We start from the raw sequence: 144179 nt of genomic DNA on the forward strand, positions 1-144179 counted from the left end.
GATGGTGGTGGTACAGGGTTGCTATATGGTGGTGGTACAGGGTTCCTAGATGGTTGGTGGTGGTGGTACAGGGTTACTAGATGGTGGTGGTGGTACAGGGTTACTAGATGGTGGTGGTGGTGGTACAGGGTTACTAGATGGTGGTGGTGGTACAGGGTTACTAGATGGTGGTGGTGGTACAGGTTTACTAGATGGTGGTGGTACAGGGTTACTATATGGTGGTGGTGGTACAGGTTTACTAGATGGTGGTGGTGGTACAGGTTTACTAGATGGTGGTGGTGGTACAGGCTTACTAGGTGTTGGTGGTGGTGGTACAGGGTTACTAGGTGGTGGTGGTGGTGGTGGTGGTTCAGGGTTACTATATGGTGGGGTGGTAGAGGGTTACTAGGTGGTGGTGGTGGTGGTACAGGGTTACTAGATGGTGGTGGTGGTACAGGGATTACTAGATGGTGGTGGTGGTACAGGGTTACTAGATGGTGGTGGTGGTGGTACAGGGTTACTAGATGGTGGTGGTACAGGGTTACTAGATGGTGGTGGTGGTACAGGGATTACTAGATGGTGGTGGTGGTACAGGGTTACTAGATGGTGGTGGTGGTACAGGGTTACTAGATGGTGGTGGTACAGGGTTACTAGATGGTGGTGGTGGTACAGGGATTACTAGATGGTGGTGGTGGTACAGGGTTACTAGATGGTGGTGGTACAGGGTTACTAGATGGTGGTGGTGGTACAGGGATTACTAGATGGTGGTGGTGGTACAGGGTTACTAGATGGTGGTGGTGGTGGTACAGGGTTACTAGATGGTGGTGGTGGTACAGGGTTACTAGGTGGTGGTGGTGGTGGTACAGGGTTACTAGATGGTGGTGGTGATGGTACGGGGTTACTATATGGTGGTGGTGGTTGTACAGGGTTACTATATGGTGGTGGTGGTACAGGGTTACTAGATGGTGGTGGTGGTACAGGGTTACTAGATGGTGGTGGTGGTGGTACAGGGTTACTATATGGTGGTGGTGGTACAGGGTTACTAGATGGTGGTGGTGGTACAGGGTTACTAGATGGTGGTGGTACAGGGTTACTAGATGGTGGTGGTGGTACAGGGTTACTAGATGGTGGTGGTGGTACAGGGTTACTAGGTGGTGGTGGTGGTGGTACAGGGTTACTAGATGGTGGTGGTGATGGTACAGGGTTACTATATGGTGGTGGTGGTGGTACAGGGTTACTATATGGTGGTGGTGGTACAGGGTTACTAGATGGTGGTGGTGGTACAGGGTTACTAGATGGTGGTGGTGGTACAGGGATTACTAGATGGTGGTGGTGGTACAGGGTTACTAGATGGTGGTGGTGGTACAGGGTTACTAGATGGTGGTGGTGGTACAGGGTTACTAGATGGTGGTGGTGGTACAGGGTTACTAGGTTGTGGTGGTGGTTCAGGGTTACTAGATGGTGGTGGTGGTGGTACAGGGTTACTAGATGGTGGTGGTGGTGGTACAGGGTTACTAGATGGTGGTGGTGGTACAGGGTTACTAGATGGTTGGTGGTGGTGGTACAGGTTTACTATATGGTGGTGGTGGTACAGGGTTACTAGGTGGTGGTGGTGGTTCAGGGTTACTAGATGGTGGTGGTGGTGGTACAGGGTTACTATATGGTGGTGGTACAGGGTTACTAGATGGTTGGTGGTGGTGGTACAGGGTTACTAGATGGTGGTGGTACAGGGTTGCTATATGGTGGTGGTACAGGGTTCCTAGATGGTTGGTGGTGGTGGTACAGGGTTACTAGATGGTGGTGGTGGTACAGGGTTACTAGATGGTGGTGGTGGTGGTACAGGGTTACTAGATGGTGGTGGTGGTACAGGGTTACTAGATGGTGGTGGTGGTACAGGTTTACTAGATGGTGGTGGTACAGGGTTACTATATGGTGGTGGTGGTACAGGTTTACTAGATGGTGGTGGTGGTACAGGTTTACTAGATGGTGGTGGTGGTACAGGCTTACTAGGTGTTGGTGGTGGTGGTACAGGGTTACTAGGTGGTGGTGGTGGTGGTGGTGGTTCAGGGTTACTATATGGTGGGGTGGTACAGGGTTACTAGGTGGTGGTGGTGGTTCAGGGTTACTAGATGGTGGTGGTGGTGGTACAGGGTTACTATATGGTGGTGGTACAGGGTTATTAGATGGTTGGTGGTGGTGGTACAGGGTTACTAGATGGTGGTGGTACAGGGTTGCTATATGGTGGTGGTACAGGGTTCCTAGATGGTTGGTGGTGGTGGTACAGGGTTACTAGATGGTGGTGGTGGTACAGGGTTACTAGATGGTGGTGGTGGTGGTACAGGGTTACTAGATGGTGGTGGTGGTGGTACAGGGTTGCTAGATGGTGGTGGTGGTACAGGGTTACTAGATGGTGGTGGTGGTACAGGTTTACTAGATGGTGGTGGTACAGGGTTACTATATGGTGAAGGTGGTACAGGTTTACTAGATGGTGGTGGTGGTACAGGTTTACTAGATGGTGGAGGTGGTACAGGGTTACTAGGTGGTGGTGGTGGTGGTACAGGGTTACTAGGTGGTGGTGGTGGTGGTGGTGGTTCAGGGTTACTATATGGTGGGGTGGTAGAGGGTTACTAGGTGGTGGTGGTGGTGGTACAGGGTTACTAGATGGTGGTGGTGGTACAGGGATTACTAGATGGTGGTGGTGGTACAGGGTTACTAGATGGTGGTGGTGGTACAGGGTTACTAGATGGTGGTGGTACAGGGTTACTAGATGGTGGTGGTGGTACAGGGATTACTAGATGGTGGTGGTGGTACAGGGTTACTAGATGGTGGTGGTGGTACAGGGTTACTAGATGGTGGTGGTGGTACAGGGTTACTAGATGGTGGTGGTGGTACAGGGTTACTAGGTTGTGGTGGTGGTTCAGGGTTACTAGATGGTGGTGGTGGTGGTACAGGGTTACTAGATGGTGGTGGTGGTGGTACAGGGTTACTAGATGGTGGTGGTGGTACAGGGTTACTAGATGGTTGGTGGTGGTGGTACAGGTTTACTATATGGTGGTGGTGGTACAGGGTTACTAGGTGGTGGTGGTGGTTCAGGGTTACTAGATGGTGGTGGTGGTGGTACAGGGTTACTATATGGTGGTGGTACAGGGTTACTAGATGGTTGGTGGTGGTGGTACAGGGTTACTAGATGGTGGTGGTACAGGGTTGCTATATGGTGGTGGTACAGGGTTCCTAGATGGTTGGTGGTGGTGGTACAGGGTTACTAGATGGTGGTGGTGGTACAGGGTTACTAGATGGTGGTGGTGGTGGTACAGGGTTACTAGATGGTGGTGGTGGTACAGGGTTACTAGATGGTGGTGGTGGTACAGGTTTACTAGATGGTGGTGGTACAGGGTTACTATATGGTGGTGGTGGTACAGGTTTACTAGATGGTGGTGGTGGTACAGGTTTACTAGATGGTGGTGGTGGTACAGGCTTACTAGGTGTTGGTGGTGGTGGTACAGGGTTACTAGGTGGTGGTGGTGGTGGTGGTGGTTCAGGGTTACTATATGGTGGGGTGGTAGAGGGTTACTAGGTGGTGGTGGTGGTGGTACAGGGTTACTAGATGGTGGTGGTGGTACAGGGATTACTAGATGGTGGTGGTGGTACAGGGTTACTAGATGGTGGTGGTGGTGGTACAGGGTTACTAGATGGTGGTGGTACAGGGTTACTAGATGGTGGTGGTGGTACAGGGATTACTAGATGGTGGTGGTGGTACAGGGTTACTAGATGGTGGTGGTGGTACAGGGTTACTAGATGGTGGTGGTACAGGGTTACTAGATGGTGGTGGTGGTACAGGGATTACTAGATGGTGGTGGTGGTACAGGGTTACTAGATGGTGGTGGTACAGGGTTACTAGATGGTGGTGGTGGTACAGGGATTACTAGATGGTGGTGGTGGTACAGGGTTACTAGATGGTGGTGGTGGTGGTACAGGGTTACTAGATGGTGGTGGTGGTACAGGGTTACTAGGTGGTGGTGGTGGTGGTACAGGGTTACTAGATGGTGGTGGTGATGGTACGGGGTTACTATATGGTGGTGGTGGTTGTACAGGGTTACTATATGGTGGTGGTGGTACAGGGTTACTAGATGGTGGTGGTGGTACAGGGTTACTAGATGGTGGTGGTGGTGGTACAGGGTTACTATATGGTGGTGGTGGTACAGGGTTACTAGATGGTGGTGGTGGTACAGGGTTACTAGATGGTGGTGGTACAGGGTTACTAGATGGTGGTGGTGGTACAGGGTTACTAGATGGTGGTGGTGGTACAGGGTTACTAGGTGGTGGTGGTGGTGGTACAGGGTTACTAGATGGTGGTGGTGATGGTACAGGGTTACTATATGGTGGTGGTGGTGGTACAGGGTTACTATATGGTGGTGGTGGTACAGGGTTACTAGATGGTGGTGGTGGTACAGGGTTACTAGATGGTGGTGGTGGTACAGGGATTACTAGATGGTGGTGGTGGTACAGGGTTACTAGATGGTGGTGGTGGTACAGGGTTACTAGATGGTGGTGGTGGTACAGGGTTACTAGATGGTGGTGGTGGTACAGGGTTACTAGGTTGTGGTGGTGGTTCAGGGTTACTAGATGGTGGTGGTGGTGGTACAGGGTTACTAGATGGTGGTGGTGGTGGTACAGGGTTACTAGATGGTGGTGGTGGTACAGGGTTACTAGATGGTTGGTGGTGGTGGTACAGGTTTACTATATGGTGGTGGTGGTACAGGGTTACTAGGTGGTGGTGGTGGTTCAGGGTTACTAGATGGTGGTGGTGGTGGTACAGGGTTACTATATGGTGGTGGTACAGGGTTACTAGATGGTTGGTGGTGGTGGTACAGGGTTACTAGATGGTGGTGGTACAGGGTTGCTATATGGTGGTGGTACAGGGTTCCTAGATGGTTGGTGGTGGTGGTACAGGGTTACTAGATGGTGGTGGTGGTACAGGGTTACTAGATGGTGGTGGTGGTGGTACAGGGTTACTAGATGGTGGTGGTGGTACAGGGTTACTAGATGGTGGTGGTGGTACAGGTTTACTAGATGGTGGTGGTACAGGGTTACTATATGGTGGTGGTGGTACAGGTTTACTAGATGGTGGTGGTGGTACAGGTTTACTAGATGGTGGTGGTGGTACAGGCTTACTAGGTGTTGGTGGTGGTGGTACAGGGTTACTAGGTGGTGGTGGTGGTGGTGGTGGTTCAGGGTTACTATATGGTGGGGTGGTAGAGGGTTACTAGGTGGTGGTGGTGGTGGTACAGGGTTACTAGATGGTGGTGGTGGTACAGGGATTACTAGATGGTGGTGGTGGTACAGGGTTACTAGATGGTGGTGGTGGTGGTACAGGGTTACTAGATGGTGGTGGTACAGGGTTACTAGATGGTGGTGGTGGTACAGGGATTACTAGATGGTGGTGGTGGTACAGGGTTACTAGATGGTGGTGGTGGTACAGGGTTACTAGATGGTGGTGGTACAGGGTTACTAGATGGTGGTGGTGGTACAGGGATTACTAGATGGTGGTGGTGGTACAGGGTTACTAGATGGTGGTGGTACAGGGTTACTAGATGGTGGTGGTGGTACAGGGATTACTAGATGGTGGTGGTGGTACAGGGTTACTAGATGGTGGTGGTGGTGGTACAGGGTTACTAGATGGTGGTGGTGGTACAGGGTTACTAGGTGGTGTTGGTGGTGGTACAGGGTTACTAGATGGTGGTGGTGATGGTACGGGGTTACTATATGGTGGTGGTGGTTGTACAGGGTTACTATATGGTGGTGGTGGTACAGGGTTACTAGATGGTGGTGGTGGTGGTACAGGGTTACTAGATGGTGGTGGTGGTACAGGGTTACTAGGTGGTGGTGGTGGTGGTACAGGGTTACTAGATGGTGGTGGTGATGGTACGGGGTTACTATATGGTGGTGGTGGTTGTACAGGGTTACTATATGGTGGTGGTGGTACAGGGTTACTAGATGGTGGTGGTGGTACAGGGTTACTAGATGGTGGTGGTGGTGGTACAGGGTTACTATATGGTGGTGGTGGTACAGGGTTACTAGATGGTGGTGGTGGTACAGGGTTACTAGATGGTGGTGGTACAGGGTTACTAGATGGTGGTGGTGGTACAGGGTTACTAGATGGTGGTGGTGGTACAGGGTTACTAGGTGGTGGTGGTGGTGGTACAGGGTTACTAGATGGTGGTGGTGATGGTACAGGGTTACTATATGGTGGTGGTGGTGGTACAGGGTTACTATATGGTGGTGGTGGTACAGGGTTACTAGATGGTGGTGGTGGTACAGGGTTACTAGATGGTGGTGGTGGTACAGGGATTACTAGATGGTGGTGGTGGTACAGGGTTACTAGATGGTGGTGGTGGTACAGGGTTACTAGATGGTGGTGGTGGTACAGGGTTACTAGATGGTGGTGGTGGTACAGGGTTACTAGGTTGTGGTGGTGGTTCAGGGTTACTAGATGGTGGTGGTGGTGGTACAGGGTTACTAGATGGTGGTGGTGGTGGTACAGGGTTACTAGATGGTGGTGGTGGTACAGGGTTACTAGATGGTTGGTGGTGGTGGTACAGGTTTACTATATGGTGGTGGTGGTACAGGGTTACTAGGTGGTGGTGGTGGTTCAGGGTTACTAGATGGTGGTGGTGGTGGTACAGGGTTACTATATGGTGGTGGTACAGGGTTGCTATATGGTGGTGGTACAGGGTTCCTAGATGGTTGGTGGTGGTGGTACAGGGTTACTAGATGGTGGTGGTGGTACAGGGTTACTAGATGGTGGTGGTGGTGGTACAGGGTTACTAGATGGTGGTGGTGGTACAGGGTTACTAGATGGTGGTGGTGGTACAGGTTTACTAGATGGTGGTGGTACAGGGTTACTATATGGTGGTGGTGGTACAGGGTTACTAGATGGTGGTGGTGGTACAGGGTTACTAGATGGTGGTGGTGGTACAGGGATTACTAGATGGTGGTGGTGGTACAGGGTTACTAGATGGTGGTGGTGGTACAGGGTTACTAGATGGTGGTGGTGGTACAGGGTTACTAGATGGTGGTGGTGGTACAGGGTTACTAGGTTGTGGTGGTGGTTCAGGGTTACTAGATGGTGGTGGTGGTGGTACAGGGTTACTAGATGGTGGTGGTGGTGGTGCAGGGTTCCTAGATGGTGGTGGTGGTACAGGGTTACTAGATGGTGGTGGTGGTGGTGCAGGGTTACTAGATGGTGGTGGTGGTGCAGGGTTACTAGATGGTGGTGGTGGTGGTACAGGGTTACTAGATGGTGGTGGTGGTACAGGGTTACTAGATGGTGGTGGTGGTGGTACAGGGTTACTAGATGGTGGTGGTACAGGGTTACTAGATGGTGTTGGTACAGGGTTACTAGATGGTGGTGGTACAGGGTTACTAGATGGTGGTGGTACAGGGTTACTAGATGGTGGTGGTGGTGGTACAGGGTTACTAGATGGTGGTGGTACAGGGTTACTAGATGGTGGTGGTACAGGGTTACTAGATGGTGGTGGTACAGGGTTACTAGATGGTGGTGGTGGTGGTACAGGGTTACTAGATGGTGGTGGTGGTACAGGGTTACTAGATGGTGGTGGTACAGGGTTACTAGATGGTGGTGGTGGTACAGGGTTACTAGGTGGTGGTGGTGGTACAGGGTTACTAGATGGTGGTGGTACAGGGTTACTAGATGGTGGTGGTACAGGGTTACTATATGGTGGTGGTGGTACAGGGTTACTAGGTGGTGGTGGTGGTACAGGGTTACTAGATGGTGGTGGTGGTACAGGGTTACTGGATGGTGGTGGTGGTGGTGCAGGGTTCCTAGATGGTGGTGGTGGTACAGGGTTACTAGATGGTGGTGGTGGTGGTGCAGGGTTACTAGATGGTGGTGGTGCAGGGTTACTAGATGGTGGTGGTACAGGGTTACTAGATGGTGGTGGTACAGGGTTACTAGATGGTGGTGGTACAGGGTTACTAGATGGTGGTGGTGGTGGTACAGGGTTACTAGATGGTGGTGGTACAGGGTTACTAGATGGTGGTGGTACAGGGTTACTAGATGGTGGTGGTACAGGGTTACTAGATGGTGGTGGTGGTGGTACAGGGTTACTAGATGGTGGTGGTGGTACAGGGTTACTAGATGGTGGTGGTACAGGGTTACTAGATGGTGGTGGTGGTACAGGGTTACTAGGTGGTGGTGGTGGTACAGGGTTACTAGATGGTGGTGGTGGTACAGGGTTACTAGATGGTGGTGGTAGTACAGGGTTACTAGATGGTGGTGGTGGTACAGGGTTACTAGATGGTGGTGGTACAGGGTTACTAGATGGTGGTGGTACAGGGTTACTAGATGGTGGTGGTGGTGGTACAGGGTTACTAGATGGTGGTGGTGGTGGTACAGGGTTACTAGCTGGTGGTGGTACAGGGTTACTAGATGGTGGTGGTGGTGGTGCAGGGTTCCTAGATGGTGGTGGTGGTACAGGGTTACTAGATGGTGGTGGTGGTGGTGCAGGGTTACTAGATGGTGGTGGTGCAGGGTTACTAGATGGTGGTGGTACAGGGTTACTAGATGGTGGTGGTGGTACAGGGTTACTAGGTGGTGGTGGTGGTACAGGGTTACTAGATGGTGGTGGTGGTACAGGGTTACTAGATGTTGGTGGTGGTGGTACAGGGTTACTAGATGGTGGTGGTGGTACAGGGTTACTAGATGGTGGTGGTGGTACAGGGTTACTAGATGGTGGTGGTACAGGGTTACTAGATGGTGGTGGTAAAGGGTTACTATATGGTGGTGGTGGTGCAGGGTTACTAGATGGTGGTGGTGGTGGTACAGGGTTACTAGATGGTGGTGGTGGTACAGGGTTACTAGATGGTGGTGGTGGTGGTACAGGGTTACTAGATGGTGGTGGTACAGGGTTACTAGATGGTGGTGGTACAGGGTTACTAGATGGTGGTGGTACAGGGTTACTAGATGGTGGTGGTACAGGGTTACTAGATGGTGGTGGTACAGGGTTACTAGATGGTGGTGGTACAGGGTTACTAGATGGTGGTGGTACAGGGTTACTAGATGGTGGTGGTACAGGGTTACTAGATGGTGGTGGTGGTACAGGGTTACTAGGTGGTGGTGGTGGTACAGGGTTACTAGATGGTGGTGGTGGTACAGGGTTACTAGATGATGGTGGTGGTGGTACAGGGTTACTAGATGGTGGTGGTGGTACAGGGTTACTAGATGGTGGTGGTGGTAAAGGGTTACTAGATGGTGGTGGTAAAGGGTTACTAGATGGTGGTGGTACAGGGTTACTATATGGTGGTGGTGGTACAGGGTTACTAGGTGGTGGTGGTGGTACAGGGTTACTAGATGGTGGTGTTGGTACAGGGTTACTAGATGGTGGTGGTGGTGGTACAGGGTTACTAGGTGGTGGTGGTGGTACAGGGTTACTAGGTGGTGGTGGTGTTGGTACAGGGTTACTAGGTGGTGGTGGTGGTGGTACAGGGTTACTAGGTGGTGGTGGTGGTGGTACAGGGTTACTAGGTGGTGGTGGTGGTACAGGGTTACTAGGTGGTGGTGGTGGTACAGGGTTACTAGGTGGTGGTGGTGGTACAGGGTTACTAGATGGTGGTGGTGGTACAGGGTTACTAGGTGGTGGTGGTGGTACAGGGTTACTAGGTGGTGGTGGTGGTACAGCGTTACTAGGTGTTGGTACAGGGTTACTAGATGGTGGTGGTGGTACAGGGTTACTAGGTGGTGGTGGTGGTACAGGGTTACTAGGTGGTGGTGGTGGTACAGGGTTACTAGGTGGTGGTGGTGGTACAGGGTTACTAGATGGTGGTGGTGGTACAGGGTTACTAGGTGGTGGTGGTGGTACAGGGTTACTAGGTGGTGGTGGTGGTACAGCGTTACTAGGTGGTGGTACAGGGTTACTAGATGGTGGTGGTGGTACAGGGTTACTAGATGGTGGTGGTGGTACAGGGTTACTAGATGGTGGTGGTACAGGGTTACTAGATGGTGGTGGTGGTACAGGGTTACTAGATGGTGGTGGTAGTGGTGGTGGTACAGGGTTACTAGATGGTGGTGGTGGTACAGGGTTACTATATAGTGGTGGTGGTACAGGGTTACTAGATGGTGGTGGTGGTACAGGTTTACTAGATGGTGGTGGTGGTACAGGGTTACTAGATGGTGGTGGTGGTACAGAGTTACTAGATGGTGGTGGTGGTGGTACAGGGTTACTAGATGGTGGTGGTGGTACAGGGTTACTAGATTGTGGTGGTGGTGGTACAGGGTTACTATATGGTGGTGGTGGTACAGGGTTACTAGATGGTGGTGGTGGTACAGGGTTACTAGATCGTGGTGGTGGTACAGGGTTACTAGATGGTGGTGGTGGTACAGGGTTACTAGATGGTGGTGGTACAGGGTTACTAGATGGTGGTGGTGGTGGTACAGGGTTACTAGATGGTGGTGGTGGTACAGGGTTACTATATGGTGGTGGTGGTGGTACAGGGTTACTTGATGGTGGTGGTGGTACAGGGTTACTATATGGTGGTGGTGGTACAGGTTTACTAGATGGTGGTGGTGGTACAGGGTTACTAGATGGTGGTGGTGGTACAGGGTTACTAGATGGTGGTGGTACAGGGTTACTAGATGGTGGCGGTGGTACAGGGTTACTATATGGTGGTGGTGGTGGTACAGGGTTACTAGATGGTGGTGGTGGTACAGGGTTACTATATGGTGGTGGTGGTACAGGTTTACTAGATGGTGGTGGTGGTACAGGGTTACCAGATGGTGGTGGTGGTGGTACAGGGTTACTAGATGGTGTTTATACAGGGTTACTAGATGGTTGGATGGTGGTGGTACAGGTTTACTAGATGGTGGTGGTGGTGGTACAGGGTTACTAGATGGTGGTGGTGGTGCAGGGTTACTAGATGGTGGTGGTGGTGGTACAGGGTTACTAGATGGTGGTGGTACAGGGTTACTAGATGGTTGGTGGTGGTGGTACAGGTTTACTATATGGTGGTGGTGGTACAGGGTTACTAGATGGTGGTGGTGGTACAGGGTTACTATATGGTGGTGGTGGTACAGGTTTACTAGATGGTGGTGGTGGTACAGGGTTACTAGATGGTGGTGGTGGTACAGGGTTACTAGATGGTGGTGGTACAGGGTTACTAGATGGTGGTGGTGGTGGTACAGGGTTACTAGATGGTGGTGGTGGTACAGGGTTACTATATGGTGGTGGTGGTGGTACAGGGTTACTAGATGGTGGTGGTGGTACAGGGTTACTATATGGTGGTGGTGGTACAGGTTTACTAGATGGTGGTGGTGGTACAGGGTTACCAGATGGTGGTGATACAGGGTTACTAGATGGTTGGATGGTGGTGGTACAGGTTTACTAGATGGTGGTGGTGGTGGTACAGGGTTACTAGATGGTGGTGGTGGTGCAGGGTTACTAGATGGTGGTGGTGGTGGTACAGGGTTACTAGCTGGTGGTGGTACAGGGTTACTAGATGGTGGTGGTGGTGGTGCAGGGTTCCTAGATGGTGGTGGTGGTACAGGGTTACTAGATGGTGGTGGTGGTGGTACAGGTTTACTATATGGTGGTGGTGGTACAGGGTTACTAGATGGTGGTGGTGGTACAGGGTTACTATATGGTGGTGGTGGTACAGGTTTACTAGATGGTGGTGGTGGTACAGGGTTACTAGATGGTGGTGGTGGTACAGGGTTACTAGATGGTGGTGGTACAGGGTTACTAGATGGTGGTGGTGGTGGTACAGGGTTACTAGATGGTGGTGGTGGTACAGGGTTACTATATGGTGGTGGTGGTGGTACAGGGTTACTAGATGGTGGTGGTGGTACAGGTTTACTAGATGGTGGTGGTGGTACAGGGTTACCAGATGGTGGTGGTGGTGGTACAGGGTTACTAGATGGTGGTGATACAGGGTTACTAGATGGTTGGATGGTGGTGGTACAGGTTTACTAGATGGTGGTGGTGGTGGTACAGGGTTCCTAGATGGTGGTGGTGGTACAGGGTTACTAGATGGTGGTGGTGGTGGTGCAGGGTTACTAGATGGTGGTGGTGCAGGGTTACTAGATGGTGGTGGTGGTGCAGGGTTACTAGATGGTGGTGGTGGTGGTACAGGGTTACTAGATGGTGGTGGTGGTACAGGGTTACTAGATGGTGGTGGTGGTGGTACAGGGTTACTAGATGGTGGTGGTACAGGGTTACTAGATGGTGGTGGTACAGGGTTACTAGATGGTGGTGGTGCAGGGTTACTAGATGGTGGTGGTACAGGGTTACTAGATGGTGGTGGTGGTGGTACAGGGTTACTAGATGGTGGTGGTACAGGGTTACTAGATGGTGGTGGTACAGGGTTACTAGATGGTGGTGGTACAGGGTTACTAGATGGTGGTGGTACAGGGTTACTAGATGGTGGTGGTGGTGGTACAGGGTTACTAGATAGTGGTGGTACAGGGTTACTAGATGGTGGTGGTGGTACAGGGTTACTAGGTGGTGGTGGTGGTACAGGGTTACTAGATGGTGGTGGTGGTACAGGGTTACTAGATGGTGGTGGTGGTGGTACAGGGTTACTAGATGGTGGTGGTGGTACAGGGTTACTAGATGGTGGTGGTGGTACAGGGTTACTAGATGGTGGTGGTACAGGGTTACTAGATGGTGGTGGTACAGGGTTACTATATGGTGGTGGTGGTGCAGGGTTACTAGATGGTGGTGGTGGTGGTACAGGGTTACTAGATGGTGGTGGTGGTACAGGGTTACTAGATGGTGGTGGTGGTTGTACAGGGTTACTAGATGGTGGTGGTACAGGGTTACTAGATGGTGGTGGTACAGGGTTACTAGATGGTGGTGGTACAGGGTTACTAGATGGTGGTGGTACAGGGTTACTAGATGGTGGTGGTACAGGGTTACTAGATGGTGGTGGTACAGGGTTACTAGATGGTGGTGGTACAGGGTTACTAGATGGTGGTGGTACAGGGTTACTAGATGGTGGTGGTGGTGGTACAGGGTTACTAGATGGTGGTGGTGGTACAGGGTTACTAGATGGTGGTGGTACAGGGTTACTAGATGGTGGTGGTGGTACAGGGTTACTAGGTGGTGGTGGTGGTACAGGGTTACTAGATGGTGGTGGTGGTACAGGGTTACTAGATGGTGGTGGTGGTGGTACAGGGTTACTAGATGGTGGTGGTGGTACAGGGTTACTAGATGGTGGTGGTGGTGGTACAGGGTTACTAGATGGTGGTGGTGGTACAGGGTTACTATATGGTGGTGGTGGTACAGGTTTACTAGATGGTGGTGGTGGTACAGGGTTACCAGATGGTGGTGGTGGTGGTACAGGGTTACTAGATGGTGGTGATACAGGGTTACTAGATGGTTGGATGGTGGTGGTACAGGTTTACTAGATGGTGGTGGTGGTGGTACAGGGTTCCTAGATGGTGGTGGTGGTACAGGGTTACTAGATGGTGGTGGTGGTGGTGCAGGGTTACTAGATGGTGGTGGTGCAGGGTTACTAGATGGTGGTGGTGGTGCAGGGTTACTAGATGGTGGTGGTGGTGGTACAGGGTTACTAGATGGTGGTGGTGGTACAGGGTTACTAGATGGTGGTGGTGGTGGTACAGGGTTACTAGATGGTGGTGGTACAGGGTTACTAGATGGTGGTGGTACAGGGTTACTAGATGGTGGTGGTACAGGGTTACTAGATGGTGGTGGTACAGGGTTACTAGATGGTGGTGGTGGTGGTACAGGGTTACTAGATGGTGGTGGTACAGGGTTACTAGATGGTGGTGGTACAGGGTTACTAGATGGTGGTGGTACAGGGTTACTAGATGGTGGTGGTACAGGGTTACTAGATGGTGGTGGTGGTGGTACAGGGTTATTAGATGGTGGTGGTACAGGGTTACTAGATGGTGGTGGTGGTACAGGGTTACTAGGTGGTGGTGGTGGTACAGGGTTACTAGATGGTGGTGGTGGTACAGGGTTACTAGATGGTGGTGGTGGTGGTACAGGGTTACTAGATGGTGGTGGTGGTACAGGGTTACTAGATGGTGGTTTTGGTACAGGGTTACTAGATGGTGGTGGTACAGGGTTACTAGATGGTGGTGGTACAGGGTTACTATATGGTGGTGGTGGTGCAGGGTTACTAGATGGTGGTGGTGGTGGTACAGGGTTACTAGATGGTGGTGGTGGTACAGGGTTACTAGATGGTGGTGGTACAGGGTTACTAGATGGTGGTGGTACAGGGTTACTAGATGGTGGTGGTACAGGGTTACTAGATGGTGGTGGTACAGGGTTACTAGATGGTGGTGGTACAGGGTTACTAGATGGTGGTGGTGGTGGTACAGGGTTACTAGATGGTGGTGGTGGTACAGGGTTACTAGATGGTGGTGGTACAGGGTTACTAGATGGTGGTGGTGGTACAGGGTTACTAGGTGGTGGTGGTGGTACAGGGTTACTAGATGGTGGTGGTGGTACAGGGTTACTAGATGGTGGTGGTGGTGGTACAGGGTTACTAGATGGTGGTGGTGGTACAGGGTTACTAGATGGTGGTGGTGGTACAGGGTTACTAGATGGTGGTGGTAAAGGGTTACTAGATGGTGGTGGTACAGGGTTACTATATGGTGGTGGTGGTACAGGGTTACTAGGTGGTGGTGGTGGTACAGGGTTACTAGATGGTGGTGGTGGTACAGGGTTACTAGATGGTGGTGGTGGTGGTACAGGGTTACTAGGTGGTGGTGGTGGTACAGGGTTACTAGGTGGTGGTGGTGTTGGTACAGGGTTACTAGGTGGTGGTGGTGGTGGTACAGGGTTACTAGGTGGTGGTGGTGGTGGTACAGGGTTACTAGGTGGTGTTGGTGGTACAGGGTTACTAGGTGGTGGTGGTGGTACAGGGTTACTAGGTGGTGGTGGTGGTACAGGGTTACTAGATGGTGGTGGTGGTACAGGGTTACTAGGTGGTGGTGGTGGTACAGGGTTACTAGGTGGTGGTGGTGGTACAGCGTTACTAGGTGTTGGTACAGGGTTACTAGATGGTGGTGGTGGTACAGGGTTACTAGGTGGTGGTGGTGGTACAGCGTTACTAGGTGGTGGTACAGGGTTACTAGATGGTGGTGGTGGTACAGGGTTACTAGATGGTGGTGGTGGTGGTACAGGGTTCCTAGGTGGTGGTGGTGGTACAGGGTTACTAGATGGTGGTGGTGGTACAGGGTTACTAGATGGTGGTGGTACAGGGTTACTAGATGGTGGTGGTGGTACAGGGTTACTAGATGGTGGTGGTGGTACAGGGTTACTAGATGGTGGTGGTAGTGGTGGTGGTACAGGGTTACTAGATGGTGGTGGTGGTACAGGGTTACTATATGGTGGTGGTGGTACAGGTTTACTAGATGGTGGTGGTGGTACAGGGTTACTAGATGGTGGTGGTGGTGGTGGTGGTGGTACAGGGTTACTAGATGGTGGTGGTGGTACAGGTTTACTAGATGGTGGTGGTGGTACAGGGTTACTAGATGGTGGTGGTGGTACAGAGTTACTAGATGGTGGTGGTGGTGGTACAGGGTTACTAGATGGTGGTGGTGGTACAGGGTTACTAGATTGTGGTGGTGGTGGTACAGGGTTACTATATGGTGGTGGTGGTACAGGGTTACTAGATGGTGGTGGTGGTACAGGGTTACTAGATCGTGGTGGTGGTACAGGGTTACTAGATGGTGGTGGTACAGGGTTACTAGATGGTGGTGGTGGTGGTACAGGGTTACTAGATGGTGGTGGTGGTACAGGGTTACTATATGGTGGTGGTGGTGGTACAGGGTTACTAGATGGTGGTGGTGGTACAGGGTTACTATATGGTGGTGGTGGTACAGGTTTACTAGATGGTGGTGGTGGTACAGGGTTACTAGATGGTGGTGGTGGTACAGGGTTACTAGATGGTGGTGGTACAGGGTTACTAGATGGTGGTGGTGGTGGTACAGGGTTACTAGATGGTGGTGGTGGTACAGGGTTACTATATGGTGGTGGTGGTGGTACAGGGTTACTAGATGGTGGTGGTGGTACAGGGTTACTATATGGTGGTGGTGGTACAGGTTTACTAGATGGTGGTGGTGGTACAGGGTTACCAGATGGTGGTGGTGGTGGTACAGGGTTACTAGATGGTGGTGATACAGGGTTACTAGATGGTTGGATGGTGGTGGTACAGGTTTACTAGATGGTGGTGGTGGTGGTACAGGGTTACTAGATGGTGGTGGTGGTGCAGGGTTACTAGATGGTGGTGGTGGTGGTACAGGGTTACTAGATGGTGGTGGTACAGGGTTACTAGATGGTTGGTGGTGGTGGTACAGGTTTACTATATGGTGGTGGTGGTACAGGGTTACTAGGTGGTGGTGGTGGTTCAGGGTTACTAGATGGTGGTGGTGGTGGTACAGGGTTACTAGGTGGTGGTGGTGGTGAAAGGTTACTAGATGGTGGTGGTGGTACAGGGTTACTAGATGGTGGTGGTGGTGGTACAGGGTTACTAGATGGGGGTGGTACAGGGTTACTAGATGGTTGGTGGTGGTGGTACAGGTTTACTATATGGTGGTGGTGGTACAGGGTTACTAGGTGGTGGTGGTGGTTCAGGGTTACTAGATGGTGGTGGTGGTACAGGGTTACTAGATGGTGGTGGTACAGGGTTACTAGATGGTGGTGGTGGTACAGGGTTACTAGATGGTGGTGGTACAGGGTTACTAGATGGTGGTGGTGGTACAGGGTTACTAGATGGTGGTGGTACAGGGTTACTAGATGGTTGGTGGAGGTGGTACAGGGTTACTAGATGGTGGTGGTACAGGGTTACTATATGGTGGTGGTACAGGGTTACTAAATGGTTGGTGGTGGTGGTACAGGGTTACTAGATGGTGGTGGTGGTACAGGGTTACTAGATGGTGGTGGGAGTGGTGGTACAGGGTTACTAGATGGTGGTGGTGGTGGTACAGGGTTACTAGATGGTGGTGGTGGTACAGGTTTACTAGATGGTGGTGGTACAGGGTTACTATATGGTGGTGGTGGTACAGGTTTACTAGATGGTGGTGGTGGTACAGGTTTACTAGATGTTGGTGGTGGTACAGGTTTACTAGATGGTGGTGGTGGTACAGGGTTACTAGGTGGTGGTGGTGGTGGTACAGGGTTACTAGGTGGTGGTGGTGGTGGTGTTGGTGGTGGTGGTGGTACAGGGTTACTATATGGTGGGGTGGTACAGGGTTACTAGGTGGTGGTGGTGGTGGTACAGGGTTACTAGATGGTGGTGGTGGTACAGGGATTACTAGATGGTGGTGGTGGTACAGGGTTACTAGATGGTGGTGGTGGTGGTACAGGGTTACTAGATGGTGGTGGTACAGGGTTACTAGATGGTGGAGGTGGTACAGGGTTACTAGATGGTGGTGGTGGTACAGGGTTACTAGATGGTGGTGGTACAGGGTTACTAGATGGTGGTGGTGGTACAGGGATTACTAGATGGTGGTGGTGGTACAGGGTTACTAGATGGTGGTGGTACAGGGTTACTAGATGGTGGTGGTGGTACAGGGTTACTAGGTGGTGGTGGTGGTACAGGGTTACTAGGTGGTGGTGGTGATGGTACAGGGTTACTAGATGGTGGTGGTGGTGGTACAGGGTTACTAGATGGTGGTGGTGATGGTACAGGGTTACTAGATGGTGGTGGTGGTGGTACAGGGTTACTATATGGTGGTGGTGGTACAGGGTTACTAGATGGTGGTGGTGGTACAGGGTTACTAGATGGTGGTGGTGGTGGTACAGGGTTACTATATGGTGGTGGTGGTACAGGGTTACTAGATGGTGCTGGTGGTACAGGGTTACTAGATGGTGGTGGTGGTGGTACAGGGTTACTATATGGTGGTGGTACAGGGTTACTAGATGGTGGTGATACAGGGTTACTATATAGTGGTGGTACAGGGTTACTAGATGGTTGGTGGTGGTGGTACAGGGTTACTATATGGTGGTGGTACAGGGTTACTATATGGTGGTGGTACAGGGTTACTAGATGGTGGTGGTGGTACAGGGTTACTAGTTGGTGGTGGTGGTACAGGGTTACTAGATGGTGGTGGTGGTACAGGGTTACTAGATGGTGGTGGTGGTACAGGGTTACTAGATGGTGGTGGTGGTGGTGGTACAGGGTTACTAGATGGTGGTGGTGGTGGTGGTACAGGGTTACTATATGGTGGTGGTGGTGCAGGGTTACTATATGGTGGTGGTGGTACAGGTTTACTAGATGGTGGTGGTACAGGTTTACTATATGGTGGTGGTGGTACAGGTTTACTAGATGGTGGTGGTGGTACAGGGTTACTAGATGGTGGTGGTGGTGGTACAGGGTTACTAGATGGTGGTGGTACAGGGTTACTAGGTGGTGGTGGTGGTGGTACAGGGTTACTAGGTGGTGGTGGTGGTACAGGGTTACTAGATGGTGGTGGTGGTGGTGGTACAGGGTTACTAGGTGGTGGTGGTGGTGGTGGTGGTGGTGGTGGTGGTGGTACAGGGTTACTATATGGTGGGGTGGTACAGGGATTACTAAATGGTGGTGGTGGTACAGGGTTACTAGATGGTGGTGGTGGTACAGGGTTACTATATGGTGGTGGTGGTGGTACAGGGATTACTAGATGCTGGTGGTGGTACAGGGTTACTAGATGGTGGTGTTGGTGGTGGTACAGGGTTACTAGATGGTGGTGGTGGTACAGGGTTACTAGATGCTGGTGGTGGTACAGGGTTACTAGATGCTGGTGGTGGTACAGGGTTACTAGATGGTGGTGTTGGTGGTGGTACAGGGTTACTAGGTGGTGGTGGTGGTGGTACAGGGTTACTAGATGGTGGTGGTGGTGGTGGTACAGGGTTACTAGATGGTGGTGGTGGTGGTACAGGGTTACTAGGTGGTGGTGGTGGTGGTTCAGGGTTACTAGATGGTGGTGGTGGTACAGGGTTACTATATGGTGGTGGTGGTGGTACAGGGAATACTAGATGGTGGTGTTGGTGGTGGTACAGGGTTACTAGATGGTGGTGGTGGTGGTGCAGGGTTACTAGATGATGGTGGTGGTGGTGGTACAGGGATTACTAGATGGTGGTGGTACAGGGTTACTAGATGGTGGTGGTGATGGTACAGGGTTACTAGATGGTGGTGGTGGTGGTACAGGGTTACTAGATGGTGGTGGTGATGGTACAGGGTTACTAGATGGTGGTGGTGGTGGTACAGGGTTACTAGATGGTGGTGGTGGTGGTACAGGGTTACTAGATGGTGGTGGTGGTACAGGGTTACTAGATGGTGGTGGTGGTGGTACAGGGTTACTAGATGGTGGTGGTGGTACAGGGTTACTAGATGGTGGTGGTGGTGGTGCAGGGTTACTAGATGGTGGTGGTGGTGGTGCAGGGTTACTAGATGGTGGTGGTGATGGTACAGGGTTACTAGATGGTGGTGGTGGTGGTACAGGGTTACCAGATGGTGGTGGTGGTGGTACAGGGTTACTAGATGGTGGTGGTGGTACAGGGTTACTCTATATTTTATTTGTTCAGTGTTGTATTAAATTCTGTGCAGACATCCACCAACCACCTCTCTCTCTTCTCCGCACGCGCACACACCACTACTATAGACCACTACTATAGACCACTACCCTAGACCACTACCATAGACCACTACCATAGACCACTACCATAGACCACTACCCTAGACCACTACCCTAGACCACTACCCTAGACCACTACCATAGACCACTACTATAGACCACTACTATAGACCACTACCCTAGACCACTACTATAGACCACTACCCTAGACCACTACCATAGACCACTACCATAGACCACTAGCATAGACCACTACCCTAGACCACTACCCTAGACCACTACCCTAGACCACTACTATAGACCACTACCCTAGACCACTACTATAGACCACTACCCTAGACCACTACCCTAGACCACTACTATAGACCACTACCCTAGACCACTACCTTATTCCACTACTATAGACCACTATCCTAGACCAATACTATAGACCAACACTATAGACCACTACTATAGACCACTACTATAGACCACTACCCTAGACCACTACTATAGACCACTACCCTAGACCAATACTATAGACCAACACTATAGACCACTACTATAGACCACTACTATAGACTACTATAGACCACTACCCTAGACCACTACTATAGACCACTACCCTAGACCAATACTATAGACCAACACTATAGACCACTACTATAGACCACTACTATAGACCACTACCCTAGACCACTACCCTAGACCACTACCCCAGACCACTACTATAGACCACTACCCTAGACCACTACCCTAGACCACTACTATAGACCACTACCCTAGACCACTACTATACACCACTACCCTAGAACACTACTATAGACCACTACCCTAGACCACTACTATAGACCACTACCCTAGAACACTACTATAGACCACTACCCTAGACCACTACTATAGACCACTACCTGACCGTGCTGCTGCTCCAGTTTCAACTGTTCTGCCTTATTATTATTCGACCATGCTGGTCATTTATGAACATTTGAACATCTTGGCCATGTTCTGTTATAATCTCCACCCGGCACAGCCAGAAGAGGACTGGCCACCCCACATAGCCTGGTTCCTCTCTAGGTTTCTTCCTAGGTTTTGGCCTTTCTAGGGAGTTTTTCCTAGCCACAGTAGAACAGTAGCCTGTGTCAGTGTAATTGAGTTGGCTGGCTTGGTGGTGGAGTCTCCTATAGACAGGCAGCAGTAGAGACTCTTTAAAACAGTAGCCTGTGTAAGTGTCATTGAGTTGGCTGGCTTGGTGTTGGAGTCTCCTATAGACAGGCAGCAGTAGAGACTCTTCTCTCAACAGTAGTCTGTGTCAGTGTCTTTGAGTTGGCTGGCTTGGTGTTGGAGTCTCCTATAGACAGGCAGCATTAGAGACTCTTCTCTCAACAGTAGTCTGTGTCCGTGTCATTGAGTTGGCTGGCTTGGTGGAGTCTCCTATAGACAGGCAGCAGTAGAGACTCTTCTCTCAACAGTAGTCTGTGTCAGTGTCATTGAGTTGGCTGGCTTGGTGGTGGAGTCTCCTATAGACAGGCAGCAGTAGAGACTCTTTAAAACAGTAGCCTGTGTAAGTGTCATTGAGTTGGCTGGCTTGGTGTTGGAGTCTCCTATAGACAGGCAGCAGTAGAGACTCTTTAAAACAGTAGCCTGTGTCCGTGTCATTGAGTTGGCTGGCTTGGTGTTGGAGTCTCCTATAGACAGGCAGCAGTAGAGACTCTTCTCTCAACAGTAGCCTGTGTCAGTGTCATTGAGTTGGCTGGCTTGGTGGTGGAGTCTCCTATAGACAGGCAGCAGTAGAGACTCTTTAAAACAGTAGCCTGTGTCAGTGTCATTGAGTTGGCTGGCTTGGTGCTGGAGTCTCCTATAGACAGGCAGCAACAGTACAGGGTCTAGATCCTCCATAAGACAATAGACTTGGTTTATTTCCAATCAGGATGTGATTAATGGATGGATGTTGACTAGGATTGTACCCCAGCTCCCTCCTCCACTCCACTGTCCTCTTTGTGAATGAATACATCCCCATCAGGCCCTTGTCCTGTTAATAGTACTACATGCCTTCCTGTCTGTGTCCTCATTACCCCTCATAGTGAGGTGAAATTACATTACTCTGAGTGTGTGTGTGTGTGTGTGTGTGTGTGTGTGTGTGTGTGTGTGTAAGATACTCATCTTTCATAGAGATACTATCCCCCCCTCTACACACACACACACACACACACACACGCACACACACTCTCGCCTGTTTCCTGTCTGCTGTTGTTCACACAGAGAACTGCCATGATCCCATGTATGACAAACATGTCTCAGTCACACACCACTACTCAACCAATCTACTCTGTTGTCTCAGACACACACCACTACTCAACCAATCTACTCTGCTGTCTCAGTCACACACCACTACTCAACCAATCTACTCTGCTGTCTCAGTCACACACCACTACTCAACCAATCTACTCTGTTGTCTCAGACACACACCACTACTCAACCAATCTACTCTGTTGTCTCAGACACACACCACTACTCAACCAATCTACTCTGTTGTCTCAGACACACACCACTACTCAACCAATCTACTCTGTTGTCTCAGACACACACCACTACTCAACCAATCTACTCTGTTGTCTCAGACACACACCACTACTCAACCAATCTACTCTGCTGTCTCAGTCACACACCACTACTCAACCAATCTACTCTGTTGTCTCAGACACACACCACTACTCAACCAATCTACTCTGTTGTCTCAGACACACACCACTACTCAACCAATCTACTCTGCTGTCTCAGACACACACCACTACTCAACCAATCTACTCTGTTGTCTCAGTCACACACCACTACTCAACCAATCTACTCTGTTGTCTCAGTCACACACCACTACTCAACCAATCTACTCTGTTATCTCAGACACACACCACTACTCAACCAATCTACTATGTTGTCTCAGACACACACCACTACTCAACCAATCTACTCTGCTGTCTCAGACACACACCACTACTCAACCAATCTACTCTGCTGTCTCAGTCACACACCACTACTCAACCAATCTACTCTGTTGTCTCAGTCACACACCACTACTCAACCAATCTACTCTGTTGTCTCAGACACACACCACTACTCAACCAATCTACTCTGCTGTCTCAGTCACACACCACTACTCAACCAATCTACTCTGTTGTCTCAGACACACACCACTACTCAACCAATCTACTCTGTACTACTCAACCAATCTACTCTGTTGTCTCAGTCACACACCACTACTCAACCAACCTACTCTGTTGTCTCAGACACACACCACTACTCAACCAATCTACTCTGTTATCTCAGTCACACACCACTACTCAACCAATCTACTCTGCTGTCTCAGTCACACACCACTACTCAACCAATCTACTCTGTTGTCTCAGACACACACCACTACTCAACCAATCTACTCTGTTATCTCAGTCACACACCACTACTCAACCAATCTACTCTGTTATCTCAGACACACACCACTACTCAACCAATCTACTCTGTTGTCTCAGACACACACCACTACTCAACCAATCTACTCTGTTATCTCAGTCACACACCACTACTCAACCAATCTACTCTACTCTGTTGTCTCAGACACACACCACTACTCAACCAATCTACTCTGCTGTCTCAGTCACACACCACTACTCAACCAATCTACTCTGTTGTCTCAGACACACACCACTACTCAACCAATCTACTCTGTTATCTCAGTCACACACCACTACTCAACCAATCTACTCTGTTGTCTCAGTCACACACCACTACTCAACCAATCTACTCTGTTGTCTCAGTCACACACCACTACTCAACCAATCTACTCTGTACTACTCAACCAATCTACTCTGTTGTCTCAGTCACACACCACTACTCAACCAATCTACTCTGTACTACTCAACCAATCTACTCTGTTGTCTCAGTCACACACCACTACTCAACCAACCTACTCTGTTGTCTCAGACACACACCACTACTCAACCAATCTACTCTGTTGTCTCAGTCACACACCACTACTCAACCAATCTACTCTGTACTACTCAACCAATCTACTCTGTTGTCTCAGTCACACACCACTACTCAACCAATCTACTCTGTACTACTCAACCAATCTACTCTGTTGTCTCAGTCACACACCACTACTCAACCAATCTACTCTGTTGTCATGTAGTCATGGCTCTATGTAGTACTGTGGAATAGAGTTCCATGTAGTCATGTCTCTATGTAGTTCTGTGGAATAGAGTTCCATGTAGTCATGGCTCTATGTAGTACTGTGGAATAGAGTTCCATGTAGTCATGGCTCTATGTAGTACTATGGAATAGAGTTCCATGTAGTCATGTCTCTATGTAGTACTGTGGAATAGAGTTCCATGTAGTCATGGCTCTATGTAGTACTGTGGAATAGAGTTCCATGTAGTCATGTCTCTATGTAGTACTGTGGAATAGAGTTCCATGTAGTCATGTCTCTATGTAGTACTGTGGAATAGAGTTCCATGTAGTCATGGCTCTATGTAGTACTGTGGAATAGAGTTCCATGTAGTCATGTCTCTATGTAGTACTGTGGAATAGAGTTCCATGTAGTCATGGCTCTATGTAGTACTGTGGAATAGAGTTCCATGTAGTCATGGCTCTATGTAGTACTGTGGAATAGAGTTCCATGTAGTCATGTCTCTATGTAGTACTGTGGAATAGAGTTCCATGTAGTCATGGCTCTATGTAGTACTGTGGAATAGAGTTCCATGTAGTCATGGCTCTATGTAGTACTGTGGAATAGAGTTCCATGTAGTCATGTCTCTATGTAGTACTGTGGAATAGAGTTCCATGTAGTCATGTCTCTATGTAGTACTGTGGAATAGAGTTCCATGTAGTCATGGCTCTATGTAGTACTGTGGAATAGAGTTCCATGTAGTCATGTCTCTATGTAGTACTGTGGAATACAGTTCCATGTAGTCATGGCTCTATGTAGTACTGTGGAATAGAGTTCCATGTAGTCATGTCTCTATGTAGTACTGTGGAATAGAGTTCCATGTAGTCATGTCTCTATGTAGTACTGTGGAATAGAGTTCCATGTAGTCATGGCTCTATGTAGTACTGTGGAATAGAGTTCCATGTAGTCATGTCTCTATGTAGTACTGTGGAATACAGTTCCATGTAGTCATGGCTCTATGTAGTACTGTGGAATAGAGTTCCATGTAGTCATGTCTCTATGTAGTACTGTGGAATACAGTTCCATGTAGTCATGGCTCTATGTAGTACTGTGGAATAGAGTTCCATGTAGTCATGTCTCTATGTAGTACTGTGGAATAGAGTTCCATGTAGTCATGTCTCTATGTAGTACTGTGGAATAGAGTTCCATGTAGTCATGTCTCTATGTAGTACTGTGGAATAGAGTTCCATGTAGTCATGTCTCTATGTAGTACTGTGGAATAGAGTTCCATGTAGTCATGGCTCTATGTAGTACTGCGGAATAGAGTTCCATGTAGTCATGGCTCTATGTGGTACTGTGGAATAGAGTTCCATGTAGTCATGTCTCTATGTAGTACTGTGGAATACAGTTCCATGTAGTCATGGCTCTATGTAGTACTGTGGAATAGAGTTCCATGTAGTCATGGCTCTATGTAGTACTGTGGAAAAGAGTTCCATGTAGTCATGGCTCTATGTAGTACTGTGGAATAGAGTTCCATGTAGTCATGGCTCTATGTAGTACTGTGGAATAGAGTTCCATGTAGTCATGGCTCTATGTAGTACTGTGGAATAGAGTTCCATGTGGTCATGGCTCTATGTAGTACTGTGAGCCTCCCAGAGTCTGTTCTGGATCTGGGGACTGTGAAGAAGAGACCCGCCCCCCTGGTGGGATGTCTCGTGGGGTATGCATGGGTGGCCCAGCTTGTCTCGTGGGGTATGCAATGGGTGGCCCAGCTTGTCTCGTGGGGTATGCAATGGGTGTCCCAGCTTGTCTCGTGGGGTATGCAATGGGTGGCCCAGCTTGTCTCGTGGGGTATGCAATGGGTGTCCCAGCTTGTCTCGTGGGGTATGCATGGGTATCCCAGCTTGTCTCGTGGGGTATGCAATGGGTGTCCCAGCTTGTCTCGTGGGGTATGCAATGGGTGTCCCAGCTTGTCTCGTGGGGTATGCAATGGGTGGCCCAGCTTGTCTCGTGGGGTATGCAATGGGGTGGCCCAGCTTGTCTCGTGGGGTATGCAATGGGGTGGCCCAGCTTGTCTCGTGGGGTATGCATGGGTGTCCCAGCTTATCTCATGGGGTATGCAATGGGTGTCCCAGCTTGTCTCGTGGGGTATGCAATGGGTGTCCCAGCTTGTCTCGTGGGTTATACATGGGTGTCCCAGCTTGTCTCGTGGGGCGTACAATTGGCCCAGCGTCGTCCAGGTTAGGGTTTGGCCCGGGGGTAGGCCGTCATTGTAAATAAGAATGTGTTCTTAACTGACTTGCCTAGTTAAATAAATGTCAAATAATAACATTTTTAAATTATAATAATCTATGAGCAGAATTACCTCAATTAGCCATAAAATCCCTAGTTTGAAAGTGATTGTTTTTCTAGAAGCTGTGCTGCACCATCTCCCCGACATTTTCCCCCCCGTGGGCCAGCCGCCCAGCAATTAGAGTTCAACCAATGAGCTTCAGCCCCTCGCCGTATGAGTGACAGCTAGTAATAAGCATACGATGCATCCCGCAGCAGAGCGAGAGAAAGAGCAATGACGCGGGGCACAAATCTGAACACATTTTGCGACCTAGTACGCCATTTTCAGGGGACCACTTTTGGCTCGTGAGCCACTACTTTCACCATCTTTTGCTAAAAAAGTATACAAATGTACCAGAGAATCTCTTCTATAACCTCAATGTCAACTTGTTGTAACATCGCATTGCTGTTTTCAGCTGTATAGATCATGTATTTAGGATGTTTTCAGTTTATTTTGATTGAGAAACAAAAATTACAAAAAAGTGAACTGATTCACTCTGACAGCCCCAACACATACAGTATACCATACAATACATATACTGCTATATACTACTAGTGGAATGAACTGATTGACTGATTGACAGCCCCAACACATACAGTATACCATACAATACATATACTGCTATATACTACTAGTGGAATGAACTGATTGACAGCCCCAACACATACAGTATACCATACAAGACATATACTGCTATATACTACTAGTGGAATGAACTGATTGACAGCCCCAACACATACAGTATACCATACAAGACATATACTGCTATATACTACTAGTGGAATGAACTGATTGACTGATTGACAGCCCCAACACATACAGTAAACCATACAAGACATATACTGCTATATACTACTAGTGGAATGAACTGATTGACAGCCCCAACACATACAGTATACCATACAAGACATATACTGCTATATACTACTAGTGGAATGAACTGATTGACTGATTGACAGCCCCAACACATACAGTAAACCATACAAGACATATACTGCTATATACTACTAGTGGAATGAACTGATTGACTGATTGACAGCCCCAACACATACAGTATACCATACAAGACATATACTGCTATATACTACTAGTGGAATGAACTGATTGACTGATTGACAGCCCCAACACATACAGTATACCATACAAGACATATACTGCTATATACTACTAGTGGAATGAACTGATTGACAGCCCCAACACATACAGTATACCATACAAGACATATACTGCTATATACTACTAGTGGAATGAACTGATTGACTGATTGACAGCCCCAACACATACAGTAAACCATACAAGACATATACTGCTATATACTACTAGTGGAATGAACTGATTGACTGATTGACAGCCCCAACACATACAGTATACCATACAAGACATATACTGCTATATACTACTAGTGGAATGAACTGATTGACTGATTGACAGCCCCAACACATACAGTAAACCATACAAGACATATACTGCTATATACTACTAGTGGAATGAACTGATTGACTGATTGACAGCCCCAACACATACAGTAAACCATACAAGACATATACTGCTATATACTACTAGTGGAATGAACTGATTGACTGATTGACAGCCCCAACACATACAGTATACCATACAAGACATATACTGCTATATACTACTAGTGGAATGAACTGATTGACTGATTGACAGCCCCAACACATACAGTATACCATACAATACATATACTGCTATATACTACTAGTGGAATGAACTGATTGACTGATTGACAGCCCCAACACATACAGTATACCATACAATACATATACTGCTATATACTACTAGTGGAATGAACTGATTGACTGATTGACAGCCCCAACACATACAGTATACCATACAAGACATATACTGCTATATACTACTAGTGGAATGAACTGATTGACTGATTGACAGCCCCAACACATACAGTATACCATACAAGACATATACTGCTATATACTACTAGTGGAATGAACTGATTGACTGATTGACAGCCCCAACACATACAGTATACCATACAAGACATATACTGCTATATACTACTAGTGGAATGAACTGATTGACTGATTGACAGCCCCAACACATACAGTAAACCATACAAGACATATACTGCTATATACTACTAGTGGAATGAACTGATTGACTGATTGACAGCCCCAACACATACAGTATACCATACAAGACATATACTGCTATATACTACTAGTGGAATGAACTGATTGACTGATTGACAGCCCCAACACATACAGTAAACCATACAAGACATATACTGCTATATACTACTAGTGGAATGAACTGATTGACTGATTGACAGCCCCAACACATACAGTAAACCATACAAGACATATACTGCTATATACTACTAGTGGAATGAACTGATTGACTGATTGACAGCCCCAACACATACAGTATACCATACAAGACATATACTGCTATATACTACTAGTGGAATGAACTGATTGACAGCCCCAACACATATAGTATACCCTACAAGACATATACTGCTATATACTACTAGTGGAATGAACTGATTGACTGATTGACAGCCCCAACACATACAGTATACCATACAATACATATACTGCTATATACTACTAGTGGAATGAACTGATTGACTGATTGACAGCCCCAACACATACAGTATACCATACAAGACATATACTGCTATATACTACTAGTGGAATGAACTGATTGACTGATTGACAGCCCCAACACATACAGTATACCATACAAGACATATACTGCTATATACTACTAGTGGAATGAACTGATTGACAGCCCCAACACATATAGTATACCCTACAAGACATATACTGCTATATACTACTAGAACACAAGCATGTGCTATCCCTCCAACACACAGTGTACATGCATGCACAATGCTCTCACAGACAAGGGGCAACGTGCTCCAACTGACCATCATCAAGGAGCAACGTGCTCCAACTGACCATCATCAAGGGGCAACGTGCTCCAACAGACCATAGATCATCATCAAGGAGCAACGTCCTCCAACAGACCATAGATCATCATCAAGGAGCAACGTCCTCCAACTGACCATAGATCATCATCAAAGAGCAGCGTGCTCCAACTGACCATCATCAAGGGACAACGTCCTCCAACTGACCATCATCAAGGGACAACGTCCTCCAACTGACCATCATCAAGGGACAACGTCCTCCAACAGACCATAGATCATCATCAAGGGGCAACGTCCTCCAACTGACCATCATCAAGGGACAACGTCCTCCAACTGACCATCATCAAGGGGCAACGTCCTCCAACTGATCATCATCAAGGGACAACGTCCTCCAACAGACCATAGATCATCATCAAGGGGCAACGTCCTCCAACAGACCATCATCAAGGGGCAACGTCCTCCAACAGACCATCATCAAGGAGCAACGTCCTCCAACTGACCATCATCGAGGGACAACGTCCTCCAACTGACCATCATCAAGGGGCAACGTCCTCCAACTGACCATCATCAAGGAGCAACATCCTCCAACTGACCATCATCAAGGAGCAACGTGCTCCAACTGACCATCATCAAGGGGCAACGTCCTCCAACTGACCATCATCAAGGGACAACGTCCTCCAACTGACCATCATCAAGGGACAACGTCCTCCAACAGACCATAGATCATCATCAAGGGGCAACGTCCTCCAACTGACCATCATCAAGGGACAACGTCCTCCAACTGACCATCATCAAGGGGCAACGTCCTCCAACTGATCATCATCAAGGGACAACGTCCTCCAACAGACCATAGATCATCATCAAGGGGCAACGTCCTCCAACAGACCATCATCAAGGGGCAACGTCCTCCAACAGACCATCATCAAGGAGCAACGTCCTCCAACTGACCATCATCGAGGGACAACGTCCTCCAACTGACCATCATCAAGGGGCAACGTCCTCCAACTGACCATCATCAAGGAGCAACATCCTCCAACTGACCATCATCAAGGAGCAACGTGCTCCAACTGACCATCATCAAGGGGCAACGTCCTCCAACTGACCATCATCAAGGGGCAACGTGCTCCAACTGACCATCATCAAGGGACAACGTCCTCCAACTGACCATCATCAAGGGGCAACGTGCTCCAACAGACCATAGATTATCGTCAAGGGGCAACGTCCTCCAACAGACCATAGATTATCGTCAAGGGGCAACGTGCTCCAACAGACCATCATCAAGGGACAACGTCCTCCAACAGACCATAGATCATTGTCAAGGGACAACGTCCTCCAACTGACCATCATCAAGGGGCAACGTCCTCCAACTGACCATCATCAAGGAGCAACGTCCTCCAACTGACCATCATCAAGGGGCAACGTGCTCCAACTGACCATCATCAAGGGGCAACGTCCTCCAACAGACCATAGATCATCATCAAGGGGCAACATCTTCCAACTGACCATAGATCATGGAGGAATGCTGGAATGAAGACTCTCAGCCAGTTTGTGATCAGAGTCCTATAGCTCCCCCTACTGGATGAACGCTTTAACAGCTGGGAAAGAGACCATCACCATGAGCTGGCACAACGTCTACACAACATCTACACAATGTCTACAGGGGCGTTGGGCCAGTAACTGAGAGGTTACTGGATCGTTCTGAGCAATGCAGTAAGTCAACTGTTCCCCCGGGCTCTGATGACGTGGACATCGATTAAGGCTGCCCCTCCCCCCCACACCTCTCTGATTCAGACGGGTTGGGTTAAATGAGGAAGACACATTTAAGTTGAAGGAATTGAACTGAAATGAGTCTTCCACCTTTAACCCAACCCCCTTCTGTTGGCCAGCGAATGGGAGGGTTTTCAGAGGTTAAAATTAAATGTATTCGGTATGCACAAGGGAACCCACACACCTGCAAAGCCCATGACACCTGTCTAAAGGTACTGTAAGTCTGAATGAGGAAAGGGGAAATACCTAACCTGGGGGGGGGGGGGGTTGGAGACCCCCAGTCTGCCCGTGAAGTGCCTCCAGGAGGGCATGTTGAGACAACCTGTAGAAACTCCTGTCCTCCTCATCTGGACCCTTTCCAACATGGACACTTCTTCTTCTGGACTCTCTCTGGCTGGTGTTCAGCGCATCTTTCCAACATGGACACTTCTTCTTCTGGGCTCTCTCTGGCTGGTGTTCAGCGCATCTTTCCAACATGGACACTTCTTCTTCTGGACTCTCTCTGGCTGGTGTTCAGCGCATCTTTCCAACATGGACACTCCTTCTGGACTCTCTCTGACTGGTGTTCAGCGCATCTTTAACCATTAAAACACTGGGGACTTCTACTAGTCTCCTCTTCCTGTTTGCTGTGTGTGTGTGTGTGGTGATAACGTGTGAATTGTGTCCCTGTCTCTTACTGGTTCTCTCTAACTGGATAGTTGTACCTATATCTGAACCGCCACTTATTTTGGCGACCACCACATGGTATATGCTCTTTTTTCAGGGGGAATAGCATGCTACATGTTTCTCAGATTTGATTCTCTGGAGAAATCGACACATAAGTCAGTCTTATTCAATGTTTATTGATCAAATCAAAACAGAGTCAATGGGGTGAGTATACGTCGACTGATCAAGCTAGTAGACAGAAGTTCATCAAGTTCTAAATTAATAGTCCTACCGGTAAAAAAAATAAAAAATGACTCCAAGGTCAAAGGTTATCAAATCAGACAACAAAACAAAAGAAGAAAAGCCTAAATATAAAACAAAAACCTTAATTCAATGTTAAAAAATATACATGAATTTAATTCTGAATGATTTACTGTACATAAAGAATTTCTGGTCCAAAATGGATATTTTCTCAAGAACAAAACAGACGTTTCTCTTCTTAAAAAAACAAAACAAAAAACAGAACCCAGCTTCTGTTATTTAAATTTGCTCTTCACTCACAGAAAAAGGTCACATAAATTATTATTTTTTGATTGGGGTTAAAACAAAACGGTTCATTTCTTAACGAAACACGTATGTTTGTCTTCTGAAGGAAAATGGGATATTTACGTGAAAGCCGTCATCACAAAAAAAAGATGAAAAGCTTCAGAGTAACTCACAACCCGAAAAGATGCCACAATCAGCATAAAATTCATAACAAAGTATTCCTTGTCATCAAAAGATAATTGTAAACTGAGACTTTCTTTGCCACTGTGGGAGGGGGATAATTAAGAGCCCCTTTAAGAGCAATCATTCACTAGGGGGATAATTAAGAGCGCAGCCCCTTTAAGAGCAGTCATTCACTAGATTCAGCAGAGGGATGATTTGTTTCTTGAGCGTCAAGGAGCCGGAACACAAATCATTTGTAGACTGAAAATTGACCTCAAGAAGACCAAATAGATATAATATTTAACTTAAAAACTTAATCATTTCAAAGCTTGCTTAGATTTGTATACAGTCACATATATCCCTCTGTTACGCGTGGGAATACTATAGAACAGATTTACATATATATATATATATCTAGCTCAGAAAACGTAGGGCAGCAAATAATATCCCCTGTGGGCCACCAGTCGGGGAAGCCCCCCCCTACGGGCCAAGCCCCCCCCCCCCCTTACTTTAAAGTAGCAGAGTCTTGGTCCTCTTTAGTATCTCATTATTCCTATTACTTTAAACAAAATGATCAAGAAAAATATCAAAACTGCACCAAAAAAAATGAAATACATGGAAAAGAAAACATGCAATGAAAATAAAAATATATTTACAAAAAAAAAACGCAGATTCAGAGGCTCACGAAATACCAAACTAAATTATATACAAGGTACTACAACAAACAAAAATGCATAACTCCTCACTGAACACTGAAGAACAGAAAATACAAAAAATAAACGTTGTTTATTTCACCGGAGTCCAATAACCCGAACTCTTCATCTTCTAGTCAGGTCAACTCAATAACAACCGTTGACCGAACTTGAGATCTGTGAACGCAACTCACATTTTCACAAATCTCCAATTGAAAATCTCAAAATTTTTACATTTTCAAAACATGAAAGTTACCCATGCATATATGAAGTTAGGATTGGACCCTATGAGAGCTGACAAACAACGCCGATCACGATTGATTCCTGATGATAAAATTGATCTTTCCCCAGAAGTCAAGGATGTGGTAGACTGCATCTGCCGAGGGTAGGAGACGACCCTCCATCTCTTTCTACATCCTCGTCTTCTCTGTCCTCTCTTCACGCTTCCTGTCCTCACTTTCTCCACATCTCTCTTTCCTGTTTGTCTCTGTGACCCGGTCTGCTCTCGTCTTCCTCTCTAATCCATAACTACAGTCTCTAAAGTGCTCCGATGGAAACTGGACTGAGAGAAAAGACACAAGTGCCTCCCCCCCAAAAACTACAAACAAAAACAAAAAACAAATTAAACAAAAAAATGAAAGCAAATAAACATCGAACGCGCGCGCGCGCGCGCGTGTGTGTGTGTGTGTGTGTGTGTGTGTGTGTGCGCGCGGCATAGTGTCCCCCGTCATCATCTTCAGTACTTTGGCACTTTGGTGTAATCCTCCGTGTGTACGCTCTTACACAGCCCTATGGACAGGATCATACCCAGGAGCTGTGGAAAGCAGAGGGTAGAGGTCAGAGGTTAGAGGTCAGGTTAACAGTATCACTACATATAAAGCCTCTCAGGAGGGTTCTCTCAATAGCTGTGATCAATGTATGCTCCTGTAGCAGGAAGTGTCCTCATACATTGAAAAACAAGAGCTGCTGTCTTGGAAGTCGCGTGGATTAAGTCAGAGGTCAGAAGCTGTTTCTGACGGGCATTTATTCCTCTTAATGATATATATCTGTCTGGCTGAGAGACCTGCCTGACCGATATGATAAACATCTGTCTGGCTGAGAGACCTGCCTGACAGATTCTATAGAATGTATATGTTGTTCTGGTCCAGTAGAATGTATATGTTGTTCTGGTCCTATAGAATGTATATGTCGTTCTGGTCCAGTAGAATGTTGTTCTGGTCCTATAGAATGTTGTTCTGGTCCAGTAGAATGTACATGTTGTTCTGGTCCTATAGAATGTTGTTCTGGTCCAGTAGAATGTACATGTTGTTCTGGTCCTATAGAATGTATATGTTGTTCTGGTCCTATAGAATGTTGTTCTGGTCCAGTAGAATGTATATGTTGTTCTGGCCCTATAGAATGTATATGTTATTCTGGTCCTACAGAATGTACATGTTGTTCTGGTGCTATAGAATGTTGTTCTGGTCCAGTAGAATGTACATGTTGTTCTGGTCCTATAGAATGTTGTTCTGGTCCTATAGAATGTTGTTCTGGTCCTATAGAAAGTATATGTTGTTCTGGTCCTATAGAATGTTGTTCTGGTCCTATAGAATGTTGTTCTGGTCCTATAGAATGTTGTTCTGGTCCAGTAGAATGTATATGTTGTTCTGTTCCTATAGAATGTATATGTTGTTCTGGTCCTATAGAATGTATATGTTGTTCTGGTCCTATAGAATGTTGTTATGGTCCAGTAGAATGTATATGTTGTTCTGGTCCTATAGAATGTATATGTTGTTCTGGTCCTATAGAATGTTGTTCTGGTCCTATATAATGTTGTTCTGGTCCTATAGAATGTTGTTCTGGTCCTATAGAATGTATATGTTGTTCTGGTCCTATAGAATGTTGTTCTGGTCCTATAGAATGTTGTTCTGGTCCTATAGAATGTTGTTCTGGTCCTATAGAATGTTGTTCTGGTCCTATAGAATGTACATGTTGTTCTGGTCCTATAGAATGTACATGTTGTTCTGGTCCTATAGAATGTATATGTTGTTTTGGTCCTATAGAATATTGTTCTGGTCCTATAGAATGTTGTTCTGGTCCTATAGAATGTACATGTTGTTCTGGTCCAGTAGAATGTTGTTCTGGTCCTATAGAATGTATTAGTTGTTCTGGTCCTATAGAATGCTGTTCTGGTCCTATAGAATGTATGTGTTGTTCTGGTCCTATAGAATGTATATGTTGTTCTGGTCCTATAGAATGTTGTTCTGGTCCTATAGAATGTTGTTCTGGTCCTATAGAATGTACATGTTGTTCTGGTCCTATAGAATGTACATGTTGTTCTGGTCCTATAGAATGTATATGTTGTTTTGGTCCTATAGAATATTGTTCTGGTCCTATAGAATGTTGTTCTGGTCCTATAGAATGTACATGTTGTTCTGGTCCAGTAGAATGTTGTTCTGGTCCTATAGAATGTATTAGTTGTTCTGGTCCTATAGAATGCTGTTCTGGTCCTATAGAATGTATGTGTTGTTCTGGTCCTATAGAATGTATATGTTGTTCTGGTCCTATAGAATGTTGTTCTGGTCCTATAGAATGTTGTTGTGGTCCTATAGAATGTTGTTGTGGTCCTATAGAATGTATATGCTGTTATGGTCCTATAGAATGTTGTTCTGGTCCTATAGAATGTATTAGTTGTTCTGGTCCAGTAGAATGTTGTTCTGGTCCTATAGAATGTATTAGTTGTTCTGGTCCTATAGAATGTTGTTCTGGTCCTATAGAATGTTGTTCTGGTCCTATAGAATGTTGTTCTGGTCCTATAGAATGTTGTTCTGGTCCTATAGAATGTATTAGTTGTTCTGGTCCAGTAGAATGTATATGTTGTTCTGGTCCTATAGAATGTTGTTCTGGTCCTATAGAATGTATTAGTAGTTCTGGTCCTATATAATGTATTAGTTGTTCTGGTCCTGTAGAATGTATTAGTTGTTCTGGTCCTATAGAATGTTCTGGTCCTATAGAATGTATTAGTTGTTCTGGTCCAGTAGAATGTATATGTTGTTCTGGTCCTAAAGAATGTTGTTCTGGTCCTATAGAATGTTGTTCTGGTCCTATAGAATGTATTAGTTGTTCTGGTCCTATAGAATGTACATGTTGTTCTGGTCCTATAGAATGTTGTTCTGGTCCAGTAGAATGTATATGCTCTTCTGGTCCTATAGAATGTTGTTCTGGTCCTATAGAATGTTGTTCTGGTCCTATAGAATGTTGTTCTGGTCCTATAGAATGTATATGTTGTTCTGGTCTTATAGAATGTACATGTTGTTCTGGTCCAGTAGAATGTTGTTCTGATCCTATAGAATGTATTAGTTGTTCTGGTCCTATAGAATGTATATGTTGTTCTGGTCCTATAGAATGTACATGTTGTTCTGGTCCTATAGAATGTATTAGTTGTTCTGGTCCTATAGAATGTTCTGGTCCTATAGAATGTATTAGTTGTTCTGGTCCAGTAGAATGTATATGTTGTTCTGGTCCTATAGAATGTTGTTCTGGTCCTATAGAATGTATTAGTTGTTCTGGTCCTATAGAATGTACATGTTGTTCTGGTCCTATAGAATGTATATGTTGTTCTGGTCCTATAGAATGTTGTTCTGGTCCAGTAGAATGTATATGTTGTTCTGGTCCTATAGAATGTATATGTTGTTCTGGTCCTATAGAATGTTGTTCTGGTCCTGTAGAATGTATATGTTGTTCTGATCCTGTAGAATGTAGATGTTGTTCTGGTCCAGTAGAATGTTATTCTGGTCATATAGAATGTATATGTTATTCTGGTCCTACAGAATGTTGTTCTGGTCCTATAGAATGTTGTTCTGGTCCTATAGAATGTTGTTCTGGTCCTATAGAATGTACATGTTGTTCTGGTCCTATAGAATGTACATGTTGTTCTGGTCCTATAGAATGTTGTTCTGGTCCTATAGAATGTACATGTTGTTCTGGTCCTATAGAATGTACATGTTGTTCTGGTCCTATAGAATGTATATGTTATTCTGGTCCTACAGAATGTTGTTCTGGTCCTATAGAATGTTGTTCTGGTCCTATAGAATGTTGTTCTGGTTCTATAGAATGTATATGTTGCTCTGGTCCTATAGAATGTACATGTTGTTCTGGTCCTATAGAATGTTGTTCTGGTCCTATAGAATGATGTTCTGGTCCTATAGAATGTTGTTCTGGTCCTATAGAATGTTGTTCTGGTCCTATAGAATGTATTAGTTGTTCTGGTCCAGTAGAATGTATATGTTGTTCTGGTCCTATAGAATGTTGTTCTGGTCCTATAGAATGTTGTTCTGGTCCTATAGAATGTTGTTCTGGCCCTATAGAATGTATATGTTGTTCTGGTCCTATAGAATGTATATGTTATTCTGGTCCTACAGAATGTTGTTCTGGTCCTATAGAATGTTGTTCTGGTCCTATACAATGTTGTTCTGGTTCTATAGAATGTATATGTTGTTCTGGTCCTATAGAATGTTGTTCTGGTCCTATAGAATGTATATGTTGTTCTGGTCCTATAGAATGTATATGTTGTTCTGGTCCTATAGAATGTTGTTCTGGTCCAGTAGAATGTATATGTTGTTCTGGTCCTATAGAGTGTATATGTTGTTCTGGTCCTATAGAATGTATATGTTGTTCTGGTCCTATAGAATGTTGTTCTGGTCCAGTAGAATGTACATGTTTTTCTGGTCCTATAGAATGTTGTTCTGGTCCTATAGAATGTATATGTTGTTCTGGTCCAGTAGAATGTATATGTTGTTCTGGTCCAGTAGAATGTATATGTTATTCTGGTCCTATAGAATGTTGTTCTGGTCCAGTAGAATGTACATGTTGTTCTGGTCCTATAGAATGTTGTTCTGGTCCAGTAGAATGTACATGTTGTTCTGGTCCTATAGAATGTTGTTCTGGTCCAGTAGAATGTACATGTTGTTCTGGTCCTATAGAATGTTGTTCTGGTCCTATAGAATGTATATGTTGTTCTGGCCCTATAGAATGTATATGTTGCTCTGGTCCTATAGAATGTACATGTTGTTCTGGTCCTATAGAATGTTGTTCTGGTCCTATAGAATGATGTTCTGGTCCTATAGAATGTTGTTCTGGTCCTATAGAATGTTGTTCTGGTCCTATAGAATGTATTAGTTGTTCTGGTCCAGTAGAATGTATATGTTGTTCTGGTCCTATAGAATGTTGTTCTGGTCCTATAGAATGTTGTTCTGGTCCTATAGAATGTTGTTCTGGCCCTATAGAATGTATATGTTGTTCTGGTCCTATAGAATGTTGTTCTGGTCCTATAGAATGTTGTTCTGGTTCTATAGAATGTATATGTTGCTCTGGTCCTATAGAATGTACATGTTGTTCTGGTCCTATAGAATGTTGTTCTGGTCCTATAGAATGATGTTCTGGTCCTATAGAATGTTGTTCTGGTCCTATAGAATGTTGTTCTGGTCCTATAGAATGTATTAGTTGTTCTGGTCCAGTAGAATGTATATGTTGTTCTGGTCCTATAGAATGTTGTTCTGGTCCTATAGAATGTTGTTCTGGTCCTATAGAATGTTGTTCTGGCCCTATAGAATGTATATGTTGTTCTGGTCCTATAGAATGTATATGTTATTCTGGTCCTACAGAATGTTGTTCTGGTCCTATAGAATGTTGTTCTGGTCCTATACAATGTTGTTCTGGTTCTATAGAATGTATATGTTGTTCTGGTCCTATAGAATGTTGTTCTGGTCCTATAGAATGTATATGTTGTTCTGGTCCTATAGAATGTATATGTTGTTCTGGTCCTATAGAATGTTGTTCTGGTCCAGTAGAATGTACATGTTTTTCTGGTCCTATAGAATGTTGTTCTGGTCCTATAGAATGTATATGTTGTTCTGGTCCAGTAGAATGTATATGTTGTTCTGGTCCAGTAGAATGTATATGTTGTTCTGGTCCTATAGAATGTTGTTCTGGTCCAGTAGAATGTACATGTTGTTCTGGTCCTATAGAATGTTGTTCTGGTCCAGTAGAATGTACATGTTGTTCTGGTCCTATAGAATGTTGTTCTTGTCCAGTAGAATGTACATGTTGTTCTGGTCCTATAGAATGTTGTTCTGGTCCTATAGAATGTATATGTTGTTCTGGCCCTATAGAATGTATATGTTGCTCTGGTCCTATAGAATGTACATGTTGTTCTGGTCCTATAGAATGTTGTTCTGGTCCTATAGAATGATGTTCTGGTCCTATAGAATGTTGTTCTGGTCCTATAGAATGTTGTTCTGGTCCTATAGAATGTATTAGTTGTTCTGGTCCAGTAGAATGTATATGTTGTTCTGGTCCTATAGAATGTTGTTCTGGTCCTATAGAATGTTGTTCTGGTCCTATAGAATGTTGTTCTGGCCCTATAGAATGTATATGTTGTTCTGGTCCTATAGAATGTATATGTTATTCTGGTCCTACAGAATGTTGTTCTGGTCCTATAGAATGTTGTTCTGGTCCTATACAATGTTGTTCTGGTTCTATAGAATGTATATGTTGTTCTGGTCCTATAGAATGTACATGTTGTTCTGGTCCTATAGAATGTATATGTTGTTCTGGTCCTATAGAATGTTATTCTGGTCCTATAGAATGTACATGTTGTTCTGGTCCTATAGAATGTTGTTCTGGTCCTATAGAATGTATATGTTATTCTGGTCCTACATAATGTTGTTCTGGTCCTATAGAATGTTGTTCTGGTCCTATAGAATGTTGTTCTGGTTCTATAGAATGTATATGTTGTTCTGGTCCTATAGAATGTATATGTTGTTCTGGTCCTATAGAATGTTGAATGTACATGTTTTTCTGGTCCTATAGAATGTTGTTCTGGTCCTATAGAATGTATATGTTGTTCTGGTCCAGTAGAATGTATATGTTGTTCTGGTCCAGTAGAATGTATATGTTATTCTGGTCCTATAGAATGTTGTTCTGGTCCAGTAGAATGTACATGTTGTTCTGGTCCTATAGAATGTTGTTCTGGTCCAGTAGAATGTACATGTTGTTCTGGTCCTATAGAATGTTGTTCTGGTCCAGTAGAATGTACACGTTGTTCTGGTCCTATAGAATGTTGTTCTGGTCCTATAGAATGTATATGTCGTTCTGGCCCTATAGAATGTATATGTTGTTCTGGTCCTATAGAATGTACATGTTGTTCTGGTCCTATAGAATGTTGTTCTGGTCCTATAGAATGTTGTTCTGGTCCTATAGAATGTTGTTCTGGTCCTATAGAATGTATTAGTTGTTCTGGTCCAGTAGAATGTATATGTTGTTCTGGTCCTATAGAATGTTGTTCTGGTCCTATAGAATGTTGTTCTGGTCCTATAGAATGTTGTTCTGGCCCTATAGAATGTATATGTTGTTCTGGTCCAGTAGAATGTATATGTTGTTCTGGTCCTATAGAATGTACATGTTGTTCTGGTCCTATAGAATGTATATGTTGTTCTGGTCCAGTAGAATGTATATGTTGTTCTGGTCCTATAGAATGTATATGTTGTTCTGGTCCTATAAAATGTACATGTTGTTCTGGTCCTATAGAATGTACATGTTATTCTGGTCCTATAGAATGTTGTTCTGGTCCTATAGAATGTATATGTTGTTCTGGTCCAGTAGAATGCATATGTTGTTCTGGTCCTATAGAATGTATATGTTGTTCTGGTCCTATAGAATGTACATGTTGTTCTGGTCCTATAGAATGTTGTTCTAGTCCTATAGAATGTATATGTTGTTCTGGTCCAGTAGAATGTATATGTTATTCTGGTCCTATAGAATGTATATGTTGTTCTGGTCCTATAGAATGTACATGTTGTTCTGGTCCTATAGAATGTATATGTTATTCTGGTCCAGTAGAATGTATATGTTGTTCTTTACCTCGATGACAGCCACTCCCAGGCAGACCCCCAGGATCACTCCAACGTTGGCAAACAGCCAGCTCTCTACACTGGAGTTACAGCCCTAAGGGACAGAAGGACAGACAGACAGACAGACAGACAGACAGACAGACAGACAGACAGACAGACAGACAGACAGACAGACAGAGAGAGCGACAGACAGACAGAGAGAGCGACAGACAGCGACAGACAGCGAGAGCGACAGACAGACAGAGAGAGCGACAGACACAGACAGACAGCGGCAGACAGCGACAGACAGACACAGTCCAATATATTAACAGATGAGGGTGGTGTTGAGTGATGTTCATGTTGTAAGTATCTCAGTGATGGAGTCAAACACTGTGACCATATTTCAATGGAACAGACTTCCATGGAGTACTGAAACACATGTAGCACAATGACAAGCCTCTAATGTAGGAGTGTTCTCTCAATCAATCAACCAATCAATCAACTTATATATGAAGAGGTCTTACTTACCCTGTCGTAGACGGGCCAATCAAGTGACTGCGCCTCACAGAAACCACTGTCGGAGGAGGAGTTACCCTCAACCAGAGACACGTTCTGACAGGAACACGGGAACAACAGCTGGGAACTGTTCACTATGACAGCATTACCATGCCAGTCCATACGACCACTCCATCCACAACACTCCATCTGGAGAGAGGGGGATGGACGGAGGGAAGGAGAGAGGGGATGAGAGAGAGAAGGGGGAGGTAGAGAGAGAGCGAAAGGGGAGACAGACAAAGAGAGAGAGTGATGAGAGAGCGAGAAAGAGTGATGAGAGAGCGAGAGAGGGGGGAGAGAGAGCGAGAGAGGGGGGAGAGAGAGCGAGAGAGGGGGGAGAGAGAGGGAGAGAGGGGGGAGAGAGCAAGAGAGGGGGGAGAGAGAGCGAGAGGGGGGGAGAGAGAGCGAGAGAGGAGAGGAGTGATTAAAGGTAGACAATAATAGAGAGGAAACATGTCCAGAGAGAGAATGAGAGGGGAACCCCAAGAAGTCCAGTCGTTTTCAGATAGATCAACGCTGACTAGCAACCCTATACTGTAAGTATTGTTTTACAATGAACTTAGGACAATGTTGAAGCTGCTGAAGGCGTTTACAAGGAGCTGAGAGGTGTAGTTTTTTCCACTTCCTTTGTTTGAAATCACCTTTTCCAGACGGACGGAGCTTTAAGAGCGTAAAGGCCGTCGCGTCCATTTGTAACAGCTGTGGTTTGGCTCCACTGAACAATCCATTTCTAACAGCTGTGGTTTGGCTCCACTGAACAATCCCTTTCTAACAGCTGTGGTTTGGCTCCACTGAACAATCCCTTTCTAACAGCTGTGGTTTGGCTCCACTGAACAATCCCTTTCTAACAGCTGTGGTTTGGCTCCACTGAACAATCCATTTCTAACAGCTGTGGTTTGGCTCCACTGAACAATCCCTTTCTAACAGCTGTGGTTTGGCTCCACTGAACAATCCATTTCTAACAGCTGTGGTTTGGCTCCACTGAACAATCCATTTCTAACAGCTGTGGTTTGACTCCACTGAACAATCCATTTAGATGTCTTTTACGACATGCGTCAAATGACACAAGTCTAATTTCTGTACAGAGAGCCTCATACCAGCCTCACCACCAGCCTCACCACCAGCCTCACACCCTAGACTCCTTACATCAGACGATTTGTTTCACTTCACTAACTGACAATTATTTTCAATTGATTGGTTAAGATTCATTCTATTTTATAAAATTTTACACCACTTGCCACTTTACCGTAAAAACTACATGTCCTGTTAAACCTCTTTTGGTCGACTGGTGTGGTGACTTTACTGTAAAAACTACAGGTCCAGTTAAACCTCTTTTGGTCGACTGGTGTGGTGACTTTACCGTAAAAACTACAGGTCCTGTTAAACCTCTTTTGGTCGACTGGTGTGGTGACTTTACCGTAAAAACTACAGGTCCTGTTAAACCTCTTTTGGTCGACTGGTGTGGTGACTTTACCGTAAAAACTACAGGTCCTGTTAAACCTCTTTTGGTCCACTGGTGTGGTGACTTTACCGTAAAAACTACAGGTCCTGTTAAACCTCTTTTGGTCGACTGGTGTGGTGACTTTACCGTAAAAACTACAGGTCCTGTTAAACCTCTTTTGGTCGACTGGTGTGGTGACTTTACCGTAAAAACTACAGGTCCTGTTAAACCTCTTTTGGTCGACTGGTATGGTGACTTTACCGTAAAAACTACATGTCCTGTTAAACCTCTTTTGGTCGACTGGTGTGGTGACTTTACCGTAAAAACTACAGGTCCTGTTAAACCTCTTTTGGTTGACTGGTGTGGTGACTTTACCGTAAAAACTACAGGTCCTGTTAAACCTCTTTTGGTCGACTGGTGTGGTGACTTTACCGTAAAAAATACATGTCCTTTTAAACCTCTTTTGGTCGACGGGTGTGGGGACTTTACCGTAAAAACTACATGTCCTGTTAAACCTCTTTTGGTCGACTGGTGTGGTGACTTTACCGTAAAAACTACAGGTCCTGTTAAACCTCTTTTGGTCGACTGGTGTGGTGACTTTACCGTAAAAACTACAGGTCCTGCTAAACCTCTTTTGGTCGACTGGTGTGGTGACTTTTGAACTGGTTGGAATTGACCTCCGTTGCAAGTCAAAATAACCCCCCCCCCCCCCCTCGTAGTTCAAAATGGTTAGAGTTAAGGGAAGATGATCCTAGATCTGTGCTCTCCTCTCACCGTCCTCTGTATGTAATCCCAGGCTTGCTCGGTGGTGCTGTTCTTGCCAGGGTAGTTGCTCAGGATCTGGGTCACGATGTTGGACATCTCCTTATTTAGCTGAGACAGAGAGACAGAGAGAGACAGAGAGACACAGAGACACAGAGACAGACGAGAGAGAGAGAAGGGGGGGAAACCAGTCAGCAAACCAGTCATTCAATGAGTCAAATCAGACAGCCAGTGTTGGTTTCTAAACTACTCTAAAAGTTTCTAAACACAAACACAAAACCTGGAGAGAAAATACAATGCCCAGAACTAGAGATACAAATCAGTTGAATAAATCTGAGTAAATTCCTGTAGAAAAATATCCCTGACTATTGAAAACTAGCATTGTTTTGTAATGTGTAGATGTTACAGCTCCCACTCATCTCTGACCCCTCCCACTCATCTCTGACCCCTCCCACTCATCTCTGACCCCTCCCACTCATCTCTGACCCCTCCCACTCATCTCTGACCCCTCCCCTTTCCTTCTCTGTTGAATCAGGGCAGATAAAGAGGCTCTCTCTCCCAAATGGCACCCTATTCCCTTTATAGTGCACTACTTTTAACAAGGGTGTATAGGGCTCCAGTCAAAAGTAGTGCACTATATAGGGAATAGGGCTCTGGTCTATAGTAGTACCACTATATAGGGAATAGGGCCACTATATAGGGAAGAGGGCCCTGGTCTATAGTAATACACTATATAGGGAACAGGGCTCTGGTCTATAGTAGTACCACTATATGGGGAACAGGGCTCTGGTCTATAGTAGTACCACTATATAGGGAACAGGGCCCTGGTCTATAGTAGTACCACTATATAGGGAATAGGGCCCTGGTCTATAGTAGTACCACTATATAGGGAATAGGGCTCTGGTCTATAGTAGTGCCACTATATAGGGAATAGGGCTCTGGTCTATAGTAGTACCACTATATAGGGAATAGGGCTCTGATCTATAGTAGTACCACTATATAGGGAATAGGGAATAGGGCTCTGGTCCATAGTAGTGCCACTATATAGGGAAAAGGGCTCCATTTGGGTCAGAGTTTTTTTCTGCCACCCTAAAAGCTTTCAGGTGTGTGTCGTTAAAGAGCAGAACGACAGGAAGTTCATGTTCGATGGTTGTTGAAACGCGTTTTGTTTTTAACCTTTATTGAACCAGGAAGTCTCATTGAGGTCAGAAGGGAGACCTGGCATGTCTTCCTACGGTGAGACATGTGCTCTCTCAATGAGCCTTTCCAACATTCCTCGCTTCCCATCTCCTCACTTCCTATATCCTCACCTCCTTCTCAACCGTAGGCCCAGCGACAGGCCCAGCGACAGGCCCAGCGTGGTTAGCTACATGATTTGGACATGTCTGTTGTGTTGAAATGAACAGAGTATTACTGAGAAATCAGATCTTGTTTAAAGTACTGAAGCAGCAACATGTCCAGTCTTGTCCATCTGGCAGAGAGGCTGCAGCCGCCGGCTGATGCTGTAAAATAACTGAAGCTGGAGACTCACATCTGGAGAGGCCTCAAGTGTGGTGGTAGGGAGAGGCCTTAGTGTGGTGGTAGGGGAGGATCATATCTCCCTTCCTACCTACCTAAATCCCTGAAGCTGGAGACGCACATCTCCCTCACTAACTTTAAGCATAGGCTGTCAGAGCAGCTCACAGATCACTGTACCTGTACACAGCCCATCTGTAAATAGCCCACCCAACTACCTCATCCCCATACTGTTATTATATATATATATATATTTATTTTTCTCCTTTGCACCCCAGTATCTCTACTTGCACATTCATCTTCTACACATCTATCACTCCAGTGTTTAATTGCTAAATTGTAATTACTTTGCCACTGTGGTCTATTTATTGCCTTACCTCATTTGCACTCACTGTATATAGACTTTTCTATTGTGTTATTGACTGTAAGTTTGTTTTACTCCATGTGTAACTCTATTGTTGTTTGTGTCGCACTGCTTTGCTCTATCATGGCCAGGTTGCAGTTGTAAATGAGAACTTGTTGTCTACCTGGTTAAATAAAGGTGATCTGGTCTACCTGGTTAAATAAAGGTGATCTGGTCTACCTGGTTAAATAAAGGTGAAATAAAATTTAAAAAATGAATGTTAAATGTTAGATCCAGACTTGGTTCTATTTCAGATCCAAAAAGCAGGAAGCTTCAGGGATAATATCTATGGCTTTCCCAAACAGCACCCTCTTCCCTAAGTAGTGCACTACTTCAGGGATAATATCTATGGCTGTCCCAAACAGCACCCTCTTCCCTAAGTAGTGCACTACTTCAGGGATAAAATTTACAGCTGTCCCAAACAGCACCCTCTTCCCTATATAGTGTACTACTTCAGGGATACATCAGGGATAATATCTATGGCTGTCCCAAATGGCATCCTCCTCCCTAAGTAGTGCACTAGAGGGAAGAGGGTGCCGTTTGGGACTCAAACAATATTTGAGTCTGAGAGGTGGATTTCAGCTTTACGGCGTTTCCTAGTCAGATGTTTCCCTTCAGGTCCACTGGGAGAGACAGGCAGTGTGTGTGTGTGTGTGTGTGTGTGTGTGTGTGTGTGTGTGTGTGTGTGTGTGTGTGTGTGTGTGTGTGTGTGTGTGTGTGTTGTTGAGGTGGCTGAACCAAGCCAAACTATCCTATCCAGCCAGGATGGATTCTGTTCCATTACAAGTTTATATCTTCTGCTACACTCTGCTAGGTCATTCCAAACCAGCTAGAAAGTTATAGAAGGTGTGTGTGTGTGTGCATGTTTCTCCAATTATCCACATCTGTGTTCACACATCCCTCCAGCTGGTGTGAGTGTGTTCCTACGAGCAGCAGTCACCCTCTCTCTGACCCCTCTCCTCACCGACACACACCTCTCTCTCTGACCCCTCTCCTCACCGACATGCACACCTCTCTCTGACCCCTCTGCTTACTTCCTCTCATTGACAGACACACACCTGGCCAGGCTTTCCTCTGGTCCTCCTGGGGCCAAGGCCTCCTTAAACAATAATCACCACCACTACACTAGTGCCTAGTTCCATATGTGTTATTTCATTTTGATGTCTTCCCTATTATTCTACATGTATATGTTGTTCTGGTCCAGTAGAATGTATATGTTGTTCTGGTCCTGTAGAATGTTGTTCTGGTCCTATAGAATGTATATGTTGTTCTGGTCCTATAGAATGTTGTTCTGGTCCTATAGAATGTTGTTCTGGTCCTATAGAATGTATATGTTGTTCTGGTCCAGTAGAATGTATATGTTGTTCTGGTCCAGTAGAATGTTGTTCTGGTCCAGTAGAATGTATATGTTGTTCTGGTCCTATAGAATGTTGTTCTGGTCCTATAGAATGTTGTTCTGGTCCTATAGAATGTATATGTTGTTCTGGTCCAGTAGAATGTATATGTTGTTCTGGTCCTGTAGAATGTTGTTCTGGTCCAGTAGAATGCATATGTTGTTCTGGTCCAGTAGAATGTATATGTTGTTCTGGTCCTATAGAATGTTGTTCTGGTCCAGTAGAATGTATATGTTGTTCTGGTCCTATAGAATGTATATGTTGTTCTGGTCCTATAGAATGTTCTTCTGGTCCTATAGAATGTATATGTTGTTCTGGTCCTATAGAATGTATATGTTGTTCTGGTTCTATAGAATGTTCTTCTGGTCCTATAGAATGTATATGTTGTTCTGGTCCTATAGAGTGTATATGTTGTTCTGGTCCTATAGAATGTATATGTTGTTCTGGTCCTATAGAATGTTGTTCTGGTCCTATAGAATGTACATGTTGTTCTGGTCCTATAGAATGTATATGTTGTTCTGGTCCTATAGAATGTATATGTTGTTCTGGTCCTATACAATGTTATTCTGGTCCTATAGAATGTATATGTTGTTCTGGTCCTATAGAATGTTGTTCTGGTCCTATAGAATGTATATGTTGTTCTGGTCCTATAGAATGTATATGTTGTTCTGGTCCAGTAGAATGTATATGTTGTTCTGGTCCTATAGAATGTATATGTTATTCTGGCCCTACAGAATGTATATGTTATTCTGGCCCTATAGAATGTATGTGTTGTTCTGGTCCTATAGAATGTATGTGTTGTTCTGGTCCTATAGAATGTATATGTTATTCTGGTCCTATAGAATGTTGTTCTGGTCCTATAGAATGTATATGTTGTTCTGGTCCTATAGAATGTATATGTTGTTCTGGTCCAGTAGAATGTATATGTTGTTCTGGTCCAAATAAAATGTATATGTTATTCTGGCCCTATAGAATGTATATGTTATTCTGGCCCTACAGAATGTATATGTTATTCTGGCCCTCTAGAATGTATATGTTGTTCTGGCCCTATATAATGTATATGTTATTCTGACCCTATAGAATGTATATGTTGTTCTGGCCCTATAGAATGTATATGTTGTTCTGGCCCTATAGAATGTATATGTTATTCTGGCCCTATAGAATGTATATGTTATTCTGGCCCTATAGAATGTATATGTTGTTCTGGCCCTATAGAATGTATATGTTGTTCTGGTCCAAATAAAATGTATATGTTATTCTGGCCCTATAGAATGTATATGTTATTCTGGCCCTACAGAATGTATATGTTATTCTGGCCCTATAGAATGTATATGTTATTCTGGTCCTATAGAATGTATATGTTGTTCTGGCCCTATAGAATGCATATGTTGTTCTGGTCCTACAGAATGCATATGTTGTTCTGGCCCTACAGAATGCATATGTTATTCTGGCCCTACAGAATGTGTATGTTATTCTGACCCTATAGAATGTATATGTTGTTCTGGCCCTATAGAATGTATATGTTGTTCTGGCCCTATAGAATGTATATGTTATTCTGGTCCTATAGAATGTATATGTTATTCTGGTCCTATAGAATGTATATGTTATTCTGGCCCTATAGAATGTATATGTTATTCTGGCCCTATAGAATGTATATGTTATTCTGGTCCTATAGAATGTTGTTCTGGTACAGTAGAATGTATTAGTTGTTCTGGTCCTATAGAATGTATATGTTGTTCTGGTCCTATAGAATGTATATGTTGTTCTGGTCCAGTAGAATGTATATGTTGTTCTGGTCCTATAGAATGTATATGTTATTCTGGCCCTATAGAATGTATATGTTATTCTGGCCCTATAGAATGTATATGTTATTCTGAGTTCTATAGAATGTATATGTTATTCTGGCCCTATAGAATGTATATGTTATTCTGGTCCTATAGAATGCATTAACACAGCTTTTGGTAGCGTGTTCTGAATGAAAGTAATAAGGTGTACTCATTCTCAAAACAAGGTGTTGTCTCAAGGGTGTAGTGAGTCATTTTCTTCAGAACAGGTTGTGTTCAGGCGGGTTCAACATTCTGGAATGTCCAGGTGCACAGACACACCGTGTAGAACAGACATGTAGTCTAGTGGTTAAGAGCAGCGGCAGTTAAGAGCTTTGGGCCAGTAACCAAAATATTGCTGGTTCGAATCCCCGAGCTGACTAGTTAAAAAAATCTGTCGATGTGCCCTTGAGCAAGGCACTTAACCCTAATTGCTCCTGTAAGTCACAGTGGATAAGTGTGTCTGCTGAATTACAAAATGACATACTTTTCTGACATTTCTCTTTCCTGTACTCGACCAACAACAGGTGTAAACAGGAAGTGACATCACTCACCAGGTCCTTCTGGAAGTAGAGGAGTACACCGGCTGCCACCTGACCAATCAGAATCAGCAGCAGGCAGGTGAAGTACTGGGGAGGAAGAGAGGATCATGGGATATATGAGATGACATCACTGTGGCAACAGTCCATCATCACAATGCATAAACACATCCACCCAATCGCCAGACATCATCCCCTGCAGCATCGTTCAGACATCAACACCACTTTGCCTTCAAATAGAAATGCGTTATGTATTCAACTATGTATGTAAATAATTGACTAGGATGTGAACTTCCACATCATCTCCTAGACGCTGCTACAATATCCAACAGGAACAGCCACAGGGCTTTATGTTGCTACAATATCCAACTGGAACAGCCACGGGGCATTCTGTTGCTATAATATCCAACAGGAACAGCCACGGGGCTTTCTGTTGCTACAATATCCAACTGGAACAGCCACGGGGCTTTCTGTTGCTATAATATCCAACAGGAACAGCCACGGGGCTTTCTGTTGCTATAATATCCAACTGGAACAGCCACGGGGCTTTCTGTTGCTACAATATCCAACAGGAACAGCCACAGGGCTTTATGTTGCTATAATATCCAACTGGAACAGCCACAGGGCTTTGTGTTGCTATAATATCCAACTGGAACAGCCACGGGGCTTTCTGTTGCTACAATATCCAACTGGAACAGCCACGGGGCTTTCTGTTGCTATAATATCCAACTGGAACAGCCACGGGGCTTTGTGTTGCTATAATATCCAACTGGAACAGCCACGGGGCTTTCTGTTGCTATAATATCCAACTGGAACAGCCACGGGGCTTTCTGTTGCTATAATATCCAACTGGAACAGCCACGGGGCTTTCTGTTGCTATAATATCCAACTGGAACAGCCACGGGGCTTTGTGTTGCTATAATATCCAACTGGAACAGCCACAGGGCTTTGTGTTGCTATAATATCCAACTGGAACAGCCACAGGGCTTTATGTTGCTATAATATCCAACTGGAACAGCCACAGGGCTTTGTGTTGCTATAATATCCAACTGGAACAGCCACAGGGCTTTATGTTGCTATAATATCCAACTGGAACAGCCACAGGGCTTTGTGTTGCTTTGTGAGCGACTCCTCCCTGTACAGTAGCAGTAGTTTGTAATGCATTCACACTAGCATACACTGAGTGGACAAAACATTAGGAACATCTTCCTAATATTGAGTTGCGGCCCCTTTTTGTCCTCAGAACAGCCTCAATTCATCTGGGCGTGGACTCTACAAGGTGTTGAAAGCCTTCCACAGGGTCTCTACAAGGTGTCGAAAGCCTTCCACAGGGATGCTGGCCCATGTTGACTCCAATGCTTCCTACAGTTGTGTCAAGTTGGCTGGATGTCCTTTGGGTGGTGGACCATTCTTGAAACACACAGGGAAACTGTTGAGTGTGAAAAACCCAGCTACGTTGCAGTTCTTGACACACTCAAACTGGTGCGCTTGGCACCTACTACTATACCCTGTTCAAAGGCACTTCAATCTTTTGTCTTGTCCATTCACCCTCTGAATGGCACACATACACAATCCATGTCTCAATTGTCTCAAGGCTTACAAATCCTTCTTTAACCCATCTCCTCCCCTTCATCTACACTGATTTGAAGTGACATCAATAAGGGATTATATCTTTAACCTGGATTCACCTGGTCAGTCCATGTCATGGAAGGAGCAGGTGTTCCTAATGTTTTGTACACTCAGTGTAGATTTTGGAGATGCCAGCAATGTTTTAAAGATGGTTTTGACTTTAGATTTGTGCACCACTGATTGCGAGTTAGACCAGACAGGCCTGTGTGTGTGTGTGTGCCTGTGTGTGTGTGCCTGTGTGTGTGTGCCTGTGTGTGTGTTCTCACCAGGCCCAGCAGACAGCGGATCTCGTAGATAGCCCCCAGGCAACCCAGGAAGCCCATCAACATGGAGAGACCACCGACACCTATCAGGATGTAGGAAGCTATCTTCAGCGCTGTGGAGGACTCTTCTGTAGAGAGAAACAAAGCAACACTCTCAGGTTAGCACATTAGCATCGCTATGGTAAAAACCATATATAGGCTAGCATTTTAGCATACCTACAGTACACCATGGGGTACTCCTCTTTAGAGGTGGGAACAAGCAGACTCGTTAGCATATCTTCTGTAAACCCATATAGGTTAGCAGTATTTAAGCAGTCTGATGTAGGCTATGCACAGGCTAGCATGTTAGCATCGCTATGGTAAAAACCCTATATAGGCTAGTATTTTAGCATACCTACAGTACACTATGGGGGACTCCTATGTAGAGGTGGGAACAAGCAGACTCGTTAGCATATCTGCTGTTAACACATATAGGTTAGCAGTTTAGCAATCGACTACTGTGCAGGCTTGTATTTAACCAGTCTGATGTAGGCTATACACAGGCTAGCATGTTAGCATCGCTATGGTAAAAACCATATATAGGCTAGCATGTTAGCACACCTACTACACAGTGACAGGCATTTTACCCTAACCCATTCATCCCTTAGCAGACACCGTGTTCTGCCTCACGTCTGACAGGTAGACAGACAGACAGTGGAATATAACAGACATCTTCCTATAAGGCAACACATTCCCACAAAACCAAAAGGAGACCTGATCTCAAACCAAAAGGAGACCTGATCTCAAAATCAAAAGGAGACCTGATCTCAAAATCAAAAGGAGACCTGATCTCAAAATCAAAAGGAGACCTGATCTCAAACCAAAAGGAGACCTGGTCTCAAAATCAAAAGGAGACCTGATCTCAAAACCAAAAGGAGACCTGATCTCAAAACCAAAAGGAGACCTGATCTCAAAACCAAAAGGAGACCTGATCTCAAAACCAAAAGGAGACCTGATCTCAAAACCAAAAGGAGACCTGATCTCAAAATCAAAAGGAGACCTGATCTCAAAATCAAAAGGAGACCTGATCTCAAAACCAAAAGGAGACCTGATCTCAAAACCAAAAGGAGACCTGATCTCAAACCAAAAGGAGACCTGATCTCAAAACCAAAAGGAGACCTGATCTCAAAACCAAAAGGAGACCTGATCTCAAAACCAAAAGGAGACCTGATCTCAAACCAAAAGGAGACCTGAACTCAAACCAAAAGGAGACCTGATCTCAAAACCAAAAGGAGACCTGATCTCAAACCAAAAGGAGACCTGATCTCAAACCAAAAGGAGACCTGATCTCAAACCAGCATATCTGGTCATGGAAACAGTTCTGAGAATTCTGGCTTCTATAAAACTAAAAGTCAACTGGAGCCAGAGAGAGATTAGGTCTGCATTTCAAAATGGCACCCTTTTCCCGATATAGTGCACTACTTTGGACCAAAAAAGTTCACTTAAAAAAACCGTAAAATAGTGTGCGCTATATAGGGAACAGGGTGCCATTTGGGACATAGATTATGTCTGGCAACAGGAGGAATGATATATGTTACTCTGAGGACATTGTTCTCAGTGTGTGTGTGTGTGTGTGTGTGTGTGTGTGTGTGTGTGTGTGTGTGTATGTGTGTGTGTGTGTCACTGCCAAACATTCTGAGGCTTCCAAAGGAAAGAGAGAAGCATGTTTCTGTGGATCACTCCGGAGGTCTGGAACCAGACGTGTGCCATCACGGAGGCCCAAACTTTCTGCAAAGCCCAGAAAAACCCACCACTGAGACACAGAGAGAGGGAGAGAGAGAGAGAACGGACAGTTCAACCTCATCTCAAGTATTTAGTTTAAGGAGACGTCCTCCTTGGAGACAGAGACGAGCTCCTGAGAACCCCAGAGGTTTTCACTATAATGGCAGAAACATCTGGCATTCAAATCAAACTGCAAATCAAACTGTTTTTTTGTCAGCGTAGTGTCAGTGTCAGCGTAGTGTCAGTGTCAGCGTAGTGTCAGTGTCAGCGTAGTGTCAGCGTCAGCGTAGTGTCAGCGTCAGCGTAGTGTCAGCGTCAGCGTAGTGTCAGTGTCAGCGTAGTGTCAGCGTAGTGTCAGCGTCAGCGTAGTGTCAGCGTAGTGTCAGCGTCAGCGTAGTGTCAGCGTCAGCGTAGTGTCAGCGTCAGCGTAGTGTCAGCGTAGTGTCAGCGTAGTGTCAGTGTCAGTGTCAGCGTAGTGTCAGCGTAGTGTCAGCGTAGTGTCAGCGTCAGCGTAGTGTCAGCGTAGTGTCAGTGTCAGCGTAGTGTCAGTGTCAGCGTAGTGTCAGTGTCAGCGTAGTGTCAGCGTAGTGTCAGCGTCAGCGTAGTGTCAGCGTAGTGTCAGTGTCAGCGTAGTGTCAGTGTCAGTGTCAGCGTAGTGTCAGTGTCAGCGTAGTGTCAGCGTCAGCGTAGTGTCAGCGTAGTGTCAGCGTAGTGTCAGTGTCAGCGTAGTGTCAGTGTCAGTGTCAGTGTAGTGTCAGTGTCAGCGTCAGCGTCAGCGTAGTGTCAGCGTAGGGCCAGTGTCAGCGTCAGCGTCAGTGTCAGTGTCAGCGTCAGCGTAGTGTCAGTGTCAGTGTCAGTGTCAGCGCAGTGTCAGTGTCAGTGTCAGCGTCAGCGTAGTGTCAGTGTCAGCGTCAGCGTAGTGTCAGCGTCAGCGTAGTATCAGTGTCAGCGCAGTGTCAGCGTAGTGTCAGCGTCAGCGTAGTGTCAGTGTCAGCGTAGTGTCAGTGTCAGTGTCAGTGTCAGCGTAGTGTCAGTGTCAGTGTCAGTGTCAGTGTAGTGTCAGTGTCAGTGTCAGCGTAGTGTCAGCGTAGTGTCAGTGTCAGCGTAGTGTCAGCGTATTGTCAGTGTCAGCGTAGTGTCAGCGTATTGTCAGCGTCAGCGTAGTGTCAGCGTCAGCGTAGTGTCAGCGTAGTGTCAGTGTCAGCGTAGTGTCAGTGTCAGCGTAGTGTCAGTGTCAGCGTAGTGTCAGCGTAGTGTCAGTGTCAGCGTAGTGTCAGCGTAGTGTCAGTGTCAGCGTAGTGTCAGCGTAGTGTCAGCGTCAGCGTAGTGTCAGCGTAGTGTCAGTGTCAGCGTAGTGTCAGTGTCAGCGTAGTGTCAGCGTCAGCGTAGTGTCAGCGTAGTGTCAGTGTCAGCGCAGTGTCAGTGTCAGCGTAGTGTCAGCGTAGTGTCAGCGTCAGCGTAGTGTCAGTGTCAGCGTAGTGTCAGTGTCAGCGTAGTGTCAGCGTCAGCGTAGTGTCAGCGTCAGCGTAGTGTCAGCGTCAGCGTAGTGTCAGCGTAGTGTCAGTGTCAGCGTAGTGTCAGTGTCAGCGCAGTGTCAGTGTCAGCGTAGTGTCAGCGTCAGCGTAGTGTCAGCGTCAGCGTAGTGTCAGTGTCAGCGTAGTGTCAGTGTCAGCGTAGTGTCAGTGTCAGCGTAGTGTCAGTGTCAGCGTAGTGTCAGCGTCAGCGTAGTGTCAGCATAGTGTCAGTGTCAGCGTAGTGTCAGTGTCAGCATAGTGTCAGTGTCAGCGTAGTGTCAGCGTCAGCGTAGTGTCAGCGTAGTGTCAGCGTAGTGTCAGTGTCAGCGTAGTGTCAGCGTCAGCGTAGTGTCAGCATAGTGTCAGTGTCAGCGTAGTGTCAGTGTCAGCGTAGTGTCAGCATAGTGTCAGTGTCAGCGTAGTGTCAGCGTAGTGTCAGTGTCAGCGTAGTGTCAGTGTCAGCATAGTGTCAGCGTAGTGTCAGCGTCAGCGTAGTGTCAGTGTCAGCGTAGTGTCAGCGTAGTGTCAGTGTCAGCGTAGTGTCAGCGTAGTGTCAGCGTCAGCGTAGTGTCAGCGTCAGCGTAGTGTCAGCGTCAGCGTAGTGTCAGCGTAGTGTCAGTGTAGTGTCAGTGTAGTGTCAGCGTAGTGTCAGCATAGTGTCAGCGTCAGCGTAGTGTCAGCGTAGTGTCAGTGTCAGCGTAGTGTCAGTGTCAGTGTCAGCGTAGTGTCAGTGTCAGCGTAGTGTCAGCGTAGTGTCAGCGTAGTGTCAGCGTAGTGTCAGTGTCAGCGTAGTGTCAGTGTCAGTGTCAGTGTAGTGTCAGTGTCAGCGTAGTGTCAGCGTAGGGCCAGTGTCAGCGTCAGTGTCAGTGTCAGTGTCAGTGTCAGCGTCAGCGTAGTGTCAGTGTCAGTGTCAGCGCAGTGTCAGTGTCAGTGTCAGTGTCAGCGTAGTGTCAGCGTCAGCGTAGTGTCAGCGTCAGCGTAGTGTCAGTGTCAGCGCAGTGTCAGCGTAGTGTCAGCGTCAGCGTAGTGTCAGTGTCAGCGTAGTGTCAGTGTCAGTGTCAGCGTAGTGTCAGTGTCAGTGTCAGTGTCAGTGTAGTGTCAGTGTCAGTGTCAGCGTAGTGTCAGCGTAGTGTCAGTGTCAGCGTAGTGTCAGCGTAGTGTCAGTGTCAGCGTAGTGTCAGCGTAGTGTCAGCGTAGTGTCAGCGTAGTGTCAGTGTCAGCGTAGTGTCAGTGTCAGCGTAGTGTCAGCGTCAGCGTAGTGTCAGCGTAGTGTCAGTGTCAGCGTAGTGTCAGTGTCAGCGCAGTGTCAGTGTCAGCGTAGTGTCAGCGTAGTGTCAGCGTCAGCGTAGTGTCAGTGTCAGCGTAGTGTCAGTGTCAGCGTAGTGTCAGCGTCAGCGTAGTGTCAGCGTAGTGTCAGCGTAGTGTCAGCGTAGTGTCAGTGTCAGCGCAGTGTCAGTGTCAGCGTAGTGTCAGCGTCAGCGTCAGCGTCAGCGTAGTGTCAGTGTCAGCGTAGTGTCAGTGTCAGCGTAGTGTCAGTGTCAGCGTAGTGTCAGTGTCAGCGTAGTGTCAGCGTCAGCGTAGTGTCAGCATAGTGTCAGTGTCAGCGTAGTGTCAGTGTCAGCGTAGTGTCAGTGTCAGCATAGTGTCAGTGTCAGCGTAGTGTCAGCGTCAGCGTAGTGTCAGTGTCAGCGTAGTGTCAGCGTAGTGTCAGTGTCAGCGTAGTGTCAGCGTAGTGTCAGTGTCAGCGTAGTGTCAGCGTCAGCGTAGTGTCAGCGTCAGCATAGTGTCAGTGTCAGCGTAGTGTCAGCGTCAGCGTAGTGTCAGCATAGTGTCAGTGTCAGCGTAGTGTCAGCATAGTGTCAGTGTCAGCGTAGTGTCAGCGTAGTGTCAGTGTCAGCGTAGTGTCAGTGTCAGTGTAGTGTCAGTGTCAGCATAGTGTCAGCGTAGTGTCAGCGTCAGCGTAGTGTCAGTGTCAGCGTAGTGTCAGCGTAGTGTCAGTGTCAGCGTAGTGTCAGCGTAGTGTCAGCGTCAGCGTAGTGTCAGCGTCAGCGTAGTGTCAGCGTCAGCGTAGTGTCAGTGTCAGCGTAGTGTCAGCGTCAGCGTAGTGTCAGCGTCAGCGTAGTGTCAGCGTAGTGTCAGTGTCAGTGTCAGCGTAGTGTCAGTGTCAGCGTCAGCGTAGTGTCAGCGTCAGCGTAGTGTCAGTGTCAGCGTAGTGTCAGCGTAGTGTCAGTGTCAGCGTAGTGTCAGTGTCAGCGTAGTGTCAGTGTCAGTGTCAGCGTAGTGTCAGCGTCAGCGTAGTGTCAGTGTCAGCGTAGTGTCAGCGTCAGCGTAGTGTCAGTGTCAGCGTAGTGTCAGTGTCAGCGTAGTGTCAGTGTCAGCGTAGTGTCAGCGTCAGCGTAGTGTCAGTGTCAGCGTAGTGTCAGTGTCAGCGTAGTGTCAGTGTCAGCGTAGTGTCAGTGTCAGCGTCAGCGTAGTGTCAGTGTCAGCGTCAGCGTAGTGTCAGTGTCAGCGTAGTGTCAGTGTCAGCGTAGTGTCAGCGTAGTGTCAGTGTCAGTGTCAGCGCAGTGTCAGTGTCAGCGCAGTGTCAGTGTCAGTGTCAGCGCAGTGTCAGTGTCAGTGTCAGTGTCAGCGCAGTGTCAGTGTCAGCGCAGTGTCAGTGTCAGTGTCAGCGCAGTGTCAGCGTCAGTGTCAGCGTCAGTGTCAGCGTCAGTGTCAGTGCAGTGTCAGTGTCAGCGCAGTGTCAGTGCAGTGTCAGTGTCAGTGCAGTGTCAGTGTCAGCGCAGTGTCAGCGCAGTACAGTGCAGTGTCAGCGCAGTACAGTGCAGTGTCAGCGCAGTACAGTGCAGTGTCAGCGCAGTGCAGTGTCAGCGCAGTACAGTGTCAGCGCAGTGCAGTGTCAGCGCAGTGTCAGTGTCAGCGCAGTGTCAGTGTCAGCGCAGTGTCAGCGCAGTGTCAGCGCAGTACAGTGCAGTGTCAGCGCAGTACAGTGCAGTGTCAGTGCAGTGTCAGCGCAGTACAGTGAAATGCTTACTTGCAAGAAATGCTTATGCAAGATGTGAAACATGGCCAAATGTATATAGGTCATAGAGACAAAGCGATCTAAATACACAGAAAAAACAGTATCCTATTTCATACCGTGATGAAATAGCTGTGGTTGGTTCGCGCTATACTCTAGCGTGTGACCAATGTGGAATACAGGAAGTTCAATAATGCCATGCTGGCTGATTTCTTGTTATTCTAAGCGGGATGACTGTGGCAATATTACTGAAAGAATATGTAAACCGCTGGATGGGAACCCTCATTCCAGACATGTCTCTGATTATTAGAGACAGACCCTGCAGCACATCACAGATCCCTCTCCTCATTCCCAGCAAAACCAGACATGTCTCTGATTAATAGAGACAGACCCTGCAGCACATCACAGATCCCTCTCCTCATTCCCAGCAAAAGCAGTTTAACCAGACATGTCTCTGATTATTAGAGACAGACCCTGCAGCACATCACAGATCCTCTCCTCATTACCGTTACTCTGACGTTGGAACAGCTAGAGAACAGATCCCTCTCTCCTCATTACCGTTACTCTGACGTTGGAACGGCTAGAGAACAGATCCCTCTCTCCTCATTACCGTTACTCTGACGTTGGAACAGCTAGAGAACAGATCCCTCTCTCCTCATTACCGTTACTCTGACGTTGGAACGGCTAGAGAACAGATCCCTCTCTCCTCATTACCGTTACTCTGACGTTGGAACATCTAAAGAACAGATCCCTCTCCTCATTAATGTTACTCTAACGTTGGAACATCTAAAGAACAGATCCCTCTCCTCATTAATGTTACTCTAACGTTGGAACATCTAGAGAACAGATCCCTCTCCTCTAACGTTGGAACATCTAGAGAACAGATCCCTCTCTTCATTACCGTTACTCTAACGTTGGAACGGCTAAAGAACAGATCCCTCTCCTCATTAATGTTACTCAAACGTTGGAACGGCTAAAGAACAGATCCCTCTCCTCATTAATGTTACTCTAACGTTGGAACGGCTAGAGAACAGATCCCTCTCATCTAACGTTGGAACATCTAGAGAACAGATCCCTCTCTTCATTACCGTTACTCTAACGTTGGAACGGCTAAAGAACAGATCCCTCTCCTCATTAATGTTACTCAAACGTTGGAACGGCTAAAGAACAGATCCCTCTCCTCATTAATGTTACTCTAACGTTGGAACGGCTAGAGAACAGATCCCTCTCCTCATTAATGTTACTCTAACGTTGGAACGGCTAGAGAACAGATCCCTCTCCTCATTAATGTTACTCTAACGTTGGAACGGCTAAAGAACAGATCCCTCTCCTCGCTAGAGAACAGATCCCTCTCCTCGCTAGAGAACAGATCCCTCTCCTCGCTAGAGAACAGATCCCTCTCCTCATTACCGTTACTCTAAACGTTGGAACATCTAGAGAACAGATCCCTCTCCTCGCTAGAGAACAGATCCCTCTCCTCATTAATGTTACTCTAACGTTGGAACGGCTAAAGAACAGATCCCTCTCCTCATTAATGTTACTCTAACGTTGGAACGGCTAGAGAACAGATCCCTCTCCTCATTAATGTTACTCTAACGTTGGAACGGCTAGAGAACAGATCCCTCTCATCTAACGTTGGAACATCTAGAGAACAGATCCCTCTCTTCATTACCGTTACTCTAACGTTGGAACGGCTAAAGAACAGATCCCTCTCCTCATTAATGTTACTCAAACGTTGGAACGGCTAAAGAACAGATCCCTCTCCTCATTAATGTTACTCTAACGTTGGAACGGCTAGAGAACAGATCCCTCTCCTCATTAATGTTACTCTAACGTTGGAACATCTAGAGAACAGATCCCTCTCCTCGCTAGAGAACAGATCCCTCTCCTCGCTAGAGAACAGATCCCTCTCCTCATTACCGTTACTCAAACGTTGGAACGGCTAGAGAACAGATCCCTCTCCTCATTACCGTTACTCAAACGTTGGAACGGCTAGAGAACAGATCCCTCTCCTCATTACCGTTACTCTAACGTTGGAACATCTAGAGAACAGATCCCTCTCCTCGCTAGAGAACAGATCCCTCTCCTCATTACCGTTACTCAAACGTTGGAACGGCTAGAGAACAGATCCCTCTCCTCATTAATGTTACTCTAACGTTGGAACATCTAGAGAACAGATCTCTCTCCTCATTACCGTTACTCAAACGTTGGAACATCTAGAGAACAGATCCCTCTCCTCGCTAGAGAACAGATCCCTCTCCTCATTACCGTTATTCAAACGTTGGAACGGCTAGAGAACAGATCCCTCTCCTCATTACCGTTACAACGGCTAGAGAACAGATCCCTCTCCTCATTACCATTACAACGGCTAGAGAACAGATCCCTCTCCTCATTACCGTTACAACGGCTAGAGAACAGATCCCTCTCCTCATTACCGTTACAACGGCTAGAGAACAGATCCCTCTCCTCATTACCGTTACTCTAATGTTGGAACGGCTAGAGAACAGATCCCTCTCCTCATTACCGTTACAACGGCTAGAGAACAGATCCCTCTCCTCATTACCGTTACAACGGCTAGAGAACAGATCCCTCTCCTCATTACCGTTACAACGGCTAGAGAACAGATCCCTCTCCTCATTAATGTTACAACATCTAGAGAACAGATCCCTCTCCTCATTAATGTTACAACATCTAGAGAACAGATCCCTCTCCTCATTAATGTTACAACATCTAGAGAACAGATCCCTCTCCTCATTACCGTTACAACATCTAGAGAACAGATCCCTCTCCTCATTAATGTTACAACATCTAGAGAACAGATCCCTCTCCTCATTACCGTTACAACGGCTAGAGAACAGATCCCTCTCCTCATTACCGTTACTCTAATGTTGGAACGGCTAGGATAGCACCCCTGGGATAGCACCCGGGGGGAGTGGTGGGTGGAGGGAGAGGCACCTGGGATAGAACCCGGGGGGGGGTGGTGGGTGGAGGGAGAGGCACCTGGGATAGAACCCGGGGGGGGGTGGTGGGTGGAGGGAGAGGCACCTGGGATAGATCCGGGGGAGTGGAGGGAGAGATGGGTACGACGCCTGCAGCTGGATCCCCAAAAACAAAGAAATCATAGGTTTACGTGGTGGGAGGAGAGAATGATGGTGGGAGGAGGGCGTGGGAGAACGGTGGTGGGAGGACGGCGTGGGAGGAGGGAGTGGAACTACTTAGTCAAATGTAGTGCACTATATGTAGGGAATAGGGTGCCACTTGGGACAACCAGCTCTGGAATGATCGTTAGGCTGGTTGGGCCAATTAGTACCAATTAGTATCGCGATATCGACGGAGGGGAAAAAAAGTGGCCTAGCATCCTGTTCGCCCCGTGGCCTAGCATCCTGTTCGCCCCGTGGCCTAGCGGCCTGTTCGCCCCGTGGCCTGTTCGCCCCGTGGCCTGTTCGCCCCGTGGCCTGTTCGCCCCGTGGCCTGTTCGCCCCGTGGCCTAGCATCCTGTTCGCCCCGTGGCCTGTTCGCCCCGTGGCCTAGCATCCTGTTCGCCCCGTGGCCTAGCATCCTGTTCGCCCCGTGGCCTGTTCGCCCCGTGGCCTAGCATCCTGTTTGCCCTGCATCCTGTTCGCCCCGTGGCCTAGCATCCTGTTCGCCCCGTGGCCTGTTCGCCCCGTGGCCTAGCATCCTGTTCGCCCCGTGGCCTAGCATCCTGTTCGCCCCGTGGCCTAGCATCCTGTTCGCCCCGTGGCCTAGCATCCTGTTCGCCCCGTGGCCTAGCATCCTGTTCGCCCCGTGGCCTAGCATCCTGTTCGCCCCGTGGCCTAGCATCCTGTTCGCCCCGTGGCCTAGCATTCTGTTCGCCCCGTCCCCCGCATCCCGTTTGCCTCATCCCCCGGACACGTGTTTGTTTTCTAAAATCCTGTCACTGAAATTAATCCTTCTAGTCAATACTACACATTGAATTTAACTTCACACTGTATAATAGGATGCTGCATAGATTGGTTGATTGGCTCATATTTGCAATGGCAGGAAGGAATATGCAAGCATAATGGTCTGTATGTCATTGTGTCAGTCAGGGGACAACACTGCATGAAACCTGCTTCACTGTTCAGTTAACACACACACAACCTCCCAACTTTAAAATGTTAGGCACCAAACAAAATGTAAGGAGCAGCAGAAAGAGAGAGTTGTTTTATAGTTTAGTCTCCCATTAGGCCTATATGAATCCTATAGAGTTTAGTCTCCCATTAGGCCTATATGAATCCAATATAGTTTAGTCTCCCATTAGGCCTATATGAATCCTACCTTGGAATCACATCTCACGAGTAGCAAACCCTTTTCTTTTCTTCCTGGACCAATCAGATGTGCCTAAACCTAGTGTGAAGTTTCCAGGTTGTTAGTTAGCTAGGTAACATGACGTTGTTTGTTATCAAACCAATAATTAGCAACCTGGGATTAGTTTAAAACAGCCGTGGTTGTGAAATTTTATCAAATGTGCACGAATCCCAGGAGAAAGAAATAAAAGGTTACTTCTGGTAATATGGGTCATATAGAAAAAAAAGAGTAGAGGGCCTAGAGAGATGCCCTGCGGTACACCAAACTACATGTTTGACATTAGAGAAGCTTCCACTAAAAGAAACCCCCTGAGTTCTATTAGATAGACAAGCTCTGGATCCAGGATATGGCAGAGGTTGAAAAGTCATAACACATATGTTTATCAACAACATGTTATGGTCAATAATATCAAAAGCTGCCCTGAAATCTAACAATGCAGCTCCCACAATCTAACTAATTATCCATTTCGTTCAATCAATCATCAGTCATGTGTGTCAGTGCAGTACATGTTGAGTGCCCTTCTCTATAAACATGCTGAAAGTCTGTTGTTCATTTGTTTACAGAGAAATAGCATTGTACTTGATCAAACACCATTTTTTCCCCAACAGTTTGCTAAGAGCTGGCAGCAAGCTGATAGGTCTGCTGTTAGAACCAGTAAAGGCGGCTTTACCACTCTTGGGTAGCGGAATGACTTTGGCTTCCCTCCAGGCCTGAGGACAAAGACTTTCCTCTTAGGCTCAGATTAAAAATATGACAGATAGGAGTGGCTATAGAGTCAGCTACCATCCTCAGTAGCTTTCCATCTAAGTTGTCGATGCCAGGAGGTTTGTCATTATTGTTCGTTAACAACAATTGTTCCACCTCTGCCACACTAACTTGACAGAATTCCAACTTGAAATGTTTTTCTTTCATTATTAGTTTTTTTATGCATGAATACAATTGTTCACTGTTCGTTGTTGGCATTCCCTGCCTAAGTTTCCTGTTGGCATTCCCTGCCCAAGTTTCCTGTTGGCATTCCCTGCCTAAGTTTCCTGTTGGCATTTCCTGCCTAACCCTAACCCACTTTGCCAATGAAGTAATCAATAAAATAAATTGGCAACATCAAATGGTTTTGTGATGAATAAAGCCATCTGATTGGATGAAGGATGAGGGTGAATTCTACCCATAATTCCATTTAAAGTACTCCCATTATTCTTTATATCATTGACCTTGGCTTCATAATAAAGTTTCTTCTTCTTTTGAGTTTGTCACAATTTCTCAATTTGACAGTGAACTTGTAAAGTCAACTCAGACTGGTCTGTGCTCCTGGTTATAACAGATGATACATTGTATCAACATAAAGTCAACTCAGACTGGTCTGTGCTCCTGGTTATAACAGATGATACATTGTATCAACGTAAAGTCAACTCAGACTGGTCTGTGCTCCTGGTTATAACAGATGATACATTGTATCAACATAAAGTCAACTCAGACTGGTCTGTGCTCCTGGTTATAACAGATGATACATTGTATCAACATAAAGTCAACTCAGACTGGCCTGTGCTCCTGGTTATAACAGATGATACATTGTATCAACATAAAGTCAACTCAGACTGGTCTGTGCTCCTGGTTATAACAGATGATACATTGTATCAACATAAAGTCAACTCAGACTGGTCTGTGCTCCTGGTTATAACAGATGATACATTGTATCAACATAAAGTCAACTCAGACTGGTCTGTGCTCCTGGTTATAACAGATGATACATTGTATCAACATAAAGTCAACTCAGACTGGCCTGTGCTCCTGGTTATAACAGATGATACATTGTATCAACATAAAGTCAACTCAGACTGGTCTGTGCTCCTGGTTATAAACAGATGATACATTGTATCAACATAAAGTCAACTCAGACTGGCCTGTGCTCCTGGTTATAACAGATGATACATTGTATCAACATAAAGTCAACTCAGACTGGTCTGTGCTCCTGGTTATAACAGATGAAATGATACATTGTATCAACATAAAGTCAACTCAGACTGGTCTGTGCTCCTGGTTATAACAGATGATACATTGTATCAACATAAAGTCAACTCAGACTGGTCTGTGCTCCTGGTTATAACAGATGATACATTGTATCAACATAAAGTCAACTCAGACTGGCCTGTGCTCCTGGTTATAACAGATGATACATTGTATCAACATAAAGTCAACTCAGACTGGCCTGTGCTCCTGGTTATAACAGATGATACATTGTATCAACATAAAGTCAACTCAGACTGGTCTGTGCTCCTGGTTATAACAGATGATACATTGTATCAACATAAAGTCAACTCAGACTGGTCTGTGCTCCTGGTTATAACAGATGATACATTGTATCAACATAAAGTCAACTCAGACTGGCCTGTGCTCCTGGTTATAACAGATGATACATTGTATCAACATAAAGTCAACTCAGACTGGTCTGTGCTCCTGGTTATAACAGATGATACATTGTATCAACATAAAGTCAACTCAGACTGGTCTGTGCTCCTGGTTATAACAGATGATACATTGTATCAACATAAAGTCAACTCAGACTGGTCTGTGCTCCTGGTTATAACAGATGATACATTGTATCAACATAAAGTCAACTCAGACTGGCCTGTGCTCCTGGTTATAACAGATGATACATTGTATCAACATAAAGTCAACTCAGACTGGTCTGTGCTCCTGGTTATAAACAGATGATACATTGTATCAACATAAAGTCAACTCAGACTGGCCTGTGCTCCTGGTTATAACAGATGATACATTGTATCAACATAAAGTCAACTCAGACTGGTCTGTGCTCCTGGTTATAACAGATGAAATGATACATTGTATCAACATAAAGTCAACTCAGACTGGTCTGTGCTCCTGGTTATAACAGATGATACATTGTATCAACATAAAGTCAACTCAGACTGGTCTGTGCTCCTGGTTATAACAGATGATACATTGTATCAACATAAAGTCAACTCAGACTGGCCTGTGCTCCTGGTTATAACAGATGATACATTGTATCAACATAAAGTCAACTCAGACTGGTCTGTGCTCCTGGTTATAACAGATGATACATTGTATCAACATAAAGTCAACTCAGACTGGTCTGTGCTCCTGGTTAAAACAGATGATACATTGTATCAACATAAAGTCAACTCAGACTGGTCTGTGCTCCTGGTTATAACAGATGATACATTGTATCAACATAAAGTCAACTCAGACTGGCCTGTGCTCCTGGTTATAACAGATGATACATTGTATCAACATAAAGTCAACTCAGACTGGCCTGTGCTCCTGGTTATAACAGATGATACATTGTATCAACATAAAGTCAACTCAGACTGGTCTGTGCTCCTGGTTATAACAGATGATACATTGTATCAACATAAAGTCAACTCAGACTGGTCTGTGCTCCTGGTTATAACAGATGATACATTGTATCAACATAAAGTCAACTCAGACTGGTCTGTGCTCCTGGTTATAACAGATGATACATTGTATCAACATAAAGTCAACTCAGACTGGCCTGTGCTCCTGGTTATAACAGATGATACATTGTATCAACATAAAGTCAACTCAGACTGGCCTGTGCTCCTGGTTATAACAGATGATACATTGTATCAACATAAAGTCAACTCAGACTGGTCTGTGCTCCTGGTTATAACAGATGATACATTGTATCAACATAAAGTCAACTCAGACTGGTCTGTGCTCCTGGTTATAACAGATGATACATTGTATCAACATAAAGTCAACTCAGACTGGTCTGTGCTCCTGGTTATAACAGATGATACATTGTATCAACATAAAGTCAACTCAGACTGGTCTGTGCTCCTGGTTATAACAGATGATACATTGTATCAACATAAAGTCAACTCAGACTGGTCTGTGCTCCTGGTTATAACAGATGATACATTGTATCAACATAAAGTCAACTCAGACTGGTCTGTGCTCCTGGTTATAACAGATGATACATTGTATCAACATAAAGTCAACTCAGACTGGTCTGTGCTCCTGGTTATAACAGATGATACATTGTATCAACATAAAGTCAACTCAGACTGGCCTGTGCTCCTGGTTATAACAGATGATACATTGTATCAACATAAAGTCAACTCAGACTGGTCTGTGCTCCTGGTTATAAACAGATGATACATTGTATCAACATAAAGTCAACTCAGACTGGCCTGTGCTCCTGGTTATAACAGATGATACATTGTATCAACATAAAGTCAACTCAGACTGGTCTGTGCTCCTGGTTATAACAGATGAAATGATACATTGTATCAACATAAAGTCAACTCAGACTGGCCTGTGCTCCTGGTTATAACAGATGATACATTGTATCAACATAAAGTCAACTCAGACTGGTCTGTGCTCCTGGTTATAACAGATGATACATTGTATCAACATAAAGTCAACTCAGACTGGCCTGTGCTCCTGGTTATAACAGATGATACATTGTATCAACATAAAGTCAACTCAGACTGGTCTGTGCTCCTGGTTATAACAGATGATACATTGTATCAACATAAAGTCAACTCAGACTGGTCTGTGCTCCTGGTTATAACAGATGATACATTGTATCAACATAAAGTCAACTCAGACTGGTCTGTGCTCCTGGTTATAACAGATGATACATTGTATCAACATAAAGTCAACTCAGACTGGCCTGTGCTCCTGGTTATAACAGATGATACATTGTATCAACATAAAGTCAACTCAGACTGGCCTGTGCTCCTGGTTATAACAGATGATACATTGTATCAACATAAAGTCAAGTCAGACTGGTCTGTGCTCCTGGTTATAACAGATGATACATTGTATCAACATAAAGTCAACTCAGACTGGTCTGTGCTCCTGGTTATAACAGATGATACATTGTATCAACATAAAGTCAACTCAGACTGGTCTGTGCTCCTGGTTATAACAGATGAAATGATACATTGTATCAACATAAAGTCAACTCAGACTGGTCTGTGCTCTTGGTTATAACAGATGAAATGATACATTGTATCAACATAAAGTCAACTCAGACTGGTCTGTGCTCTTGGTTATAACAGATGAAATGATACATTGTATCAACATAAAGTCAACTCAGACTGGTCTGTGCTCCTGGTTATAACAGATGATACATTGTATCAACATAAAGTCAAGTCAGACTGGTCTGTGCTCCTGGTTATAACAGATGAAATGATACATCGTATCAACATAAAGTCAACTCAGACTGGTCTGTGCTCTTGGTTATAACAGATGAAATGATACATTGTATCAACATAAAGTCAACTCAGACTGGTCTGTGCTCTTGGTTATAACAGATGAAATGATACATTGTATCAACATAAAGTCAACTCAGACTGGTCTGTGCTCCTGGTTATAACAGATGATACATTGTATCAACATAAAGTCAACTCAGACTGGTCTGTGCTCTTGGTTATAACAGATGATACATTGTATCAACATAAAGTCAACTCAGACTGGTCTGTGCTCCTGGTTATAACAGATGATACATTGTATCAACATAAAGTCAACTCAGACTGGTCTGTGCTCCTGGTTATAACAGATGATACATTGTATCAACATAAAGTCAACTCAGACTGGCCTGTGCTCCTGGTTATAACAGATGATACATTGTATCAACATAAAGTCAACTCAGACTGGCCTGTGCTCCTGGTTATAACAGATGATACATTGTATCAACATAAAGTCAACTCAGACTGGTCTGTGCTCCTGGTTATAACAGATGATACATTGTATCAACATAAAGTCAACTCAGACTGGTCTGTGCTCCTGGTTATAACAGATGATACATTGTATCAACATAAAGTCAACTCAGACTGGTCTGTGCTCCTGGTTATAACAGATGATACATTGTATCAACATAAAGTCAACTCAGACTGGCCTGTGCTCCTGGTTATAACAGATGATACATTGTATCAACATAAAGTCAACTCAGACTGGTCTGTGCTCCTGGTTATAAACAGATGATACATTGTATCAACATAAAGTCAACTCAGACTGGCCTGTGCTCCTGGTTATAACAGATGATACATTGTATCAACATAAAGTCAACTCAGACTGGTCTGTGCTCCTGGTTATAACAGATGAAATGATACATTGTATCAACATAAAGTCAACTCAGACTGGTCTGTGCTCCTGGTTATAACAGATGATACATTGTATCAACATAAAGTCAACTCAGACTGGTCTGTGCTCCTGGTTATAACAGATGATACATTGTATCAACATAAAGTCAACTCAGACTGGCCTGTGCTCCTGGTTATAACAGATGATACATTGTATCAACATAAAGTCAACTCAGACTGGTCTGTGCTCCTGGTTATAACAGATGATACATTGTATCAACATAAAGTCAACTCAGACTGGCCTGTGCTCCTGGTTATAACAGATGATACATTGTATCAACATAAAGTCAACTCAGACTGGCCTGTGCTCCTGGTTATAACAGATGATACATTGTATCAACATAAAGTCAACTCAGACTGGTCTGTGCTCCTGGTTATAACAGATGATACATTGTATCAACATAAAGTCAACTCAGACTGGTCTGTGCTCCTGGTTATAACAGATGATACATTGTATCAACATAAAGTCAACTCAGACTGGCCTGTGCTCCTGGTTATAACAGATGATACATTGTATCAACATAAAGTCAACTCAGACTGGTCTGTGCTCCTGGTTATAACAGATGATACATTGTATCAACATAAAGTCAACTCAGACTGGTCTGTGCTCCTGGTTATAACAGATGATACATTGTATCAACATAAAGTCAACTCAGACTGGTCTGTGCTCCTGGTTATAACAGATGATACATTGTATCAACATAAAGTCAACTCAGACTGGCCTGTGCTCCTGGTTATAACAGATGATACATTGTATCAACATAAAGTCAACTCAGACTGGTCTGTGCTCCTGGTTATAAACAGATGATACATTGTATCAACATAAAGTCAACTCAGACTGGCCTGTGCTCCTGGTTATAACAGATGATACATTGTATCAACATAAAGTCAACTCAGACTGGTCTGTGCTCCTGGTTATAACAGATGAAATGATACATTGTATCAACATAAAGTCAACTCAGACTGGTCTGTGCTCCTGGTTATAACAGATGATACATTGTATCAACATAAAGTCAACTCAGACTGGTCTGTGCTCCTGGTTATAACAGATGATACATTGTATCAACATAAAGTCAACTCAGACTGGCCTGTGCTCCTGGTTATAACAGATGATACATTGTATCAACATAAAGTCAACTCAGACTGGTCTGTGCTCCTGGTTATAACAGATGATACATTGTATCAACATAAAGTCAACTCAGACTGGTCTGTGCTCCTGGTTATAACAGATGATACATTGTATCAACATAAAGTCAACTCAGACTGGTCTGTGCTCCTGGTTATAACAGATGATACATTGTATCAACATAAAGTCAACTCAGACTGGCCTGTGCTCCTGGTTATAACAGATGATACATTGTATCAACATAAAGTCAACTCAGACTGGCCTGTGCTCCTGGTTATAACAGATGATACATTGTATCAACATAAAGTCAACTCAGACTGGTCTGTGCTCCTGGTTATAACAGATGATACATTGTATCAACATAAAGTCAACTCAGACTGGTCTGTGCTCCTGGTTATAACAGATGATACATTGTATCAACATAAAGTCAACTCAGACTGGTCTGTGCTCCTGGTTATAACAGATGATACATTGTATCAACATAAAGTCAACTCAGACTGGCCTGTGCTCCTGGTTATAACAGATGATACATTGTATCAACATAAAGTCAACTCAGACTGGCCTGTGCTCCTGGTTATAACAGATGATACATTGTATCAACATAAAGTCAACTCAGACTGGTCTGTGCTCCTGGTTATAACAGATGATACATTGTATCAACATAAAGTCAACTCAGACTGGTCTGTGCTCCTGGTTATAACAGATGATACATTGTATCAACATAAAGTCAACTCAGACTGGTCTGTGCTCCTGGTTATAACAGATGATACATTGTATCAACATAAAGTCAACTCAGACTGGTCTGTGCTCCTGGTTATAACAGATGATACATTGTATCAACATAAAGTCAACTCAGACTGGCCTGTGCTCCTGGTTATAACAGATGATACATTGTATCAACATAAAGTCAACTCAGACTGGTCTGTGCTCCTGGTTATAACAGATGATACATTGTATCAACATAAAGTCAACTCAGACTGGTCTGTGCTCCTGGTTATAACAGATGATACATTGTATCAACATAAAGTCAACTCAGACTGGTCTGTGCTCCTGGTTATAACAGATGATACATTGTATCAACATAAAGTCAACTCAGACTGGCCTGTGCTCCTGGTTATAACAGATGATACATTGTATCAACATAAAGTCAACTCAGACTGGTCTGTGCTCCTGGTTATAAACAGATGATACATTGTATCAACATAAAGTCAACTCAGACTGGCCTGTGCTCCTGGTTATAACAGATGATACATTGTATCAACATAAAGTCAACTCAGACTGGTCTGTGCTCCTGGTTATAACAGATGAAATGATACATTGTATCAACATAAAGTCAACTCAGACTGGTCTGTGCTCCTGGTTATAACAGATGATACATTGTATCAACATAAAGTCAACTCAGACTGGTCTGTGCTCCTGGTTATAACAGATGATACATTGTATCAACATAAAGTCAACTCAGACTGGCCTGTGCTCCTGGTTATAACAGATGATACATTGTATCAACATAAAGTCAACTCAGACTGGTCTGTGCTCCTGGTTATAACAGATGATACATTGTATCAACATAAAGTCAACTCAGACTGGTCTGTGCTCCTGGTTATAACAGATGATACATTGTATCAACATAAAGTCAACTCAGACTGGTCTGTGCTCCTGGTTATAACAGATGATACATTGTATCAACATAAAGTCAACTCAGACTGGCCTGTGCTCCTGGTTATAACAGATGATACATTGTATCAACATAAAGTCAACTCAGACTGGCCTGTGCTCCTGGTTATAACAGATGATACATTGTATCAACATAAAGTCAAGTCAGACTGGTCTGTGCTCCTGGTTATAACAGATGATACATTGTATCAACATAAAGTCAACTCAGACTGGTCTGTGCTCCTGGTTATAACAGATGATACATTGTATCAACATAAAGTCAACTCAGACTGGTCTGTGCTCCTGGTTATAACAGATGATACATTGTATCAACATAAAGTCAACTCAGACTGGCCTGTGCTCCTGGTTATAACAGATGATACATTGTATCAACATAAAGTCAACTCAGACTGGCCTGTGCTCCTGGTTATAACAGATGATACATTGTATCAACATAAAGTCAACTCAGACTGGTCTGTGCTCCTGGTTATAACAGATGATACATTGTATCAACATAAAGTCAACTCAGACTGGTCTGTGCTCCTGGTTATAACAGATGATACATTGTATCAACATAAAGTCAACTCAGACTGGTCTGTGCTCCTGGTTATAACAGATGATACATTGTATCAACATAAAGTCAACTCAGACTGGTCTGTGCTCCTGGTTATAACAGATGATACATTGTATCAACATAAAGTCAACTCAGACTGGTCTGTGCTCCTGGTTATAACAGATGATACATTGTATCAACATAAAGTCAACTCAGACTGGTCTGTGCTCCTGGTTATAACAGATGATACATTGTATCAACATAAAGTCAACTCAGACTGGTCTGTGCTCCTGGTTATAACAGATGATACATTGTATCAACATAAAGTCAACTCAGACTGGTCTGTGCTCCTGGTTATAACAGATGATACATTGTATCAACATAAAGTCAACTCAGACTGGTCTGTGCTCCTGGTTATAACAGATGATACATTGTATCAACATAAAGTCAACTCAGACTGGCCTGTGCTCCTGGTTATAACAGATGATACATTGTATCAACATAAAGTCAACTCAGACTGGTCTGTGCTCCTGGTTATAACAGATGATACATTGTATCAACATAAAGTCAAGTCAGACTGGTCTGTGCTCCTGGTTATAACAGATGATACATTGTATCAACATAAAGTCAACTCAGACTGGTCTGTGCTCCTGGTTATAACAGATGATACATTGTATCAACATAAAGTCAACTCAGACTGGTCTGTGCTCCTGGTTATAACAGATGAAATGATACATTGTATCAACATAAAGTCAACTCAGACTGGTCTGTGCTCTTGGTTATAACAGATGAAATGATACATTGTATCAACATAAAGTCAACTCAGACTGGTCTGTGCTCTTGGTTATAACAGATGAAATGATACATTGTATCAACATAAAGTCAACTCAGACTGGTCTGTGCTCCTGGTTATAACAGATGATACATTGTATCAACATAAAGTCAAGTCAGACTGGTCTGTGCTCCTGGTTATAACAGATGAAATGATACATCGTATCAACATAAAGTCAACTCAGACTGGTCTGTGCTCTTGGTTATAACAGATGAAATGATACATTGTATCAACATAAAGTCAACTCAGACTGGTCTGTGCTCTTGGTTATAACAGATGAAATGATACATTGTATCAACATAAAGTCAACTCAGACTGGTCTGTGCTCCTGGTTATAACAGATGATACATTGTATCAACATAAAGTCAACTCAGACTGGTCTGTGCTCTTGGTTATAACAGATGATACATTGTATCAACATAAAGTCAACTCAGACTGGTCTGTGCTCCTGGTTATAACAGATGATACATTGTATCAACATAAAGTCAACTCAGACTGGTCTGTGCTCCTGGTTATAACAGATGATACATTGTATCAACATAAAGTCAACTCAGACTGGTCTGTGCTCCTGGTTATAACAGATGATACATTGTATCAACATAAAGTCAACTCAGACTGGTCTGTGCTCCTGGTTATAACAGATGATACATTGTATCAACATAAAGTCAACTCAGACTGGCCTGTGCTCCTGGTTATAACAGATGATACATTGTATCAACATAAAGTCAACTCAGACTGGCCTGTGCTCCTGGTTATAACAGATGATACATTGTATCAACATAAAGTCAACTCAGACTGGTCTGTGCTCCTGGTTATAACAGATGATACATTGTATCAACATAAAGTCAACTCAGACTGGTCTGTGCTCCTGGTTATAACAGATGATACATTGTATCAACATAAAGTCAACTCAGACTGGTCTGTGCTCCTGGTTATAACAGATGATACATTGTATCAACATAAAGTCAACTCAGACTGGTCTGTGCTCCTGGTTATAACAGATGATACATTGTATCAACATAAAGTCAACTCAGACTGGTCTGTGCTCCTGGTTATAACAGATGATACATTGTATCAACATAAAGTCAACTCAGACTGGTCTGTGCTCCTGGTTATAACAGATGATACATTGTATCAACATAAAGTCAACTCAGACTGGCCTGTGCTCCTGGTTATAACAGATGATACATTGTATCAACATAAAGTCAACTCAGACTGGTCTGTGCTCCTGGTTATAACAGATGATACATTGTATCAACATAAAGTCAAGTCAGACTGGTCTGTGCTCCTGGTTATAACAGATGATACATTGTATCAACATAAAGTCAACTCAGACTGGTCTGTGCTCCTGGTTATAACAGATGATACATTGTATCAACATAAAGTCAACTCAGACTGGTCTGTGCTCCTGGTTATAACAGATGAAATGATACATTGTATCAACATAAAGTCAACTCAGACTGGTCTGTGCTCTTGGTTATAACAGATGAAATGATACATTGTATCAACATAAAGTCAACTCAGACTGGTCTGTGCTCTTGGTTATAACAGATGAAATGATACATTGTATCAACATAAAGTCAACTCAGACTGGTCTGTGCTCCTGGTTATAACAGATGATACATTGTATCAACATAAAGTCAAGTCAGACTGGTCTGTGCTCCTGGTTATAACAGATGAAATGATACATCGTATCAACATAAAGTCAACTCAGACTGGTCTGTGCTCTTGGTTATAACAGATGAAATGATACATTGTATCAACATAAAGTCAACTCAGACTGGTCTGTGCTCTTGGTTATAACAGATGAAATGATACATTGTATCAACATAAAGTCAACTCAGACTGGTCTGTGCTCCTGGTTATAACAGATGATACATTGTATCAACATAAAGTCAACTCAGACTGGTCTGTGCTCTTGGTTATAACAGATGATACATTGTATCAACATAAAGTCAACTCAGACTGGTCTGTGCTCCTGGTTATAACAGATGATACATTGTATCAACATAAAGTCAACTCAGACTGGTCTGTGCTCCTGGTTATAACAGATGATACATTGTATCAACATAAAGTCAACTCAGACTGGCCTGTGCTCCTGGTTATAACAGATGAAATGATACATTGTATCAACATAAAGTCAACTCAGACTGGTCTGTGCTCTTGGTTATAACAGATGATACATTGTATCAACATAAAGTCAACTCAGACTGGTCTGTGCTCTTGGTTATAACAGATGATACATTGTATCAACGTAAAGTCAACTCAGACTGGTCTGTGCTCCTGGTTATAACAGATGATACATTGTATCAACATAAAGTCAACTCAGACTGGTCTGTGCTCCTGGTTATAACAGATGATACATTGTATCAACATAAAGTCAACTCAGACTGGCCTGTGCTCCTGGTTATAACAGATGAAATGATACATTGTATCAACATAAAGTCAACTCAGACTGGTCTGTGCTCTTGGTAATAACAGATGAAATGATACATTGTATCAACATAAAGTCAACTCAGAATAAAGTCAACTCAGACTGGCCTGTGCTCCTGGTTATAACAGATGAAATGATACATTGTATCAACATAAAGTCAACTCAGACTGGTCTGTGCTCCTGGTTATAACAGATGATACATTGTATCAACATAAAGTCAACTCAGACTGGTCTGTGCTCCTGGTTATAACAGATGATACATTGTATCAACATAAAGTCAACTCAGACTGGTCTGTGCTCCTGGTTATAACAGATGATACATTGTATCAACATAAAGTCAACTCAGACTGGTCTGTGCTCCTGGTTATAACAGATGATACATTGTATCAACATAAAGTCAACTCAGACTGGTCTGTGCTCCTGGTTATAACAGATGATACATTGTATCAACATAAAGTCAACTCAGACTGGTCTGTGCTCCTGGTTATAACAGATGAAATGATACATTGTATCAACATAAAGTCAACTCAGACTGGTCTGTGCTCTTGGTTATAACAGATGAAATGATACATTGTATCAACATAAAGTCAACTCAGACTGGTCTGTGCTCTTGGTTATAACAGATGAAATGATACATTGTATCAACATAAAGTCAACTCAGACTGGTCTGTGCTCTTGGTTATAACAGATGAAATGATACATTGTATCAACATAAAGTCAACTCAGACTGGTCTGTGCTCTTGGTTATAACAGATGAAATGATACATTGTATCAACATAAAGTCAACTCAGACTGGTCTGTGCTCCTGGTTATAACAGATGATACATTGTATCAACATAAAGTCAACTCAGACTGGTCTGTGCTCCTGGTTATAACAGATGATACATTGTATCAACATAAAGTCAACTCAGACTGGTCTGTGCTCCTGGTTATAACAGATGATACATTGTATCAACATAAAGTCAACTCAGACTGGTCTGTGCTCTTGGTAATAACAGATGAAATGATACATTGTATCAACATAAAGTCAACTCAGACTGGTCTGTGCTCCTGGTTATAACAGATGATACATTGTATCAACATAAAGTCAACTCAGACTGGTCTGTGCTCCTGGTTATAACAGATGATACATTGTATCAACATAAAGTCAACTCAGACTGGTCTGTGCTCCTGGTTATAACAGATGATACATTGTATCAACATAAAGTCAACTCAGACTGGTCTGTGCTCTTGGTAATAACAGATGAAATGATACATTGTATCAACATAAAGTCAACTCAGACTGGTCTGTGCTCCTGGTTATAACAGATGATACATTGTATCAACATAAAGTCAACTCAGACTGGCCTGTGCTCCTGGTTATAACAGATGATACATGGTATCAACATAAAGTCAAATCAGACTGGCCTGTGCTCCTGGTTATAACAGATGATACATTGTATCAACATAAAGTCAACTCAGACTGGTCTGTGCTCCTGGTTATAACAGATGATACATTGTATCAACATAAAGTCAACTCAGACTGGTCTGTGCTCCTGGTTATAACAGATGATACATTGTATCAACATAAAGTCAACTCAGACTGGTCTGTGCTCCTGGTTATAACAGATGATACATTGTATCAACATAAAGTCAACTCAGACTGGCCTGTGCTCCTGGTTATAACAGATGGATACATTGTATCAACATAAAGTCAACTCAGACTGGTCTGTGCTCCTGGTTATAACAGATGATACATTGTATCAACATAAAGTCAAGTCAGACTGGTCTGTGCTCCTGGTTATAACAGATGATACATTGTATCAACATAAAGTCAACTCAGACTGGTCTGTGCTCCTGGTTATAACAGATGATACATTGTATCAACATAAAGTCAACTCAGACTGGTCTGTGCTCCTGGTTATAACAGATGAAATGATACATTGTATCAACATAAAGTCAACTCAGACTGGTCTGTGCTCTTGGTTATAACAGATGAAATGATACATTGTATCAACATAAAGTCAACTCAGACTGGTCTGTGCTCTTGGTTATAACAGATGAAATGATACATTGTATCAACATAAAGTCAACTCAGACTGGTCTGTGCTCCTGGTTATAACAGATGATACATTGTATCAACATAAAGTCAAGTCAGACTGGTCTGTGCTCCTGGTTATAACAGATGAAATGATACATCGTATCAACATAAAGTCAACTCAGACTGGTCTGTGCTCTTGGTTATAACAGATGAAATGATACATTGTATCAACATAAAGTCAACTCAGACTGGTCTGTGCTCTTGGTTATAACAGATGAAATGATACATTGTATCAACATAAAGTCAACTCAGACTGGTCTGTGCTCCTGGTTATAACAGATGATACATTGTATCAACATAAAGTCAACTCAGACTGGTCTGTGCTCTTGGTTATAACAGATGATACATTGTATCAACATAAAGTCAACTCAGACTGGTCTGTGCTCCTGGTTATAACAGATGATACATTGTATCAACATAAAGTCAACTCAGACTGGTCTGTGCTCCTGGTTATAACAGATGATACATTGTATCAACATAAAGTCAACTCAGACTGGCCTGTGCTCCTGGTTATAACAGATGAAATGATACATTGTATCAACATAAAGTCAACTCAGACTGGTCTGTGCTCTTGGTTATAACAGATGATACATTGTATCAACATAAAGTCAACTCAGACTGGTCTGTGCTCTTGGTTATAACAGATGATACATTGTATCAACGTAAAGTCAACTCAGACTGGTCTGTGCTCCTGGTTATAACAGATGATACATTGTATCAACATAAAGTCAACTCAGACTGGTCTGTGCTCCTGGTTATAACAGATGATACATTGTATCAACATAAAGTCAACTCAGACTGGTCTGTGCTCCTGGTTATAACAGATGATACATTGTATCAACATAAAGTCAACTCAGACTGGTCTGTGCTCCTGGTTATAACAGATGATACATTGTATCAACATAAAGTCAACTCAGACTGGTCTGTGCTCCTGGTTATAACAGATGATACATTGTATCAACATAAAGTCAACTCAGACTGGTCTGTGCTCCTGGTTATAACAGATGAAATGATACATTGTATCAACATAAAGTCAACTCAGACTGGTCTGTGCTCTTGGTTATAACAGATGAAATGATACATTGTATCAACATAAAGTCAACTCAGACTGGTCTGTGCTCTTGGTTATAACAGATGAAATGATACATTGTATCAACATAAAGTCAACTCAGACTGGTCTGTGCTCTTGGTTATAACAGATGAAATGATACATTGTATCAACATAAAGTCAACTCAGACTGGTCTGTGCTCTTGGTTATAACAGATGAAATGATACATTGTATCAACATAAAGTCAACTCAGACTGGTCTGTGCTCCTGGTTATAACAGATGATACATTGTATCAACATAAAGTCAACTCAGACTGGTCTGTGCTCCTGGTTATAACAGATGATACATTGTATCAACATAAAGTCAACTCAGACTGGTCTGTGCTCCTGGTTATAACAGATGATACATTGTATCAACATAAAGTCAACTCAGACTGGTCTGTGCTCTTGGTAATAACAGATGAAATGATACATTGTATCAACATAAAGTCAACTCAGACTGGTCTGTGCTCCTGGTTATAACAGATGATACATTGTATCAACATAAAGTCAACTCAGACTGGTCTGTGCTCCTGGTTATAACAGATGATACATTGTATCAACATAAAGTCAACTCAGACTGGTCTGTGCTCCTGGTTATAACAGATGATACATTGTATCAACATAAAGTCAACTCAGACTGGTCTGTGCTCTTGGTAATAACAGATGAAATGATACATTGTATCAACATAAAGTCAACTCAGACTGGTCTGTGCTCCTGGTTATAACAGATGATACATTGTATCAACATAAAGTCAACTCAGACTGGCCTGTGCTCCTGGTTATAACAGATGATACATGGTATCAACATAAAGTCAAATCAGACTGGCCTGTGCTCCTGGTTATAACAGATGATACATTGTATCAACATAAAGTCAACTCAGACTGGTCTGTGCTCCTGGTTATAACAGATGATACATTGTATCAACATAAAGTCAACTCAGACTGGTCTGTGCTCCTGGTTATAACAGATGATACATTGTATCAACATAAAGTCAACTCAGACTGGTCTGTGCTCCTGGTTATAACAGATGATACATTGTATCAACATAAAGTCAACTCAGACTGGCCTGTGCTCCTGGTTATAACAGATGGATACATTGTATCAACATAAAGTCAACTCAGACTGGTCTGTGCTCCTGGTTATAACAGATGATACATTGTATCAACATAAAGTCAAGTCAGACTGGTCTGTGCTCCTGGTTATAACAGATGATACATTGTATCAACATAAAGTCAACTCAGACTGGTCTGTGCTCCTGGTTATAACAGATGATACATTGTATCAACATAAAGTCAACTCAGACTGGTCTGTGCTCCTGGTTATAACAGATGAAATGATACATTGTATCAACATAAAGTCAACTCAGACTGGTCTGTGCTCTTGGTTATAACAGATGAAATGATACATTGTATCAACATAAAGTCAACTCAGACTGGTCTGTGCTCTTGGTTATAACAGATGAAATGATACATTGTATCAACATAAAGTCAACTCAGACTGGTCTGTGCTCCTGGTTATAACAGATGATACATTGTATCAACATAAAGTCAAGTCAGACTGGTCTGTGCTCCTGGTTATAACAGATGAAATGATACATCGTATCAACATAAAGTCAACTCAGACTGGTCTGTGCTCTTGGTTATAACAGATGAAATGATACATTGTATCAACATAAAGTCAACTCAGACTGGTCTGTGCTCTTGGTTATAACAGATGAAATGATACATTGTATCAACATAAAGTCAACTCAGACTGGTCTGTGCTCCTGGTTATAACAGATGATACATTGTATCAACATAAAGTCAACTCAGACTGGTCTGTGCTCTTGGTTATAACAGATGATACATTGTATCAACATAAAGTCAACTCAGACTGGTCTGTGCTCCTGGTTATAACAGATGATACATTGTATCAACATAAAGTCAACTCAGACTGGTCTGTGCTCCTGGTTATAACAGATGATACATTGTATCAACATAAAGTCAACTCAGACTGGCCTGTGCTCCTGGTTATAACAGATGAAATGATACATTGTATCAACATAAAGTCAACTCAGACTGGTCTGTGCTCTTGGTTATAACAGATGATACATTGTATCAACATAAAGTCAACTCAGACTGGTCTGTGCTCTTGGTTATAACAGATGATACATTGTATCAACGTAAAGTCAACTCAGACTGGTCTGTGCTCCTGGTTATAACAGATGATACATTGTATCAACATAAAGTCAACTCAGACTGGTCTGTGCTCCTGGTTATAACAGATGATACATTGTATCAACATAAAGTCAACTCAGACTGGCCTGTGCTCCTGGTTATAACAGATGAAATGATACATTGTATCAACATAAAGTCAACTCAGACTGGTCTGTGCTCTTGGTAATAACAGATGAAATGATACATTGTATCAACATAAAGTCAACTCAGAATAAAGTCAACTCAGACTGGCCTGTGCTCCTGGTTATAACAGATGAAATGATACATTGTATCAACATAAAGTCAACTCAGACTGGTCTGTGCTCCTGGTTATAACAGATGATACATTGTATCAACATAAAGTCAACTCAGACTGGTCTGTGCTCCTGGTTATAACAGATGATACATTGTATCAACATAAAGTCAACTCAGACTGGTCTGTGCTCCTGGTTATAACAGATGATACATTGTATCAACATAAAGTCAACTCAGACTGGTCTGTGCTCCTGGTTATAACAGATGATACATTGTATCAACATAAAGTCAACTCAGACTGGTCTGTGCTCCTGGTTATAACAGATGATACATTGTATCAACATAAAGTCAACTCAGACTGGTCTGTGCTCCTGGTTATAACAGATGAAATGATACATTGTATCAACATAAAGTCAACTCAGACTGGTCTGTGCTCTTGGTTATAACAGATGAAATGATACATTGTATCAACATAAAGTCAACTCAGACTGGTCTGTGCTCTTGGTTATAACAGATGAAATGATACATTGTATCAACATAAAGTCAACTCAGACTGGTCTGTGCTCTTGGTTATAACAGATGAAATGATACATTGTATCAACATAAAGTCAACTCAGACTGGTCTGTGCTCTTGGTTATAACAGATGAAATGATACATTGTATCAACATAAAGTCAACTCAGACTGGTCTGTGCTCCTGGTTATAACAGATGATACATTGTATCAACATAAAGTCAACTCAGACTGGTCTGTGCTCTTGGTTATAACAGATGATACATTGTATCAACATAAAGTCAACTCAGACTGGTCTGTGCTCCTGGTTATAACAGATGATACATTGTATCAACATAAAGTCAACTCAGACTGGTCTGTGCTCCTGGTTATAACAGATGATACATTGTATCAACATAAAGTCAAGTCAGACTGGCCTGTGCTCCTGGTTATAACAGATGATACATGGTATCAACATAAAGTCAACTCAGACTGGTCTGTGCTCTTGGTAATAACAGATGAAATGATACATTGTATCAACATAAAGTCAACTCAGACTGGTCTGTGCTCCTGGTTATAACAGATGATACATTGTATCAACATAAAGTCAACTCAGACTGGCCTGTGCTCCTGGTTATAACAGATGATACATGGTATCAACATAAAGTCAAATCAGACTGGCCTGTGCTCCTGGTTATAACAGATGATACATTGTATCAACATAAAGTCAACTCAGACTGGTCTGTGCTCCTGGTTATAACAGATGATACATTGTATCAACATAAAGTCAAGTCAGACTGGCCTGTGCTCCTGGTTATAACAGATGATACATTGTATCAACATAAAGTCAACTCAGACTGGTCTGTGCTCCTGGTTATTACAGATGATACATTGTATCAACATAAAGTCAACTCAGACTGGTCTGTGCTCTTGGTAATAACAGATGAAATGATACATTGTATCAACATAAAGTCAACTCAGACTGGCCTGTGCTCCTGGTTATAACAGATGATACATTGTATCAACATAAAGTCAACTCAGACTGGTCTGTGCTCCTGGTTATAACAGATGATACATTGTATCAACATAAAGTCAACTCAGACTGGCCTGTGCTCCTGGTTATAACAGATGATACATGGTATCAACATAAAGTCAAATCAGACTGGCCTGTGCTCCTGGTTATAACAGATGATACATTGTATCAATATAAAGTCAACTCAGACTGGTCTGTGCTCCTGGTTATAACAGATGATACATTGTATCAACATAAAGTCAACTCAGACTGGTCTGTGCTCCTGGTTATAACAGATGATACATTGTATCAACATAAAGTCAAGTCAGACTGGTCTGTGCTCCTGGTTATAACAGATGATACATTGTATCAACATAAAGTCAACTCAGACTGGTCTGTGCTCCTGGTTATAACAGATGAAATGATACATTGTATCAACATAAAGTCAACTCAGACTGGCCTGTGCTCCTGGTTATAACAGATGATACATTGTATCAACATAAAGTCAACTCAGACTGGTCTGTGCTCCTGGTTATTACAGATGATACATTGTATCAACATAAAGTCAACTCAGACTGGTCTGTGCTCCTGGTTATAACAGATGATACATTGTATCAACATAAAGTCAACTCAGACTGGTCTGTGCTCCTGGTTATAACAGATGATACATTGTATCAACATAAAGTCAACTCAGACTGGCCTGTGCTCCTGGTTATAACAGATGATACATTGTATCAACATAAAGTCAACTCAGACTGGTCTGTGCTCCTGGTTATAAACAGATGATACATTGTATCAACATAAAGTCAACTCAGACTGGCCTGTGCTCCTGGTTATAACAGATGATACATTGTATCAACATAAAGTCAACTCAGACTGGTCTGTGCTCCTGGTTATAACAGATGAAATGATACATTGTATCAACATAAAGTCAACTCAGACTGGTCTGTGCTCCTGGTTATAACAGATGATACATTGTATCAACATAAAGTCAACTCAGACTGGTCTGTGCTCCTGGTTATAACAGATGATACATTGTATCAACATAAAGTCAACTCAGACTGGCCTGTGCTCCTGGTTATAACAGATGATACATTGTATCAACATAAAGTCAACTCAGACTGGTCTGTGCTCCTGGTTATAACAGATGATACATTGTATCAACATAAAGTCAACTCAGACTGGTCTGTGCTCCTGGTTATAACAGATGATACATTGTATCAACATAAAGTCAACTCAGACTGGTCTGTGCTCCTGGTTATAACAGATGATACATTGTATCAACATAAAGTCAACTCAGACTGGCCTGTGCTCCTGGTTATAACAGATGATACATTGTATCAACATAAAGTCAACTCAGACTGGCCTGTGCTCCTGGTTATAACAGATGATACATTGTATCAACATAAAGTCAACTCAGACTGGTCTGTGCTCCTGGTTATAACAGATGATACATTGTATCAACATAAAGTCAACTCAGACTGGTCTGTGCTCCTGGTTATAACAGATGATACATTGTATCAACATAAAGTCAACTCAGACTGGCCTGTGCTCCTGGTTATAACAGATGATACATTGTATCAACATAAAGTCAACTCAGACTGGCCTGTGCTCCTGGTTATAACAGATGATACATTGTATCAACATAAAGTCAACTCAGACTGGTCTGTGCTCCTGGTTATAACAGATGATACATTGTATCAACATAAAGTCAACTCAGACTGGTCTGTGCTCCTGGTTATAACAGATGATACATTGTATCAACATAAAGTCAAGTCAGACTGGTCTGTGCTCCTGGTTATAACAGATGATACATTGTATCAACATAAAGTCAAGTCAGACTGGTCTGTGCTCCTGGTTATAACAGATGAAATGATACATCGTATCAACATAAAGTCAACTCAGACTGGTCTGTGCTCTTGGTTATAACAGATGAAATGATACATTGTATCAACATAAAGTCAACTCAGACTGGTCTGTGCTCTTGGTTATAACAGATGAAATGATACATTGTATCAACATAAAGTCAACTCAGACTGGTCTGTGCTCCTGGTTATAACAGATGATACATTGTATCAACATAAAGTCAACTCAGACTGGTCTGTGCTCCTGGTTATAACAGATGATACATTGTATCAACATAAAGTCAACTCAGACTGGCCTGTGCTCCTGGTTATAACAGATGATACATTGTATCAACATAAAGTCAACTCAGACTGGTCTGTGCTCCTGGTTATAACAGATGATACATTGTATCAACATAAAGTCAACTCAGACTGGTCTGTGCTCCTGGTTATAACAGATGATACATTGTATCAACATAAAGTCAAGTCAGACTGGTCTGTGCTCCTGGTTATAACAGATGATACATTGTATCAACATAAAGTCAACTCAGACTGGTCTGTGCTCCTGGTTATAACAGATGATACATTGTATCAACATAAAGTCAACTCAGACTGGTCTGTGCTCCTGGTTATAACAGATGAAATGATACATTGTATCAACATAAAGTCAACTCAGACTGGTCTGTGCTCTTGGTTATAACAGATGAAATGATACATTGTATCAACATAAAGTCAACTGAGACTGGTCTGTGCTCTTGGTTATAACAGATGAAATGATACATTGTATCAACATAAAGTCAACTCAGACTGGTCTGTGCTCCTGGTTATAACAGATGATACATTGTATCAACATAAAGTCAAGTCAGACTGGTCTGTGCTCCTGGTTATAACAGATGAAATGATACATCGTATCAACATAAAGTCAACTCAGACTGGTCTGTGCTCTTGGTTATAACAGATGAAATGATACATTGTATCAACATAAAGTCAACTCAGACTGGTCTGTGCTCTTGGTTATAACAGATGAAATGATACATTGTATCAACATAAAGTCAACTCAGACTGGTCTGTGCTCCTGGTTATAACAGATGATACATTGTATCAACATAAAGTCAACTCAGACTGGTCTGTGCTCTTGGTTATAACAGATGATACATTGTATCAACATAAAGTCAACTCAGACTGGTCTGTGCTCCTGGTTATAACAGATGATACATTGTATCAACATAAAGTCAACTCAGACTGGTCTGTGCTCCTGGTTATAACAGATGATACATTGTATCAACATAAAGTCAACTCAGACTGGCCTGTGCTCCTGGTTATAACAGATGATACATTGTATCAACATAAAGTCAACTCAGACTGGCCTGTGCTCCTGGTTATAACAGATGATACATTGTATCAACATAAAGTCAACTCAGACTGGTCTGTGCTCCTGGTTATAACAGATGATACATTGTATCAACATAAAGTCAACTCAGACTGGTCTGTGCTCCTGGTTATAACAGATGATACATTGTATCAACATAAAGTCAACTCAGACTGGTCTGTGCTCCTGGTTATAACAGATGATACATTGTATCAACATAAAGTCAACTCAGACTGGCCTGTGCTCCTGGTTATAACAGATGATACATTGTATCAACATAAAGTCAACTCAGACTGGCCTGTGCTCCTGGTTATAACAGATGATACATTGTATCAACATAAAGTCAACTCAGACTGGTCTGTGCTCCTGGTTATAACAGATGATACATTGTATCAACATAAAGTCAACTCAGACTGGTCTGTGCTCCTGGTTATAACAGATGATACATTGTATCAACATAAAGTCAACTCAGACTGGTCTGTGCTCCTGGTTATAACAGATGATACATTGTATCAACATAAAGTCAACTCAGACTGGTCTGTGCTCCTGGTTATAACAGATGATACATTGTATCAACATAAAGTCAACTCAGACTGGCCTGTGCTCCTGGTTATAACAGATGATACATTGTATCAACATAAAGTCAACTCAGACTGGTCTGTGCTCCTGGTTATAACAGATGATACATTGTATCAACATAAAGTCAAGTCAGACTGGTCTGTGCTCCTGGTTATAACAGATGATACATTGTATCAACATAAAGTCAACTCAGACTGGTCTGTGCTCCTGGTTATAACAGATGATACATTGTATCAACATAAAGTCAACTCAGACTGGTCTGTGCTCCTGGTTATAACAGATGAAATGATACATTGTATCAACATAAAGTCAACTCAGACTGGTCTGTGCTCTTGGTTATAACAGATGAAATGATACATTGTATCAACATAAAGTCAACTCAGACTGGTCTGTGCTCTTGGTTATAACAGATGAAATGATACATTGTATCAACATAAAGTCAACTCAGACTGGTCTGTGCTCCTGGTTATAACAGATGATACATTGTATCAACATAAAGTCAAGTCAGACTGGTCTGTGCTCCTGGTTATAACAGATGAAATGATACATCGTATCAACATAAAGTCAACTCAGACTGGTCTGTGCTCTTGGTTATAACAGATGAAATGATACATTGTATCAACATAAAGTCAACTCAGACTGGTCTGTGCTCTTGGTTATAACAGATGAAATGATACATTGTATCAACATAAAGTCAACTCAGACTGGTCTGTGCTCCTGGTTATAACAGATGATACATTGTATCAACATAAAGTCAACTCAGACTGGTCTGTGCTCTTGGTTATAACAGATGATACATTGTATCAACATAAAGTCAACTCAGACTGGTCTGTGCTCCTGGTTATAACAGATGATACATTGTATCAACATAAAGTCAACTCAGACTGGTCTGTGCTCCTGGTTATAACAGATGATACATTGTATCAACATAAAGTCAACTCAGACTGGCCTGTGCTCCTGGTTATAACAGATGAAATGATACATTGTATCAACATAAAGTCAACTCAGACTGGTCTGTGCTCTTGGTTATAACAGATGATACATTGTATCAACATAAAGTCAACTCAGACTGGTCTGTGCTCTTGGTTATAACAGATGATACATTGTATCAACGTAAAGTCAACTCAGACTGGTCTGTGCTCCTGGTTATAACAGATGATACATTGTATCAACATAAAGTCAACTCAGACTGGTCTGTGCTCCTGGTTATAACAGATGATACATTGTATCAACATAAAGTCAACTCAGACTGGCCTGTGCTCCTGGTTATAACAGATGAAATGATACATTGTATCAACATAAAGTCAACTCAGACTGGTCTGTGCTCTTGGTAATAACAGATGAAATGATACATTGTATCAACATAAAGTCAACTCAGAATAAAGTCAACTCAGACTGGCCTGTGCTCCTGGTTATAACAGATGAAATGATACATTGTATCAACATAAAGTCAACTCAGACTGGTCTGTGCTCCTGGTTATAACAGATGATACATTGTATCAACATAAAGTCAACTCAGACTGGTCTGTGCTCCTGGTTATAACAGATGATACATTGTATCAACATAAAGTCAACTCAGACTGGTCTGTGCTCCTGGTTATAACAGATGATACATTGTATCAACATAAAGTCAACTCAGACTGGTCTGTGCTCCTGGTTATAACAGATGATACATTGTATCAACATAAAGTCAACTCAGACTGGTCTGTGCTCCTGGTTATAACAGATGATACATTGTATCAACATAAAGTCAACTCAGACTGGTCTGTGCTCCTGGTTATAACAGATGAAATGATACATTGTATCAACATAAAGTCAACTCAGACTGGTCTGTGCTCTTGGTTATAACAGATGAAATGATACATTGTATCAACATAAAGTCAACTCAGACTGGTCTGTGCTCTTGGTTATAACAGATGAAATGATACATTGTATCAACATAAAGTCAACTCAGACTGGTCTGTGCTCTTGGTTATAACAGATGAAATGATACATTGTATCAACATAAAGTCAACTCAGACTGGTCTGTGCTCTTGGTTATAACAGATGAAATGATACATTGTATCAACATAAAGTCAACTCAGACTGGTCTGTGCTCCTGGTTATAACAGATGATACATTGTATCAACATAAAGTCAACTCAGACTGGTCTGTGCTCCTGGTTATAACAGATGATACATTGTATCAACATAAAGTCAACTCAGACTGGCCTGTGCTCCTGGTTATAACAGATGGATACATTGTATCAACATAAAGTCAACTCAGACTGGTCTGTGCTCCTGGTTATAACAGATGATACATTGTATCAACATAAAGTCAAGTCAGACTGGTCTGTGCTCCTGGTTATAACAGATGATACATGGTATCAACATAAAGTCAACTCAGACTGGTCTGTGCTCCTGGTTATAACAGATGATACATTGTATCAACATAAAGTCAACTCAGACTGGTCTGTGCTCCTGGTTATAACAGATGAAATGATACATTGTATCAACATAAAGTCAACTCAGACTGGTCTGTGCTCTTGGTTATAACAGATGAAATGATACATTGTATCAACATAAAGTCAACTCAGACTGGTCTGTGCTCTTGGTTATAACAGATGAAATGATACATTGTATCAACATAAAGTCAACTCAGACTGGTCTGTGCTCCTGGTTATAACAGATGATACATTGTATCAACATAAAGTCAAGTCAGACTGGTCTGTGCTCCTGGTTATAACAGATGAAATGATACATCGTATCAACATAAAGTCAACTCAGACTGGTCTGTGCTCTTGGTTATAACAGATGAAATGATACATTGTATCAACATAAAGTCAACTCAGACTGGTCTGTGCTCTTGGTTATAACAGATGAAATGATACATTGTATCAACATAAAGTCAACTCAGACTGGTCTGTGCTCCTGGTTATAACAGATGATACATTGTATCAACATAAAGTCAACTCAGACTGGTCTGTGCTCTTGGTTATAACAGATGATACATTGTATCAACATAAAGTCAACTCAGACTGGTCTGTGCTCCTGGTTATAACAGATGATACATTGTATCAACATAAAGTCAACTCAGACTGGTCTGTGCTCCTGGTTATAACAGATGATACATTGTATCAACATAAAGTCAACTCAGACTGGCCTGTGCTCCTGGTTATAACAGATGAAATGATACATTGTATCAACATAAAGTCAACTCAGACTGGTCTGTGCTCTTGGTTATAACAGATGATACATTGTATCAACATAAAGTCAACTCAGACTGGTCTGTGCTCTTGGTTATAACAGATGATACATTGTATCAACGTAAAGTCAACTCAGACTGGTCTGTGCTCCTGGTTATAACAGATGATACATTGTATCAACATAAAGTCAACTCAGACTGGTCTGTGCTCCTGGTTATAACAGATGATACATTGTATCAACATAAAGTCAACTCAGACTGGCCTGTGCTCCTGGTTATAACAGATGAAATGATACATTGTATCAACATAAAGTCAACTCAGACTGGTCTGTGCTCTTGGTAATAACAGATGAAATGATACATTGTATCAACATAAAGTCAACTCAGAATAAAGTCAACTCAGACTGGTCTGTGCTCCTGGTTATAACAGATGATACATTGTATCAACATAAAGTCAACTCAGACTGGTCTGTGCTCCTGGTTATAACAGATGATACATTGTATCAACATAAAGTCAACTCAGACTGGTCTGTGCTCTTGGTTATAACAGATGATACATTGTATCAACATAAAGTCAACTCAGACTGGTCTGTGCTCCTGGTTATAACAGATGATACATTGTATCAACATAAAGTCAACTCAGACTGGTCTGTGCTCCTGGTTATAACAGATGATACATTGTATCAACATAAAGTCAAGTCAGACTGGCCTGTGCTCCTGGTTATAACAGATGATACATGGTATCAACATAAAGTCAACTCAGACTGGTCTGTGCTCTTGGTAATAACAGATGAAATGATACATTGTATCAACATAAAGTCAACTCAGACTGGTCTGTGCTCCTGGTTATAACAGATGATACATTGTATCAACATAAAGTCAACTCAGACTGGCCTGTGCTCCTGGTTATAACAGATGATACATGGTATCAACATAAAGTCAAATCAGACTGGCCTGTGCTCCTGGTTATAACAGATGATACATTGTATCAACATAAAGTCAACTCAGACTGGTCTGTGCTCCTGGTTATAACAGATGATACATTGTATCAACATAAAGTCAAGTCAGACTGGCCTGTGCTCCTGGTTATAACAGATGATACATTATATCAACATAAAGTCAACTCAGACTGGTCTGTGCTCCTGGTTATTACAGATGATACATTGTATCAACATAAAGTCAACTCAGACTGGTCTGTGCTCTTGGTAATAACAGATGAAATGATACATTGTATCAACATAAAGTCAACTCAGACTGGCCTGTGCTCCTGGTTATAACAGATGATACATTGTATCAACATAAAGTCAACTCAGACTGGTCTGTGCTCCTGGTTATAACAGATGATACATTGTATCAACATAAAGTCAACTCAGACTGGCCTGTGCTCCTGGTTATAACAGATGATACATGGTATCAACATAAAGTCAAATCAGACTGGCCTGTGCTCCTGGTTATAACAGATGATACATTGTATCAATATAAAGTCAACTCAGACTGGTCTGTGCTCCTGGTTATAACAGATGATACATTGTATCAACATAAAGTCAACTCAGACTGGTCTGTGCTCCTGGTTATAACAGATGATACATTGTATCAACATAAAGTCAAGTCAGACTGGTCTGTGCTCCTGGTTATAACAGATGATACATTGTATCAACATAAAGTCAACTCAGACTGGTCTGTGCTCCTGGTTATAACAGATGAAATGATACATTGTATCAACATAAAGTCAACTCAGACTGGCCTGTGCTCCTGGTTATAACAGATGATACATTGTATCAACATAAAGTCAACTCAGACTGGTCTGTGCTCCTGGTTATTACAGATGATACATTGTATCAACATAAAGTCAACTCAGACTGGTCTGTGCTCTTGGTAATAACAGATGAAATGATACATTGTATCAACATAAAGTCAACTCAGACTGGTCTGTGCTCCTGGTTATAACAGATGATACATTGTATCAACATAAAGTCAACTCAGACTGGTCTGTGCTCCTGGTTATAACAGATGATACATTGTATCAACATAAAGTCAACTCAGACTGGTCTGTGCTCCTGGTTATAACAGATGATACATTGTATCAACATAAAGTCAACTCAGACTGGCCTGTGCTCCTGGTTATAACAGATGATACATTGTATCAACATAAAGTCAACTCAGACTGGCCTGTGCTCCTGGTTATAACAGATGAAATGATACATTGTATCAACATAAAGTCAACTCAGACTGGTCTGTGCTCTTGGTAATAACAGATGAAATGATACATTGTATCAACAATGGAGCAGTGCAGTGCATGTAACAGAACTAACAGAAGACTCATCAGGGTCTGCATCCCCACTCGCCATCACGGCAGCATTATAATAAAAAACAGAGAGGAATAGATGGGCATCAACTATTGCTATCATTATCATTCCTCTGGTGAAATGACTGCCACATTACTGTCATTCCTCTGGTGAATTGACTGCCACAATACTGTCATTCCTCTGGTGAAATGACTGCCACATTACTGTCATTCCTCTGGTGAAATGACTGCCACATTACTGTCATTCCTCTGGTGAAATGACTGCCACATTACTGTCTTTCCTCTGGTGAAATGACTGCCACATTACTGTCATTCCTCTGGTGAAATGACTGCCACATTACTGTCATTCCCCTGGTGAAATGACTGCCACATTACTGTCATTCCTCTGGTGAAATGACTGCCACATTACTGTCATTCCTCTGGTGAAATGACTGCCACATTACTGTCATTCCTCTGGTGAAATGCCTGCCACATTACGATCATACCTCTGGTGAAATGACTGCCACATTACGATCATACCTCTGGTGAAATGACTGCCACATTACTGTCATTCCTCTGGTGAAATGACTGCCACATTACGATCATTCCTCTGGTGAAATGACTGCCACATTACGATCATTCCTCTGGTGAAATGACTGTCACATTACTGTCATTCCTCTGGTGAAATGACTGTCACATTACTGTCATTCCTCTGGTGAAATGACTGCCACATTACTGTCATTCCTCTGGTGAAATGACTGCCACATTACTGTCATTCCTCTGGTGAAATGACTGCCACATTACTGTCATTCCTCTGGTGAAATGACTGCCACATTACGATCATTCCTCTGGTGAAATGACTGCCACACTACTGTCATTCCTCTGGTGAAATGACTGCCACATTACTGTCATTCCTCTGGTGAAATGACTGCCACATTACTGTCATTCCTCTGGTGAAATGACTGCCACATTACTGTCATTCCTCTGGTGAAATGACTGCCACATTACGATCATTCCTCTGGTGAAATGACTGCCACACTACTGTCATTCCTCTGGTGAAATGACTGCCACATTACTGTCATTCCTCTGGTGAAATGACTGCCACATTACTGTCATTCCTCTGGTGAAATGACTGCCACATTACTGTCATTCCTCTGGTGAAATGACTGCCACACTACTGTCATTCCTCTGGTGAAATGACTGCCACATTACTGTCATTCCTCTGGTGAAATGACTGCCACACTACTGTCATTCCTCTGGTGAAATGACTGCCACATTACTGTCATTCCTCTGGTGAAATGACTGCCACATTACTGTCATTCCTCTGGTGAAATGACTGCCACACTACTGTCATTCCTCTGGTGAAATGACTGCCACACTACTGTCATTCCTCTGGTGAAATGACTGCCACATTACTGTCATTCCTCTGGTGAAATGACTGCCACACTACTGTCATTCCTCTGGTGAAATGACTGCCACACTACTGTCATTCCTCTGGTGAAATGACTGCCACATTACTGTCATTCCTCTGGTGAAATGACTGCCACATTACTGTCATTCCTCTGGTGAAATGACTGCCACATTACTCTCATTCCTCTGGTGAAATGACTGCCACATTACGATCATTCCTCTGGTGAAATGACTGCCACATTACGATCATTCCTCTGGTGAAATGACTGTCACATTACTGTCATTCCTCTGGTGAAATGACTGTCACATTACTGTCATTCCTCTGGTGAAATGACTGCCACATTACTGTCATTCCTCTGGTGAAATGACTGCCACATTACTGTCATTCCTCTGGTGAAATGACTGCCACATTACTGTCATTCCTCTGGTGAAATGACTGCCACATTACTGTCATTCCTCTGGTGAAATGACTGCCACATTACTGTCATTCCTCTGGTGAAATGACTGCCACATTACTGTCATTCCTCTGGTGAAATGACTGCCACATTACTGTCATTCCCCTGGTGAAATGACTGCCACATTACTGTCATTCCTCTGGTGAAATGACTGCCACATTACTGTCATTCCTCTGGTGAAATGACTGCCACACTACTGTCATTCCTCTGGTGAAATGACTGCCACATTACTGTCATTCCTCTGGTGAAATGACTGCCACATTACTGTCATTCCTCTGGTGAAATGACTGCCACATTACTGTCATTCCTCTGGTGAAATGACTGCCACATTACTGTCATTCCCCTGGTGAAATGACTGCCACATTACTGTCATTCCCCTGGTGAAATGACTGCCACATTACTGTCATTCCTCTGGTGAAATGACTGCCACATTACTGTAATTCCTCTGGTGAAATTACTGCCACATTACTGTCATTCCTCTGGTGAAATGCCTGCCACATTACGATCATACCTCTGGTGAAATGACTGCCACATTACGATCATACCTCTGGTGAAATGACTGCCACATTACTGTCATTCCTCTGGTGAAATGACTGCCACATTACGATCATTCCTCTGGTGAAATGACTGCCACATTACGATCATTCCTCTGGTGAAATGACTGTCACATTACTGTCATTCCTCTGGTGAAATGACTGTCACATTACTGTCATTCCTCTGGTGAAATGACTGTCACATTACTGTCATTCCTCTGGTGAAATGACTGCCACATTACTGTCATTCCTCTGGTGAAATGACTGCCACATTACTGTCATTCCTCTGGTGAAATGACTGCCACATTACTGTCATTCCTCTGGTGAAATGACTGCCACATTACGATCATTCCTCTGGTGAAATGACTGCCACACTACTGTCATTCCTCTGGTGAAATGACTGCCACATTACTGTCATTCCTCTGGTGAAATGACTGCCACATTACTGTCATTCCTCTGGTGAAATGACTGCCACATTACTGTCATTCCTCTGGTGAAATGACTGCCACATTACGGTCATTCCTCTGGTGAAATGACTGCCACACTACGATCATTCCTCTGGTGAAATGACTGCCACACTACTGTCATTCCTCTGGTGAAATGACTGCCACATTACTGTCATTCCTCTGGTGAAATGACTGCCACACTACTGTCATTCCTCTGGTGAAATGACTGCCACACTACTGTCATTCCTCTGGTGAAATGACTGCCACACTACTGTCATTCCTCTGGTGAAATGACTGCCACATTACTGTCATTCCTCTGGTGAAATGACTGCCACACTACTGTCATTCCTCTGGTGAAATGACTGCCACACTACTGTCATTCCTCTGGTGAAATGACTGCCACATTACTGTCATTCCTCTGGTGAAATGACTGCCACATTACTGTCATTCCTCTGGTGAAATGACTGCCACATTACGATCATTCCTCTGGTGAAATGACTGCCACATTACGATCATTCCTCTGGTGAAATGACTGCCACATTACGATCATTCCTCTGGTGAAATGACTGTCACATTACTGTCATTCCTCTGGTGAAATGACTGTCACATTACTGTCATTCCTCTGGTGAAATGACTGCCACATTACTGTCATTCCTCTGGTGAAATGACTGCCACATTACTGTCATTCCTCTGGTGAAATGACTGCCACATTACTGTCATTCCTCTGGTGAAATGACTACCACATTACTGTCATTCCTCTGGTGAAATGACTGCCACATTACTGTCATTCCTCTGGTGAAATGACTGCCACATTACTGACATTCCTCTGGTGAAATGACTGCCACATTACTGTCATTCCTCTGGTGAAATGACTGCCACATTACTGTCATTCCTCTGGTGAAATGACTGCCACATTACTGTCATTCCTCTGGTGAAATGACTGCCACATTACTGTCATTCCTCTGGTGAAATGACTGCCACATTACTGTCATTCCCCTGGTGAAATGACTGCCACATTACTGTCATTCCTCTGGTGAAATGACTGCCACATTACTGTCATTCCTCTGGTGAAATGACTGCCACACTACTGTCATTCCTCTGGTGAAATGACTGCCACATTACTGTCATTCCTCTGGTGAAATGACTGCCACATTACTGTCATTCCTCTGGTGAAATGACTGCCACATTACTGTCATTCCTCTGGTGAAATGACTGCCACACTACTGTCATTCCTCTGGTGAAATGACTGCCACATTACTGTCTTTCCTCTGGTGAAATGACTGCCACATTACTGTCATTCCTCTGGTGAAATGACTGCCACATGACTGTCATTCCTCTGGTGAAATGACTGCCACATTACTGTCATTCCTCTGGTGAAATGACTGCCACACTACTGTCATTCCTCTGGTGAAATGACTGCCACATTACTGTCTTTCCTCTGGTGAAATGACTGCCACATTACTGTCATTCCTCTGGTGAAATGACTGCCACATTACTCTCATTCCTCTGGTGAAATGACTGCCACAATACTGTCATTCCTCTGGTGAAATGACTGCCACACTACTGTCATTCCTCTGGTGAAATGACTGCCACATTAGTATGTGTAGTCTGATAAACTTACGCAGGATGACCATGAAGCTCTCATTGTCCAGAAGGACCCACAGTCCGAACCCCATGATGAGGGCGCCAAACAGCTGCAGAGGTGGGGGGGAAGAGAGGGGGAGAGAGAGAGAGGAGAGAGTGAGAAGGAGAGAGAGGAGCGAGAATTGTTTTTATTTTTTATTTTTTTTATTTCACCTTTATTTAACCAGGTAGGCAAGTTGAGAACAAGTTCTCATTTACAACTGCGACCTGGCCAAGATAAAGCAAAGCAGTTCGACAGATACAACAACACAGAGTTACACATGGAGTAAAACAAACATACAGTCAATAATACAGTATAAACAAGTCTATATACAATGTGAGCAAATGAGGTGAGAAGGGAGGTAAAGGCAAAAAAGGCCTTGGTGGCAAAGTAAATACAATATAGCAAGTAAAACACTGGAATGGTAGTTTTGCAATGGAAGAATGTGCAAAGTAGAAATAGAAATAATGGGGTGCAAAGGAGCAAAATACATAAATAAATTAAATACAGTTGGGAAAGAGGTAGTTGTTTGGGCTAAATTATAGGTGGCTGAGAGAGGAGCGAGAGAGAGAGAGGAAGGAGAGAGAGAGGAAGGAGAGAGAGAGGAGCGAGAATGAGAGAGAGAGAGAGAGAGGAAGGAGAGAGAGAAGAGCGAGAATGAGAGAGGAGCGAGAGAGAGAGAGAGAGTCAATACAAAAATGTTAAATAAGACAAGCTCAACTCCTTACTAAGTTCTGTAAATGAGTCTTTGGGTGCTGTTGGCCAGGAGTAATGTTCCATAGACAACCATCTACATCAGTCCTGTTCCATTCTAGTTTCTCTACATCAGTCCTGTTCCATTCTAGTTTCTCTACATCAGTCCTGTTCCATTCTAGTTTCTCTACATCAGTCCTGTTCCATTCTAGTTTCTCTACATCAGTCCTGTCAGTAGCGGTGTTTATCTACATGTTAGTAGTGAGATCACACCATACATTCACAGTGTAACTTAAAAGCCTTAAGCTCTGGATCACACTTAATTTACTCTGTTCAGAGATGGGAATGATGGATGGTAGAGAGAGAGGGAATGATGGATGGTAGAGAGAGAGAGGGAATGATGGATGGTAGAGAGAGAGGGAATGATGGATAGTAGAGAGAGAGGGAATGATGATGGTAGAGAGAGGGGGGGGGGGGATTGTGGGAGCCTTGGACTGAGCGGATGAGTATCTCCGTGGTAACCAGGCCACAATCACTTAATCTGCTCTCTAATGAAGAAACCAGGGGGAGAGAAAGAGAGGGGTGGAGGGGGAGGGGGTGAGAGGGAGAGATAGAGGGGGAGAAAGAGGGCATGAGAGAAAGAGCAAGAGAGAGCTAAAGAGGGAGAGCGAGAGAGGGGGCATGAGAGAGATAGAAAGCAAGAAAGAGAGCGAGAGAGTGAGCAAGAGGGCAAGAGAGAGAGCGAGAGCGAGAGGGCATGAGAGAGAGAGAGAGAGCGAGCTAAAGGGAGGGAGAGAGAGAAAGAGAGAGAGCGAGAGCAAGAGGGCATGAGAGAGAGAGAGAGAGAGAGAGCTAAAGGGAGAGAGAGAGGGAAAGAGAGAGCGAGAGTGAATGATGTCAGAGAATGAGAGAGTGAAACAAGAGGACAAAGGATGACAGAGTAGTTGGTGTGTGTTGATGAGTTCACATTCCCTCCCACCGACTCGACCTCAAACCGATCCAACAGGGCAATAGAGCCGTGGCGGTCATGTCATATCGATCAGACGGTTATTGTCATGGTTTTCATCCACTCAGAGGAGAGGCTGAGGTCCTGCACTGTATAGGCATGTTATCTGTGTCTGGGAAATGAGATACTTACGAAGAAGAGGACATTGAACAGGAACAGGAAGTACTTGATTGCCTTCATGCAGCCTTTCCCCATTGTGATCGCTCTGTGAACAACAGAATACAAAAAGATTCAGTCATACTTTATTTGAAGAGTACTTAAGCATTAATATGATAGGATCATGAAGATAAAAATCCCAGGTCAGGTCAGACATCCCTGTGGTCGACTGAAGAGTTTAACACAACATAGTACAGAGGGGACATGATCCACATAGTGTGTGTGTGTGTCTGGATTTGCTGGTGTGAGAGGCCTACAGTATAAGTGGTGACAGATGTCTGGAACCCCCTGACCTGCTGGCTAAGCTGCTGAGATGATAGGGACCTGGATCCCTATGAGACAGATGCCTGACCTGACCTGCTGGCTAAGCTGCTGAGATGATAGAGACCTGGATCCCTAGGAGACAGATGCCTGACCTGACCTCCTGGCTAAGCTGCTGAGATGATAGGTGCCTGGATCTCTAGGAGACAGATGCCTGGAACCCTCTGACCTGCTGGCTAAGCTGCTGAGATGATAGGGACCTGGATCCCTAGGAGACAGATGCCTGACCTGACCTGCTGGCTAAGCTGCTGGGATGATAGAGACCTGGATCTCTAGGAGACAGATGCCTGGAACCCCCTGACCTGCTGGCTAAGCTGCTGAGATGATAGAGACCTGGATCCCTAGGAGACAGATGCCTGACCTGACCTGCTGGCTAAGCTGCTGAGATGATAGGTGCCTGGATCTCTAGGAGACAGATGCCTGACCTGACCTACTGGCTAAGCTGCTGAGATGATAGAGACCTGGATCCCTAGGAGACAGATGCTTGACCTGACCTGCTGGATAAGCTGCTGAGATGATAGGGACCTAGATATATAAGAGACAGATGCCTGACCTGACCTGGTGGCTAAGCTGCTGAGATGATAGAGACCTGGATCCCTAGGAGACAGATGCCTGGAACCCCCTGACCTGCTGGCTAAGCTGCTGAGATGATAGGGACATGGATCTATAGGAGACAGATGCCTGACCTGACCTGCTGGCTAAGCTGCTGAGATGATGGGGACCTGGATCTCTAGGAGACAGATGCCTGACCTGACCTGCTGGCTAAGCTGCTGAGATGATAGAGACCTGGATCTATAGGATTACTGATAGACAACCATCCATTGGTGGGGAAAAAGTACCCAAATATCATACTTGAGATACCTTAATTTTCTACCTTAATAGAAAATGACTCAAGTAAAAGTGAAAGTCACCCAGTAAAATACTACTTGAGTAAAAGTCTAAAAAGTATTTGGTTTTAAGTATCAAAATATAAATCATTTCAAATTCCTTTACATTAAGCAAACCAGGCGGTATGATGTTGTAGTTTAAAAACAATGTACAGACAGTCAGGGGTTCCTGACTCCAACATCATTTACAAATAAAGCCGTTGTGTTTAGTGAGTCCACCAGATCAGAGGCAGTAGGGATGTTCTCTGTTTAGTGAGTCCTCCAGATCAGAGGCAGTAGGGATGTTCTCTGTTTAGTGAGTCCTCCAGATCAGAGGCAGTAGGGATGTTCTCTGTTTAGTGAGTCCTCCAGATCAGAGGCAGTAGGGATGTTCTCTGTTTAGTGAGTCCACCAGATCAGAGGCAGTAGGGATGTTCTCTGTTTAGTGAGTCCTCCAGATCAGAGGCAGTAGGGATGTTCTCTGTTTAGTGAGTCCTCCAGATCAGAGGCAGTAGGGATGTTCTCTGTTTAGTGAGTCCCCCAGATCAGAGGCAGTAGGGATGACCAGTAGGGATGACCAGGGATGTTCTCTGTTTAGTGAGTCCCCCAGATCAGAGGCAGTAGGGATGACCAGGGATGTTCTCTGTTTAGTGAGTCTCCCAGATCAGAGGCAGTAGGGATGACCAGGGATGTTCTCTGTTTAGTGAGTCCTCCAGATCAGAGGCTAGTAGGGATGACCAGGGATGTTCTCTGTTTAGTGAGTCCTCCAGATCAGAGGCAGTAGGGATGACCAGGGATGTTCTGTTGATAAGTGTGCTGTACAACCAGCATCAGACTGTACAACCAGCAACACAACCTGCATCAGACTGTACAACCAGCAACACAATCTCCATCAGACTGTACAACCAGCAACACAACCTGCATCAGACTGTACAACCAGCAACACAACCTGCATCAGACTGTACAACCAGCAACACAACCTGCATCACACTGTACAACCAGCAACACACAACCCCAACAACCTCCGTCAGACTGTACAACCAGCAACACAACCGCCGTCAGACTGTACAACCAGCAACACACCTCCAACAACCTCCATCAGACTGTACAACCAGCAACACACAACCCCAACAACCTCCATCAGACTGTACAACCAGCAACACAACCCCAACAACCTCCGTCAGACTGTACAACCAGCAACACAACCTCCGTCAGACTGTACAACAAGCAACACACAACCCCAACAACCTCCATCAGACTGTACAACCAGCAACACAACCTCCGTCAGACTGTACAACCAGCAAAACACATTCAACAACCTCCATCAGACTGTACAACCAGCAACACAACCTCCATCAGACTGTACAACCAGCAACACAACCTGCATCAGACTGTACAACCAGCAACACACAACCCCAACAATCTCCATCAGACTGTACAACCAGCAACACACAACCCCAACAATCTCCATCAGACTGTACAACCAGCAACACAACCTCCATCAGACTGTACAACCAGCAACACAACCTCCATCAGACTGTACAACCAGCAACACAACCTCCATCAGACTGTACAACCAGCAACACAACCTCCATCAGACTGTACAACCAGCAACACAACCTCCGTCAGACTGTACAACCAGCAACACAACCTCCGTCAGACTGTACAACCAGCAACACACAGCAAAGTGAACAGCGAGCACAACAATCAATCTACCACAGCCTGAAGCGGCTAACACTGGTCAAACATCGGTCTTAAAACGGTCCCACAGCCAAGAGGCCCGAACGTGAATATATATATTGAAACAAGGCTGTTCCATTATGTTGACTAGTCAACATAAGACCAGTTTACTGCCATGTGAACGATGTGTTCGAAGAGCCCCTTCAGCCACATGACAGGCCAGTCGTTACAGTGGTCTGTGAGTCAGACAGTTAAACCAGGCTAAACGGTCTCAACACACTGTTTAAAAACACAGGGACACACACAGTGGAAAACATGACAGGCCAGTCGTTACAGTGGTCTGTGAGTCAGACAGTTAAACCAGGCTAAACGGTCTCAACATACTGTTTAAAAACACAGGGACACACACAGTGGAAAACATGACAGGCCAGTCGTTACAGTGGTCTGTGAGTCAGACAGTTAAACCAGGCTAAACGGTCTCAACACACTGTTTAAAAACACAGGGACACACACAGTGGAAAACATGACAGGCCAGTCGTTACAGTGGTCTGTGAGTCAGACAGTTAAACCAGGCTAAACGGTCTCAACATACTGTTTAAAAACACAGGGACACACACAGTGGAAAACATGACAGGCCAGTCGTTACAGTGGTCTGTGAGTCAGACAGTTAAACCAGGCTAAACGGTCTCAACACACTGTTTAAAAACACAGGGACACACACAGTGGAAAACATGACAGGCCAGTCGTTACAGTGGTCTGTGAGTCAGACAGTTAAACCAGGCTAAACGGTCTCAACACACTGTTTAAAAACACAGGGACACACACAGTGGAAAACATGACAGGCCAGTCGTTACAGTGGTCTGTGAGTCAGACAGTTAAACCAGGCTAAACGGTCTCAACATACTGTTTAAAAACACAGGGACACACACAGTGGAAAACATGACAGGCCAGTCGTTACAGTGGTCTGTGAGTCAGACAGTTAAACCAGGCTAAAACGGTCTCAACACACTGTTTAAAAACACAGGGACACACACAGTGGAAAACATGACAGGCCAGTCGTTACAGTGGTCTGTGAGTCAGACAGTTAAACCAGGCTAAACGGTCTCAACACACTGTTTAAAAACACAGGGACACACACAGTGGAAAACATGACAGGCCAGTCGTTACAGTGGTCTGTGAGTCAGACAGTTAAACCAGGCTAAACGGTCTCAACATACTGTTTAAAAACACAGGGACACACACAGTGGAAAACATGACAGGCCAGTCGTTACAGTGGTCTGTGAGTCAGACAGTTAAACCAGGCTAAACGGTCTCAACATACTGTTTAAAAACACAGGGACACACACAGTGGAAAACATGACAGGGCTGTAATATAGAAGTGGACACCAACTTGCACACCAAGTATCCTAAATCCCACCCTATCCCCTATATAGCGCACTACTGTAGCGCACTACCAGGGCCCTATATAGTGCACTACTGTTGACCAGGGCCCTATATAGCGCACTACTGTTGACCAGGGCCCTATATAGCGCACTACTGTTGACCAGGGCCCTATATAGCGCACTACTGTTGACCAGGGCCCTATATAGCGCACTACTGTTGACCAGGGCCCTATATAGTGCACTACTGTTGACCAGGGCCCTATATAGCGCACTACTGTTGACCAGGGCCCTATATAGCGCACTACTGTTGACCAGGGCCCTATATAGCGCACTACTGTTGACCAGGGCCCTATATAGTGCACTACTGTTGACCAGGGCCCTATATAGTGCACTACATTTACACCAGGGCCCTATATAGTGCACTACATTTAGACCAGGGCCCTATATAGTGCACTACAGTTGACCAGGGCCCATAAGAGAAAGGGAGGCTATTTGTAAAACCTCCATGAAGAATGAGGGATTCTCCAGACACTGCAACTTCGCCAGCTACAGCGTTGCCTCGCCAGCTACAGCGTTGGCCTCGCCAGCTACAGCGTTGGCCTCGCCAGCTACAGCGTTGGCCTCGCCAGCTACAGCGTTGGCCTCGCCAGCTACACTCGCCAGCTACAGTGTTGACTCACCAGCTACAGTGTTGACTCAATGTTAAGTTAGGGGCATTTCCATGTAAAAGGACCCATGAGCACCAACATGTAAAGTTCATAGGAGCATATCAAAATTGGGTGACAAATGAAAGTGAACCCACTGGGCACAGGCATCAATTCAATGTCTATTCCACATGGGTTCAACTTATGCCGGAGAAATGATGTAAAAACAACGTTGATTCAACCAGTGTGACAGGATGAAATGTAAAGCGGCCTTTTCAAACAGCTCTTACATTAAAAAGGGCGTTATTATACAATTTTTCAAATTCAAATTTTCAGTGTTATTCCAACCTCTTAAAACACAGGAATATCTTGTTTTTGACTGCACTGGGCCTTTAAAAAAGGTATTAGAAATAAAGTGGGTTCAGAAAGTATTGGCACCCTTGATAAACATGAGCAAAAACCACTGCATAAAATAAATAAAAAATACTGAGCTATATTGTATTATTTTATACTAATAGTCAAACAGTTAAGGGTCAAATAGATTCACTTCCCTTGATTTCAATAGCTCACTTTGTGAGGATCAGGGCACAGACTTTTTCTAAAAATGTTTTCTGAGATTGGAGAACACATTGGGAGAGATGTTCGACCATTCCTCCAAACAGAATCTGTCCAGAACCTTGATCTCCTTCGTCTGAGTTTACGAACTTGTCCTTGTTCAATTCAAACCGCAGGTTTTCAAAATGTGTCTCAAGGTCTGGAGACTGAGACGGCCATTGCAAAAATGTTGATTGTGTGGATTCATTTCTATGTGGATTTAAAATGTGTTGCTTGGGGTTATCGTCTTGCTGGGAGATCCACTTGTGGCCAACTGTCATTCTCCTGGCAGAGAAAACCAGGTTTTTTGGCAAAAATGTCCTGGTACTGGGTACAGTTCATGATGCTGTTGACCTTAACAGCCTCAGGACCGATGGAAGAAATATATCCCCAAAACATCAAAGATCCACCACTATATTTTTTACAGTAGGTTCGGGGTTCATTCTCATTTCGACAACCAAACCCACCGCTTGGCCAAAGAGCTTTATTTCCATCTCATTGGACTAAAGCACCAGTTCCAAATCCCGAGCCAATACCGTTTAGTAAACTCCAGGCGTTTACATTTGTTGGATGACAAGAAAATAATGCTCTTATATTTAGTTTTAGCAGAAATATAATATATATATTTGATTGCAATGTTGAACAAACCGAACAACATATACACGAGGACTACTCTTTAACCATTTCCATATATATATATTTTTTAAAGCTTATACTTGAAAAGTCTGAGTCTAAGCATAATTTTGTTATCGTGGAACTACCCTTCATCAATCACAGGTCTATATAAAAGTTCAAGAGCCCCTGCGAAGACCAAAGACCTAAAACAGTGAGGGTCCGGGCTATTGTCCCCCGACCACAATATTGGACGCAAATTGTTACATTTTCCAAAAATTCTCTCTGTTAAAAACGCCACCGTTCACCGCCACCCAGCAGGTGAGCGTGAACTCACCGCGGCCTCCGCTGCTTGTGGTCATTCGTCTTTGCGGTGCGTCTCTTCTCTTAGCGGTGCGTCTCTTCTCTTAGCGGTGCGTCTCTTCTCTTAGCGGTGCGTCTCTTCTCTTAGCGGTGCGTCTCTTCTCTTTGCGGTGCGTCTCTTCTCTTTGCGGTGCGTCTCTTCTCTTTGCGGTGCGTCTCTTCTCTTAGCGGTGCGTCTCTTCTCTTAGCGGTGCGTCTCTTCTCTTAGCGGTGCGTCTCTTCTCTTAGCGGTGCGTCTCTTCTCTTAGCGGTGCGTCTCTTCTCTTAGCGGTGCGTCTCTTCTCTTAGCGGTGCGTCTCTTCTCTTAGCGGTGCGTCTCTTCTCTTAGCGGTGCGTCTCTTCTCTTAGCGGTGCGTCTCTTCTCTTAGCGGTGCGTCTCTTCTCTTAGCGGTGCGTCTCTTCTCTTAGCGGTGCGTCTCTTCTCTTAGCGGTGCGTCTCTTCTCTTAGCGGTGCGTCTCTTCTCTTAGCGGTGCGTCTCTTCTCTTAGCGGTGCGTCTCTTCTCTTAGCGGTGCGTCTCTTCTCTTAGCGGTGCGTCTCTTCTCTTAGCGGTGCGTCTCTTCTCTTAGCGGTGCGTCTCTTCTCTTAGCGGTGCGTCTCTTCTCTTAGCGGTGCGTCTCTTCTCTTAGCGGTGCGTCTCTTCTCTTAGCGGTGCGTCTCTTCTCTTAGCGGTGCGTCTCTTCTCTTAGCGGTGCGTCTCTTCTCTTAGCGGTGCGTCTCTTCTCTTAGCGGTGCGTCTCTTCTCTTAGCGGGCATATCTCATATCCAGAAAGGCACAGTGACTAAGGTCAAATGAAGTTTCCTAGGCTCTAACCACAAAGCTGCTGTTGATGACATTATGGCAGCGATTTATTTTTGATCTGTTAAGTTCTGTAACATTATATAGTAGAGAGGCTATATAACACAGTAGAGGGGCTATATAACACAGTAGAGGGGCTATATAACACAATAGAGGGGCTATATAACACAGTAGAGGGGCTATATAACACAGTAGAGGGGCTATATAACACAGTAGAGGGGCTATATAACACAGTAGAGGGGCTATATAACACAGTAGAGGGGCTATATAACACAATAGAGGGGCTATATAACACAGTAGAGGGGCTATATAACACAGTAGAGGGGCTATATAACACAGTAGAGGGGCTATATAACACAGTAGAGGGGCTATATAACACAGTAGAGGGGCTATATAACACAGTAGAGGGGCTATATAACACAGTAGAGGGGCTATATAACACAGTAGAGGGGCTATATAACACAGTAGAGGGGCTATATAACACAGTAGAGGGGCTATATAACACAGTAGAGGGGCTATATAACACAGTAGAGCGGCTATATAACACAGTAGAGCGGCTATATAACACAGTAGAGAGGCTATATAACACAGTAGAGGGGCTATATAACACAGTAGAGGGGCTATATAACACAGTAGAGGGGCTATATAACACAGTAGAGAGGCTATATAACACAGTAGAGAGGCTATATAACACAGTAGAGGCTATATAACACAGTAGAGGGGCTATATAACACAGTAGAGGGGCTATATAACACAGTAGAGGGGCTATATAACACAGTAGAGGGGCTATATAACACAGTAGAGAGGCTATACAACACAGTAGAGGGGCTATATAACACAGTAGAGGGGCTATATAACACAGTAGAGGGGCTATATAACACAGTAGAGGGGCTATATACAGTCTACTATATAATACTAACAAGTGAGTGATTCAGACCATTATATCCGGATGAGATCAGGGCTCCGTCTCCAAGACGAAGTGAAAGCAGAGAGAATAAAGGGTCATCTCTTTAAAAAAATGTTTTGTCTCCAACCTCATTGGTTAATAAAAACACACTAGACACTTTCAGCGAGTTCAGTAGCATACAGACTGTACACAGCGTATCAAATCGACCTTGTGTGTGTGTGTGTGTGTGTGTGTGTCAGACATCTGTCGTCATTCAAAGAGGCCGTAAACACATTGCTACACACATCTTACAGAAGACCCATCAGTAGTTTAACACACTACCGTAGCCGACCAATCACAGACCAGGGCCCGCATTCACAAAGGTTCTCGGAGTTAGGAGTGCTGATCTAGGATCAGTTTCTGTCTTTCAGATCAGAATGAACAGGACAATATGGACAGGGGGACCTAGTCTAGGATCAGTTTCTGTCTTTTAGATCAGAATGAACAGGACAATATGGACAGGGGGACCTAGTCTAGGATCAGTTTTTGTCTTTTAGATCAGAATGAACAGGACAATATGGACAGGGGGACCTAGTCTAGGATCAGTTTCTGTCTTTTAGATCAGAATGAACAGGACAATATGGACAGGGGGACCTAGTCCAGGATCAGTTTCTGTCTTTTAGATCAGAATGATACAGGACAATATGGACAGGGGGACCTAGTCCAGGATCAGTTTATGTCTTTTAGATCAGAATGAACAGGACAATATGGACAGGGGGACCTAGTCTAGGATCAGTTTCTGTCTTTTAGATCAGAATGAACAGGACAATATGGACACTGAAGAGAGGCACAGTCCCTCCTCCTCCTCTCTCCTAACCCCTCCTCCTCTCTCCTAACCCCTCCTCCTAACCCCTCCTCCCCTCTCCTAACCCCACCTCCTCCTCCCTCCTAACCCCTCCTCCTCTCTCCTAACCCCTCCTCCTCTCTCCTAACCCCTCCTCCCCTCTCCTAACCCCTCCTCCTCTCTCCTAACCTACAATAACCCCTCTTCATCTCTTTTCTTCCACCTCATCATGTTTTTTTTCCCTTCTCCAAACCGTAAAGTATCCCAGGAGCCTCCAGAGCAGAGGGCTTTAGGATCATATGACAGCCTTTCCAAGTGGCACCCTATTCCCTATGTAGTGCACTACTTTTGACCAGGGCCATAGGGCACTACAGTGTTTAGGGAATAGGGTGCCTTTTGGGACGCAGGCCTTTTCTTCTGCTTTCACTTCAGGGTGTCAACAAACAAGTCAGTTCAGTTTCTCTCTCGCTCTGAACTTGCTCTTTTTTCCCCTACTAGTTGTTCTGCTTCTCCTCCCCTGTTTCTATCTGTACCAGGCACTACTGAGAGAACACATTGGGTCGGCTGATACAAAACTCAGTAAAGTGAGATAAGAGTGTATGAGAGGGAGAGAGAGAGAGGGGGGGAGAGAGAGAGAGAAAGAGCGAGAGCGAGAGCGAGAACGAGACAGAGCGAGGATGAGAAAGAGAGTGAAAGCACTGGGTCAACGATCAGAGTTTGAAGTCAGAGTGAGAGCTTGCAGGTCACTTTGCTTCCACTTTCTGTCTACATGTGTTTGCATCAGAGGCGGTTGGTGCCGTTTATGACGAGGGAGGATTCAACTCTTTTTTATGAGCATTACAGCATATTGGATGACTGTCATTCGTACTTCGTACTCCATTCACCCAGTTCAATATAACATTGATAGGGTTTAGGTTACTACATGATACTCTAATTGTCCCTATACCCATCATGAGGTTGCTACAAGCAGGCCTAAACCCTATACCCATCATGAGGTTGCTACAACCAGGCCTAAACCCTATACCCATCATGAGGTTGCTACAACCAGGCCTAAACCCTACATCCATCACGAGGTTGCTAAAACCAGGCCTAAACCCTACACCCATCATGAGGTTGCTACAACCAGGCCTAAACCCTACACCCATCATGAGGTTGCTACAAGCAGGCCTAAACCCTATACCCATCATGAGGTTGCTACAAGCAGGCCTAAACCCTATACCCATCATGAGGTTGCTACAAGCAGGCCTAAACCCTACACCCATCATGAGGTTGCTACAAGCAGGCCTAAACCCTATACCCATCATGAGGTTGCTACAAGCAGGCCTAAACCCTATACCCATCATGAGGTTGCTACAAGCAGGCCTAAACCCTACACCCATCATGAGGTTGCTACAACCAGGCCTAAACCCTATACCCATCATGAGGTTGCTACAAGCAGGCCTAAACCCTATACCCATCATGAGGTTGCTACAAGCAGGCCTAAACCCTACACCCATCATGAGGTTGCTACAACCAGGCCTAAACCCTATACCCATCATGAGGTTGCTACAAGCAGGCCTAAACCCTATACCCGTCATGAGGTTGCTACAACCAGGCCTAAACCCTATACCCATCATGAGGTTGCTACAACCAGGCCTAAACCCTATACCCATCATGAGGTTGCTACAAGCAGGCCTAAACCCTACACCCATCATGAGGTTGCTACAACCAGGCCTAAACCCTATACCCATCATGAGGTTGCTACAAGCAGGCCTAAGCCCTACACCCATCATGAGGTTGCTACAACCAGGCCTAAACCCTATACCCATCATGAGGTTGCTACAAGCAGGCCTAAACCCTATACCCATCATGAGGTTGCTACAAGCAGGCCTAAACCCTACACCCATCATGAGGTTGCTACAACCAGGCCTAAACCCTATACCCATCATGAGGTTGCTACAACCAGGCCTAAACCCTATACCCATCATGAGGTTGCTACAAGCAGGCCTAAACCCTACACCCATCATGAGGTTGCTACAACCAGGCCTAAACCCTATACCCATCATGAGGTTGCTACAACAGGCCTAAATCGCAATAATCTAGTTTTGGGTTTTCCATGTTTCTGAGCGTTTAGGTGCTTGTTCTCATGTTGGCTTTTTGGTCTCGTCTCCTTGGCTCCTCTGTGCATCTTCCCATTTACACCAGAGATCTGGATATAAATGACGAGATGCTCATGTCTCAGCCCTAACAATGGGAATTGTTGTCCCAAAGGCAGAAAGGCAGGCGACAAGCTTAGGTCCAAAACAAGCCCATAGAAATGCATTGGGGTGACTGTGGACAGATTTTGGAGTAAAAACCTCTTGCTTCGCCTCTTCCTCTATGATTTACACACACCAAGCCCCTCCCCTCACACCAAGCCCCTCCCCTCACACCAAGCCCCTATTAGATTATTGTTGACTGTTTGAAATAGTGTATTTGACCTTTCATTGTACAACGCTTATTTAGAGAAAACATAGAAATAAAATACCTAGATATGTGGTGAATTACCCAGAAGTAAAAAATAAATCAAAACAAAAACATTGAGATATGATTTTTAGGCCATATCATATCACCCAGCCCTAATTCTACTCATTTGACCATGGAACAGAGAATAATTAACAGTTTTTACAGCTCATTCCCTACAATTCTACTAATTTTGTCACGGGCTGGAGGCAAAACGTTTTGCAGTTTTTAAATATGATAACTGATGATCAATGGACTCCACCCCGATGCTCGCGACACGTTTAGATCGATGCTCGCTACACGTTTAGACCGATGCTCGCTACACGTTTAGACCGATGCTCGCTACACGTTTAGACCGATGCTCGCTACACGTTTAGACCGATGCTCACGACACGTTTAGACCAATGCTCACTACACGTTTAGACTAATGCTCACTACACGTTTAGACTAATGCTCACTACACGTTTAGACTAATGCTCACTACACGTTTAGACCAATGCTCACTACACGTTTAGACCAATGCTCACTACACGTTTAGACCGATGCTCACTACACGTTTAGACCGATGCTCACTACACGTTTAGACCGATGCTCACTACACGTTTAGACCGATGCTCACTACACGTTTAGACCGATGCTCACTACACGTTTAGACCGATGCTCACTACACGTTTAGACCGATGCTCACTACACGTTTAGACCGATGCTCACTACACGTTTAGACCGATGCTCACTACACGTTTAGACCGATGCTCACTACACGTTTAGACCGATGCTCACTACACGTTTAGACCGATGCTCACTACACGTTTAGACCGATGCTCACTACACGTTTAGACCGATGCTCACTACACGTTTAGACCGATGCTCACTACACGTTTAGACCGATGCTCACTACACGTTTAGACTGATGCTCACTACACGTTTAGACTAATGCTCACTACACGTTTAGACTAATGCTCACTACACGTTTAGACTAATGCTCACTACACGTTTAGACTAATGCTCACTACACGTTTAGACTAATGCTCACTACACGTTTAGACTAATGCTCACTACACGTTTAGACTAATGCTCACTACACGTTTAGACTAATGCTCACTACACGTTTAGACTAATGCTCACTACACGTTTAGACTAATGCTCACTACACGTTTAGACTAATGCTCACTACACGTTTAGACTAATGCTCACTACACGTTTAGATAGATGGCCCCTAGAATAATCCCACCCCACCCCAAAAATTGGCTGACTGCTGATGCAAAACCAATCATCTAAAATGTCACGTTGTGTATTCTATTATTCTAAATGTCAACAGTAAGTTGAGACCCCGACTGAGTTCACCTCCGCGGGCCTACAGTTGCCCATCCCTGATTTAGACATAGTGTGTTTAAGGGAATAAGAATCTGCTTTTGTTTACAGTATGTGTGTGTGTGTCAAGACACGATACTTCCATTACTGCTGTGCCACTGGACTCCTCTTCAAAATGTTAGTCTTCCCCCCCCCCCCCCCCCCCCCCCCGGTAACATAGAAACTAAAACTAGGAGGAAGTAAGGACATTCTATGAGATACTGTATCTGGAGCGCCTACAGAGAGATAATGAAAGAATGTTCTTCTGTTTGTGTGTTAAAAAGGTGAAATGTACAAAGATAAGACAAAGATAAGATAACTTCTGACATTTGTTGTTCTGTCTGCAGGGTGACATTAGCGTTCATTCTGACACACACAATCCCGTGCACAACTTAGACACAGACTCCTTTCACACCCGTGAGCTGGTTAGAGCCGTGCAGGACAAGACAATTTAGTCTAGGGGTTTCTGGGAAATACATGCCCTCTCTGGAATGGCTCTATACAGTCGAAGTCGGACGTTTACATACACTCGGTCGGGAGTCACTCGGTCGGGAGTCACTCGGTCGGGAGTCACTCTGTCTGGAGTCACTCTGTCTGGAGTCACTCTGTCTGGAGTCACTCTGTCTGGAGTCACTCTGTCATGTACATGTTTGGCCTACTTGTTAGATGTGTGTATACAGTTGAAGACGGAAGTTTACATACACCTTTTAGCCAAATACATTTAAACTCTGTTTTTCACAATTCCTGACATTTAATCCTAGTAAAAAGAACCTGTTTTAGGTCAGTTAGGATCACCACTTTTATTTTAAGAATGTGAATTGTCAGAATAATAGTAGAGTGATTTATTTCAGCTTTTTATTTCTTTCATCACATTCCCAGTGGGTCAAATGTTTACATTCACTCAATTAGTATTTGGTAGCATTGCCTTTAAATTGTTTAACTTGGGTCAAACGTTTCAGGTAGCCTTCTACAAGCTTCCCACAATACGTTGGGTGAATTTTGGCCCATTCCTCCTGACAGAGCTGGTGTAACTGAGTCAGGTTTGTAGGTCTCCTTGTTCGCACACGCATTTTTCAGTTCTGCCCACATATTTTCTATGGGATTGAGGTCAGGGCGTTATATCTAGAGTTTGTTGTCCTTAAGATGTTTTGCCACAACTTTGGAAGTATGCTTGGGGTCATTGTCCATTTGGAAGACCCATTTGCAACCAAGCTTTAACTTCCTGACTGATGTCTTGAGATGTTGCTTCAATATATCCACTTATTTTTCCTGCCTCATGATGCCATTCATTTTGTGAAGTGCACCAGTCCCTCCTGCAGCAAAGCACCCCCACAACATCATGCTGCCAGCCCCGTGCTTCAGGGTTGGGATGGTGTTCTTCGGCTTGCAAGCATCCCCCTTTTTCCTCCAAACATAACGATGGTGATTATGGTCAAACAGTTCTATTTTTTGTTTCAGCAGAGGACATTTCTCCAAAAGGCGGTTTTGAAGCAGTGGCTTCTTCCTTGCTTAGCGACCTTTCAGGTTATGTCGATATAGGACTCGTTTTACTGTGGCTATAGATACTTTTGTACCGGTTTCCTCCAGCATCTTCACAAGGTCCTTTGCTGTTGTTCTGGGATTGATTTGCACTTTTCGCACCAAAGTACGTTCATCTCTAGGAGACAGAACGCGTCTCCTTCCTGAGCGGTATGACGGCTGCGTGGTCCCATGGTGTTTATACTTGCATACTGTTGTTTGTATAGATGAACGTGGTACCTTCAGGCATTTGGAAATTGCTCCCAAGGATGAACCAGACTTGTGGAGGTCTACAATTTTCTTTGAGGTTTTGGCTGATTTCTTTTGATTTTCCCATGATGTCAAGCAAAGAGGCACTGGGTTTGAAGGTAGATCTAGAAATACATCCACAGGTACACCTCCAATTGACTGAAATGGTGTCAATTAGCCTATCAGAAGCTTCTAAAGCCATTATGTAATTTTCTGGAATTTTCCAAGCCGTTTAAAAACAGTCAACTTAGTGTATGTAAACTTCTGAGCCACTGGAATTGTGATACAGTGAATTATAAGTGAAATTATCTGTCTGTAAACAATTGTTGGAGAAATGGACTTGTGTCATGCACAAAGTAGATGTCCTAACCGACTTGCCAAAACTATAGTTTGTTAACAAGAAATTTGTGGAGTGGTTGAAAAATGAGTTAAATGTGTAAGTGTATGAAATCTTCTGACTTCAACTGTATAAAATGTTGTGTTTATTAGTAGCAAATAAGTAGGCAAAACAAATATGTTTAAATTTGACAAATCAGTGCTGTAGGGTTGTCACTCTTCCAGTATCTTGATACCAGGAAGTAAGAAAGTAAGGAAACAAAAACATGCAGGGGAAACACTCCTAGTGTTGGAAGAAAGACACTCCTAGTGTTGGAAGAAAGACACTCCTAGTGTTGGAAGAAAGACACTCCTAGTGTTGGAAGAAAGACACTCCTAGTGTTGGAAGAAAGACACTCCTAGTGTTGGAAGAAAGACACTCCTAGTGTTGGAAGAAAGACACTCCTAGTGTTGGAAGAAAGACACTCCTAGTGTTGGAAGAAAGACACTCCTAGTGTTGGAAGAAAGACACTCCTAGTGTTGGAAGAAAGACACTCCTAGTGTTGGAAGAAAGGCACTCCTAGTGTTGGAAGAAAGACACTCCTAGTGTTGGAAGAAAGACACTCCTAGTGTTGGAAGAAAGACACTCCTAGTGTTGGAAGAAAGACACTCCTAGTGTTGGAAGAAAGACACTCCTAGTGTTGGAAGAAAGACACTCCTAGTGTTGGAAGAAAGACACTCCTAGTGTTGGAAGGAAAACACTCCTAGTGTTGGAAGAAAGACACTCCTAGTGTTGGAAGGAAAACACTCCTAGTGTTGGAAGGAAAACACTCCTAGTGTTGGAAGAAAGACACTCCTAGTGTTGGAAGAAAGACACTCCTAGTGTTGGAAGAAAGACACTCCTAGTGTTGGAAGAAAGACACTCCTAGTGTTGGAAGAAAGACACTCCTAGTGTTGGAAGACACTCCGGTCCGTGGCAGTAGGGTCACACTCCGGTCCGGTAGTAGGGTCACACTCCGGTCCGGTAGTAGGGTCACACTCCGGTCCGGTAGTAGGGTCACACTCCGGTCCGGTAGTAGGGTCACACTCCGGTCCGGTAGTAGGGTCACACTCCGGTCCGGTAGTAGGGTCACACTCCGGTCCGCGGCAGTACGGTCACACTGGGATTGTGACAACCCTTCTTCTCATGTGTCGAGTCAAAGAGGCTGAGTGTGGACATGTTTAACACCAGTCTCATTAGTCACTCCCATCCTACAGGCTGTCATCACACATCATCCTAATGGCTTGATAATGAAGCTAGAATACAGGCTTCCCCTGTTAGAGGACAAATCACACACACACCCCGTTTTAATGGAGCGGTCGTCCACTTGAACGAGCCTGTTCTCCAAGCAGGGCAAGGTTAAGTTTCATCAGCGTTCAGCTGGTCTAGCCAGTCTCTGGTTAAGACTACACACAAACTGTTCTCCAAACCCACACAACACGTCCCTTAACACCTGCCCTCCTTAACAAAACCCGTACACTCACTGGCCCCCCTCTTCTACATCTCTCTCACTCACACACACACACACACACACACACACACACCATAGCCAACATCCTCCAGCAACCATCCTCTAGACAGAGAGACAGACAGACAGGACCCCGCTTTGAGTTGGCCACCAAAACAAAGGCAGCTTTCAGCCACTCTGATCCCTGAACAAAAGGAGAAACTCAACACGGAGAGGAGAGGAGGAGAGAGGGACCAGCCGTACATTCAAACTGCGTTCCCCCAGATAACACCCTATTCCCTATGTACCGCGCTACTTTGGACCGGGGCGCATAGGGCTCTGTTCAAAAGTAGTGCACTACATAGGGAATATGGCGTCAGTTGGGACACAGGCCTCTTCACTACAACAGCAGACCGATATGAAAGATGTCCCTTTCTCACCAGAACAATGGTTAGTTATGACCAAGTGACCAGAGGCTGTTTTTAAAGGGGTTTAACTATCCCTGCCTGGTTGAGGTATCTGGCCTGGGAGGACCAGAGAAACAAGGGGGTTGAGGTATCTGGCCTGGGAGGACCAGAGAAACAAGGGGGTTGAGGTATCTGGCCTGGGAGGACCAGAGAAACAAGGGGGTTGAGGTATCTGGCCTGGGAGGACCAGAGAAACAAGGGGGTTGAGGTATCTGGCCTGGGAGGACCAGAGAAACAAGGGGGTTGAGGTATCTGGCCTGGGAGGACCAGAGAAACAAGGGGGTTGAGGTATCTGGCCTGGGAGGACCAGAGAAACAAGGGGGTTGAGGTATCTGGCCTGGGAGGACCAGAGAAACAAGGGGGTTGAGGTATCTGGCCTGGGAGGACCAGAGAAACAAGGGGGTTGAGGTATCTGGCCTGGGAGGACCAGAGAAACAAGGGGGTTGAGGTATCTGGCCTGGGAGGACCAGAGAAACAAGGGGGTTGAGGTAACTGGGTTGGGAGGACCAGAGAAACAAGGGGGTTGAGGTATCTGGGCTGGGATGGTCAGAGAAACAAGGGGGTTGAGGTATCTGGCCTGGGAGGACCAGAGAAACAAGGGGGTTGAGGTAACTGGGTTGGGAGGAGTAGAGAAACAAGGGGGTTGAGGTATCTGGGCTGGGATGGTCAGAGAAACAAGGGGGTTGAGGTAACTGAGCTGGGAGGACCAGAGAAACAAGGGGGTTGAGGTATCTGGCCTGGGAGGAGTAGAGAAACAAGGGGGTTGAGGTAACTGGGCTGGGAGGGTCAGAGAAACAAGGGGGTTGAGGTAACTGGGCTGGGAGGGTCAGAGAAACAAGTGGGTTGAGGTAACTGGGCTGGGAGGGTCAGAGAAACAAGGGGGTTGAGGTATCTGGCCTGGGAGGACCAGAGAAAGGAGGGGGGTCGAGGTAACTGGGCTGGGAGGACCAGAGAAAGGAGGGGGTCGAGGTAACTGATCTGGGAGGGTCAGAGAAACAAGGGGGTTGAGGTATCTGGCCTGGGAGGGTCAGAGAAACAAGGGGGTTGAGGTAACTGGGCTGGGAGGGTCAGAGAAACAAGGGGGTTGAGGTAACTGGGCTGGGAGGGTCAGAGAAACAAGGGGGTCGAGGTATCTGGCCTGGGAGGGTCAGAGAAACAAGGGGGTCGAGGTAACTGAGCTGGGAGGACCAGAGAAAGGAGGGGGTGTAGGGTGAGGATCAGAAAGGGGGTGAGAGGGGGGGTTAGAGGTGTCAACAGTGAGGGGTGCTGCCTGGACTTGTCAGCAGTGTGAGCCCCAACAGTCATGAGCATCCTGGCCATAGGGCTCTGGTCAAAAGTAGTGTAATATATAATGGCACCCTTGCCATAGGGCTCTGGTTAAAAGTAGTGTAATATTTAATGGCACCCTGGCCATAGGGCTCTGGTTAAAAGTAGTGTGATATATAATGGCACCCTGGCCATAGGGCTCTGGTTAAAAGTAGTGTAATATATAATGGCACCCTGGCCACAGGGCTCTGGTTAAAAGTAGTGTGATATATAATGGCACCCTGGCCACAGGGCTCTGGTTAAAAGTAGTGTAATATATAATGGCACCCTGGCCATAGGGCTCTGGTTAAAAGTAGTGTAATATATAAATGGCACCCTGGCCATAGGGCTCTGGTCAAAAGTAGTGTACTATAAAGGGAATAGTGTGCCGTTTAGGTTGTACCCCTGAACTCCACTGATGGTAACAGAACCAGTTTGAACCTCCCAGATAACTTCATTAAAGACTCCTTCTGTGACGTTCCCATGACAACCGACTGGGGGAAAAGGGGGGGGGGGAGATGATGGGGAGGGGTGTTTGTCTGAATGAGGGAGGCTCCTGCTGAGAAAGAAGTCTCACGCTTGGCCCCTCCTAAACCCCCCCCCCCCCCCCCCCCTTCTCACATAGTCCCCCCCCAGCTACCAGGAACATGTAAACAGAGGAGAAACACATGTTTCAGACTATAGAGTCTAGTAGTTACAGGGGTGCAGTGTTCTCTACTGATTAGGGACTAGTTAGAGTTTTGGGGTCAACGTCTGAGGGCTCATCGGTTGAATTTGAGGAGTTCATCTGATTCAACGATGTCCTTTTGAATAAAGGAGCAACCGGTTGGGTGGAACCACTACAGACATCGTCCCATTGGTAGAGCAGCTGGTGATGGGTGGGTCCGCCCCCATTGGTAGAGCAGCCGGTGATGGGTGGGCCCGCCCCCACTGGTAGAGCAGCTGGTGATGGGTGGGCCCGCCCCCACTGGTAGAGCAGCTGGTGATGGGTGGGTCCGCCCCCATTGGTAGAGCAGCCGGTGATGGGTGGGCCCGCCCCCACTGGTAGAGCAGCTGGTGATGGGTGGGCCCGCCCCCACTGGTAGAGCAGCTGGTGATTTACTGCGTGAGAGTCTAAAACAACACTTCAACTTTCTGTACTGGGAGCTTTTCCATCAGAAAGGACCCATGAGCACCCAGAAGCCTTTATACACAGAGGGCACGTCCCCCCCCCTAAGATTTGTCCCTCGATTCAGCTTCAGCTGAAGCCAACTTCATAAAATTGCTATCAATCAAGTTAGAGTAGTTATCTTGTCTAACCATCTTAGCTGGGATGCCTGCTGGCAAGCTTGGTAGACTTCAGAGAAAAAGCAAGCTACAATCAAGTTAGAGTAGTTATCTTGTCAAGCTATAACTAAACTGTAGTGAATAACTCACATTCCTTTCAGTCCTTCACCCAGATTTGAGCAGAGGTGCACAGAAACATATTTATCTTCTATAATATAAAATAACCACCAGACAGGAGGATGTAGATTAGCTCCAAGAGGTGTGCTTAGATATGCAGAAAAATAGACCTTCAAATCCATAAATTATGCATTTCTGTTCATTACAGATCAGGGACTAATTGTGTCATTTTGTTTCCGTAATTCCTGTTAATTGGGGGGTAAATCCACTTCACCTACTGTAGTTCAATAACCCCCAAAAACAATATATAGATATTTTCAAACTCAAGGCGCCAGGTCATAGCTGACAGACAGTTCTATCTGTGGACATCTTTAAATCAGAGCAGATATTTAAAAACAGGGTGTTTGAGAAAATGTTTGAATCTTAATTCAGAGCAGATATTTAAAACAGGGTGTTGGAGAAAATGTTTGAATCTTAATTCAGAGCAGATATTTAAAAACAGGGTGTTTGAGAAAATGTTTGAATCTTAATTCAGAGCAGATATTTAAAAACAGGGTGTTTGAGAAAATGTTTGAATCTTAATTCAGAGCAGATATTTCAAACAGGGTGTTTGAGGGAACGTGATCATGAAACCCAGAGGGAGATTTTACTGTAATTCTGTTACCAAAGTCTACATCTGCACAGTTCTTCCACTAAGTTAGTTTTTGCTACATTTACCAGCGACGACTTGTTCAACGTAGTCCTTGTGCATAGACTTGTGTATGGTTTAATAAACTTTCAAATAAAGTTTGTGTTTGGCATATATTTTAAAGTTTTAAAAAAAGTCCAAGCGTAATTTGGTTAGCGTGGAATTGCCCACTCGTAGTACAACGATCCCCTTCAACACACAATTCACAATCAACTTAACAGCGAACTAAAAAAAAGACACATTCATTTCTATTTATTCTGGGTATGTGAACAGATCTTAAGGGTTGGGCCAGTAACAACTACATCTTTCCTTCCATCTCTAAAACACAGAGGGGTGGGGTTGGGCCAGTAACAACTACATCTTTCCTTCCATCTCTAAAACACAGAGGGGGGGGGGGGGGGGGGTTGGGCCAGTAACAACTACATCTTTCCTTCCATCTCTCAAACACAGAGGGGGGGTTGGGCCAGTAACAACTACATCTTTCCTTCTGGCCAACTGATGTCATCGGTGTACTCAGCACCCACCCACTAATGTGATACCATTAGGGTGCCCACCAATCACACACACACAGCTAGCTCTGCCCACCAGTCTCACACACACACACAGCTAGCTCTGCCCACCAGTCACACACATCTAGCTCTGCCAACCAGTCACACACACACACACACACAGCTAGCTCTGCCCACCAGTCACACACACACACACACACAAAGCTAGCTCTGCCCACCAGTCACACACAGCTAGCTCTGCCCACCAGTCACACACAGCTAGCTCTGCCCACCAGTCACACACACAGCTAGCTCTGCCCACCAGTCCCACACTAATGTGATACCATTAGGGTGCCCACCAATCACACACACACAGCTAGCTCTGCCCACCAGTCTCACACACACACACAGCTAGCTCTGCCAACCAGTCACACACACACACAAAGCTAGCTCTGCCCACCAGTCACACACAGCTAGCTCTGCCCACCAGTCACACACAGCTAGCTCTGCCCACCAGTCACACACACAGCTAGCTCTGCCCACCAGTCCCACACACAGCTAGCTCTACCCACCAGTCACACACAGCTAGCTCTGCCCACCAGTCCCACACACACACAGCTAGCTCTGCCCACCAGTCCCACACACACAGCTAGCTCTGCCCACCAGTCCCACACACACAGCTAGCTCTGCCCACCAGTCCCACACACACAGCTAGCTCTGCCCACCAGTCCCACACACACAGCTAGCTCTGCCCACCAGTCCCACACACACAGCTAGCTCTGCCCACCAGTCCCACACACACAGCTAGCTCTGCCCACCAGTCCCACACACACAGCTAGCTCTGCCCACCAGTCCCACACACACAGCTAGCTCTGCCCACCAGTCCCACACACACAGCTAGCTCTGCCCACCAGTCCCACACACACAGCTAGCTCTGCCCACCAGTCCCACACACACAGCTAGCTCTGTCCACCAGTCTCACACACACACAGCTAGCTCTGCCAACCAGTCACACATATGATATGAAACAAGACTGATAGTCTGTTATAGAGAGGAGATATGAAACAAGACTGATAGTCTGTTGTAAAGAGGACACATGAAACAAGACTGATAGTCTGTTGTAAAGAGGACACATGAAACAAGACTGATAGTCTGTTGTAAAGAGGACACATGAAACAAGACTGATAGTCTGTTACAGACAGGAGATATGAAACAAGACTGATAGTCTTATAGAGAGGAGGAGATATGAAACAAGACTGATAGTCTGTTGTAAAGAGGACACATGAAACAAGACTGATAGTCTGTTATAGAGAGGAGATATGAAACAAGACTGATAGTCTGTTGTAAAGAGGACACATGAAACAAGACTGATAGTATGTTATAGAGAGGAGATATGAAACAAGACTGATAGTATGTTATAGAGAGGAGATATGAAACAAGACCGACAGTCTGTTATGTTGACAGTTACATACAGTGCTACTAGTATGTAGGTTGAGTGCTGTGTGTCTGTATCTGTGTGTGTTAGAACAGCTACTGTAAACACACACACACACACTAGTCTGATGCTGTCCTAAAGGTCTCCTCTGCTTCCCCCTGACCTGCTACTAAGTTGAGTCCCAAATGGCAAACTATCCTGTATATAGCACCTGGTCAACAGTAGTGTACTATGTAGGGAATAGGTAGTACTAGTAGTGTACTATGTAGGGAATAGGATGCCATATGAGACACAGGAAAAAAACTATCCAGCAGGGAGATGGTTTTGAACACACAGTCTCTGCTTTAGCCATCATTGGTCTGGTAGAAACACGTTCCTAAACAACCTCTGTTCTGGGGCCCGTGTTCAAAACAGGAGCGCTGATCTAGGATCAGGAGCCCTCTCTCTCTCTCTGTCCATGTAATTTATCCATTACAACGATAAGACCAAACAGATGTGAGATCAGCCTTGAGATAATATAATATAATATACATGGCTCCCTGCCCAAAACGGTGAACGCTGCCGTGGAGAAGTACATGGCAGTATGTTCCACGTGTCGGAAGTATCATCTACACTATAGAACGTGTGGAGGTCAGTGGATGGAAGGACTCCACACTGTTCAACCCTCCGTTTTAGTTTGAACGTTCAGACACAATATCAAAGACAACAGATAGGAATGGAACTCATACCAACGTGGGAGAACATTCTAGACCAGCTAATGGAAGAAGAAAAACCAGAACAGATGCGTAATTTTTTTCTCATAACAATAAGATAAACCCTGAAGTCTGTCAGAGACGGAAAAATACATGTTTCAGACTTCCATATTCAATTTCACAATTTAAAAAAAACACCTCTCAAATATATATATATATATATAAATAAAACACTACAAGAGACGTTGCAATGTTGAACAACAAAGTGTGTATATTTTTTATCATGATGCATCAACAATGATTCAGTATATAACTTCACTACAGATGTATCCACATCATCAGGAGAACAGACATTATGGTTAGAAAGTTCCAATGCCTGGGATACGACTGGTCTCAATTACAGACGTTAGTGTTTGAGTTCCACACACGCACGCCACATCAGCAGTAACTGATGAAAACACAGGACCATTGCTTTTACCATGCCAACGTTTATATCCCCCCGAATTCTGTTTAAATTCATCATTCTACATACACTCCCATTCCACTTTTCTCTTCCAAAGGGCTCATCAAAATGTCAAGCGTGTCACCCCCAAAAACAATTGCGCTTCTATCCAAGGAAAAACGTAGGCTAACCATTTGCAAAAAAAACTACAAATCATATTGTGTAACACCAATGCGCAAAGTTTGCCTGGTATAATTACTTACGGTTTGGCGTAAAGTTTGTAGGGGGGGAATAAAAGTTGGTGCAACGGAGTGGTCGGTCTCCTTGTCCTGTTGTGTGTGAGCTGTCTGTCTGTTGGACTTTGGACTGATAATAACAAAGCCAAGAGTGATCAACACGACGCGGAGCGGAGCGCGGACGGGACCGAGAAGAGTGGAGATCCTAGCTCTAGTGCCGGGCGTTACGTAACCAGCTGTTAACTTTTAGAAAGGCTCAGCGTCAGCAACAAGCATGTTAGTGTAACAGCTCGGAACAGAGCGAGGGAATCCTCTGCAGTCTCCCACCATTTTAGCGAGCCTGCGCGCAATGCCCTTCTTTAACCCCTAAATCCCCGTGACGCTCGAGCGTAATTATCATGTCTGTATAGAACAAACATCAGATGCAAACATTGGGTAGGCCTACAGACTGAAATTGTATTTCTTTAATGTACCATTGCACGTTGACCTACATTGAGGTATAATAAGTCAACGCGGATGATGAGGTGAAGAGACGTTTGACTTTATAGATGGGTTTTATTGCAGGTTGAAAGTAGGTTGATGCTGTCGGTAGGGGCTATACTGTCATGAAACCATTAAGCTGTGGCCCCAAAGCTGCAGCTACTAATAGCAACAATACCCCGTGGCGCAGAGTGACCATCTCATTGGACACATAAAGGCAGAGCCCCCATGATCGGCAGGTAGCCTAGTGGTTAGAGCGTTGGACTAGTGAAAGGTTGCAAGATCGAATCCTCCGAGCTGACAAGGTAAACATCTGTCGTTCTGCCCCTGAACAAGGCAGTTAACCCACTGTTCCCCTGAACAAGGCAGTTAACCCACTGTTCCCCTGAACAAGGCAGTTAACCCACTGTTCCCCTGAACAAGGCAGTTAACCCACTGTTCCCCTGAACAAGGCAGTTAACCCACTGTTCCCCGGTAGGCCGTCATTGAAAATAAGAATTTGTTCTGAACTGCCTAGTAAAATAAAAAAATCCAAACATATGGTATCATCTCATTGGACAGATAAAGGCCGAACCCCCATGATGATCCACACATATGGTATCATCTCATTGGACAGATAAAGGCAGATGATCCACACACATGGTATCATCTCATTGGACAGATAAAGGCAGAACCCCCATGATGATCCACACATATGGTATCATCTCAGAAAGCATGGCCTTTTAACTCTCTCCAATATCCAGTCTGTTTGTGGTAACATTCCACTCTAAGCATTTATTTTATTTTTTATTTTATTTATCCGTTATTTTACCAGGTAAGTTGACTGAGAACACGTTCTCATTTGCAACAACGACCTGGGGAATAGTTACAGGGGAGAGAATGCCAAGTAGTGTAATGAACGTTAAACAGACGGGTACCCAGGCTAGGGTTAATGTTCTAATGGAGTTAACATGTACAGTGAAGAGATGTAGCAGACGAGTACCCAGGCTAGGGTTAATGTTCTCTAAGGAGTGTAATGAACGTTAAGTACCCAGGCTAGGGTTAATGTTCTCTAAGGAGTGTAATGAACAATAAACAGACTGGTACCCAGGCTAGGGTTAATGTTCTAATGGAGTTAACATGTACAGTGAAGAGATGTAGCAGACGAGTACCCAGGCTAGGGTTAATGTTCTCGAAGGAGTGTAATGAACGTTAAACAGACTGGTACCCAGGCTAGGGTTAATGTTCTCTAAGGAGTGTAATGAACGTTAAGTACCCAGGCTAGGGTTAATGTTCTCTAATGAGTGTAATGAACGTTAAGTACCCAGGCTAGGGTTAATGTTCTCTAAGGAGTGTAATGAATGTTAAGTACCCAGGCTAGGGTTAATGTTCTCTAAGGAGTGTAATGAACGTTAAGTACCCAGGCTAGGGTTAATGTTCTCTAAGGAGTGTAATGAATGTTAAGTACCCAGGCTAGGGTTAATGTTCTCTAAGGAGTGTAATGAACGTTAAGTACCCAGGCTAGGGTTAATGTTCTCTAATGAGTGTAATGAACATTAAGTACCCAGGCTAGGGTTAATGTTCTCTAAGGAGTGTAATGACAGTGAAACAGATGGGTACCCAGGCTAGGGTTAATGTTCTCTAAGGAGTGTAATGAACAATAAACAGACTGGTACCCAGGCTAGGGTTAATGTTCTAATGGAGTTAACATGTACAGTGAAGAGATGTAGCAGACGAGTACCCAGGCTAGGGTTAATGTTCTCGAAGGAGTGTAATGAACGTTAAACAGACTGGTACCCAGGCTAGGGTTAATGTTCTCTAAGGAGTGTAATGAACGTTAAGTACCCAGGCTAGGGTTAATGTTCTCTAATGAGTGTAATGAACGTTAAGTACCCAGGCTAGGGTTAATGTTCTCTAAGGAGTGTAATGAATGTTAAGTACCCAGGCTAGGGTTAATGTTCTCTAAGGAGTGTAATGAACGTTAAGTACCCAGGCTAGGGTTAATGTTCTCTAATGAGTGTAATGAACATTAAGTACCCAGGCTAGGGTTAATGTTCTCTAAGGAGTGTAATGACAGTGAAACAGATGGGTACCCAGGCTAGGGTTAATGTTCTCTAAGGAGTGTAATGAACATTAAGTACCCAGGCTAGGGTTAATGTTCTCTAATGAGTGTAATGAACGTTAAACAGATGGGTACCCAGGCTAGGGTTAATGTTCTCTAAGGAGTCTAATGAACGTTAAACAGACTGGTACCCAGGCTAGGGTTAATGTTCTCTAAGGAGTGTAATGACAGTGAAACAGATGGGTACCCAGGCTAGGGTTAATGTTCTCTAATGAGTGTAATGAACGTTAAACAGATGGGTACCCAGGCTAGGGTTAATGTTCTCTAATGAGTGTAATGAACGTTAAGTACCCAGGCTAGGGTTAATGTTCTCTAAGGAGTGTAATGACAGTGAAACAGATGGGTACCCAGGCTAGGGTTAATGTTCCTCAAGGAGTGTAATGAACGTTAAACAGATGGGTACCCAGGCTAGGGTTAATGTTCTCTAATGAGTGTAATGAACGTTAAGTACCCAGGCTAGAGTTAATGTTCTCTAATGAGTGTAATGAACGTTAAGTACCCAGGCTAGGGTTAATGTTGTCTAAGGAGTGTAATGACAGTGAAACAGATGGGTACCCAGGCTAGGGTTAATGTTCTCTAAGGAGTGTAATGAACGTTAAACAGATGGGTACCCAGGCTAGGGTTAATGTTCTCTAATGAGTGTAATGAACATTAAGTACCCAGGCTAGGGTTAATGTTCTAACGGAGTTAACATGTACAGTGAAGAGATGTAGCAGACGTTCTCTCAGAGCCTGGTGTTTGACCTTCCCCAATGTCACAAGTACTACTGAAGGTTCAGTTTCATGTGTTCCTCTCACACAATAACACAAAGGACTCGGTCTGATAGGTGTGTTCGTAACCAAGCGGGAAGGGGGTATTTACCAGCATACGACTGGGGGAAAACCCCCACACTGAACGCCCCTCCAACTGGTAATTACTAGTGGGGGAAACTCATCATCTCTGAACTCCTGACTCCTCCCACATGCTGACCTCTGATGTCACATACTAAGGAAATGACCTCTATAGCAGCATTTTTTGGGGCATTTAAATGTAACAACAAAACATTATTTATAAAAAGCAATGTATTAATGTGGTTTTTTGAACGTTATAATTTGTTTACGAGCATGATGGCTGTACTGTTAGATTACGGTGGACGCGGTTTGTCAGCCAATCAGCGTTTCTCAACGAGTTCAAAACACGTGAATGCATCCAATCCAACTGGTATTTAACACTTCACAACTGGTAATTACCACTTTCCCACTTGGTTAACGAACGCAGACACAGACATCCTATTAAAAGACATAATTCTGTCGGTCAGAGAGGTTGGAATGTTGGAAACCAAGAGAAGGGGGTTCCCCCCCCCCCCCCACCCACCCACCCATGGAAATAGAATGATTCTATTGGTCATCATCATGGTCATTGTAATTGTATGGGCTGGCTAGCCCTGCACCGTGCGCTACGCAGTGACACATAGTAGCACTTAGTGACAACAGAGAGAAGCTACACAGGAGAGGCCACTGTACTCAGCCTTGCATGCTACCATGCACCAGGCCAGACGGCTAGCTGACACCATCCACTGTTGATTGACCTGCCTGGGTAGAGTAGTGAGGTCAGGCTCAGACCAGGGCCAGGCCAGGCAGCTAACCAACACCCTCTACTATTGATTGACCTGCCTGGGGGGGGGGGGCAGAGTAGTGATGTCAGGCTCAGACCAGGGCCAGGCCAGGCAGCTAGCCAACACCCTCTACTATTGATTGACCTGCCTGGGGGGGGGGGGGGGGGCAGAGTAGTGATGTCAGGCAGGGCATTAAATAACACAATACAATCGCCCATTCACCTCCAACGTATACAGATGGTACATACAGTATGGCGCTATACTTGTGGTTCAATGGGCTGCTGTGTTCTATCGCGGTAATGTAGGATTGTATGCAATGGTCCAGGACAGGGCTCTCTGGTCCCTACAATGGAGGACTGTGTCTGTTACATAGGCTCCTGTCTGTCTGTCTGTCTGTCTGTCTGTCTGTCTGTCAGTCAATACACACTACTGAACAGGCCTCAGGTTCCTCTAGAGCAGAGTTGTTCATCAGCTGTGTGTCTTACCATCCTGTCAGAGAGCCTAACAGCCACAAGGGTATTTGTAACGAGTCCCTCATCTCATCAGTGACCTCTTCTCCCTCTCTCGCTCCTCTTCTCCCTCTCTCGCTCCTCTTCTCCCTCTCTCGCTCCTCTTCTCCCTCTCTCGCTCCTCTTCTCCCTCTCTAGCTCCTCTTCTCCCTCCTCTCGCTCCTCTTCTCCCTCTCTCGCTCCTCTTCTCTCTCTCTCGCTCCTCTTCTCCCTCTCTCGCTCCTCTTCTCCCTCTCTCGCTCCTCTTCTCCCCCTCTCGCTCCTCTTCTCCCTCTTTCGCTCCTCTTCTCCCTCTCTCGCTCCTCTTCTCCCCCTCTCGCTCCCTTTCTCCCCCTCTCGCTCCTCTTCTCCCCCTCTCGCTCCTCTTCTCAGACAGATTATTTCACTTATAATTCACTGTATCACCATTCTAGAGGGTCAGAAGTTTACATACACTAAGTTGACTGTGCCTTTAAACAGCTTGGAAAATTCCAGAAAATTATATGGCTTTAGAAGCTTCTGATAGGCTAATTGACATCATTTGAGTCAATTGGCTAATTGACCTTTACATTGGAGGTGTACCTGTGGATGTATTTCAAGGCCTACCTTCAAACTCAGTGCCTCTATGCTTGACATCATGGGAAAATCAAAAGAAATCAGCCAAGACCTCAGAAATAAAATTGTAGACCTCCACAAGTCTGGTTCATCCTTGGGAGCAATTTCCAAACGCCTGAAGGTACCACATTCATCTGTACAAACAATAGTACACAAGTATAAACACCATGGGACCAAGCTGCCGTCATACCGCTCAGGAAGGAGACGCGTTCTGTCTCCTAGAGATGAACCTACTTTGGTGAGAAAAGTGCAAATCAATCCCAGAACAACAGCAAAGGACCTTGTGAAGATGCTGGAGGAAATTGATACAAAAGTATCTATATATAGAGTAAAACAAGTCCTATATGGATATAACCTGGAAGGCCACTCAGCAAGGAAGAAGCCACTGCTCCAAAACCGCCATAAAAAAGCCAGACTAGGTTTGCAACTGCACATGGGGACAAAGATCGTACTTTTTGGAGAAATGTCCTCTGGTCTGATGAAACAAAAATAGAACTGTTTGGCCATAATGACCATCGTTATGTTTGGAGGAAAAAGGGGGAGGCTTGCAAGCCGAAGAACACCATCCCAAGCACGGGGATGACAGCGTCATGTTGTGGGGGTGCTTTGCTGCAGGAGGGACTGGTGCACTTCACAAAATAGATGCCATCATGAGGGAGGAAAATTACGTGGATATATTGAAGCAACATCTCAAGACATCAGTCAGGAAGTTAAAGCTTGGTCGCAAATGGGTCTTCCAAATGGACAATGACCCCAAGAACACTTCCAAAGTTGTGGCAAAATGGCTTAAGGACAACAAAGTCAAGGTATTGGAGTGGCCATCACAAAGCCCTGACCTCAATCCCATAGAAAATATGTGGGCAGAACTGAAAAAGCGTGTGCGAGCAAGGAGGCCTACGAACCTGACTCAGTTACACCAGCTCTGTCAGGAGGAATGGGCCAAAATTCACACAACTTATTGTGGGAAGCTTGTGGAAGGCTACACAAAACTGTTTGACCCAAGTTAAACAATTTAAAGGCAATGCTACCAAATACTAATTGGCTGTATGTAAACTTCTGACCCACTGGGAATGTGATGAAAGAAATACAAGCTGAAATAAATCATTCTCTCTACTATTATTCGGACATTTCACATTCTTAAAATAAAGAGGTGATCCTAACTGATGTAAGAGAGGGAATTTGTACTAGGATTCAATGTCAGGAATTGTGAAAATGTATTTGGCTAAGGTGTATGTAAACTTCCGACTTCAACTGTTGCCAGTGTCCCAAATTGTGCCCTATTCCCTCTAGTGAATAGTTCACTACTTTTGACCAGAGCACTATGGGCCCTGGTCAACACTAGTGCACTAAATAGGGAATAGAATAGAGAATAGGTTGCCATTTGGGATGCAGGCTTAAGTCATTTTCCCCCCATAGTGACCTCTATGCCCTCTCTGTCTTACTCATAGAAACAGAGTTCTACTAACATTCTAGAATTCCATGTGTTACTCATAGAAACAGAGTTCTACTAACATTCTACAATTCCATGTGTTACTCATAGAAACAGTTCTACTAACATTCTACAATTCCATGTGTTACTCATAGAAACAGAGTTCTACTAACATTCTACAATTCCATGTCTTACAGAGATCGTGGTGTATTCAATCCCACTACTCCGGATTGTTAAATCCATGCGAGAAAATGTGCAAATGAATACTTTGGGTGAAGAGAGAATCAGGACGCAGCCTTTCTCTCCCTGCTCTCCCACTAGGGAACTTCTGTTGACTTAATGAACAGAAACACGACCATACTACCACACAGTCTAGTGTTGTGATGCCGGGAATAAAACAAAAACATTGACCCGGGGCCTCCCGAGTGGAGCAGCGGTCTAAGGCACTGCGCTAGAGGCGTCACTACAGACCCGAGTTCGATCCCGGGCTGTATCACAACCGACCGTGATCGAGTGTCCCAATGGGCAGCACACAGTTGGCCCAGCGTCGTCTGGGATAAGGGAAGGGTTTGGCCAAGGGGGCGGAGCTTTACTTGGCTTATCGCCCTCTAGCAACTCCTAGTGGCGGGCCGGGCACCTGCAGGCTGACTTCGGTTGTCAGTTAAACAGTGTTTCCTCCGACACATTGGTGCGGCTGGCTTCCGGGTTAAGCGGGCAGGTGTTAAGAAGGAGGGACCTGGAGGGACCCCTGGAGGGAGTCATTACTGTATTACTCTTGGAGGGAGTCATTACTGTATTACCCCTGGAGGGAGTCATTACTGTATTACCCCTGGAGGGAGTCATTACTGTATTACCCCTGGAGGGAGTCATTACTGTATTACCCCTGGAGGGAGTCATTGCTTTTTACCCCTGGACTGCTGCTGGAGGGAGTCATTACTTTATTACCCCTGGAGGGAGTCATTACTGTATTACCCCTGGAGGGAGTCATTACTGTATTACCCCTGGAGGGAGTCATTAGTGTATTACTCTTGGAGGGAGTCATTATTGTATTACCCCTGGAGGGAGTCATTACTGTATTACCCCTGGAGGGAGTCATTACTGTATTACCCATGGAGGGAGTCATTACTGTATTACCCCTGGAGGGAGTCATTACTTTATTACCCCTGGAGGGAGTCATTACTTTATTACCCCTGGAGGGAGTCATTACTGTATTACCCCTGGAGGGAGTCATTACTGTATTACTCCTGGAGGGAGTCATTACTGTATTACCCCTGGAGGGAGTCATTACTGTATTACTCTTGGAGGGAGTCATTACTGTATTACCCCTGGAGGGAGTCATTACTGTATTACCCCTGGAGGGAGTCATTACTGTATTACCCCTGGAGGGAGTCATTACTGTATTACCCCTGGAGGGAGTCATTGCTTTTTACCCCTGGACTGCTGCTGGAGGGAGTCATTACTTTATTACCCCTGGAGGGAGTCATTACTGTATTACCCCTGGAGGGAGTCATTACTGTATTACTCTTGGAGGGAGTCATTACTGTATTACCCCTGGAGGGAGTCATTACTGTATTACCCCTGGAGGGAGTCATTACTGTATTACCCCTGGAGGGAGTCATTACTATATTACCCCTGGAGGTAGTCATTACTGTATTACACCTTTAGGGAGTCATTACTGTATTACCCCTGGAAGGAGTCATTGCTTTTTACCCCTGGACTGCTGCTGGAGGGAGTCATTACTGTATTACCCCTGGATTGAGTCATTACTTTATTACCCCTGGAGGGAGTCATTACTGTATTACCCCTGGAAGGAGTCATTGCTTTTTACCCCTGGACTGCTGCTGGAGGGAGTCATTACTTTATTACCCCTGGAGGGAGTCATTACTGTATTACTCCTGGACTGCTGCTGGAGGGAGTCATTACTGTATTACCCCTGTAGGGAGTCATTACTGTATTACCCCTGGAAGGAGTCATTGCTTTTTACCCCTGGACTGCTGCTGGAGGGAGTCATTACTTTATTACCCCTGGAGGGAGTCATTACTGTATTACTCCTGGACTGCTGCTGGAGGGAGTCATTACTGTATTACTCCTGGACTGCTGCTGGAGGGAGTCATTGCTGTATTACCCCTGGAGGGAGTCATTACTGTATTACCCCTGGAGGGAGTCATTACTTTATTACCCCTGGAGGGAGTCATTACTGTATTACCCCTGGAGGGAGTCATTACTGTATTACCCCTGGAGGGAGTCATTACTGTATTACCCCTGGAGGGAGTCATTGCTTTTTACCCCTGGACTGCTGCTGGAGGGAGTCATTACTTTATTACCCCTGGAGGGAGTCATTACTGTATTACTCTTGGAGGGAGTCATTACTGTATTACCCCTGGAGGGAGTCATTACTGTATTACCCCTGGAGGGAGTCATTACTGTATTACCCCTGGAGGGAGTCATTACTATATTACCCCTGGAGGTAGTCATTACTGTATTACACCTTTAGGGAGTCATTACTGTATTACCCCTGGAAGGAGTCATTGCTTTTTACCCCTGGACTGCAGCTGGAGGGAGTCATTACTTTATTACCCCTGGAGGGAGTCATTACTGTATTACTCCTGGACTGCTGCTGGAGGGAGTCATTACTGTATTACTCCTGGACTGCTGCTGGAGGGAGTCATTGCTGTATTACCCCTGGAGGGAGTCATTACTGTATTACCCCTGGAGGGAGTCATTACTTTATTACCCCTGGAGGGAGTCATTACTTTATTACCCCTGGACTGCTGCTGGAGGGAGTCATTGCTGTATTACTACTGGACTGCTGCTGGAGGGAGTCATTACTTTATTACCCCTGGAGGGAGTCATTACTGTATTACTCCTGGACTGCTGCTGGAGGGAGTCATTACTGTATTACTCCTGGACTGCTGCTGGAGGGAGTCATTGCTGTATTACCCCTGGAGGGAGTCATTACTGTATTACCCCTGGAGGGAGTCATTACTTTATTACCCCTGGAGGGAGTCATTGCTTTATTACCCCTGGGGGGAGTCATTACTTTATTACCCCTGGAGGGAGTCATTACTTCATTACCCCTGGACTGCTGCTGGAGGGAGTCATTGCTGTATTACTCCTGGACTGCTGCTGGAGGGAGTCATTACTTTATTACCCCTGGAGGGAGTCATTACTGTATTACCCATGGAGGGAGTCATTACTGTATTACCCCTGGACTGCTGCTGGAGGGAGTCATTACTGTATTATTACTCCTGGATGGAGACAGTGTGTTGACCATTATACAGAGAAGAAGAGGTGAGAGAGAGACAGTGTGTTTACCATTATACAGAGAAGAGAGAGAGACAGTGTGTTGACCATTATACAGAGAAGAAGAGGTGAGAGAGAGACAGTGTGTTGACCATTATACAGAGAGAGAGAGACAGTGTGTTGGCCATTATACAGAGAAAAGAGAGACAGTGGGTTGACCATTTTACAGAGAAGAGAGAGACAGTGTGTTGACCATTATACAGAGAAGAAGAGGTGAGAGAGAGAGACAGTGTGTGGACCATTATACAGAGAAGAAGAGGTGAGAGACCCATCCAGACATTAACTCTAAACATAACAACATCACCCTCTGGAGGCGAACTACTGCACAACAGGGCTGTGTTCAGCAGGGCACAACGGGGCTGTGTTCAGCAGGGCACAACAGGGCTGTGTTCAGCAGGGCACAACAGGGCTGTGTTCAGCAGGGCACAACAGGGCTGTGTTCAGCAGGGCACAACAGGGCTGTGTTCAGCAGGGCACAACGACGTGGAGTGTTCAGAAGGAAACAGATGACGTTTAAATCAAAACAGGAATAACAGACAATAGGAATAACTTGGAGATAAGAACTGTTGAGTCTTGAGAAGTTAGAGCATCGCCTGGGCATAACGAGACCACACAAAGAAAAACAGCCAGGGGGAAAGAAAATATATGTATTTATTGTTGTTCTGTCTATACATAGACAAATACAGCATGTTTCTACCTTTATGGCACAATGTACATTTAAAATAGACCCCAACAATAACACGTCATCACATTTCCTAAAGCATTGATGCCGTTCATGATGACAAACCCACCGTGGTCCCAAACACACTGAAAGATAGAGACGTGCCTGGATGCAGAGACAGTAAACTTCCTCTATTCTAATATAAGAGATATTCAAATGGCTTGGTGTTCAGAGAAGGTTCAAATCAGACGTGATACCATCACCCCCCCCCCCCCCCCCCCCCAAAAAAAACGACATCTCTGTAGAAGTGTCAAAACAACTTTTTAATTTATTTATTTAAAGCACGTCAGATCCAACGTGTGACACAACGTGTCCTAAACCTTCTATTGTTTTCTGAAGAACGCTTCTAGTATGTTCTCTCTACCTCGATGCAGAAGCAACGGCCCAGTTTCCACAACCCAAAAGCTGAAGTACATCACGATTTTTTTTAAATGTACCTTTTTGATGCACTGCTGGAACATAAAATACCTGTTGAGTGGGAGGATTAAACTGAAACATTGTCCTTATTGATTCGTTTTCCTTGTGTCACATTATCCCAGACTGAAGAATTATCCTTCAGTCAGTCCAGCAAAAAAACATAAACACATGGAAGAATGTTTGAGTCTCACAAAACAAAACCAGTGTTATTGTCCTTTAATACAACATATATTAGTACAGAACAAAAACAGTGTTATTGTCCTTTAATACAACATATATTACTACAGAACAAAACCAGTGTTCTTGTCCTTTAATACAACATATATTACTACAGAACAAAACCAGTGTTATTGTCCTTTAATACAACATATATTACTACAGAACAAAACCAGTGTTATTGTCCTTTAATACAACATATATTACTACAGAACAAAACCAGTGTTATTGTCCTTTAATACAACATATATTACTACAGAACAAAACCAGTGTTATTGTCCTTTAATACAACATATATTACTACAGAACAAAACCAGTGTTATTGTCCTTTAATACAACATATATTACTACAGAACAAAACCAGTGTTATTGTCCTTTAATACAACATATATTAGTACAGAACAAAACCAGTGTTATTGTCCTTTAATACAACATATATTAGTACAGAACAAAACCAGTGTTATTGTCCTTTAATACAACATATATTACTACAGAACAAAACCAGTGTTATTGTCCTTTAATACAACATATATTAGTACAGAACAAAAACAGTGTTATTGTCCTTTAATACAACATATATTAGTACAGAACAAAAACAGTGTTATTGTCCTTTAATACAACATATATTAGTACAGAACAAAAACAGTGTTATTGTCCTTTAATACAACATATATTACTACAGAACAAAACCAGTGTTATTGTCCTTTAATACAACATATATTAGTATAGAACAAAACCAGTGTTATTGTCCTTTAATACAACATATATTAATTAGTACAGAACAAAACCAGTGTTATTGTCCTTTAATACAACATATATTACTACAGAACAAAACCAGTGTTATTGTCCTTTAATACAACATATATTACTACAGAACAAAACCAGTGTTATTGTCCTTTAATACAACATATATTACTACAGAACAAAACCAGTGTTATTGTCCTTTAATACAACATATATTAGTATAGAACAAAACCAGTGTTATTGTCCTTTAATACAACATATATTAATTAGTACAGAACAAAACCAGTGTTATTGTCCTTTAATACAACATATATTACTACAGAACAAAACCAGTGTTATTGTCCTTTAATACAACATATATTACTACAGAACAAAACCAGTGTTATTGTCCTTTAATACAACATATATTACTACAGAACAAAACCAGTGTTATTGTCCTTTAATACAACATATATTACTACAGAACAAAACCAGTGTTATTGTCCTTTAATACAACATATATTACTACAGAACAAAACCAGTGTTATTGTCCTTTAATACAACATATATTACTACAGAACAAAACCAGTGTTATTGTCCTTTAATACAACATATATTAGTACAGAACAAAACCAGTGTTATTGTCCTTTACTACAACATATATTAGTACAGAACAAAACCAGTGTTATTGTCCTTTACTACAACATATATTAGTACAGAACAAAACCAGTGTTATTGTCCTTTAATACAACATATATTACTACAGAACAAAACCAGTGTTATTGTCCTTTAATACAACATATATTAGTACAGAACAAAACCAGTGTTATTGTCCTTTAATACAACATATATTAGTACAGAACAAAACTAGTGTTATTGTCCTTTAATACAACATATATTAGTACAGAACAAAACCAGTGTTATTGTCCTTTAATACAACATATATTAGTACAGAACAAAACCAGTGGTGTGTTCATCAGGAAACACAACGGGGAAAAACTGACAAGAGCGTTTCTTATTGAACCTCACTGTTTCACTCTGGGTTTTTTTCTTCTGTTTTGCACCAATATGAACATGACCCAGACCAACATGAAACAGGACATTAGACAACAGTAGTCATTCTCTGAGCCAGACCTACATGAAGGAGGACATTAGACAACACTCTCTGACCCAGACCAACATGAAGGAGGACATTAGACAACACTCTCTGACCCAGACCAACATGAAGGAGGACATTAGACAACACTCTCTGACCCAGACCAACATGAAGGAGGACATTAGACAACACTCTCTGACCCAGACCAACATGAAGGAGGACATTAGACAACACTCTCTGACCCAGACCAACATGAAGGAGGACATTAGACAACACTCTCTGACCCAGACCAACATGAAGGAGGACATTAGACAACACTCTCTGACCCAGACCAACATGAAGGAGGACATTAGACAACACTCTCTGACCCAGACCAACATGAAGGAGGACATTAGACAACACTCTCTGAGCCAGACCAACATGAAGGAGGACATTAGACAACACTCTCTGACCCAGACCAACATGAAGGAGGACATTAGACAACACTCTCTGACCCAGACCAACATGAAGGAGGACATTAGACAACACTCTCTGACCCAGACCAACATGAAGGAGGACATTAGACAACACTCTCTGACCCAGACCTACATGAAGGAGGACATTAGACAACACTCTCTGACCCAGACCAACATGAAGGAGGACATTAGACAACACTCTCTGACCCAGACCTACATGAAGGAGGACATTAGACAACACTCTCTGACCCAGACCAACATGAAACAGGACATTAGACAACACTCTCTGACCCAGACCTACATGAAGGAGGACATTAGACAACACTCTCTGACCCAGACCAACATGAAGGAGGACATTAGACAACACTCTCTGACCCAGACCAACATGAAACAGGACATTAGACAACACTCTCTGACCCAGACCTACATGAAGGAGGACATTAGACAACACTTTCTGACCCAGACCAACATGAAGGAGGACATTAGACAACACTCTCTGACCCAGACCAACATGAAGGAGGACATTAGACAACACTCTCTGACCCAGACCTACATGAAGGAGGACATTAGACAACACTCTCTGACCCAGACCTACATGAAGGAGGACATTAGACAACAGTAGTCGTTCTCTGAGCCAGACCTACATGAACAGACAAAGCTGTGTGTCTTAAAATATATATATTGTACTGCCAATTAAAGTATGTTCACTCTCTACACACAAGTTCTGCCCCCAACCCGGGGTTCCCCAAACAGGCTTATACAAGTTCTACATGACTCACGGGACTTGGTATCTACAGAAGAGACCCACAGTCTGAAAACAACACTGTTCTCTGTCTGCAGGTACATGTTCAGTAACTAGCACATGTGTATTTACGTGTCTTGTAATAAGTGGCATATCGCAAAATACAATCACCGTATTATTTGGCAATCAGATTTAAAAAGATCCTTTCCTAAACAAAATTAAACCAGAGCTTTATCTGTGAACACAATGGATTTAAGTGGTTGGGCTGTCTCAATGAAACTGGGATCCAAGTGTGCATGAAAAATGGCACCCTATTATCCCCTATATGGTGGTACTACTATAGACCAGGGCCCTATTCCCTATATAGTGCACTACTATAGACCAGAGCCCTATTCCCTATATAGTGGTACTACTATAGACCAGAGCCCTATTCCCTATATAGTGGTACTACTATAGACCAGAGCCCTATTCCCTATATAGTGGTACTACTATAGACCAGAGCCCTATTCCCTATATAGTGGTACTACTATAGACCAGAGCCCTATTCCCTATATAGTGGTACTACTATAGACCAGAGCCCTATTCCCTATATAGTGGTACTACTATAGACCAGAGCCCTATTCCCTATATAGTGGTACTACTATAGACCAGAGCCCTATTCCCTATATAGTGGTACTACTATAGACCAGAGCCCTATTCCCTATATAGTGGTACTACTATAGACCAGAGCCCTATTCCCTATATAGTGGTACTACTATAGACCAGAGTCCTATTCCCTATATAGTGGTACTACTATAGACCAGAGCCCTATTCCCTATATAGTGGTACTACTATAGACCAGAGTCCTATTCCCTATATAGTGGTACTACTATAGACCAGAGCCCTATTCCCTATATAGTGTACTACTATAGACCAGAGCCCTATTCCCTATATAGTGCACTACTTCTGAACAGAGCCCTATGTGGGGTAAGTATAGGGGGCCATTTGGGCAGCGTGAGCACCAAGCAGTCACGTTGATAGGAGTGCTGCTTTGGAGGCACAATCTAAAGGTTGGGTATTATCTAAACAGACCGTCAAGGGGCAATCTGCAGTTGAAACAATAACAACGTGTCCACCCCACCACTGTTTTGGTTAAAAGCTGAGGGATGGGGTTGGAGATTTGTAAACACTCTCAAATTCATAAGACAGAGTTATGGATGCAAGGACTGACCATCCATGATATCAAATTGATAGTTCTAACACTGTTTGGGGAGAGGGGGTATAATCAGAACTGTATCTATGGTTCTGGGTCTAATCAGAACTAGATCTATGGTTCTGAGTCTAATCAGAGCTGCTAGATCTATGGTTCTGGGTCTAATCAGAGCTATATATATGGTTCGGAGTCTAATCAGAGCTAGATCTATGGTTCTGAGTCTAATCAGGGCTATATATATGGTTCTGAGTCTAATCAGAGCTAGATCTATGGTTCTGGGTCTAATCAGAGCTGCTATATCTATGGTTCTGGGTCTAATCAGAACTGTATCTATGGTTCTGAGTCTAATCAGAGCTAGATCTATGGTTCTGGGTCTAATCAGAGCTGCTATATCTATGGTTCTGGGTCTAATCAGAACTGTATCTATGGTTCTGGGTCTAATCAGAGCTAGATCTATGGTTCTGGGTCTAATCAGAGCTGCTATATCTATGGTTCTGGGTCTAATCAGAACTGTATCTATGGTTCTGGGTCTAATCAGAGCTATATATATGGTTCTGAGTCTAATCAGAGCTGCTAGATCTATGGTTCTGGGTCTAATCAGAGCTGCTAGATCTATGGTTCTGGGTCTAATCAGAGCTGCTATATCTATGGTTCTGGGTCTAATCAGAGCTGCTATATCTATGGTTCTGGGTCTAATCAGAGCTGCTATATCTATGGTTCTGGGTCTAATCAGAACTGCTATATCTATGGTTCTGGGTCTAATCAGAACTGCTATATCTATGGTTCTGGGTCTAATCAGAGCTGCTATATCTATGGTTCTGGGTCTAATCAGAGCTGCTATATCTATGGTTCTGGGTCTAATCAGAGCTGCTAAATCTATGGTTCTGGGTCTAATCAGAGCTACAGTGCCTTGCGAAAGTATTCGGCCCCCTTGAACTTTGCGACCTTTTGCCACATTTCAGGCTTCAAACATAAAGATATAAAACTGTATTTTTTTGTGAAGAATCAACAACAAGTGGGACACAATCATGAAGTGGAACGACATTTATTGGATATTTCAAACTTTTTTAACAAATCAAAAACTGAAAAATTGGGCGTGCAAAATTATTCAGCCCCTTTACTTTCAGTGCAGCAAACTCTCTCCAGAAGTTCAGTGAGGATCTCTGAATGATCCAATGTTGACCTAAATGACTAATGATGATAAATACAATCCACCTGTGTGTAATCAAGTCTCCGTATAAATGCACCTGCACTGTGATAGTCTCAGAGGTCCGTTAAAAGCGCAGAGAGCATCATGAAGAACAAGGAACACACCAGGCAGGTCCGAGATACTGTTGTGAAGAAGTTTAAAGCCGGATTTGGATACAAAAAGATTTCCCAAGCTTTAAACATCCCAAGGAGCACCGTGCAAGCGATAATATTGAAATGGAAGGAGTATCAGACCACTGCAAATCTACCAGGACCTGGCCGTCCCTCTAAACTTTCAGCTCATACAAGGAGAAGACTGATCAGAGATGCAGCCAAGAGGCCCATGATCACTCTGGATGAACTGCAGAGATCTACAGCTGAGGTGGGAGACTCTGTCCATAGGACAACAATCAGTCGTATATTGCACAAATCTGGCCTTTATGGAAGAGTGGCAAGAAGAAAGCCATTTCTTAAAGATATCCATAAAAAGTGTTGTTTAAAGTTTGCCACAAGCCACCTGGGAGACACACCAAACATGTGGAAGTAGGTGCTCTGGTCAGATGAAACCAAAATGGAACTTTTTGGCAACAATGCAAAACGTTATGTTTGGCGTAAAAGCAACACAGCTCATCACCCTGAACACACCATCCCCACTGTCAAACATGGTGGTGGCAGCATCATGGTTTGGGCCTGCTTTTCTTCAGCAGGGACAGGGAAGATGGTTAAAATTTATGGGAAGATGGATGGAGCCAAATACAGGACCATTCTGGAAGAAAACCTGATGGAGTCTGCAAAAGACCTGAGACTGGGACGGAGATTTGTCTTCCAACAAGACAATGATCCAAAACATAAAGCAAAATCTACAATGGAATGGTTCAAAAATAAACATATCCAGGTGTTAGAATGGCCAAGTCAAAGTCCAGACCTGAATCCAATCGAGAATCTGTGGAAAGAACTGAAAACTGCTGTTCACAAATGCTCTCCATCCAACCTCACTGAGCTCGAGCTGTTTTGCAAGGAGGAATGGGAAAAAATGTCAGTCTCTCGATGTGCAAAACTGATAGAGACATACCCCAAGCGACTTACAGCTGTAATCGCAGCAAAAGGTGGCGCTACAAAGTATTAACTTAAGGGGGCTGAATAATTTTGCACGCCCAATTTTTCAGTTTTTGATTTGTTAAAAAAGTTTGAAATATCCAATAAATGTTGTTCCACTTCATGATTGTGTCCCACTTGTTGTTGATTCTTCACAAAAAAATACAGTTTTATATCTTTATGTTTGAAGCCTGAAATGTGGCAAAAGGTCGCAAAGTTCAAGGGGGCCGAATACTTTTGCAAGGCACTGTATATCTATGGTTCTGGGTCTAATCAGAGCTATATCTATGGTTCTGGGTCTAATCAGAGCTGTATCTATGGTTCTGAGTCTAATCAGAGCTAGATCTATGGTTCTGAGTCTAATCAGAGCTAGACCTATGGTTCTGAGTCTAATCAGAGCTATATCTGTGGTTCTGGGTCTAATCAGAGCTAGATCTATGGTTCTGGGTCTAATCAGAGCTGCTATATCTATGGTTCTGGGTCTAATCAGAACAATGTGTATGGTTCTGGGTCTAATCAGAACTATGTGTATGGTTCTGGGTCTAATCAGAGCTGCTATATCTATGGTTCTGGGTCTAATCAGAACAATGTGTATGGTTCTGGGTCTAATCAGAACTATGTGTATGGTTCTGGGTCTAATCAGAGCTGCTATATCTATGGTTCTGGGTCTAATCAGAACTATGTGTATGGTTCTGGGTCTAATCAGAACTATGTGTATGGTTCTGGGTCTAATCAGAACTATGTGTATGGTTCTGGGTCTAATCAGAACTATGTGTATGGTTCTGGGTCTAATCAGAACTATGTGTATGGTTCTGGGTCTAATCAGAGCTGCTATATCTATGGTTCTGGGTCTAATCAGAACTATGTGTATGGTTCTGGGTCTAATCAGAACTGCTAGATCTATGGTTCTGGGTCTAATCAGAACTATGTGTATGGTTCTGGGTCTAATCAGAACTATGTGTATGGTTCTGGGTCTTCTTGGTCCTGCGACCCAGGTGGTAGTAGTAGAGGAGTGTGATGATGAGGAAGAGGACTTCACTGAGGAGGAGGAGGATGGCAGAGTTTGACATCAGACCCAGCTCCACCAGGGTGATGCTGGTCACTGCAACGAGAGAGAGGAGAGGGGAGAGAGAGAGAGGAGAGGGGAGAGAGGGAGGAGAGGAGAGAGAGAGAGAGAGAGAGGGGAGAGGAGAGAGAGGAGAGAGAGGAGAGAGGGAGAGAGAGGAGAGAGGGGAGAGAGAGAGAGAGAGAGAGAGGAGAGAGAGGAGAGAGAGGAGAGAGAGGAGAGAGAGAGAGAGAGGAGAGAGAGGAGAGAGAGAGAGAGGAGAGAGGGGAGAGAGAGAGAGAGAGGAGAGAGAGAGAGAGGAGAGAGAGGAGAGAGAGAGAGAGGAGAGAGAGAGGAGAGAGAGGAGAGGGGAGAGGGGGGAGAGAGAGAGAGAGAGAGGAGAGAGGGGAGAGAGAGAGACAACTAGGGTTAAGTACCTTGCTCCAGGGCACACGGACTGAATTTACACCTCGTCGGCTAAGGGTTTCATAACCAGCGACCTTTCAGCTACTGGCCCAATGCTTTTAACCGCCAGGCGTGTTACCCAACACTGGTATGTAGGGGACATCTGGGTAATGTAATGTGTTATACTGATACAGAGGGGATATATAGGTGACATCTGGGTAATGTAATGTGTTATACTGATACAGAGGGGACATATAGGTGACATCTGGGTAATGTAATGTGTTATACTGATACAGAGGGGATATATAGGGGACATCTGGGTAATGTAATGTGTTATACTGATACAGAGGGGACATATAGGTGACATCTGGGTAATGTAATGTGTTATACTGATACAGAGGGGATATATAGGGGACATCTGGGTAATGTAATGTGTTATACTGATACAGAGGGGATATATAGGTGACATCTGGGTAATGTAATGTGTTATACTGATACAGAGGAGATATATAGGGGACATCTGGGTAATGTAATGTGTTATACTGATACAGAGGGGATATATAGGGGACATCTGGGTAATGTAATGTGTTATACTGATACAGAGGAGACACGGGGACATCTGGGTAATGTAATGTGTTATACTGATACAGAGGAGACACGGTGACATCTGGGATGCAGCCTATACAAATGTAATGTGTTATACTGATACAGAGCCATCAGAAAGTATTCAGACCGCTTGACTTTTTACACATGTTGGTGGGTTAAAGCCTTATTCTAAAATGGATTAAATCGCCCCCCCCCCCCCCCCCCCTCCTCCTCTCATCAATCTACACACAATACCCCATAATGACATCACAATACCCCATAAGGACATCACAATACCCCATAATGACATCACAATACCCCATAATGACATCACAATACCCCATAATGACAAAGTAAACACAGGTTTTTAGAAATTGTTGCTAATTAATAATATATATTTTTTAAACGGACATATTACATTTACAGAAGTATTCAGACCTTTTACTCAATACTTTGTTGAAGCACCTTTGGCAGCGATTACAGCCTTGAGGCTGGGGTATGAATTTACAAGCTTGGCACACCTGTATTTGGGAGGTTTCTCCCATTCATCTCTGCAGATCCTCTCAACCTCTGTCAGGTTGGATGTGGAGCGTCTCTCCAGAGATGTTTGATCCGGTTCAAGTCCAGGCTCTTGCTGGGCCAATCAAGGACATTCAGAGACTTGTCCTGAAGCCCCTCCTGCGTTGTCTTGGCTGTGTGCTTAGGGTCTTTGTCCTGTTGGGTGGTGAACCTTCACCCCCAGTCTGAGGTCCTGAGCGCTCTGGAGCAAGGATCTCTCTGTACTTTGCCCCGTCCATCCTTGCCTCAATCCTAACTAGTCTTCCAGTCCCTGCCGCTGAAAATCATCCCCACAGTATGATGCTGCCACCATCATGCTTCACCGTAGGGATGTTGCCAGGTTTCCTCCAGACATGACGCTTGGCATTTAGGCCAAAGAGTTCAATCTTGGTTTCATCAGACCAGAGAATCTTGTCTTTAGGTGCCTTTTGGCAAACTCCAAGCGGGCTGTCATGTGCCTTCTACTGAGGAGTGGATTCCGTCTGGCCACCCAACCATAAAGGCCTGATTGGTGGAGCTCTGTCAGAGTGACCAGCAGGTTATTTGTCACCTCCCTGACCAAGGCCCTTCACCGATTGGTCAGTTTGGCCGGGCGGCCAGCTCTAGGAAGAGTCTTGGTGGTTCCAAACCTCTTCCATTTAAGAATGATGGAGGCCACTGTGTTTTGGTACCGAAATGTTTTGGTACCCTTCCCCAGATCTGTGCCTCGACACAATTCTTATCTCTGAGCTCTACGGACAATTCCTTCGACTTCATGGCTTGGTTTTTGCTCTGACATGCACTGTCAACTGTGGGACCTTACATAGACAGGTGTGAGGGCCTTTCCAAATCATATCCAATCAATTGAATTTACCACAGTTGGACTCCAATCAAATTGTAGAAACATCTCAAGGATGATCAACCAGATGCACCTGAGCTCAATTTCGAGTCTCATAGCAAAGAGTCTGAATACTAATGTGAAGAAGGTATTTCAGTTTTATTTGTTATAAAATTCGCATTTTTTTTCTAAAAACCTGTTTACGCTTTGTCATTATGGGGTATTGTTTTTTATGTTACCTTTATTTAACGAGGCAAGTCAGTTAAGAACAATTTCTTATTTTCAATAACGGCCTAGGAACAGTGGGTTAACTGCCTTGTTCAGGGGAAGAACGACAGATTTGTACCTTGTCAGCTCCGGGATTTGAACTTGCAACCTTCAGGTTACTAGTCCAACGCTCTAACCACTAGCCTACCCTGCTGCCCCTCCACTCTAACCACTAGGCTACCCTGCTGCCCCTCCACTCTAACCACTAGTCTACCCTGCTGCCCCTCCACTCTAACCACTAGCCTACCCTGCTGCCCCTCCACTCTAACCACTAGTCTACCCTGCTGCCCCTCCACTCTAACCACTAGTCTACCCTGCCGCCCCTCCACTCTAACCACTAGGCTACCCTGCTGCCCCATTGTGTTTAGATTGGTAAGGATTTTTTTTTAATTAATCCATTTTAGAATAAGGCAAAATGTAGAAAAAGTCAAGGGGTCTGAACACCTTCTGAAGACACTGTATATGTGATCATCTGGAACACTAGATGGAACTTCACTCTCAGTCAATTCAATTCATTTCAATGAGCTTTACTGTCATGGGAAACACATGTTTACATTGTCAAAGCAAGTGAAATAGATAAACAAAAAACAATCAAAAATGAACAATAAACATTACACTCACAAAAGTTCCAAAATCATTTCAAAATGTCATATTATAATGTCTATATACAGTGTTGTAACGATGTACAAATAGTTAAAGTACAAAAGGGAAAATAAATCAACATAAATATGGGTTGTATTTACAATGGTGTTTGTTCTTCACTGGTTGACCTTTTCTCGTGGCAACACCCTCATCCTGCAGTTCACTTCATATCAAGCATCTCAGAGCAGGAGTACTGATCTAGAATCAGATCCCTCGTTGTCTCTGTGATCTTACTCATAACACTCTAAAAGGTTAAACTGTACTTTGATACAGTACACATACGGCCCCAGACTTCCCTTCAGTCGACACCGCAGGACTGAACAGAGATTGATTTTCCACTGATGTGTGAATGTCTCTTATTGAAGTATTAGAGGAGACGGGAGGAGATAACATGGACTCTCAGTCCCTCCCTAAATACACACTACTGTTACTGAGGGAGGAGATAACATGGACTCTCAGTCCCTCCCTAAATACACACTACTGTTACTGAGGGAGGAGATAACATGGACTCTCCTGGACTCTCAGTCCCTCCCTAAATACACAGTACTGTTACTGAGGGAGGAGATAACATGGACTCGCCTGGACTCTCAGTCCCTCTCTAAATACACACTACTGTTACTGAGGGAGGAGATAACATGGACTCTCAGTCCCTCCCTAAATACACACTACTGTTACTGAGGGAGGAGATAACATGGACTCTCAGTCCCTCCCTAAATACACACTACTGTTACTGAGGGAGGAGATAACATGGACTCTCAGTCCCTCCCTAAATACACACTACTGTTACTGAGGGAGGAGATAACATGGACTCTCCTGGACTCTCAGTCCCTCCCTAAATACACACTACTGTTACTGAGGGAGGAGATAACATGGACTCTCCTGGACTCTCAGTCCCTCCCTAAATACACACTACTGTTACTGAGGGAGGAGATAACATGGACTCTCAGTCCCTCCCTAAATACACACTACTGTTACTGAGGGAGGAAATAACATGGACTCTCCTGGACTCTCAGTCCCTCCCTAAATACACACTACTGTTACTGAGGGAGGAGATAACATTGACTCTCCTGGACTCTCAGTCCCTCCCTAAATACACACTACTGTTACTGAGGGAGGAGATAACATGGACTCGCCTGGACTCTCAGTCCCTCCCTAAATACACACTACTGTTACTGAGGGAGGAGATAACATGGACTCTCAGTCCCTCCCTAAATACACACTACTGTTACTGAGGGAGGAGATAACATGGACTCTCAGTCCCTCCCTAAATACACACTACCGTTACTGAGGGAGGAGATAACATGGACTCTCAGTCCCTCCCTAAATACACACTACTGTTACTGAGGGAGGAGATAACATGGACTCTCAGTCCCTCCCTAAATACACACTACTGTTACTGAGGGAGGAGATAACATGGACTCTCAGTCCCTCCCTAAATACA

The 144179-nt window shown here is 44.2% G+C and overlaps 2 protein-coding genes across 3 annotated transcripts in view; both read right to left on the reverse strand.

The window, feature by feature from the left end:
- Window positions 1–31549: 31549 nt before the first annotated feature.
- LOC139384450 (CD82 antigen-like) lies at window positions 31550–120766 on the reverse strand. Its single transcript, XM_071129216.1, has 9 exons — window positions 120592–120766; window positions 97015–97087; window positions 95181–95253; window positions 50968–51092; window positions 49088–49162; window positions 43411–43509; window positions 41169–41345; window positions 40672–40755; window positions 31550–33586 (listed from the first exon to the last, which is right to left on the reverse strand). Exons 2-9 carry the CDS (start codon window positions 97075–97077, stop codon window positions 33509–33511), a joined length of 774 nt encoding a protein of 257 aa, XP_070985317.1. The 5' UTR covers window positions 97078–97087; window positions 120592–120766; the 3' UTR covers window positions 31550–33508.
- An 18285-nt stretch (window positions 120767–139051) lies between these two features.
- Window positions 139052–144179, reverse strand: part of LOC139384848 (tumor protein p53-inducible protein 11-like) — a 112192-nt gene continuing 107064 nt past the window's right edge. For both annotated transcript variants that reach the window (XM_071129743.1, XM_071129744.1), the window contains one exon: window positions 139052–139521. In XM_071129743.1, the coding sequence (XP_070985844.1) occupies window positions 139364–139521 (158 nt within the window). In that variant the 3' untranslated portion in view covers window positions 139052–139363. The remainder of the gene's footprint in view (window positions 139522–144179) is intronic.

This window comes from Oncorhynchus clarkii, chromosome 26 (genome assembly GCF_045791955.1).
Source record: "Oncorhynchus clarkii lewisi isolate Uvic-CL-2024 chromosome 26, UVic_Ocla_1.0, whole genome shotgun sequence".
NCBI classification, from domain to species: Eukaryota; Metazoa; Chordata; class Actinopteri; order Salmoniformes; family Salmonidae; genus Oncorhynchus; species Oncorhynchus clarkii.

What these genes read in the sequence shown, in the direction of transcription:
- LOC139384450 (XM_071129216.1), bottom strand. Translation starts at nt 97,077, where the DNA reads ATGGGGAAAGGCTGCATGAAGGCAATCAAGTACTTCCTGTTCCTGTTC. An exon ending in GAGCTTCATGGTCATCCTGC is followed by an intron (nt 51,093 to 95,180) that starts GTAAGTTTATCA and finishes TTCTCTCTACAG; the next exon opens with AAGAGTCCTCCACAGCGCTG. An exon ending in TGGGAGTGGCTGTCATCGAG is followed by an intron (nt 33,587 to 40,671) that starts GTAAAGAACAAC and finishes TGCTTTCCACAG; the next exon opens with CTCCTGGGTATGATCCTGTC.